This window comes from Oryctolagus cuniculus, chromosome 14 (assembly GCF_051225735.1).
Source record: "Oryctolagus cuniculus isolate XC-2025 breed Fujian yellow rabbit chromosome 14, ASM5122573v1, whole genome shotgun sequence".
In the NCBI taxonomy this organism is placed as follows: domain Eukaryota; kingdom Metazoa; phylum Chordata; class Mammalia; order Lagomorpha; family Leporidae; genus Oryctolagus; species Oryctolagus cuniculus.
The window spans coordinates 36,051,860-36,173,755 of record NC_142880.1 but is presented as its reverse complement, the minus strand read 5'-3'; the positions used below and the strand labels follow the sequence as shown (position 1 = coordinate 36,173,755).

At 40.1% G+C, this 121,896-nt stretch overlaps 1 non-coding gene and 1 pseudogene across 1 annotated transcript; one reads left to right on the top strand and one right to left on the bottom strand.

Annotated features, from left to right (window-relative positions):
* The first annotated feature begins 786 nt into the window (after positions 1–786).
* Positions 787–91,812, top strand: LOC138845149 (SMAD family member 5-like; annotated as a pseudogene).
* Positions 14,393–14,523, bottom strand: LOC127487506 (small nucleolar RNA ACA64). Its single transcript, XR_007914365.1, has one exon. It is a non-coding gene; the product is annotated as a small nucleolar RNA ACA64 (small nucleolar RNA).
* Positions 91,813–121,896: the final 30,084 nt, after the last annotated feature.

The window sequence follows — 121,896 nt, the reverse complement described above, 5'->3', positions numbered from 1 at the left end:
CAGCCTGTTGTCATGTGGTTTCCGAAGCCTTTCAATCATGACCTGTTGTCCAGTCAGGCTCCATTGTCATGTGGTTTTCGAAGCCATCCAATCACAGCCTGTTGTCATGTGGTTTCCGAAGCCTTTCAATCATGACCTGTTGTCAGTCAGGCTCCATTGTCATGTGCTTTCCAAAGCCATCCAATCACAGCCTGTTGCCAGGCAGTTTCTGTTGCCAGAGGCCATCTTGGCATGGCCTTCTCATTCCTCCACACCCAAGGACTCAGGGTGTCCTCCACTGCTTTCCCCACCACTGGGTTTCTGCTACCCACATGCAAGACCTGAATTGAGTTTACAGCTCCCAGCTTCAGCCTTGGCTCAGCTGGAGGCAGAGAAATGGGCAGAAAAGGCAATCAATCATTTGGTGAAAAGGCTAAAAAAGAAAAAAAGGTGCCATGGATGAACTGGAAAAAGGCTTGAGCAGTGCAGGACAAGTAAATGTGTCATTATCCCCAGATTTTTAGATGGATACCTGCAGTTTTCTCACAGACAAGGCTCGTGTTATGTTTGATGCTGGCCTGATTTGCAGAGTCATCATGAGTTAAAGCCATCAGATATTTGTGAATTTCCTTTTGGATTCAAACAAAAAGAAGTTTGTATCAACTCATATCACTATAAGAGAGAGTCTAGATTTACTTCCAGTATTAGTGCCTCATCTTAATGAATTCAGTTCACAGCATGGCCCCCTGCTAGCAGCACACATCCCGTTTGCCTGACAAGTTCTGGACCAAGAAGCTTCCAGTGGTTATGGCTGTTTCTGTTTATGTAACACTTGATAATCAGTTGGGTCAAGATAATTTCCAACCTATTGATATAAGTACTAATATGATTCCTCCGATTTTACCCAGTACATCCAGCAGAGATGTTCAGCCTGTTGCCCGTGAGGAGCCCAAATGTTGGTGTTCAGTTGTCTTGCTATGAATTAAACAATCCTACTAGGGAGACTTTTTATGCATTTTCTGCTAGTACGTTAGTAGACGGCATACAAGTCCTTGTAGTAATTTCTGATGATTCTTTTTATTTCTGTGGTGTCTGTTGTTACATTTCCTTTTTCTTTTTTTTTTTTTTAAACTTTTATTTAATGCATATAAATTTCCAAAGTACGACTTATGGATTACAATGGCTTTCCCCCCATACCGTCCCTCCCACCCACAACCCTCCCCTTTCCCACTCCCTCTCCCCTTCCATTCACATCAAGATTCATTTTCGATTATCTTAATATACAGAAGATCAGCTTAGTATACATTAAGTATGGATTTCAACAGTTTGCTCCCACACAGAAACATAAAGTGAAAAATAATAGATGATTTTTTTAAATGATGATGAAATCAGAGCAGACCTATTGTCATGTTTAATCCCAGTGAGAGTCAAGTTGGGAATTGATAATTTCTTTCTTTTTTTTTTTTTTTTTACAGAGGATCAGTTTAGTATGCATTAAGTAAGGATTTCAACAGTTTGCACCCCCATAGAAACACAAAGTGAAATATATTGTTTGAGTACTCGTTATAGCATTAAATCTCAATGTACAGCACATTAAAGATAGAGATCCTACATGAGGAGTAAGTGCACAGTGACTCCTGTTGTTGACTTTACCAATTGACACTCCTGTCTATGGCATCAGTAATCTCCCTATGCTCCAGTCATGAGTTTCCAAGGCTATGGAAGCCCTCTGAGTTCTCCGACTCTTATCTTGTTTAGACAAGGTCATAGTCAAAGTGGAGGTTCTCTCCTCCCTTCAGAGAAAGGTACCTCCTTCTTTGATGGCCTGTTCTTTCCACTGGGATCTCACTCGCAGAGATCTTTTGCCAGAGTGTCTTGGCTTTCCATGCCTGAAATACTCTCACGAGCTTTTCAGCCAGCTCTGAATGCCTTTAGGGCTGATTCTGAGGCCAGAGTGCTATTTAGGACATCTGCCATTCTATGAGTCTGCTGAGTATCTCACTTCCCATGTTGGATCACTCTCCCCTTTATTTACTCCATCAGTTAGCGTTAGCAGGTACTAGACTTGTCTATGTGCTCCCTTTGACTCCCAGTCCCTTCACCATGACCAACTGTGAACTGAAACTGATCACCTGGAACAGTGAGATGGCATTGGTACATGCCACCTCGATGGGATTGAATTGGAATCCCCTGGTATGCTTCCAACTCCACCACTTGGGGCAAGTCAGCCTGAGCATGTCCCAAATTATACATCTCTTCCCTCTCCCATTCCCACCACCATGTTCAACAGGGATCACATTTCAGTTAATTTTCAACACTTAAGAATAACTGTGCATCAATTACAGATCTAAACCAAATGTAATTGATACATTTCCTTTTTCATCTCTGATTTTATTGATTTGGGTCTTTTCTCTTCTTTTTTTAGTTAGTTGGGCCAATGGGGTGTCAATTTTGTTTATTTTTTTTCAAAAAAACCAGCTCTTTGCTTGGCTGATTTTTTGTAATTTTTTTTTGGATTCAATCCTGTTAATTTCTTCTCTGATTTTAATTATTTATCTTCTCCTACTAGATTTGGGTCTGGTTAGTTGCAGTTTTTCTAGGTCCTTGAGATGCACTGAAAGCTCATTTATTTTGTACCTTTCCAATTTCTTGATGTAAGCACCTATTGCTATAAACTTGCCTCTCAATACCGCTTTTGCCGTATCCCATAAGTTTTGATATGTTGTGTTGTTATCCTCATTTACTTCCAGAAAGTTTCTGATTTCTCTTTTGATTTCTTGAATGACCCAGTGTTCATTCAGGAACATGTTGTTCAGTCTCCATGTGTTTGCATACTTTCTAGGGTTTCCTGAGTTGCTAATTTCCAGCTTCATTCCACTGTGGTCTGAGACGCTGCATGGTATGATTGTAATTCTTTTAAATTTGCTGAGACTTGCTTTATGGCCTCGTATGTGATCAATCCTAGAGAAGGTTCCGTGCACTGCTGAGAAGAATGTGAAGTCTTTAGATGTAGGATTGAAAGTTCTGTAGATATCTGTTAGATCCATTTGGGCAATAGTGTCAATTAAATCTGCTGTTTCCTTGTTGATCTTCTGTCTGGATGATCTGTCTATTTCTGAGAGTGGAGTATTGAAGTCCCCCAGTACTATTGTATTGGGGTCTAAGTCTCCCTTTAAGTCCCTTAACATATCTTTTAAATAGACCGGTGCCCTGTAATTAGGTGCATATACATTTATAATAGTTACATTTTCCTGTTGAATTGAACCCTTAATCATTACATAGTGTCCCTCTTTGTCTCTCTTAACAGTTTTTGTATTAAATTTTATTTTGTCTGATATTAATATGGCTACACCTGCTTTTTTTGGGTTTCTGTTTGCATGGAATATCTTTTTCCAACCTTTCACTTTCAGTCTGTATGCATCTTTGTTATAGAGATGTGTTTCTTGCAGGCAACAAATAGTTGGGTTTTGTTCCTTAAGCCAATGAGCCAATCGCTGTCTTTTAACTGAAGAGTTAAGTCCATTAACGTTTAATGTGACTATTAATAAGTAGTGACTTTGCCCTGCCATTTTCCCGGAGATATTTTCTAGTATATGCTTTGAGCTTCCCATGCTCTTTTACTGGTAGGTGTTCTTCCTTTCCCTTCTTTCATATTGATGGCTGTGTTTCTGTGTTTCTGAGTGTAGCACATATTGAAGTATCTTTTGCAGGGCCGGATGAGTGGCAGCAAAGTCTTTCAATTTCTGTTTGCTACGAAAGGTCTTTATTTCACCTTCATTCACAAATTAGAGCTTTGCAGGATATAATATTCTGGGCTGGCAATTTTTCTCTCTTAGCACCTGTGCTATGTCTCGCCATTCCCTCCTAGCCTGTAGTGTTTCTGATGAGAAGTCTGCTGTGAATCTGATTGGAGATCCTCTGAGAGTAATCTGACATTTCTCTCTTGCACATTTTAGGATCTTTTCTTTATGTTTCACTGTGGTGAGTTTAATTACAACGTGTTGTGGTGAGGATCTGTTTTGGTCATGTTTACTGGGGGTTCTATGAGCTTCCTGTACTAGGATGTCTCTGTCCTTCTCCAAACCCGGAAAGTTCTCTGCTAGTATCTCACTAAAAAGGCCTTCTAATCCTTTCTCTCTCTCCATGCCTTCAGGAACTCCTAGAACCCGAATGTTGGTTTTTTTAATAGTATCCTGTAGATTCCCAACAATATTTTTTAGATTTCTAATTTCTTCTTCTTTTCTTTGGTTTGACTGTATGTTTTCCTGTGCTCTGTCTTCTAAGTCCGATATTCTCTCTTCTGCTTCACCCATTCTGTTTTTAAGGCTCTCTAATGTGTTTGTCATTTGATCTATTGAGCTCTTCATTTCATTTTGATTGCTCTTCACCATCACACTTGCCTGTTCTACTACTTTCTGCGTTTCATTTCGATTCTTCCTTAAAATTTCATTTTCACAAGAGAGATTTTCCATCCTGTCCAATAAGGATTTCTGTAGTTCAAGGATTTGCTTTTGAAAACTTCTAAATGTTCTTATGATAACTTTTTTGAAATCTGTATCTTGCATTTCTTCTATCTCATCATCTTCATAATCTTGGCTTGGGGTGTTTTGTTTATTTGGAGGCGTCATAGTGTCATCGTTGATCTTGTTCCCTCGATTTTTGTGTTTGTTGCTTGGCATAGTTAATTCTTCTTCCCTCACTGTGAGTTTTTTTTTTATACTATGTCTGTGTTAAGTGGACTGCCTGCTATTGGAGGAGCCTTGGAGGCTTGAGATGGGTGTGGCCTGAGAGCTCTGCTTGGTTCTTCTGGGTTACGGGTGTGCAAAGGTGACACCCTCAGGTTATGCGTGCTAAATCTCTCTTTATTTATTTATTTATTTTATTTTTTATTCAGGAGGTAAGTAATACCTCATGGCTGAGCAGAATTGATGGTATTTAGCTCCGATCTCTGGCTTCTACCCAAAGAGTCTGTGCCAGCTCAGTTTCTCCTGCGGACTCCCACTGGGTTGCCTAGGCTACTGAATTGTAGCCTTAGCTCTCCCCTTTTATTATGTATATCCCAAGTGGGGCCTGCTCTTTGTCTCTTGCTCGCCTTTGCAAGTTTGGTGGAGAGAGAAATTTGTCTGTACCAGTACCCCCCCACCCTTTTTTTTTTCCTTCTCTCCTGTAGTCAGTCTGGTGAACTTTCCCGCTTCAAAGCCCGCTTCCCTCTAAATTCTGTCCGCCATTTCCCTGCCAATGTCTCCGGTTACTGAGCTCACCTCCCCTTCTAGCGCCGATGTGTGGACTCGGAGCCCTGGGCGTCCCTGCTCTCCCCGCTGGTGTCTGTGTGACATTCACTTCCCTTCCCACACTGGCGCGCAGACCCTGTGGCTCCCGTGGCTCGGCTTCCACGTGATGGGCGACCCTGCTCTGCCAGTAGGTCCTACAAGTCATAGCCACTAGATCCGGAAGAATTTTCTCTGTAATTTTTTCCTGATCCTTTTTCTGAGGCTACTGTAACTCCACTTTTATTAAACTAAATTTTCCCAGACTATCGGTGTGCACCCTCACTATTCCACCATCTTGGCTCCGCCCCCCTTCACAGACTTTCAATAGCACAGGTAGATTCTGCTTAGAGTTGTCAAATTTTAATCAGTTTGACAGTTGAAAACACCAGATGAAATATTGGAAAAGGTGTTTATCTGAACTATGTTTGAGGGGAAGTGTACGCAGTGTCTCAGTGACAATGGCGCATCTGTAGAATAGGAACTGCAAGTTTCATCCCACCACTTTCTGTGATTCTTAGCAGCTACAGCCTCCAAATTTTTAACAAACGTTCTGGTTCAGTCTTTCAGTCATGAGTTTGAGGCAGTATATGAGCTTTTCAAAATGGGTACCATTAGAATGAGTTTTGTCAAGGGCTGGGGAGCAGAATATCACTGGCAGGATGTTACCAGCACCCCATGTTGGATTGACATTCATCTTCATGGGCCTCTTCATTGGCTGGACAAACTCATTGCTCAGATGAACTCTCCTCAGAATCCTCTATCTTCTATTTTATGGTGGAGAAGTATTTTTTCAGGGCTGGCGTTGTGGCACAGTGGATTAAACCACTGCCTAAAACACTGTTATCACAAATGAGTGCTGGTTCTAGTCCTGCCTGCTCCACTTCCAATGCAGCTCTCTTCTGATGTACCTGGGAAAGCAACAGAAGATGGTCCAAGTGCTTGGGACCCTGCAACCCATGTAGGAAACCCAGATGGTGTTCCAGAGTCCTGGCTTTTGCCTAGCCTAGACCTGGCCATTGCAGCTATTTGGGGAACAAAACAGCAGATGGAAGATCTGTCTCTATCTCTGTAACTCTGCCTTTTGGATAGATAAATTTATTTTTTAACAAAAATCTATCTTTTCAATTCTGTTTGCTGTTTTTGGCCAATGTTGCAAGAACTCTGATTTTTTTTTTTAATTTATTTTTTTTTTAACTTTTATTTAATGAATATACGTTTCCAAAGTACGAATAATGGATTACTATGGCTTCCCCCCCATACCGTCCCTCCCACCCACAACCCTCCCCTTTCCCACTCCCTCTCCCCTTCCATTCACATCAAGATTCATTTTCGATTATCTTAATATACAGAAGATCAGCTTAGTATACATTAAGTAAGGATTTCAACAGTTTGCTCCCACACAGAAACATAAAGTGAAAAATAATAGATGATTTTTTTTAATGATGATGAAATCAGATCAGACCTATTGTCATGTTTAATCCCAGTGAGAGTCAAGTTGGGAGTTGATAGTTTCTTTTTTTTTTTTTTCTACAGAGGATCAGTTTAGTATGCATTAAGTAAAGATTTCAACAGTTTGCACCCCCATAGAAACACAAAGTGCAATATATTATTTGAGTACTCGTTATAGCATTAAATCTCAATGCACAGCACATTAAGGACAGAGATCCTACATGAGGAGTAAGTGCACAGTGACTCCTGTTGTTGACTTTACCAATTGACACTCCTGTCTATGGCATCAGTAATCTCCCTATGCTCCAGTCATGAGTTTCCAAGGCTATGGAAGCCCCTTGAGTTCTCCGACTCTTATCTTGTTTAGACAAGGTCATAGTCAAAGTGGAGGTTCTCTCCTCCCTTCAGAGAAAGGTACCTCCTTCTTTGAAGACCTGTTCTTTCCACTGAGATCTCACTCACAGAGATCTTTTGCCAGAGTGTCTTGGCTTTCCATGCCTGAAATACTCTCATGGGCTTTTCAGCCAGATCCGAGTGCCTTTAGGGCTGATTCTGAGGCCAGAGTGCTATTTAGGGCATCTGCCATTCTATGAGTCTGCTGAGTATCTCACTTCCCATGTTGGATCACTCTCCCCTTTATTTATTCTATCGGTTAGTGTTAGCAGGTACTAGACTTGTTTATGTGCTCCCTTTGACTCTTAGTCCTTTCATTATGATCAATTGCGAACTGAAATTGATCACTTGGACTAGTGAGATGGCATTGGTACATGCCACCTTGATGGGATTAAATTGGAGTCCCCTGGTATGTTTCTAACTCTACCATTTGGGGCAAGTCAGCTTAAGCATGTCCCAAATTATATATCTCTTCCCTCTCTTATTCCTACTCTTATGTTTAACAGGGATCACATTTCAGTTAAATTTCAACACTTAGGAATAACTGTGTATTAATTACAGAATTAAATCAGTCATATTAAGTAGAACAGACAAAAAAACTACTAAGAGGGATAATGTATTAAGTTGTTCATTAACAGTCAGGGCTATGCTGATCAAGTCACCGTTTCCCATAGTGTCCCTTTCACTTCAACAAGTTTCCTTTTTGGTGTTGAGTCAGTTGTCACCGATCAGGGAGAACATATGGTATTTGTCCCTTTGGGACTGGCTTATTTCACTCAGCATGATGTGTTCCAGATTCCTCCATTTTGTTGCAAATGACTGGATTTCGTTGTTTCTTACTGCAGTATAGTATTCTAAAGAGTACATATCCCATAATTTCTTTATCCAGTCTACCGTTGATGGGCATTTAGGTTGGTTCCAGGTCTTAGCTATTGTGAATTGTGCTGCAATAAACATTAGGCTGCAGACCGCTTTTCTGTTTGCCAATTTAAATTCCTTTGGGTAAATTCCAAGGAGTGGGATGGCTGGGTCGAATGGTAGGGTTATCTTCAGGTTTCTGAGGAATCTCCAGACTGATTTCCATAGTGGCTTGACCAGTTTGCATTCCCAGCAACAGTGGGTTAGTGTCCCTTTTTCCCCACATCCTCGCCAGCATCTGTTGTTGGTAGATTTCTGAATGTGAGCCATTCTAACCGGGGTGAGGTGAAACCTCATTGTGGTTTTGATTTGCATTTCTCTGATTGCTAATGACCTTGAACATTTTTTCATGTGCCTGTTGGCCATTTGGATTTCCTCTTTTGAAAAATGTCTATTGAGGTCCTTGGCCCATCTCTTAATTGGGTTGTTGGTTTTGTTTTTGTGGAGTTTCTTGATCTCTTTGTAGATTCTGGTTATTAACCCTTTATCTGTTGCATAGTTTGCAAATATTTTTTCCCATTCTGATGGTTGTCTCTTCACTCTCCTGACTGTTTCTTTTGCAGTACAGAAACTTCTCAATTTGATGCAATCCCAATAGTTAATTTTGGCTTTGACTGCCTGTGCCTCCCGGGTCTTTTCCAGAAACTCTTTGCCTGTGCCAATATCTTGAAGGGTTTCTCCAATGTTCTCTAGTAACTTGATGGTGTCAGGTCGTAGATTTAGGTCTTTAATCCATGTTGAGTGGATTTTTGTGTAAGGTGTAAGGTAGGGGTCTTGCTTCATGATTCTGCACGTGGAAATCCAATTTTCCCAGCACCATTTATTGAATAGACTGTCCTTGCTCAAGGAATTAGTTTTAGATCCTTGATCAAATATAAGTCGGCTGTAGATGTTTGGGTTGATTTCTGGTATTTCAATTCTGTTCCATTGGTCTATCCTTCTGTTTCTGTACCAGTACCATGCTGTTTTGATTACAACTGCCCTGTAGTATGTCCTGAAATCTGGTATTGTGATGCCTCCGGCTTTGTTTTTGTTGTACAAGATTGCTTTAGCTATTCGAGGTCTCTTGTGCCTCCATATAAATTTCAGCACCAATTTTTCCAGATCTGAGAAGAAGGTCTTCGGTATCTTGATTGGTATTGCATTGAATCTATAAATTGCTTTTGGGAGAATGGACATTTTGATGATATTGATTCTTCCAATCCATGAGCATGGAAGATTTTTCCATTTCTTGGTATCCTCTTCTATTTCTTTCTTTAAGGTTTTGTAATTTTCATCGTAGAGATCTTTAACGTCCTTGGTTAAGTTTATTCCAAGGTATTTGATTGTTTTTGTAGCTATTGTGAATGGGATTGATCTTAGAATTTCTTCCTCAGCCATGGCATTGTCTGTGTATACAAAGGCTGTTGATTTTTGTGCATTGATTTTATACCCTGCTACTTTGCCAAACTCTTCTATGAGTTCCAATAGTCTCTTGGTAGAGTTCTTTGGGTCCCCTAAATACAGAATCATGTCATCTGCAAAGAGGGATAGTTTGAGTTCTTCCTTCCCAATTTGTATCCCTTTAATTTCTTTTTCTTGCCTAATAGCTCTGGCTAGAACCTCCAGAACTATATTGAATAGCAGTGGTGAGAGTGGACATCCCTGTCTGGTCCCAGATCTCAGTGGAAATGCTTCCAACTTTTCCCCATTCAATAGGATGTTGGCTGTGGGTTTTTCATAGATTGCTTTGATTGTATTGAGGAATGTTCCTTCCAAACCCAGTTTGCTTAGAGTTTTCATCATGAACGGGTGTTGTATTTTATCAAATGCTTTCTCGGCATCTATTGAGAGAATCATATGGTTTTTCTTCTGCAGTCTGTTAATGTGGTGTATCACATTGATTGTCTTGCGCACATTAAACCATCCCTGCATACCAGGGATAAATCCCACTTGGTCTGGGTGGATGATCTTTCTGATGTGTTGTTGCATTCTATTGGCGAGAATTTTATTGAGGATTTTTGCATCTATGTTCATCAGGGATATTGGTCTGTAATTCTCTTTCAGTGCTGCATCTTTTCCCGGCTTAGGAATTAAGGTGATGCTGGCTTCATAGAAAGAATTTGGGAGGATTCCCTCTTCTTCAATTGTTCTGAATAGTTTGAGAAGAATTGGAGTTAGTTCTTCTTTAAATGTCTGGTAGAATTCAGCAGTGAATCCATCTGGTCCTGGGCTTTTCTTTGTTGGGAGGGCCTTTATTACTGTTTCAATTTCTGTCTCAGTTATGGGTCTGTTTAGGTTTTCGATGTCTTCCTGGTTCAATTTAGGTAGGTTGCATGTGTCCAGGAATCTATCCATTTCTGATAGGTTTCCCTGTTTGCTGGCATACAAGTCCTTGTAGTAATTTCTGATGATTCTTTTTATTTCTGTGGTGTCTGTTGTTACATTTCCTTTTTCATCTCTGATTTTATTGATTTGGGTCTTTTCTCTTCTTTTTTTAGTTAGTTGGGCCAATGGGGTGTCAATTTTGTTTATTTTTTCAAAAAACCAGCTCCTCGTTTGGCTGATTTTTTGGAATGTTTTTCTTGATTCAATCCTGTTGATTTCTTCTCTGATTTTAATTATTTCTCTTCTCCTACTAGATTTGGGTCTGGTTTGCTGTAGGTTTTCTAGATCCTTGAGGTGAATAGAAAGCTCATCTATTTGGTGCCTTTCCAATTTCTTGATGTAGGCACCTATTGATATAAACTTTCCTCTTAACACTGCTTTTGCTGCGTCCCATAAGTTTTGGTATGTTGTGTTGTTATCCTCATTTACTTCCAGAAAGTTTTTGATTTCTCTTTTGATTTCTTCTATGACCCATTGTTCATTCAGGAGCATGTTGTTCAATCTCCATGTGTTTGCGTATGCTCTAGGGATTCCTGAGTTGTTCATTTCCAACTTCATTCCTTTATGGTCTGAGAAGCTGCATGGTATGATTCTAATTCTTTTGAATTTGCTGAGACTTGCTTTATGGCCTAGTATGTGGTCAATCCTAGAGAAGGTTCCATGTACTGCTGAGAAGAATGTATAATCTTTAGCTGTAGGATTGAAAGTTCTGTATATATCTGTTAGATCCATTTGTGCTATAGTGTCGTTTAAATCTACTGTATCCTTGTTGATCTTCTGTCCTATTGATCTGTCTATTTCTGAGAGTGGAGTATTGAAGTCCCCCAGTACTATTGGATTGGGGTCTAAGTCTCCCTTTAAGTCTGTTAACAAATCTTTTAGATAAACCGGTGCCCTGTAGTTAGGTGCATATACATTGATAATTGTTATATCTTCCTGTTGAATTGATCCCTTAATCATTATGTAGTGTCCCTCTTTGTCTCTCTTAATGGTTTTTGTGGTAAAGTTTATGGTGTCTGATATTAAGATGGCTACGCCTGCTCTTTTTTCATTTCTGTTGGCATGGTATATCTTTTTCCAGCCTTTCACTTTCAGTCTGTATGGATCTTTGTTGGAAAGATGTGTTTCTTGTAAGCAGCAAATAGATGGGTTTTGTTTTTTAACCCAATCAGCCAAACGGTGTCTTTTAACTGGACAGTTCAGGCCATTCACGTTCAATGTGACTAATGATAAGTGGTAACTTTGCCCTGCCATTTGCCAAAGATAAGTTCTAATATATGCTTTGAATTCCCTGTGATCTTTTGCTGTGAGCTTTCCTTCCTTGGTTTCCTTCCTTTACCTTCTTTCATATTGATGACCGTGTTTCTTTGTTTCTGTGTGTAACACATCTTTAAGCATCTTTTGCAGGGCTGGACGAGTGGCAACAAATTCTTTCAATTTCTGTTTGTTATGAAAAGTCTTTATTTCACCTTCATTCACAAATGATAGCTTTGCAGGATATAATATTCTGGGCTGGCAGTTGTTCTCCCTTAGTACCTGGGCTATATCTTGCCATTCCCTCCTAGCTTGTAGAGTTTCTGATGAGAAGTCAGCTGTGAGTCTGATTGGAGATCCTCTGAGAGTAATCTGACGTTTCTCTCTTGCACATTTTAGGATCTTTTCTTTATGTTTCACTGTGGAGAGTTTAATTACAACGTGCCGTGGTGAGGGTCTCTTTTGGTCGTGTTTATTAGGGGTTCTGTGAGCTTCCTGTACTAGGATTTCTCTGTCCTTCTCCAAACCTGGGAAATTTTCTGCTAATATCTCACTAAAAAGGCCTTCTAATCCTTTCTCCCTCTCCATGCCTTCAGGAACTCCTAGAACCCGAATGTTGGGTTTTTTAATAGTATCCTGAAGATTCCCGACAATATGTTTTAGATTCCTAATTTCCTCTTCTTTTCTTTGGTCTGACTGTATCCTTTCCTGTTCTCTGTCTTCTAAGTCCGATATTCTCTCTTCTGCTTCTCCCATTCTGTTTGTAAGGCTCTCTATTGTGTTTTTCATTTGATCTATTGAATTCTTCACTTCAGTCACTATCCCAGTTTCCTGTTGTACTAGTTGTTTCGTTTCATTTTGATTCCTCCTTAATATTTCATTTTCACGAGAGAGATTTTCTATCTTGTCCATTAAGGATTTCTCGCGTTCCAGCGCTGGTGTGTTGAGTCTGCCGCTGATGTCCCGAACTGTGGGCTCCCACGCTCTCCACGCAGGTCTGCTCCCCTTCCAGCGCCGATGTGTGGACTCGGAGCCCTGGACTTCCCAAGTCTCCCCGCTGTTGCACTCCCCTTCGAGCACTTGCGTGCAGACCCTGCAGCTTGCGCAGCTCCGTCCCTCGGCTCGGCTTCCGCGGCCCAGATGCAAGTTTTATGATGAAAATAGAAAAGTGATGTGACAGGGAGTGACGAAGGTGATTAGTCAGCAAACCCACCTATAAGGAGGTCACTTTTAAGCTGAAATCCCAAGGAAGCAGGAAAAAAATTGAGCCTGGCAAAGCTCTGGGGGGCAAGATGGTTCCAGGCAGAGTGCCAGCAAGAATAAAGGTACCCCAGGCAGAACTCTGATTTTTAATCTTTCATTTTGCACTTTGATGGGTAACAGCTTTTAGTGTTATCTTTGGTAAAATACATTCAAGTGACTTGGACCTAGATAGTTATCCTTACTTTCTTGGTTACCCCTTTTGTATTAACAAACACTGCAACTGTTATACTACAGTTGTAGGAAGTTAGACTTTTTTTAGGTACTTTTTTATATTTTTAATCTAGGTTATACAACTGTTACTCTTCAGTTCTAGCTTAAGTTTCCTACAGTTTCCTGCATGTTATTTATGTTGGAAAACCATGTACTTAATGCAGTTGCTCTTCTGTCAGTCTGCTCACATGAGAACCCATGCACCATAGTCTTAAGAGGTCCTTACAGTAGGCCTAAGTCTGAGGATATTGGTGTAGCACTCACATGAATCAGCAGTGAGTGTTGGGATAGCTGATTTTAAAACTTCACATATCAGAGAACACAGACGCTAATCTCTCACCATCAGTGCTCTGTAGTTTTCCAGTTTTTGATTTCAACATCAGTGTTACACTCCCAGAATACAATCTTCCAATAGAAAATACATGAGAACTCTAAAATGTTTATTAAATAAAAAACCTTTTGATCATTTTATTCTAGGATGTAGTTGAATGGCTACCTAATTATGGCATGAGAATGAAGAAATTATTTTGGAAGAAAATGACCTAATTTACCAAGACACAAGAAGCTTTATTTTCTGGTGCCTTTTGAAAGCAGATGGAGCCTTGTCATACTTTAAAATCTCAATTTGGTTTGACTTTCTACTTTGCTGTTTCTGATTTTATGGAAAAAAGTGCATTTTTTTTGACAGGCAGAGTGGACAGTGAGAGAGAGAGAGAGACAGGGAGAAAGGTCTTCCTTTTGCCGTTGGTTCACCCTCCAATGGCCGCTGCGGCCGGCACGCTGCGTTCTGCACATCGTGCTGATCTGAAGCCAGGAGCCAGGTGCTTCTCCTGGTCTCCCATGCGGGTGCAGGGCCCAAGGACTTGGGACATCCTCCACTGCACTCCCGGGCCATAGCAGAGAGCTGGACTGGAAGAGGAGCACCCAGGGTGCCGGCACCTCAGGCGGAGGATTAGCCTATTGAGGAGCTGCGGCGCTGGCCTAAAAAGTAAATTTTTGAGAAAAGGATAATGCAATTCCTATTGTTTTCTGTGTCATTATTTATTGCATTTAAAGTGTAACCAATGGATGGTTTTAGTTATTTCAGATGAAACGCCATTTGTGTTCCAGCTCACTGTCCTGGGTAGAAGGTCTAATTTGTGACGGCCACTTGAGACTTACACATAAGTATCATATGGCCTGTATTCCGAGTATCCCACAGCTGTGTCAGCCACCTGAGAGAGTTTTGCTTATAGAACTTAGGTAATTTTGTCCTTCCTTCTTTCCTTCCTCCCTTTCTTTTTTCTGCCTTCTATCGGGGCCTGGGTTTTATCTCCACCCCCAACCACAAGCAGCGTGAGGTGAGCTGCGGTTGCTGGTAGCTTTGGGCGCCGAATCTCACCCACAGCCATGGCCAAAGCTGGGCAGATTTTCGATCAACACCATAGAACTTAGGTATTTTCATCATTCTTTTACCTGCCAGGTACATGGCACTATATTTGGAACAAATCCATAGAAGAAAAAATCATTCAAGTTGAATGACAGATGATTTCATCAATTCCAGTGGGCTCTAAAGTTAGTAGAAACTATTGCGTAATTTTTGTTTGTGGTGATCAGTTTTAGTTAGCAGGATTTTATGTGATTGGCCTAGTCTTTGTTTTCTCTAAGGGGTGCTTTATGAAGCTATTAACTGCTGAAGAGTTTCATTTAAACCTTTGGTATTTACTAAACTTTGTCAACCCCACACTTGTGGACTTGAAGTGAAAATTTTATTTTTTCCAACTGCTTTCTAATCCCTAAGGATGCCCATGTGTCTATACATAGAAAATAAAAACTTGCTAGGAAGAAAAACTAAATGAAACTCTGACCAACAAGAAGAAAGCACCTCATAAAACCAATTTAGAAAATGACAGTTTTTTTCTTTTAAAATTTAGTTATTTAAAAGGCAGAATGACTCTGCCTTTCAAGCTGATGAAAATAAATAAATAAGCATTTAAAAACTTAATGTTTAAACAATGTTACAGGAACAGTAAAAAGAATGTGGAGGAATGGGGAATGGGGAGGCTTTATGGAGAAAGCAGGATTTGAGCTAAGCCTTAAAGGCTGAGCAGTATTTCAGTAGGTAGAAAAGCAGGAATGAAGGGCAGATTTCAGGTTTGGAGAACTACAAGCACAAAGTATCAGCAAAAAGATTGTGTCTAATTTAGATGCAGTTTTCTCCCAGATTTCCTGCCTACCTTTCCTACGTCCAGATTGAGCGTTCCACCCTGTACCTCCCTCCTACATCCAGCTCTTGCCTGCTATCCCTTTATCCCCAGTGCTGCTGCAGCTCCTGTATATTCACAGGACAAGGGATATTTCATCAAGACTGCAAATTTGTTAGCCTGAATCTATATGACAATCTCCAAACTTTTCTGCTCTTGATATTTTTATATTATAAAATTAATGTTGCTCTTAAATCAAATTCAAGCAAAACCAGAGAATGTGAAACAGTAATTGAAAGTCCCCCTTTCAATCCAGCATTCAGAGATAACCACATTTGATAGTTAGGGAAGTATCCATCCAGTTTTCTCATCTCTGTTTCTCTGTGTCTACAGTATTATGTATAGTAAGTGCACACATACATATATAATACACTTATATATAATAAATGCCATACATATATATACTTACACTTGGAGTCTTCAAAAAGTTCATAGAATATGCACATTATGAAAAAATTCATGAATTTCAAAATTTTTACACCAAAATAAACTTATCTTTTAATTTTATTTTGCCACAAATTTTCTGAAACATCCTCATATACATATGGTTTTCCATTTTTAATTTTTTCCAGAAACTTTTATTTAAGGCAAACAAACTTCATGTATTTCATAAATATAACATTAGGAACATAGTGATTCTTCCCACCATACCAGTCCTCTCACCCTCTCACCCTTCATCCTCTCCCTCCTATTCCCATTCTTAGTTTTTACTAAAATCTATTTTCAATTAACTTTATACATATAAGATTATACTAAGTAAACAGTTCAACAAATAATATGAAAAGAAAACTGTTCCTCAAGTTTTTTGATTTCTCTTTCGATTTTTTCAATGACCCACTGTTCATTCAGGAGCATGTTGTTCAGTCTCCATGTGTTTGAATATGTTCTGGAGATTCTTGAGTTGTTGATTTCCAGCTTCATTTCATGTGGTCAGAGAAGATGCATGGTATGATTTCAATATTTTTGAATCTGCAAAGACTTGCTTTATGGCCTAACCTGTGGCCTATCCTAGAAAAAGTTCCATGCACTGGTGACAAGAATGTGTATTCTGCAACTGTGCATTGAAAAGTTCTGTGGATATCCATTAGGTCCATTTGATCTATAGTATTGATTAACTGTTGTTTGTTGATTTTCTGTCTGGTTGATCTGTCCATTGCTGAAAGCTGGGTATTGAATTCCCCTATTACATTGTATTGGAGTCTACATCTCCCTTTAGATCCTTTAACATTACTTTTAAATAGCCAGATACCCTGTAATTAGGTGCTTATACATTTATAATAGTTACATCTTCCTGTTGAATTGATCCCTTAATCATTACATAGTGCCCCTCTATGTCTCTGTTAACAGTTTTTGTGTTAAAGTCTCTTTTATCTGCTATTAGAATGGCTATTAGCATGGAATATTTTTTTCCCATTCTTCCCTTTCAGTCTGCATGTATCTTTGTTGGTGAGATGTGTTTCTTGTAAGCAGCAAATAGATGTGTTTTGTTTTTAATCCATTCTGCCAATCTGTATCTTTTAACTGGAGAGTTGAGGCCATTTATATTCATGATGAGTGTTGATAAGTAACAACTTGCCCTGCCATTTTCCCATAAATATTCCAATCATTTACACTGGATTTCCATTTTACTTTTACTGGGAGATTTTCTGCATTCACCTTCTTTCATAGTGATGACCATGTTTCTGTGTTTCTGTGTGTAGCACATCATTAAGCATCTTTTGTAAGGCTGGACAAGTGGTGACAAATTCTTTCAATTTCTGTTTGTTATAGAAGGTCTTTATTTCACCTTCATTCATAAATGAGAGCTTTGCAGGGTACAGTATTCTGGGTTGACAGTTTCTCTTAAGACTTGGAATATATTGGGGCTGGTGCCATGGCTCACTTGGTTAATCCTTTGCCTGCAGCGCCAGTATCCCATATGGGCACAGGGTTCTCATTCTAACTGCTCCTCTTCCAGTCCAGCTCTCTGCTGTGGCCAGGGAAGGCAGTGGAGGATGGCCCAAGTCCTTGGGCCCCTACACCCATGTGGGAGATTGGGAGAAAGTACCTGGCTCCTGGCTTCGGATTGGTGTAGCTCCAGCCGTGGCGGCCATTTGTGGGGGTGAACCAATGGAAGGAACACCTTTCTCTCTGTCTCTCTCTTACTGTCTATAATTCTATCTGTCAAATAAAAAAATTAAAAAAAAAAGACTTGTAATATATCTCACCATTCTCTCCTAGCTTGTAGGGTTTCTGATGAGAAGTCAGCTATGAGTCTAATTGGATAACATCTGAAAGTAATCTGGCATTTCTCCTGTGCAAATTTTAGAATCTTTATGTTTTACTGTGGAGGGTTTGACTACTATGTGTCATAGTGAAGATCTTTTCTGAGCATGTATATTAGGAGTTCTATGTGCTTCCTGTTTTTGGATGTCTCTTTCCCAAAATAGGGAAGTTTTCTCTTATTATTTTATTAAAGAGGCCTTCTAATCCTTTCTCTCTTTCTATGCCTTCAGGAACTCCTAGAACATGTGTTTTGGGTCATTGGGTAGTATCCCATAGATTCCCAACAGTGTTTTTTAATTTTCTGATTTCTTCTTGTGTTTGGTCTAACTGTATAATTTCCTGCATTTGTCTTCTAAGTCAGATATTCTTTCTTCTGCTTCACAGATTCTATTGTTAAGGCTTTTCACTGCATGTTTTATTTGTTTATTGAATTCTTCATTTCCAAGATTTCATTTTGCTTCTCTTTAAGATCTCAATTTCATGGGAGACATTTCATGTCATGTATAGATTTTATCAGTTTGTGCCTTTCCTTTTGATTTCTAAGTAAGCCTATGATCAATATTTTGAATTCCATTTCTGGCATTTCTTCATTCTCTTTATCTTCACAGTCCAGTATTGAAGTGTTGTGTTCTTTTTGGGGCATCATATTGTGTTCCTTATTCTTGTGTCTTGAATTGGTACATTTATTATTCAGCATTTGTGTAGATACTTGTTGGTTTCTTTTTTTTTTCTGTGGTGGCTTTTTATCTTTGGACTATGTGGGTTATTGGAGTGTCTATTTTTTCAGTGAATACCTAGTGGCATGTGGTGTGTGTGACTAGGGAGCTCTATTCAGTGCTCCAGGGTGAAGGCAGTATCTAACATGACACCCAGGTTGGCCATGGGAAATCCCTTTTTTTTTTTAAATCAGGGGAGAGTTTGTTCTGCTCTGTTAGCATAGACTCAGCTCACCTCCTCTCCTCAATGGACACCATGCCTGGGCACTAGCTCCAGTGGGTATAATATTTGCCCGTGCTGCCACAAGAACCATAAAAAGGGTCTGTGCAGCCCTTGGTGTAAGCACAGATTTCCCAGCAATGTCCCTCACTAGGGAACTGGGGAGCCCTGAGCCTGTGGAGCCTCACACAGTGCCCAAAGTCCTAGCCACACCCTGAGCCCTTCCACGCAGCTTCCGTGTTTTCACAGTCCCACAGCCTTTGTGTTTTCATAGTCCTGGCACTCAAGTCTCCTACAGCCCAAGCACCCAGCCCCCTATCAGTTCTCATCACCAGACCCAGGATTCTCTGCTCTGCTGGTTGCTGGGCATGAACATGAGCTGTCTCTGCTATTACATTTCCAAAATGATGCCTGCTGTCTATTGGCTTGTTGCAGGATGTTGTTGCAGGGTGATCAGGGAGAGAGAAACATGCCCCCCCTTTTTTTCTCCTCTAGTTTGGCAGGTACACTATCCCCCACAGAGCTCCAAGCCTGATTCCCTACAGGCTCTTCTTGCAGCAGCTTTATTGCCAGTGGCTTGGGCTACTGCAGCCTGGTCTCACCTCACCCTCCAAAGCTTGTGAGGAGACTCAGCTGCTGGGGTCCTGGTTTGTGTGTGTCTACTCCCACTATGTAGGTTCATTGTGTCCCTCTAATTCGCAAGGAGTTTCCTCTGCCAGTTTTCTCCCTAACTCTTTTCTGGTACTGCACTCTCTCCACCCTTTTTTTAACTTTTATTTAATAAATATAAATTTCAAAAGTGTAACTTTCGGATTATAGCAGCTTTTCCCCCCATAACCTCCCTCCCACCTGCAACTATCCCATCACCCACTCCCTCTCACATCCCATTCTTCATCAAGATTCATTTTCAATTATCTTTGTATACAGAAGATCAATTTAATATATACTAAGTAAAGATTTCAACAGTTTGCACCCACACAGATAACACAAAGTATAAAGTACTGTTTGAGTACTAGTTTTACCATTAATTCTCACAGTACAACACATTAAGGACAGAGATCCTACATGGGGAGTAAGTGCACAGTGACTCCTGTTGTTGATTTAACAATTGACACTCTTATTTATGATGTCAGTAATCACCCGAGGCTCTTGTCATGAGCTGCCAAGGCTATGGAGGCCTCCTGAGTTCACAAACTCCGACCTTATTTAGATAGAGCCATAATCAATGTAGAAGTTCTCTCCTCCCTTCAGAGAAAGGCACCTCCTTCTTTGATGGCCTCTTCTTTCCACTGGGATCTCACTCACAGAGATCTTTCATTTAGGAAATTTTTTTGGCACAGGGTCTTGGCTTTCCATGCCTGAGAAGCTCTCATGGGCTTTTTAGCCAGATCTGAATTCTGTCTCTCCACCTTTTTAAAAACTATTTTCTCCTAGATTAGAGCAGTAAGCTCCTTCCCTACTCTGCCATCTTAATCCTAATTTAATTAATTATTGAACAAGGTTCCCCCCTTTCAATCATGTTTTCTTTCTTTTTTTTTTTTTTTTTGACAGGCAGAGTGGACAGTGAGAAAGAGAGACAGAGAGAAAGGTCTTCCTTTGCCGTTGGTTTACCCTCCAATGGCCGCTGTGGCCGGCGCACTGCGCTGATCCAATGGCAAGAGCCAGGTACTTATCCTGGTCTCCCATGGGGTGCAGGGCCCAAGTCCTTGGGCCATCCTCCACTGCACTTCCTGGTCACGCAGAGAGCTGGCCTGGAAGAGGGGCAACCGGGACAGAATCCGGTGCCCCGACTGGGACTAGAACCCGGTGTGCTGGTGCCGCAAGGTGGAGGATTAGCCTAGTGAGCCGCGGCGCCGGCCTCAATCATGTTTTCTTATTAAACATATCTTTGTGATTCTTGTGTGCATTATACGTTTTTATTTTTTTCTGTGGAAGATTCCCACTTTCTTTCCTATGATTGCTTTTCCTCCAAATGCTAGTATTTCACATATATACCAGAATTATTCTTCCACTATCATAAAACTTACTAGATACTATTGCAAGCAAATGAAAGTTTTACCAAGGACCATATCTGTTCTGTTACCTGAGTTGATTTGTTATTCTGTGAAATAACACCTGACCATAACATTAGCCAAGTTTCCAATGTCATTCTCAGTGATTGATATCACTTCCAGGCCTCTCTGTTGTCTATTCCCTTCTGCTCTATTGAAGACATTGTAATACCTGTTGAGAACATTTCATGGCTACAAAAGCAATAGTAGTCAGTATTCAGTGTAAGTGCTGGTAAATACAGAGCAGCCCTGTCCAAACTTATAGAGATCAGGATGGGGTATAAGCCACAGAACTTCATAGGATAGCAGTGAGAGCTCAATGAAATGCTGAGAAACTTTCAAAGCTTCCTAGAGGAAAGTTCCATGGCCTTGATATATCTGGGACTCTCTTCTATATGAAGTTCCAGTAGTCTTCTCCCCAGATGAGAATGTTGATTAAGCACTTAAACTTTCATGATTAGTTGTCTACGTTACCACCTTCTTGGGATTTACAAAGGGGAATGTTTGCACTCCAAGACCTCTTCAGAAAATATATATTGAATTTTCTGGCATTTACAAAATAAATCTACCCCAGAGGAATATAACCTATGGTTTACACACACACACACACACACACACACACACACACACATATATATATATAAAACACCTATGGTTTATTATATGTATATATAATCTATTTTTTTTGAATTTTTAAAAAAATTATTTTGATTTTATATGAAAGAACGACAAACATATCTTCTAACCACTGGTTTTACTCTGCAAATGCCTGCAACAGTAAGGGCTGGTCTAGGCCAAATCCAAGGGTAAGGGACTCCATCTAAGTCTCCCACATGAATGGCAGGAACCCAAATAGTTGGGCCGCCATCTGTTTTCTTCTTAGTATTCACAGTTGCAGGAAACTTGTTCAGAAGCAGATCTGGGACTCCAACCATGCACTCATTTTTTTTTCTTTTAAAGATTTATTCATTTATTTATTTATTTTAAAGGCAGAGTTAGAGAGAGAGAGAGAGAGAGAGAGAGACAGTGATCCATCTACTGTTTCATTCCCCAAATGGCCACAACAGCCAGAGATGGGCCAGACCACAACCAGGACCCAGGAACTTCTTCCAAGTTTCCCACATGGGTGCAGGAGCCTAAGCACTTGGGCCATCTTCCTCTGATTTCTTAGGCACATTAGCCTGGAGCTGGATCAGAAGTATTGCAGCCAAGACCTGGAGCCCATATAGGATGCTGGTGTCCCAGGCAGCAGCTTTACCTGCTATGTCACAATGCTGGCCCCTAACCATGCACTCTTGATGTAAGATGTGGGAGTTTCAAGTGGTATCTTAACTGCTGTTTCAAATGCCCACCTAACCTATAGTTGTGTAAAATAATTTTTTTTTGGTCAAGAAATCCCTACTTTAAGACAATATTATTAGAAGTTACTCTGGTTGAAGTGACAGCAGGACATTGAGAACTCAGTTTCTTTAAGCAACTGGTAAACTTTTTTCTTTCCACGAGTGTATTATGCTGTGTATCCCTGTTTCCCTGGCCAGGGTAATCAATGTCCAGCTTGCAGTTCAATCATAGAGACCAGTATTGTAGTACGTGAGTTAAACCACCACCTGTGAGGCCAGCATCCCATATAAGTGCTAATTTGAGTCCCAGCTGCTCCACTTATGATCTAGCTCCCTGCTAACTCACATAGGAAAACAGCAGATAATGGGCTAAGTGCTTGAGCCTCTGCACCCACGAGGGAGACCTGGATGGAGTTACAGACTCCTGGTCTCAGCCTGTCCCAGCCCTGACTGCTATGGCTATTTGGGGAATGAACCAACACATGGAAGATCTCTCTCTCTCTCTCTCTCTCTCTCTCTCTCTCTCTCTCTTTCTCTCTCTCTCTGTCTCTCTCTCTGCCTTTCAGATACATAAGCAAATCTTCCAAAAAAGTAAGAATTCAGTCATAGTATCTCTGTTTGGCATTACACTGTATACTTACTTTCTTCTTGCTAGTAATTTTCTATCTATATTTTCCTAATTTATTTATGTCCCAAATGTCAGTCTCCAGCCCTGATTACTCTTCAGAGATTCAGAACCTCTTACCAGTGGTCTCCTCAACATCTCCACTTGGATATCCACAAGAATCTGAAACTCAAAACATCCAAAACGTCACTTAATTCACCACCTCAATTAAAAAAAATTCCCTTCTTCCTCTGTTTTACCTGCCCTGAAAGAATATCAGTGCCATCTATCCAATAGTCCAAGTTGGACATTTTAATTGTCTTTACTTCTCTTTGTCTCACTCTCTGTGTTGTTCAGATATAATAGGTTATGTCAGAGTAACAGACAACCCCTCAGAAATAAACAACTCCTGGCAGAAATTTATTTTCACTCTGACTATTGAGGTAGGGCTGGGGGCTCTGCTACAGTTTGTCAAACAGATTCTAAGATCCAGGGCCACAGAGTGGCCAGGTTCTGCAACATTTTTTGGTCACCAGAGAGAGCAAAAATAGCTCTAAAGAGTGTCATTTTGGCAATTTGATGCTCAGTCCACAAGTGATATGTATCACTCTACTAGACCTAATTACTTAGCCCCATCACCCAGAAAAGGCCAGAATTACAACCCTACCATGTATCTACAAAAAAATTTAATAATCAGCATTAGTGACTACAACACTGTCTTAGGATGGACTTCCTAGAAGCAGACCCTGTGATGAAGATATATGTGAAAGTGAGACTAACCCACTCTTGAGACCAGCATTAATTCCTTCACAAGGACAGTTAAAACTGAATTACCTCCCAAGAGATTCCACCTCTTATTGTCCTAACACCTTTTGATAAAATTATACTGGGAATCAGGCTTCCAGCACATGAAACTGTGGGGGACACTCAATTCAAGTCCAAACAACAGGAGGATATTTTAAACAATTCTCTGAGGGAATTTTGCAGACATTCATGCCTTAGAACAATCCGGATCAGTGGCAAGGAAGCTGGAGTATCTGTACTTCTATTTCTGGGGTCATTTGATCAGGAAGATGTGAATTTCAGGTATTTCTGTCACTTTCTCTTCAGTTTTCCTTCTCCTTTTTCTTGCTTCAAGTTATTTCCACGGTTATTGTTCTTCTGACTCCTAAATGCCCATTGCTTGCAGATAAGACTGGCTTTATGTGTTATACAAGCTTTGGTGTAGACAGATTACCCAACAAGTAACCTTATGTGGGAAGTCCTGGAGTTGTGCCCAAAGAGGACTCATAAGTAGTGGATAGCATTCCAACCCTACTCTATGCCAAGAAGTGAGATCAGAATCTGGGAGATGAAGCCAAAGTTAGCTGATAGGTTTCCTGAGCTGGGGATTCTTGGATGAGGCTAACTAAGGGAAAGAAGCCAGTAGAAAGGTAGAGATTGACTGTTGGAAATGTGAGAAGCTATAGCAGACAGAACAGGGCCTTGGAGAAGGCAGAAGAGGGATTGCTGTTTATCTCTTGGTGAGGGGGCTGGCTCTGATGGTATGGATGTTGGGGATAGGGAGATATATGCTTGGCATATAGTAGGGTTCAAAACAATACTGAAAGATTTAACAAAATATCTGTCCCCTATTCTTCAGTGGTGACTATTTTGAGCTAATTTAGCTTTTTAAAAACCCTGGCATCTATATTCATATTTATAAGTAAATTAATGCTATTTCTTGATTTATCAATCAGATATTAATTTCCTTTCAGGTAGATGATGACTTAGTCTAGTATATTACTGCTCAAACTTCTGCTCTTCTTCTCTCACTATAAAAATATCGGATAAATCTATGTAAGTAGGTTTTAGTGATGATCCTATTAATTATATATCATATTCTTACAAATTTGTATTTCCCTGGAATTAATAATTTTAAAAACTCTGTTTTCTATGTACTTATCTTCAATATTTTCCCAAGTGGTCCATCTGCTCTTTAAATACTCTCACAATGCTAGACATTTAGATAGGCTTTTTCAGTCAGGAGATCCTGCAACATTTTCTTGGGTTTCTTTTTGGAAAATTTTATCTTTCATTTTCTTTATTTATTCCATGATTCCTAATTTACTGGTTTAATCCTCTGTTTTCATGTAATCAGCCTCTTTCTGTTTTTTTCATCTCTCTGTTATATTTGCTATTGTCGCTCCCCGTCTTCGTGGAGGAACGACACTAAACCCTACCTAGGCTTCATATCCGAGTCATGGCACCATTATGTCGCTCCCCTTCTTCATGGAGGAAGGACACAGGACCCTGCGCTGTTCTTTCGTCTGCTCGGCCCTCCCCGGGTTTGCTGCTGGTCCTTCCCGGGTTGGCTACTGTCCCTTCCACCTCCGTGGAAGGGCAGTTCCCCCGGCCACATTCCCCACTTCCGCAGGGGAGCGGCACACCGCTGGCCGGCTCTCTTGGGGGCTGCACAGGTGTTCCCTCAGATGTTCCCCTTAGATGTTCCTGGTGCATGCCGTCTCTCTCCTCCTTTATAGTCCTCTTCCACCAATCCCAACTCTGCTACCCACACGCCGAGTACGCTGCTCTCCTCCAATCAGGAGCAGGTCCCGCAGTTTATTGGTTGAACTGGAGGCAGCTGTGTAGAAGCTGTTTCCCTTCTCAGCGCCATATTGTGGGAAAGCAGATGCATAGAATAAGTCTTAATTCCAGTAACTTAGTCTAGTCCGAGTTGCTCCCAGTTGCTCCCCACAGCTACAAGATAATCTTGACTTGACTTCCCAACTCTTCCATAAAAATATGTAATTTCTACTTTTGTATTTTAAAATTTTCAATTGTTCTTTTTTGGTCTTTGTTGATTTTTCTTAATACCTTATCTTTGTTTTATGGATACACCTTTTTCTGTTATTTTCTGAAGGATATTTATTGTTTGGTTTTGTTTTAATCTGTTCTAGTTTGCTTTCTTTTTTTTAAACTTTTATTAACAATTATAAATTTCCAAAGCACAGCTTTTGGATTACAGTGGCTCCCCCCCCCCCATAACTTCCCTCCCACCCGCAACCCTTCCATCTCCCACTCCCTCTCTCATTCCATTCATATCGAGATTCATTTTCAATTATCTTTATATACAGAAGATCGATTTAGTATATATTAAGTAAAGATTTCAACAGTTTGCACCCACACAGAAACACAAAGTGTAAAGTACTGTTTGAGTATCTAGCTTTCATCAGGTTTATTTTTGTGTTTGCTTTGTCTATATTTTCATGTTGGAAGCTTCTTATCAAATGTTTTTGTTTGCAGCATGCACCAGATACCATGTAAATGTCTCTTTGGATAATGACCTGAAAAACAGATAACAAATGAAAGGATACCAAATAATTGAGCCAAAGAAGCTTATTAGGAATAATATATATATATGCGGTGCAAGGGTAGGAAAAGAATGATAGTTTTCTATTTCTATCATAAAGGCCACAGCTGACACTCCTGTATCAAAAGATAGGTTAACAGGAGAGAGACTTGATTTATTTAATTGGAGATTCACAGGACATGGGAGCCTTCAGAACTGAAAACTTAAAGACTCAAGGAAAACTGTTTTTATACTTAGGGGCAATGAAGAATGGACAGCCGTGTAGATGTGATTGAACTAAATGGGTATAACCTAGTGGTAATAGATGGTAATGGACTCAGAGGGAAGGCCTGCAAGATCTTTCTTTTCAGATTCTTCTTGGTCTCTCTGGGTAGCATTCCTGGGTGTTGGGGCAGGGCCCCTTCTGAAATAAGAGTCTTATGATCTACTGTTGGACATGCAGATTAGGGAATTTCTTCACAGCCATCTCTTGCACATTAAATCAGGGGAAGGTTAGAGTACTATTTCTAGGTTTTATGGCTGTCTTTGTGGGATACGGATTCAAGTGTCTATAAGCCACCATGATAAAGAGAAATTCTAGTTTCTATGGCTTGACTTCAGGTGGAAAGGTGAGCAGGACACAGAGGGGAAGAGGAAGGTCAGAGGCTCTGCTTCTGAGGCTCTTCCAGTGTCCTTTAGGTAAAAAAAAAAAAAAAAAGCCGGCACTGTGGCTTACTAGGCTAATCCTCCGCCTGCGGCACCAGCACTCCAGGTTCCAGTCCTGGTCAGGATGCCGGATTCTGTCCCAGTCGCCCCTCTTCCAGGCCAGCTCTCTGCTGTGGCCCGGGAGTGCGGTGGAGGATGGCCCAAGTCCTTAGGCCCTGCACCCCATGGGAGACCAGGATAAGAACCTGGCTCCTGGCTTCGGATCAGTGCAGTGAGCCAGCCGCAGCGCGCTGGCTGCGGCAGCCATTGGAGGGTGAACCAACGGCAAAGGAAGACCTTTCTCTCTGTCTCTCTTTCTCACTGTCCACTCTGCCTGTCAAAAACAAAACAAAACAAAACAAAACAAAAAAACTACTCAGCACACTAAAATGTCATACTTTGAGATATCTTTTTTCTGAGTCCCAATAGTGGGAAAAGTCCTATGGAATGTCATTAAAACAACTTTTGAGTCATGAAGAAAGACAATTATAGTTCTTGATAAAGTCAAATAAATGAAACACTGAAACAAGAAACAAAAAGCAAGCTATGACCTATGTACCTATGTGGAGAGTGAGGTGGGGTAGTTGATGCAATTAGACAGAATTTTAGGTAATGTGTGACCTGAATCTAGGTAATGTGTTAGCCTCAGATCATTCCTATTTTTTTTTAAAGATTTATTGTAGTTATTTGAAAGACAGAATTAGATATAAATACAGGGAGACAGAAAGAGAGAACTTCCATCCCTTGGTTCACTCCCAAAATGGCCACAACAACCAGGGCTGGGCCAAGCCAAATCTGGGATCCAGGAAGTTCACCCAAGTCTCTCATGTGGGTTCAGGGGCCCAAATACTTGGGCCATTTTCCACTGTTTTCCCAAGTGTGTTACAGGTAACTGAATCAGAAGTGAGGCAGCCATATGGGATGCCAGTGTTATAGGTGGTGGTTTAACATGTTGAGACACAATGCCAGTCTACAGAGCTCTATTTGAAAGATTCGCAGTTCAACAGTTGTAAGTTGTAGAAAAATCAAACCCTAAATTTCAGCTAAACAAAAATCTTTCTGGTTGGGTCAGGCCCTGTGTTAACAGCTCGTTGAGTGACTGTCTGAGATTCCTACATCCCATACCAGAGTGTTAATTTGAATCCCAGCTACTTTATGCAACTGATCCAGCTCCCTGCTAATGCACCTGGGAGGCAGTGGATGATGGTCCATGTACATGAGTTCCTGCCACCCGTGTAAAAGATATGGATGGAATTCCTGGCTTCTGGCTCCTGGCCCAGCTGTGGCTGTTGTGCTCATTTGTGGGAGTGAACCAGCAGATGAATGTTTTTCACTGTCTTTTCTTTTCTCTGTGTCATGCTGTCATTCAAATAAATAACTTAAAAAAAACTCTCTATTTGATATACAACCTCAATTGGCTGAGATAAGAACCTGTTTGCTTGGATGATATCATTATTTTATTAATACTTTTTAACTATAGGAAATTAGAGTTTATTGAAAAATAAAGTAGATTGGGGCCGGCACTGTGGTGTAGCAGGTGAGGCCGCTGCCTGCAGTGCCAGCATCCCATATGGGTGCTGGTTTGAGACCCAGCTGCTCCACTTCCGATCCAGCTCCCTGCTATGGCCTGGGAAAGCAGTGAAAGATGGCCCAAGTGCTTGGGCCTCTGCACCCATGTGGGAGACCTGGAGGAAGCTCTAGGCTCCTGGCTTCGGATCTGCACAGCTTTGGCCATTGTAGCCTCTCTTTCTCTCGGTCTTTCTCTGTAACTCTGACTTTCAAATAAATAAATAAATCTTAAAAAAGAAAAACAATGTAAACTACATTCATGATATTAGTATTCTGTATTAAAATTAAAAATACTAATTTTCTAATGTTATATAACCAATTAGCACAAACATAGTGGCTTTAGATAATGTACATTCATTATCTGATAACTTCTGAGGATCAGGAGTCTATGCTGGAGCTTTGAAGCTTGGCCTGGAAAGGTGATGGCCATCTGCATTTTCATCTAGAGGCCTGGCTGAGAAAACACCCATTTCCAAGCTCATTCAGATAATTGGCAAAAGTATTTCCTTATTTGGCATGACTGAGGACCCTGGCTTTTGGCTGGCTGTCAGCTGGATGACCTCCTTGGGTTCTAGAGGCATCTTCTGTTTCTAGAGCAGTACACAGTTGCTTGCCTCATGGGTCTGTCCATCACTTCATCAAGCTCAGAGGAGGATTTCTTACTTGAGTCTGCTAAAACAGAATTTTACATGACATAACATAACACAGGCATGACATCGCATCACCTTTTCCATAAAACACAAACTAATCGAAGGAGTGACTTTGCCTTACCTTTACCTTATTCTATTGGTTAGAAGCAGGATACAGGACCTGCTCACACTCAAGGGGAGGAGATTAAATGAAAGCATAGACACCAAGAGACAGGACTCATTGGGACTCACTTTAGGATCTGTCATCCCCAAGGTGTGGGGAGCAACTGAGACTAGACTAAATTACTGGAACTAGGACTAATTCTATGCATCTGCTCTCCCACAATATGGCGCTGAGACCGCAAACAACTTCTACGCAGCTGCCTCATCAGTTTGACTGATAAGCTGCAGGAGCTGATCCTGCTCCTGATTGGAGGAGAGCAGCATGCTCGGCGTGTGGGCAGCAGAGCATGGATTGGTGGAAGAGGACTGTAAAGGAGGAGAAAGACAGCATGCACCAGGAACATCTGAGGGAAACATCTGAGGAACCCCTGAGAGCCGGCCGGCGGTGGGCTGCTCCTCTGCAGAAGCGGGGAAGGTGGCGGGGGGTGCTGCCCCTCCGCGGAGGCGGGGGGCTGGCAGCTAACCCGGGACGGCGTCATTCCTCCGCGAGTGAGGGACCGGCAGCTAACCCGGGAAGAGCTGGGCAAAGAGAACAGCGCAGGGTCTAGTGTCGTTCCTCCGCGAATGGGGGAGCGACACCAAGGTTACAGTGTGTATGTATGTTGTGTAAAGTATTTGTGATGTTTAAGAAGCTTTGGCAAATTAGAGCATTCTATTGAATTAATTTTGCAACTCCAATTTAACCTAAGTAAATTATTGATTTAGATTTGGAATTTGGAGTTAAGAGTTATAACAGAGGATCCAAGATGGCTGATCAGGGAAAAGACATGCTGATTTTGACTATGGGAAGATAACAGAAATAAAGGGGAGGGACAGTTGGAGAGAAGATTGTAGTACAAATTCTACAGAAAAAAGAGAGACACTGTGGAGAAGTGGTGGTGGTACAATTATTTAGCAGCAAATGGGACACTGCAGCTCCAGCAGCTGGTGGCTGGAGGGGGTGCTATCTTCTTGGAACCAGGCATCTGATGACTAGCAGGGAAGAAGCACCATTTCTATAAGGCAAGCAGAGGCTGCTGCAGCCTGTTTGCAACTAAAGGATTTTATTGGAGTGATAAATCCATGGTTCCCACTGACTTTGACTCTGGCCTAGAAGGTTGGGGGGGGGGGTCAGGGTGCCTGTTTAGGCCTGTGAAACACTCCCCTCCCCTTACTCTATCAAGGAACCTGGACTCAGTTTTCCAAAGCAGAGCACCAACCAACTTTTATCAGGCAGACAGCTGCTCTTGGAATGCCATGGCTTATCTCTTTGGGCAGGGGAGGCTCACAGAGCTGAGTAGAGCCTCTGCTCCCTGTGACTGTGGGAATTATGTGACTGTGCCATATGATGCGTGGCATAGCTGGGTCTTTGGTCAATCATTGTGTCTGGCTTCAGAAGCTCAACATTCCCTGAGTGCCTGGGATGAGTCATCATAGAAGGTTTAATGCACAGATCCTTTGTGCTGTTCATGTGCCTGCATGAGTAGGTTGTATAGCTACCATGGATGCACCCTGGTCAGTTTCTTCACATTGGCAGAGAGGGGCTGAAGCTATGATCAGGACAGCCCATGCAATAATACCCTTTCCCCTGCCAAGATAGAGGAGATCCACCTCATCGAACTTGGGTGTCATTCTGAACTCTTGTCCCACATTTGAGTACTGGCCAGAGCTCCCTGGCCCCTCCCACCCCTCTGGATATTTGCTGAAGGTGCAGATACTCCACTAAGCCACAGAGGCATATTTCAAAGATAAAAGACATCTAACTTTAGAGGAGAAAGCCAACAAGTGTTTCCACAATGCCAAAAAATAAATGTAGAAATACAAGAAACATGAACAAGGAAAACAATATGACTCCCCAAAAGGAGCACAACAGAACTTCAATATTAGAATGTGATGATGAGGAGATCGATGAAATTCCTGAAAAGGAATTTAAGAGAATGATCATAAGATTACTCAAAACCAGAGATGCAAATAATGAGTTAAAGAAATTCATACATGACATGGATGAGAAGTTCTTCCAGGAGATAGAGATATTGCAGAGACATCAAACTGAAATATTGGAAATAAAAAAATTGATATATCAAATTAAAAATACAATGGAAAACCTTGGTGAGGCAGAAGAAAGAATATCCAAGCTATAAGACAAATCTTTGGAAATATCTCAGACAAAAAAGGAAGAAAAAATTAGAAAAAAATGAGAGATTTATGGGATACTACTAAATAACCAAATATACATGTCTTATGGTTCTTTGAAGGTGTGGAAAGAGAGAATGGGTTATGAGGCCTATTCCATGAAATAATAGCAGAAAACTTCCCTAATTTGGAGAATGATAGGGGCAACCAAATACAAGAAGCACATAAAACTCCTAATAGACATGATCATTGTAGTAAACTTTCAAAAGTAAAACATAAAGAAAAGATTCTAAAGTGTTCACAAGAGAAATGCCAGATTACAGTTCAAGGATCTCCAATTAGATTGACAGATGATTTCTCATTCAAAACCCTATAGGCTAGGAGAGAACTGAGAGACATAGTCCAAGTCCTAAAAGAAAAAACTGTCATCTGAGTAGTGTACCATGCAAGGCTTTCATTTATTTGTTTATTTTTTTAAACTTTTATTTAATGAATATAAATTTCCAAAGTACAGCTTATGGATTACAATGGCTTCCCCCCCCCCATAACTTCCCTCCCACCCACAATCCTCCCCCCTTCTGCTTCCTCTCCCCTTCCATTCATATCAAGATTCATTTTCAATTATCTTTATATATAGAAGATCAGTTTAGCATATTTTAAGTAAAGATTTCAACAGTTTGTACCAACACAGAAACACAAAGTGTAAAATACTGTTTGAGTACTAGTTATAGCATTAAATCACACTGTACAGCACATTTAGGACAGGGATTCTACATGAGGAGTAAGTGCAAAGTGACTCCTGTTGTTGACTTAACAAATTGACACTCTTGTTTATGGTCAGTAATCACCCTAGGCTCTTGTCATGAGTTGCCAAGGCTATGGAGGCCTTTTGAGTTCACCGACTCTGATCCTATTTAGACAAGGTCATAGTCAAAGTGGAAGTTCTCTCCTCCCTTCAGAGAATGGTACCCCCTTCTCTGATGACCTGTTCTTTCCACTGGGATCTCACTCGCAGAGATCTTTCATATAGGTTTAGGGTTGTGGTTTTTTTTTTTTTTTTTGCCAGAGTGTCTTGGCTTTCCATGCCTAAAATACTCTCATGGGCTCTACAGAAGGCTTTCATTTATAAAGGAAGGTGAAATAAAGACCTTCCAAAACAAACAGATTGAAAAAAATGTGTCACCACTCATTCAGCCCAATAAATAATACTTAAGGATATGCTGCACACAGACACAGTGAAAGATTGTCAGCATCATGAAAGAATGTGAAGGCAGAAAATCTAGTAAAAGTACAAAGGAAATCCAAAACAAACAATAGTAATATTTATGAAAAAATAGCAGGACAAAGTCATTAGTTATCATTAATAACCTTCAAGGTAAATGGCCTAAATTCTCCAGTTAAAGGATACAGGCTGGCTAAATACATTAAAAAACAAGACTCATATATATGCTGCCTGCAAGAAACACCTCACCAGCAAGGATATACACAGAATAAAAGTGAAAGGGTCGAAAAAGATATTCTGCACTAACAGAGCAGGAGTAGCCATCATGATACCTGAGAAAATAGACTTTAAGAAGGGCATTCTGGGCCAGCGCTGCAGCTCACTAGGCTAATCCTCAGCCTTGCGGCGCCGGCACACCGGGTTCTAGTCTCAGTCGGGGTGCCGGATTCTGTCTCAGTTGCCCCTCTTCCAGGCCAGCTCTCTGCTATGGCCCGGGAAGGCAGTGGAGGATGGCCCAAATCCTTGGGCCCTGCACCTGCATGGGAGACCAGGAGAAGCACCTGGCTCCTGGCTTCGGATCAGCACGATGCACTGGCTGTAGCGGCCATTGGAGGGTGAACCAACGGCAAAAAGGAAGAACTTTCTCTCTGTCTCTCTCTCTCTCACTGTCCACTCTGCCTGTCAAAAAAAAGGGCATTCTGTAATGATTAAGGGATCAATTCAACAGGAACGTGTGACTATATTAAATGCATATGCACATATGGGGCACAGGAGAGGTGAATTACATCTTGGAAGAGATTACTGACCTCATGGGAGTGGGGCAGTTCTCAAGGGATTGGATACTGAATGCAAGATTGGCTTGTAGTCAAGTGGCTTGCATGTCCATTGCATGTATTTGGCCTCTTCTGCACTTTTCACCTCCTAGATGCCATCTACCATGTTATAATGCAATCTGAGGTACTTATAAATGTGGCTGCCTAAGCTAGAATTTTTTAGCATCTAAAACTGTGAGTCAAAATAAACATCTATGAAGTACCCAGGATCAAGTATTTTATTGTAACAGCTCAAAACATACTGAGACTAGACTCTATGAAAGTTAGCTTCTCTCATCCTGCTTCCAAGATTGAGCTCCTCAAGGTCAAGTACTAGGTTCTGTATCTTTCACCTATCAAGCCTTGGGTACAATATTTTGCATGTAGTAGATGCTCAAAAAAAATCAGAGCAAATTTCAGCTCACAGATTACATGTAAATTTTCCTTTCATTTGTACTTCAAACACATTTTAAAATTTAAGCTCTTATATTCTATAATTATTTAGGTTTGTTGACCTGGCCTCTGCAAATGTGTCTCTAGCATAAAAAACATGATTCCTTACATTCTGCTTTCCAGGTCTCACTGATGGAGCTGGTCCACTTCAAAGTCAGATGGGTGCATTTTTTTTTGGTTGAAACCAGACTTCTGTCTATTACCAATGGTTCATCAGTTGAGCCCCAGCAAGGTTCCTTTCAAAATGAAGAAACCCTACTACAGGTCCATAATCCAAAGCAGTAAGCAGGCTTGCCAATGACTGAGGTGTAAGTGTGATAGCTTCAGAGGCAACTAACTGTCTGGGGGCAATTTTCATGTCTCAGTGTTCAGACTGGGAGAGTCCACAAAAAGGTGTGATGAGCTGGGCACACTAATCCCACACTAGGGACTGTGTTCACATTCACAGCACCCAAGTGTCCTTAGGAACTGGTAAAATGCAATCACTAAAAGGTTAACAAGTCACTGTCAGTAAGAGTGGAGGAGCCAAAGAAGGGAAGAAGCAGTTCTTCTCAGAGAGTGAGGGATACCTCAGAGATGTCCAGTGGAAGATTGCTGACATGCACCTTTGTCTCTCTGTTCATGGATACTGTGGATTTCTGTGCTTCCAACGATCCATTCTTTCAAAAGAGTGTGGCAGACAATGGGAAGCCTCTGCTGTTCCAGGACATGCTGCAATTGATCTCCAACAGGATCACTTCCTCTCCTGCCCAGGCTGTCCACCTGCTGTGCAATGCAGAGCCTTGGCCTAGATTTTCTCGCATCTCAGTTCTACTCTTTACCTTGCATATTCAGCGTTCGTGAAAATCTCAGTGGACAATAAGATAAACAAAGCACAAAGAGACAGAAATAGAGTTTGCGTGATACGTGGGTAAAGGTTGTACCTTATTCATTTGTTGAGACTTCACCAAATGTTATATAGTGAATGTTTTATATCCTCAAAATTCATATTTGGAAGTCTTTTACTTCAATAACAGAGTAAGAAAGCACTTTAGGGGCTGGTTCTGTGATGTAGTAGGTTAAGACTGCCTGTGGTGCTGGCATCTCATGTGGGTGCCAGTTTGTGTCTCAGCTGCTTCTCTTCCGATCCAGCTTTCTGCTTATAGCCTGGGAAAATAGTTGAAGATAGCCCAAGTCCTTGAGCCCCTACACCCACATAAGAGACCTGGAAGAAGCTCCTGGCTCTGGCTTCAGATCAGCCCAGCTCTGGCCTTTGGAACCATTTGGAGAATAAACCAGTAGATGGAAGGTTTTTCTCACTGTCTCTCCCTCTGTCTGTAACTCTGCCTCTCAAATAAATAAAATCTTCAAAAAATTGATAAAAGAAAGCAATTTAGGTTAAATGATCCAATAGGATTATTGTCTCCATGCTCACATAACAAAGGAAAGGCCATATGAGGATATGGTAAGGTAATAGCTGTCTGTAAACCAGGAAGAGACCTGTCACTAGAAACCAAATCACTGGAAACTAAACTTAATCTATGACCTTCAACCTCCAGAATTATGAAAAAATAAATTTCTGTTATTTAAGCCACCAAGCCTATGTGGAGCCAGGCTGAACCCAGGAGCCCAGAACTCAACCCACATCTCCCGCATGGGTGGCAGGAACCTAAGTACTCGAATCATCCTCTGGTACCTCCCAGGGTACACATTAAGCAGAAAGCTGGGGTGGAGAGCAGAGGAGCTAAAACTCAAACCAGACCCTTTGCTATGGAATGCAGGGGTCCCAAGTGCCATCTTAACTGCAGCATCAAATGCTTGCCACACCATGCTGTGTACCTCGGGGCAGCAAGTACATTCCATGTGGGCTGCCACTAATGTCTTCTGTTAATGCAAAGCCATTTATTAGGGATGAGTTTCTTAAACATCTGCTTATAGTTGCTAGGATGGATGTTACAGGTATAAGCTCTGTATGTTTAGGGACAATGTCTGGTTTTGCTCATCATTAGATTCTCAGTAGCCAGCACAATGGCACATAGCAGCTAATATAATTTGTTAAGATAAAAGAAAGTAAAAACCATCATTACATGGCTAAATAGGAAGAGAGTAGTAAACATTTGCTGAACAATCAAATGAATGAATGAAGGACATCCCAGATTTAAAATGATTTAAGTGGCTGGCGTCGCGGCTCAATAGGCTAATCCTCCACCTGCGGCGCCGACACACGGGGTTCTAGTCTCAGTCAGGGCGCTGGATTCTGTCCCGGTTGCTCCTCTTCCAGTCCAGCTCTCTGCTGTGGCCTGGGAAGGCAGTGGAGGATGGCCCAAGTGCTTGGGCCCTGCAACCGCATGGGAGACCAGGAGAAGCACCTGGCTCCTGGCTTTGGATCAGCGCGATGTGCCGGCTGCAGCGGCCATTGGGGGGTGAATCAACGGAAAATGAAGACCTTTCTCTGTCTCTCTTTCTCACTGTCCACTCTGCCTGTCAATAAATAAATAAATAAATGAATAAATAAAAATAAAATGATTAAAGTTGAGAGTGAATATATCTAACAAGAAGAACTTAAAGATCTTGGTGGTGAAGTGTAGGAGAGCAGGACTGGAATGCAGAGGAAGAAATCATTGTTCAGCATCTGGCTTGCTGAATTATGCTTAATAATTTTTGTTAATGTCAGAAGCCCTCCTATTTTTTTTAAAAAAAATGTTTATTTGAGAGGTCGACTGGCACACAGAGAGGGAGACATACAGGGAGAGATATCTTCCTTCCACTGATTACTTCCCACATGTCCACAAATCCAAAGAAGCCCATTTCTCATGAGGCCAGGATAAGTGTTCAAAATACCTAAAACAGCAATTAATGAACTTGTCTATGCCTCAGAGTTGTATGCTGGGAACCTCTTGTAGTAATTGTGTACTTTATCCCGCAGCACCTACAGAGTATTTTTTTTTAAGATTTTTTTTAAATTTAATAGGTAGAGTTACAGACAGAGAAAGGTCTTCCTTCTGTTGGTTCACTCCCCAAATGGCTGCAATGGCCAGATCTGCACACATCTGAAGCCAGGAGCCAGGAGCCTCTTCTGGATCTCCCACATGGATGCAGGGGCCCAAAGACTTGGGCCATCTTCTACTGCTTTCCCAGGCCACAGCAGAGAGCTGGATTGGAAGAGGAGCAGCCGGGACTAGAACTGGTTCCCATATAGGATGCCTGTGCCACAGGTGGAGGATTAACCTACTGTGCCACGGTCACGGTGCTGGCCCCTGGAGTTTTTTTTTTTTAAACTAATTTACTTATTTGAAAGAGTTAGAGAGAGAGAGAGATTGATTTTCCATCTGTTGGTTCACTCTGCAGATGGCTGCAACTGCCATGGTTTGGCCAGGCCAAAGCCAGGAGCCAGGAGCTTCTTCCAGGTCTCTCACCTTGGTGCAGGGGTCCAGAAACTTGGGCCATCTTCTGCTGCTTTTCTCTAGGTTATTAGCAGGGAGCTGGATTGGAAGTGGAACAACAGAGATATGAACTGGCACCCAGATGTTGGCCTAACCTACTATGTCACAGTGCTGGCCCCTGTTGTTTTGTTGTTTCAAAAATATTTCTTTTATATCTCTCCCCATCTGAAATGAAATAATTATTTGAAAAATAAGTATAAGTGTTAAAAAGTAGAAATATAGATGGTCTATATTCATGCAAATTATTAAACTAAAAGATGTGTGTGTGTGTGTGTGTGTGTGTGTATCTAGCACAATTTTTAAAAAGGACTATCTCCAGTGTATGGATGAAGGAAATAGGTGTTCTTTTTAAAATTTTTTAAATATTTATTTGTTTATTTGAAAGGCAGAGTTACAGGGAGGCAGAGGCAGGGAGAGATTGAGAGAGAGAGAGTGAGCTTCCATTCTCTAGTTCACTCTTCAAATGGCCCAACTGCCTGAGCTGGGCCGATCAGAGACCAGGAATCTGGAGTTTCTTTTGGGTCTTCCATGTGGGTGCAGGGGCCCAAGGATTTAGGTCACCTTTTACTGCTTTCCCAGACCATAACAGAGAGCTGGATTGGAAATGGAGCAGCTGGTATTTGAACCGGCACCCATATGGGATGCTGGCACTACAGACAGTGGCCTTACCCTCTACACCACAACACTGGCTCTGGCATTCTTCTTCTTCTTCTTTTTTGAGTCCTACCTGTCCCCCTTCAGATACAGCTCCCTGCAAATGTCCCTGAGAAAGCAGTGGAGGATGGCCCCAGAATAATCTCCTGGCTCCTGGCTCCTGGTTTTGGCCTGACCCAGTACTGGCCATTGTGGCCATTGTGGCCATTTGGGGAGTGAACCAGCAGATGGAAGAGATCTCTCCCTCTCTTTCTCCCTCTCTGTCTCTATAATAAATAAATAAATAAATCTAAAAAAGAAGAATACTTATAAAATATGAAGACCTTATGCACACAAGAAGTTTTCTAAAAGTTTGTGGAAATGCATATTTACATGTTACAAAAAATTATGCATAGATTTCAAAATATATTTGCATCAAAAATAAATTTATTGGGGCCAGCGCTGTAGCATAGCGGGTAAAGCTGCAGCTACAGTGTCAGATTCCCATATAGGCGCTGGTATTAGTCCCAGTTGCTCCACTTCTGATCCAGCTCTCTGCCATGGCTTGGGAAAGCAGTAGAAGATGGCCCAAGTGCTTGGGCCCCTGCACCTGTGTGAAAGACCTGGAGGAAGCTCCTGGCTCCTAGCTTTGGATTGGTGCAGCTCCAACTGTTGAGGCCATCTAGGGAGTGAACCAGCAGATAAAAGACCTTTTTCTCTCTCTCTGCCTCTGCCTCTCTGTAACTCTGCCTTTCAAGCAAATAAATAAATCTTAAAAAAATAAATTTATCTTTTAATTCCATTTTTCATGAACGTTTTGAAGTCGCCTTGCATACAAACACACACACATATGGCAGAGAGAAGGAAGGAAGGATGGAGGGATGGAGAGAATGAGGGCGGTAAGGGAGGGAGAGGCAGAAAGGAGAACAATTTTACTTAAAACCATACTATCCATGCACATTATTCTAAAACTAGCAAGCATTTAAAGTTCAGATTCACAAAAATAAGTATGAACTTTTAGTTTAGAAAAATGATCACTATTTTAAGCTGAAAATGTATTTATTTCTATCAGTTCAGTTTCAGATACCTCCTATTAGGGAAAATGTCTTTTTCTACAACAGATGATATGAAAAGTATGGTGAGATCAGCTATTTCTTCTTTGACAAGAATATACATATTATATACAGTAGCTATATCTAACATATATTTCTAGTGAGACCTGGGGAAAAACAACTGGAGAGCAGGATACTCATTCCCATCTCTGCCCATGACTACTTTGATAAAATCTCTTGCACCTCATCCAGGCTCACTTTTGGGGGAACTTGAAGCATATAAATGAGTTCCTTAAAAGAGAAGGCTGTATAAACCTAGAGAAGTATGACCACAACTTGTAACAAAATATGTATTGTGCAGTGGAAAGCTAGAAGTTGGAGAATTTAAAAGTATTTAATTAAAGCTTATACAAAGGAGTGGGGGACAGAGATAGCCAGAAAGAGAAAGATTGTATGAGTACCTCCATTTGCTGGTTCATTCCCCAAGTGCCTTCAACAGCAGGTACTGCACCATATGAAAGCCAGGAGCTGGAAACTCAATCAGAAACCCAACCACTTAAGCTATTACTACTGCCTCCCAGGGTCTGCTCAGCAAGAAGTTGTAATTGAGATCAGAACCAGGGCTCAATCCCAGGCACTCCAATATGAAATATGGGCATCACAATTGGCTTTGTCTTCAGGTTAAATGCATCCCCCAGTAATTACTTTAAATGTAAACAGATCAAACACACCAATGAAAAGACATTCAAGGATATTTCAAAAAGCTTGTGGAAAATGGAATAGTTTATTTTGGTACAAAATTTTGAAATTTGTGCGTAGTTTTTTAAAAGTTTATTTATTTATTTAAAAGGCAGAGTTACAGAGAGAAGGAGAGAGAGAATCTTCCATCCACTGTCTCATTCCCCAAATGGCCATAATAGGCAGAACTGGGCTGGTCAGAAGCCAGAAACAAGAGCTTCTCCAGGTCTCCCACATGGGTACAGTGGCCCAAATACTTGGGCCATCCTTCATTGCTTTTCCAGGTACATTAACAGAGAGATCGGAAGTGGAGTGGCTGGGATTCAAACTGGCACCCATATGGGAGGCTGGCATTGCAGGTGGTGGCTTTACCTGCTACACCACAATACTGGCTCCCATAGTTTTTTATACTATGGGAGTATTTTCCAGGAAATTTCTGAAGATATCACAAATGTGAATAAGTGTGATCCAAGTATGATCCCTGCTTTGCTCAAGTTCCTATTGCATGGAATATCTTTTCCTACATTTTCACTTTTAGACCATACATGTCATTACTAAACTGAGTACCTTTAAACAGCATAGAGTTAGATCTTGTACAAGATATCTTGGAGAATACATACATAAGTTATTATAAAAATCTACAAAGAAAGCTTTATCCACAATATGAATGCATGTTAAGATTAGATGAGGATCTGGTGCCACGGCTCAATAGGCTAATCCTCCGCCTTGCGGCACCGGCACACCAGGTTCTAGTCCTGGTCAGGGCACCGGATTCTGTCCCGGTTGCCCCTCTTCCAGCCCAGCTCTCTGCTATGGCCCGGGAGTGCAGTGGAGGATGGCCCAAGTGCTTGGGCCCTGCACCCCATGAGAGACCAGGATAAACACCTGGCTCCTGCCTTCAGATCAGTGCACTGCGCCGGCTGCAGCACGCCGGCCACAGCGGCCATTGGAGGGTGAACCAATGGCAAAGGAAGACCTTTCTGTCTGTTTCTCTCTCACTGTCCACTCTGCCTGTAAACAAAAAGATTAGATGAGGATATTCAAACACAAGATAGCCAAAACATATATGCTATAATTCTTTCAAGGTGAGCCAAAAAAAGTAAAAATGTAAAAGTTTATTATAGGTTTATTATAGGTATGTATATATAGGAATGAATAATTATATGAGAATAAAATCTTATGGCTGGTACCATCTGGGAGTCTTGATATGTATCCCCTGTGGTAAGGGGTAGGGGAGCTACTGTATACTGAAGTTCATTTTGAGGTATTCATTTTTCTTTTAAGAGTTGTTTTAAAGACTTATTTATTTAGTTATTTAGTTATTTGGAAGTCAGAGTTACATAGAAAGGGATGGAGGGAGGGAGAGAGGGAGGGAGGAGGAAGAGAGAGATTGTCCATCCACTGGTTCACTCTCCAGATGGCTGCAACAAGGGGTGGGCTAGGCTGAAGCCAAGAGCTTCTTTGGGGTCTCCCACATGGGTGTCAGGGGCCCAAACACTTGAACACTTGGGTCATCTTCTGCTGCTTTTCCCAAGCCATTTGGAGGGAGCTAGATCAGAAGTGGAGCACTCAGGTCTCCATCTGGCGCCAATATGGGATCCTAGTACTGCAGACTGTGGCTTTACCAACTATGGCACAATGCTGGCCCTACTTTTAACAGTTTTTTTTTTTTTTTTGACAGTCAGAGCTAGACAGTGAGAGAGAGAGAAAGAGAGAGAGAGACAGAGAGACAGAGAGAAAGGTCTTCCTTTCCGTTGGTTCACCTCCCAAATGGCCACTACGGCTGGTGCGCTGTGCAGATCCGAAGGCAGGAGCCAGGTGTTTATCCTGGTCTCTCATGGGGTGCAGGGCCCAAGCACTTGGGCCATCCTCCAGTGCCTTCCCGGGCCACAGCAGAGAGCTGGATTGGAAGAGGAGCAACCAGGACAGAATCTGGCACCCCAACCAGGACTAGAACCTGGGGTGCTGGCACTGCAGGTGGAGGATTAGCCTATTGAGCCGCAGTACCAGCTTTAACATTTTTTTTTTTAAATCCAAGATTTAGAAAGAGAAAGAGAGAGAGTGAGCTCATTTTGCTGGTTCATTCCCCAGTTCATGAAATAGTTGGGACTGAGAAAGGCTAAACCCAGGAGCCAGGAGGAGCTCAATCTAGGTCCTCCACATGAGTGGCAGGAACCCTACTACTTGGACCATCACCTGCTCCCTCTCAGGGCCTGCACTGGCAGACAACTGGATTTGGGATATGGAGGCAGTTATCAAACCAGGTACTCCAATATGGAATGTGGGATTCTAAACTACTAGTCCAAACACCTATCCCCTGAAGTGTTCATTTTAATGGCATTGTTTTGTTATTATTTGGCACAACCCTGCCCTATCTGCCCTTCTCAAGAGACACAAAGTAGATAATCAAGTGACCAAGGTAGTATATAGTACTGAATTTCGACTCTTGCAAAACTGCTATGCCACAAATACCAGCCCTCATGTATTTTCTTTGTTAGTGCACTTCTTGCTATTGTAGGTTTTCATGATAGTTAGTTCTAATGTAGGACTCCCTTCAGAGTCTCTTGTAGGGCTGGTAGGGTGGTGATGGATTCTCAGTCTTGCTTGTCTAGAAAATATTTATCTTTCACTTTTAAAGGATAGGTTTGTTGGATATAATATTCTTTGCCAGGAATATTTTTCTTTTAAGACCTTCAATACATTAACCTATTCTCTTTTGGATTGTAGAGTTTATGCTAAGAAGCCTTCTCTTAGTCTAATGGGTTTTCCTTTATATAGTACTTGGTGCCTTTCTCTCCTTGTCTTTAAGGTGCTCTCCTTGTCCTTAACTTCGACAATTTGACTATAATATGCATTAGAGAAGGTCTTTTTAGGTTGAGCCTGGTTGAGGCCCTTTTAGCTTCCTGTATTTGAACTTCTCTGTCTCTTTCAAGACTTGGGGAAGTGTTCAACTATTATTTCATTAAACAGGTTCCCAATGCTTTTTTCTTTCTCTTCACCAGGAAATATCACTATAATCCAAAAAGTTGTTCACTTACTGGTATTTCATAGACTTTCTTAATTATTTTCCATTCTTTTCTCTTTATTTATGTCTGACTGGAATATTTATAAACACTTGTCCTCAAGATCAGGCATTCTTTTTTATGCTTGGCATATTCTGTTGATGCTCTGAGTTGTACTTTTCATTTCATTGAGATTTTTAGTTCCAAAATTTCTGATTTTTTAAATCTCTTTGAGTTTCTCATTCATAAATTGAATTGTCTCCCCCATTTCTTTGAATTGTTTATCTATATTCTCTTGCATCTCATTGAGTCCTCAAGATCACTATTTTGAATTATTTTTAGGCATTTCATAGATTTCCTTCAAATAAGGACCCATTTCTAAAGAACTATTATGTTCCTTTAAAGCTGACGTGCTTCCTTAATTTTTTTTTATTGACAGGTAGAGTTATAGTGAGAGAGAGACAGAGAGAAAAAGGTCTTCCTTCCATTGGTTCACTCCCCAAATGGCCACCACGGCCAGTGCTGCACCAATCCGAAGCCAGGAGCCAGGTGCTTCCTCCTGGTCTCCCATATGGGTGCAGGGCCCAAGCACTTGGGCCATCCTCCACTGGCCCCCTGGGCCACAGCAGAGAGCTGGACTGGAAGAAGAGCAACTGGGACTAGAACTGGCACCCATATGGGATGCTGGCACCGCAGGTGGAGGATTAACCAAGTGAGCCACGGCGCTGGCCCTTTTCCTTGATTTTTCATGTTTCCTGTATTCCTATATTGATGTCCAATACTTCCTTCTTCTTTATTTTTTAAAAAAAGATTTATTTATTTGAAAGACAGAATTACAGGTTGGGGGAGACATCCATCCATCCATTCACTTCCCAAATGGCCACAACAACTGGGACTGGGCCAGTCCAAAACCAGGAGCATAGACCATCTGGGTCTCCCACTGGAGTCCGAGCACTTGGGCTATCTTCTGCTGCTTGCCAAGGAGCATTAGCGGAGAGTTGGATCAGAAGTGGAGCAACCAGGACTGGAACCTGTACCTATATGGTCACTGGAACCTGTGCCTATATGGGTCACAGTGGCTTAACCTGCTGTGTCAATGCTGGCTCCCCTTCTTCTTCTTTATTGAATATCTTTCATTGGAAGGCTTTTTTGTTCAGATGGAATACAAGGCCTCAGTCGTTCAGTTTCTTTGGCTTTGGTTCTAGGTGAAGACATAATTATGACCTGAGTAATTTTTTTCAGCTGTAATCAATGTAAGCAGTCTCATTAGTGCCACAGTTTTCTAGTCTGCAGCCGTTCATGGAGGTACTAATATGGCTTTGAAGTGGATATGGCCTTCCAAAGTAGGTGTCTTCAGGCCCCAGGGCACTGGGTGTCAATCACCCTGTGGTTTTTGATGGCAGTTGCTGTTCCTGGTGCTGTTGGACATATAGAGGGCAGTCCTTTTGTCCCCCACAGCAAGTCTGATGTTTGGGCTTGTGGCACCAATATTGGACCACAGGATGTGGATGGAGTTTTCCTCAGGTCCTGTTGAGTGGATGTAACTGATTCTGTTGATATGGTATGAATAGGCAGTAAACTAGTTAGATCTAAGTGACCTGAAATTGTTTTAGTTCTACATATAATGTTACCTCTTTACCTGTCAGTCAAAAATTTCCACCTTCCCAAGATGACCCTGCGTTTCATCTGGGATTAGGAAAGGGAGATGCTATGATGAATATGCACATATTAAACTCCATATGGAGGTGCCATAAAATTCCCAGATGGCTTCATGTCTGTTAATGCATCACCACCTGAGGATGGGGGAGAGCTCTTGTTGTTTTTCCCTTGACCATGGTTGGTGATACTGTTCTGGTATTTTCTCTATGTTTCTTTGGGCAACCCTGTGGACCACTTGTGATGGGTATTTCTCCATGTAGGATGGCCCTCACTCATGTTTGAATGTATGTTTATTCTCTTTTAAGTAAATCCTGCTGTAATTTATTTATATGGATATAATTTAATATGGATACCTCTGGTTTGAATTCTTATCTCTGTGTGAGGCAAGAACCTGCATTGAAAATGCCATATCACTTGGCCATATCACTTGGACTTATAGTACCCAGTGTCCCAGTTACCATGCTGGGGGATGTGAAGTGGACCTTGCTCAGATACCATGGGGAAAATAAAGATGGTACTGGGTAATGTGTATTAGAAGGTATGGGCTTGAGGGGCTGGTGCCATGGCTCACTTGGTTAATCCTCCACCTGTGGTGCCAGCATCCCATATGGGCACCGGGTTCTGGTCCTGGTTGCTCCTCTTCCAGTCCAGCTCTCTGCTGTGGTCTGGGAAGACAGTGGAGGATGGCCCAGGTGCTTGGGCCCTGCACCTGCGTGGGAAACCAGGAGAAGCACCTGGCCCCTGGCTTCGGATCGCCACAGAACCAGCCATAGTGACCATTTGGGGAGTGAACCAACAGAAGGAAGACCTCTCTCTCTCTCTCTACCCTTCTTCTCTCTGTGTAACTCTGACTTTCAAATAAATAAATAAAATCTTAAAAAAAGAAGGTATGGGCTTGAAATAGTAGAATGCATGTAGAGTCTTCCTTATGTTTCAGAGGGTGGGTTCAGGTGAATCTGAATAACACAGTACCAACAGTATCAGTTCCAGAGCTACAGGACAGCAATTGTATGTTTCCCAAGTCCCATGGGGAAAGCATAGGTTATGCTGGGGATTGTGTGCTAACAGCCATAGGCTTTTATCAGTGGGGTGGAGGTAGAGCTTCCCTTAGGTCTCACAGGGAAAGAACATGTGTTCCAAGGACTTATAGAGCCAACAGTCACCCTCCTAGAGCTACAGGATGTGGTGGAAACTCCACCCAGTTCCTATGTTTCATGCAGAGGCTGTTCTGGTAACTATGCACTCTAAAGCGTGGGTCTGGAGTAGTTGAATGCAGATATGGTTCCCCTAAATTTCCACAGGATGAACTTAGGTGATCCTGTGCAATACAGCTTCAACAGTCCTAGGTCCAGAGCTGTGGGACTCTGGGGATAACTTACCCACATTCCACATGGTTAGTATAGTTTATACTGGGCATTGTGTGCTAGCAGGTGAAGACTATATCAGTGGGATGTAGATACAGCCTTCCCAGGCCCCACAGTATGAGTTCAGGTCCCTGAGACTTAGACAACAGCCTTAGACTCAGTGCTGAAGGAGGTATTGTAGTCCTTACCAAGGTCTCACAAGGTTAGTGAAAGTTATGCTGGAGATTGGGGACTAGCAGCCAAAATTAAGCAGCAGAATGAAGGTGGGACTCACCTGTGAGTGTGAGCCACTCCAGGCATTGTAGCAGCAGTGACAGGCATAGCCCTAGAAGTGTAGGATAGAGAATGGACTGCCCTTAGTTCCCACATGACATCCAGGAGTGATACTGGAGACTGTGATCTGCACACACAGAATCCTAAGCTAACAAATGTATAAGGGGGCTTCCTGAGGTCTAGCTTTCTGCACTTGTGTATCAGTTGCTGTTGGCATTGAACCTCAAGAGGCAGAGGGGACCTTCCCTAGCTTGTGTACACTGAATAAGCATGGCTTCAGGCCTGTGCCCAATAGTCTCAAAGCTGCAGGATGCAGAGGTGCCTTCTCATTGATCTGTGAATTTCCCTGACTCTGGCTTTAAGCTCTTGGTGGTGGAGCTGCCAGCTTTTCCTTAAAATAAAATGGAGAGGGGCTGGCGCTGTGGTGTAGTGGACTAAGCCTCTGCCTGTGGTGCTAGCATCCCATATGGGTGCCGGTTCTAGTCCAGGCTGCTCCACTTCCAATCCAGCTCCCTGCTATGGCCTGGGAAAGTAGTAGAAGATGGCCCAAGTTCTTTGGACCCTGCAACCATGTGGGACACCCAGAGGAAGCTCCTGGCTCCTGGCTTCGAATCAGCTTAGCTTGGGCCATTGCAGCCATCTGGGGAGTGAACCAGTAGATGAAAGACCTTTATCTCTATCTCTCCTTCTCTCTGTCTGTAACTCTACTTCTTTGTCTCAAAAAAATTAGAATGGAAGTTAACAGAGACTGTGTTGCTTGGGCTTTGGTGGGAGACAATATGGGTTCCATTTTTGGAGAAAAGTAGTTTCTTAGACCCCTGTTGTATCTTTAGACTGGATCTAAAGCCAGTAGAGGGGCAGTGCTGTGGCATATTAAGTTAAGCCTCTGGTTGTGATGCTGGCATCCCATGTGGGTGCCAATTTAAATCCAATTGTTCCATTTGCCTTCCAATTTAGCTCCCTGTTAATGGCCTGGAAAACAGTGGAGGATGGCCCAAGTGCTTGGGCTCTTGCACCCACGTGGGTGACCTGGATGAAGCTCCTGGACTTCTGGCTTTGGATTGACCCAGCTGTGGCCATTACAGCCATCTGGGGAATGAACAAGATCTGTCTCTCCCTCTCTCTCTGTAACTCTGCCTTTTGAATAAAAAAATCTTTCTTTTTAACTTTTTTTAATGAATATAAATTTCCAAAGTACGATTTATGGATTACAATGGCTTCCCCCCCCTCCCATAACTTTCCCATAACTTCCCTCCCACCTGCAACCCTCCCCTTTCCCGCTCCCTCTCCCCTTCCATTCACATCAAGATTCATTTTCAATTCTCTTTATATACAGAAGATCAGATTAGCATATATTAAGTAAAGATTTCAACAGTTTGCACCCACATAGAAACACAAAGTGAAAAATACTGTTTGATTACTAGTTATAGCATTAAATCACAATGTACAGCACATTTAGGACAGAGATCCTACATGAGTAGTAAGTGTACAGTGACTCCTGTTGTTGACTTAACAAATTGACACTCTTGTTTATGGTCAGTAATCACCCTAGGCTCTTGTCATGAGTTGCCAAGGCTATGGAAGCCTTTTGAGTTCGCCGACTCTGATCATATTTAGACAAGGTCATAGTCAAAGTGGAAGTTCTCTCCTCCCTTCAGAGAATGATACCCCCTTCTCTGATGACCTGTTCATTCCACTGGGATCTCACTTGCGGAGATCTTGCATTCAGGCTTTTTTTTTTTTTTTTTTTTTTTTTTTTTGCAAAAGTGTCTTGGCTTTCCATGCCTGAAATACTCTTATGGGCTTTTCAGCCAGATCCGCATGCCTTAAGGGATGATTCTGAGGCCAGAGTGCTGTTTAGGACATCCGCCATTCTATGAGTCTGCTGTGTATCACGCTTCCCATGTTGGATCATTCTCTCCCTTTTTTATTCTATCAGTTAGTATTTGCAGACACTAGTCTTGTTTATTTGATCCCTTTGGCTCTTAGTCCTATCATTATGATCAATTGTGAACAGAAATTGATCACTGGGGCTAGTGAGATGGCATTGGTACATGCCACCTTGATGGGATTGAATTGGAATCCCCTGGTATGCTTCTAACTCTATCATTTGGGGCAAGTCAGCTTGAGCATGTCCCAAATTGCACATCTCTCCCCTCTCTTATTCCCATTCTTATATTTAACAGGGATCACATTTCAGTTAAGTTCCAACACTTAAGAATAACTGTGTATTGATTACAGTATTCAACCAAAAGTTTTAAGTAGAACAAACAAAAAAAATTCTAAGAGGGATAACATATTAAGTTGTTCATCAACAGTCAGGGCAAGGGCTGATCAAGTCACCGTTTCTCATAGTGTTCATTTCACTTTCACAGGTTTTCTTTTTGGTGCTCGGTTAGTTGTCACCGATCAGGGAGAACATATGATATTTGTCCCTTGGGATTGGCTTATTTCACTCAGCATAATGTTTTTCAAATTTCTAACAGGGATCACTTTTCAGTTAAAATTTAAACACCTAAGAATAATTGTGTGTTAATTACAGAGTTCAACCAGTAGTACTAGAACAACAACAACAAAAAAACTAAAGTGGATAAAGTATTACATTGTGCATCAACAGTCAGGACAAGAGCTAATCAAGTCACTGTTTCTCATAGCGTCCATTTCCCTTCAACAAGTTTCCCCTTTGGTGCTCACTTAGTTGTCGCCGATCAGGGAGAACATATGATATTTATCCTTTTGGGACTGGCTTAATTCACTCAGCATGATGTTTTCCTCCATCTTGTTGCAAATGACTGGGTTTCATTGTTTTTGACTGCTGTATAGTATTCTATAGAGTACATGTCCCATAATTTCTTTATCTAGTCTACTGTTGATGGGCATTTGGGTTGGTTCCAGGTCTTAGCTATTGTGAATTGAGCTGCAATAAACATTAAGGTGCAGACAGCTTGTTTGTTTGCCAATTTAATTTCCTTTGGGTAAATAGCAAGGAGTGGGATGGCTGGGTTGAATGGTAGGGTTATCTTCAGGTTTCTGAGGAATCTCCAGACTGACTTCCATAGTGGCTTAACCAGTTTGCATTCCCACCAACTGTGGGTTAGTGTCCCTTTTTCCCCACATCCTCGCCAGCATCTATTGTTGGTAGATTTCTATATGTGAGCCATTCTAACCGGGGTAAGGTGAAACCTCAATATGGTTTTGATTTGCATTTCCCTGATTGCTAGTGATCTTGAACATTTTTTCATGTGCCTGTTGGCCATTTGGATTTCCTCTTTTGAAAAATGTCTGTTGAGCTCCTTGGCCCATCCCTTAAGTGCGTTGTTTGATTTGTTGTTGTGGAGTTTCTTGATTTCTTTTTATATTCTGGTTATCAACCCTTTATCTGTTGCATAGTTTGTGAATATTTTTTCCCATTCTGTCAGTTGCCTCTTCACTTTCCTGACTGTTTCTTTTGCAGTACAGAACCTTCTCAATTTGATGTAATCCCAAATGTTAATTTTGGCTTTGACTGCCTGTGCTTCTGGGGTCTTTTCCAAGAAGTTTTTGCCAGTACCTATATCTTGTAGAGTTTCTCCAATGCTCTCTAATAATTTGATGGTGTCAAGTCATATATTTAAGTCTTTAATCCATTTTGAGTGAATTTTTGTGTAAGGTGAAAGGTAGGGGTCTTGCTTCATGATTCTGCATGTGGAAATCCAATTTTCCCAGCACCATTTATTGAATAGACTGTCCTTACTCCAGGGATTGGTTTTGGATCCTTGATCAAATATGCGTTGGCTGTAGAAATTTGTATTGATTTCTGGTGTTTCTATTCTGTTCCATTGGTCTATCCATCTGTTTCTGTACCAGTACCATGCTGTTTTGATAACAACTGCCATGTAATATGTCCTGAAATCTGGTATTGTGATGCCTCCAGCTTTGTTTTTGTTGTACAAGATTGTTTTAGCTATTCAAGGTCTCCTGTGTCTCCATATGAATTTCAGCATCATTTTTTCCAGATCTGAGAAGAATGTCTTCGGTATTTTGATTGGTATCGCATTGAATCTGTAAATTACTTTTGGGAGAATGGACATTTTGATGATGTTGATTCTTCCAATCCATGAGCATGGAAGATTTTTCCATTTCTTGGTATCCTCTTCTATTTCTTTCTTTAAGGTTTTGTAATTTTCATTGTAGAGATCCTTAACGTCCTTGGTTAAGTTTATTCCAAGGTATTTGATTGTTTTTGTAGCTATTGTGAATGTGATTGATCTTAGAAGTTCTTCCTCAGCTGTGGCATTGCCTGTGTATACAAAGGCTGTTGATTTTTTTTTCAGATTTGTGGCATTTTTAACTGTTATTTAATGAATATAAATTTCCAAAGTACGACTTATGGATTACAATGGCTTCCCCCCCATAACGTACCTCCCATTTGCAACCCTCCCCTTTCTCACTCCCTCTCCCCTTCCAATCACATCAAGATTCATTTTCGATTCTCTTTATATACGGAAGATCAGTTTAGCATACATTAAGTAAAGATTTCAACAGTTTGCTCCCAGACAGAAACATAAAGTGAAAATTAATAGATGATTTTTTAAATGATGATGAAATCAGATCAGACCTATTGTTATGTTTAATCCCAGTGAGAGTCAAGTTGGGAATTGATAATTTCTTTTTTTTTTTTTTTTACAGATGATCAGTTTAGTATATATTAAGTAAAGATTTCAACAGTTTGCACCCACATAGAAACACAAAGTGAAATATAATGTTTGAGTACTCGTTATAGCATTAAATCTCAATGTACACCACATTAAGGACAGAGATCCTACATGAGGAGTAAGTGCACAGTGACTCCTGTTGTTGACTTTACAAATTGACACTCCTGTTTATGGCCTCAGTAATCTCCCTATGCTCCAGTCATGAGTTTCCAAGGCTATGGAAGCCCCTTGAATTCTCTGACTCTTATCTTGTTTAGACAAGGTCATAGTCAAAGTGGAAGTTCTCTCCTCCCTTCAGAGAAAGGTACCTCCTTCTTTGAAGACCTGTTCTTTCCACTGGGATCTCACTCACAGTGATTTTTGTGCATTGATTTTATATCCTGCTACTTTGCCGAACTCTTTCATGAGTTCCAATAGTCTCTTAGTAGAGTTCTTTGGATCCCCTAAAGAAAGAATCATATAATCTGCAAAGAGGGATAGTTTGACTTCTTCCTTCCCAAGTTGTATCCCTTTAATTTCTTTTTCTTGCCTAATAGCTCTGGCTAAAACTTCCAGAACTATATTGAATAGCAGTGGTGAGAGTGGGCATCCCTGTCTGGTACCAGATCTCAGTGGAAATGCTTCCAACTTTTCCCCATTCAATAGGATGTTGGCTGTGGGTTTTTCATAGATTGCTTTGATTGTATTGAGGAATGTTCCTTCCATACCCAGTTTGCTTAGAGTTTTCATCATGAAAGGGTGTTGTATTTTATCAACTGCTTTCTCGACGTCTATTGAGATAATCATATGGTTTTTCTTCTGCAGTCTGTTAATGTGGTGTATCACGTTGATTTTTTTGCGCACATTGAGCCATCCCTGCATACCAGGGATAAATCCCACTTGGTCTGGTGGATGATCTTTCTGATGTGTTGTTGCATTCTATTGGTGAGAATTTTATTGAGGATTTTTGCATCTATGTTCATCAGGGATATTGGTCTGTAATTCTCTTTCAATGCTGCATCTTTTTCTGGCTTAGGAATCAAGGTGATGCTGGCTTCATAGGAAGAATTTGGGAGGATTCCCTCTTCTTCGATTGTTCTGAATAGTTTGAGAAGAATTGGAGTCAGTTCTTCTTTAAATGTCTGGTAGAATTCAGCAGTGAATCCATCTGGTCCTGGGCTTTTCTTTGTTGGGAGGGCCTTTATTACTGTTTCAATTTCTGTCTCAGTTATGGGTCTGTTTAGGTTTTCTATGTCTTCCTGGTTCAATTTAGGTAGGTTGCATGTGTCCAGGAATCTATCCATTTCTGATAGGTTTCCCTGTTTGCTGGCATGCAAGTCCTTGTAGTAATTTCTGATGATTCTTTTTATTTCTGTGGTGTCTGTTGTTACGTTTCCTTTTTCATCTCTGATTTTATTGATTTGGGTCTTTTCTCTTCTTTTTTTAGTTAGTTGGGCCAATGGAGTGTCAATTTTGTTTATTTTTTCAAAAAACCAGCTCCTCATTTGGCTGATTTTTTGGAATGTTTTTTTGGATTCGATCCTGTTGATTTCTTCTCTGATTTTAATTATTTCTCTTCTCCTACTAGATTTGGGTCTGGTTTAATGCAGTTTTTCTAGATCCTTGAGATACATTGAAAGCTCATTTATTTGGTGTCTTTCCAATTTCTTGATGTAGGCACCTATTGATATAAACTTTCCTGTTAACACTGCTTTTGTTGCATCCCATAAGTTTTGGTATGTTGTGTTGTTATCCTCATTTACTTCCAGAAAGTTTTTGATTTCTCTTTTGATTTCTTGAATGACCCATTGTTCATTCAGGAGCATGTTGTTCAATCTCCATGTGTTTGCATATGCTCTAGGGATTCCTGAGTTGCTAATTTCCAACTTCATTCCTTTATGGTCTGAGAAGCTGCATGGTATGATTCTAATTCTTTTGAATTTCCTGAGACTTGCTTTATGGCCTAGTATGTGGTCTATCCTAGAGAAGGTTCCATGTACTGCTGTGAAGAATGTAAAGTCTTTATGTGCAGGATGAAAAGTTCTGTAGATATCTGTTAGATCCATTTGGGCTATAGTGTCATTTAAATCTACTGTATCCTTGTTGATCTTCTGTCCTGTTGATCTATTTCTGAGAGTGGAGTATTGAAGTCCCCCAGTACTATTGGATTGGGGTCTAAGTCTCCCTTAAGTCCCTTAACAAATCTTTTAAATAAACTGGTGCCCTGTAATTAGGTGCATATACATTGATAATCGTTATATCTTCCTGTTGAATTGATCCCTTAATCATTATATAGTGTCCCTCTTTGTCTCTCTTAACAGTTTTAGTATTAAAGTTTAACTTGTCTGATATTAATATGGCTACACCTGCTTTTTTTTGTTTTCTGTTGGCATGGAATATCTTTTTCCAACCTTTCACTTTCAGTCTGTACGTATCTTTGTTGGAAAGATGTGTTTCTTGTAAGCAGCAAATAGATGGGTTTTGTTCCTTAAGCCAATCAGCCAATTGGTGTCTTTTAACTGCACAGTTCAGGCCATTAATGTTCAATGTGACTATTAATAAGTGGAAAGTTTGCACTGCCATTTCCAAAGATAAGTTCTAATATATGCTTTGAATTCCCTGTGATCTTTTGCTGTGAGGTTTCCTTCCTTTACCTTCTTTCATATTGATGACTGTGTTTCTGTGTTTCTGTGTGCAAGACATCTTTAAGCATCTTTTGTAGGGCTGGATGAGTGGTGACAAATTCTTTCAATTTCTGTTTGCTATGAAAGGTCTTTATTTCACCTTCATTCACAAATGATAGCTTTGCAGGATATAATATTCTGGGCTGGCAGTTTTTCTCTTTAGTATCTGGGTATGTCTCGCCATTCCCTTCTAGCTTGTAGGGTTTCTGATGAGAAGTCTGCTGTGAGTCTGAGTGGACATCCTCTGAGAGTAATCTGACGTTTCTCTCTTGCATATTTTAGTATCTTTTCTTCATGTTTCACTGTGGTGAGTTTAATTACAATGTTTCATGGTGAGGATCTCTTTTGGTCATGTTTATTAGGGGTTCTGTGAGCTTCCTGTGATAGGATGTCTCTGCCTTTCCCCAAACCTGGGAATTTTTCTGCTAGTATCTCACTAAAAAGACCTTCTAGTCCTTTCTCCCTCTCCATGCCTTCAGGAACTCCTAGAACCCGAATGTTGGTTTTTTTTTAATAGTATCCTGAAGATTCCCCACAATATTTTTTAGATTTCTAATTTCCTCTTCCTTTCTTTGGTCTGGCTGTATATTTTCCTGTGCTCTGTCCTCTAAGTCCAATATTCTCTCTTCTGCTTCACCCATTTGTTTTTAAGGCTCTCTAATGTGTTTATCATTTGATCTATTGAATTCTTCATTTCATTATGATTTCTCATCTCTATCACAGTTTCACGTTCTACTAGTTGTTTCATTTCATTTTGATTCCTCCTTAATATTTCGTTTTCATGAGAAAGATTTTCTATCTTTCCATTAAGGATTTCTGTAGTTCAAGAATTTGTTTTTGAGAACTTCTTAATGTTCTTATCAATTTTTTGAGATCAGCTTCTTGCATTTCTTCCATCTCATCATCTTCATAATCTTGAATTGGGGTGTCTTTTTCATTTGGGGGCGTCATAGTGTCTTCCTTGTTCTTATTACCTCGGTTTTTGCATTTGTTGTTCGGCATATTGGAGATATTCTTTTGTTTCTTCACTGTGATGTTTTTTCTTGTTATACTATGACTCTAGATTAAGTGGACTGTCTGTTTTTGATGGAGACTTAGTGGCTTGTGATGGGTGTGGCCTGAGAGCTCTGTTTGGTTCCTCTGTGTTAAGGGTGTGCCAAAGGTGACACTCCCAGGTTAGGCGTGGTAAATCTCTCTCTTTCTTTCTTTTTTTGATTCAAAAGGGAAGTAATTCTGCACAGCTGAACCAAGTTGGAGGTAGTTAGCAGGCAAATGATATACCCACAGGAGCCAGAGATCAGAAGCTCTTTCCCAAGGACCACACAGGGAATCTGTCCTGCCCTCAATGTGGGCTCAAATTCTCCTGCCGTCTCCCACTGGGTTGCCAAAGTTACTGAATTGTAGTGTCTCTGGAGAGTACTCATGTGAATTCTGTGAGTTCTCTCCCCCACCGTCTCTTTTTTCACAGTCTCAGTTCAGTAGCACCACACATTCACTAAGTCCTAATCTCCTGTTAATTCACCCTTCCCCCCCCTCCCCGAGGCAGGTTTTTCTGCTAGGCTTAGGGCCGGTTTAGACCTGTGGTCGCCCTGCTTATGACGTATGTCCAAGATGGCACCTGCTCTTTGTCTTGCTCGCCTTTGAGAGGTGAGTGGAGAGAGAGAAACTCGTGTCCGAATCGGTCACTTTTTTTTTCTCTCTTCTAGTTAGCCTGGTGAACTTCTCCCCACAGGGTCGTTCCCTTTAGTCTCCTCTTTCCACATGCCTGCTGGTGTCTCAGGCTATTGAGGTTCAGCTCACCTCACGTTCAAGCGCTGGTATGTTGAGTCTGCCGCTGGTGTCCCGAACTGTGGGCTCCCATGCTCTCCACGCAGGTCCATTGTGAATCACTAGTTCCGAAAGAGTTTCCTCTGCTGTTTCTTTCCTTACTCTTCCTTGAACCTGCAGTATCTCCACTTTTATTAAACTGTCTCTTTCTGGACTATCAGTGTGCTCCCTTCCTATTCCACCATTTTGCTGCTCTCTCCCTCTGTGTTTTCCTAAGAATAAAATCTTAGATGTGATGTGTCACCTTTGGGGTTCCTCAGTTTCTTCATGGTTTTGCTTTATGCTTGCTCCCTTATCCTTTTGGCTATTCACCAGTTAGTTCATGGGTTCCTATTTTTTAAAAATGTATTTATTTTTTCTTACATCATCAGCAACAAATTTAACTTGTTATACCTTAATATGAAAAATAACATGCTACATCTGAGACTTTATTATCAGAAAATGTCAAAGAACACCCATACTTTTAATCTGCCATCAGAAATTAGGGAAAACAATCCACATCTGAAATTTTGATGTCAGAAAGTGGCAGGAAACACTGCATATCTGAGATGTTATTCTCTAGGGTACAAAAAGCACTCCACATCTGAGATTTTACTGTCAGAATGTTAGAAAACACATCCACATTTGATCTTCAGTTTAAAAAATTACAGAAAAATGCTCCATATTTCATATTTTGATGTGAGAATGCTTAGTTATATAATTTTAAGGTCATGAGCTGAAAGCTGCATCTGTTTAGCTGTGTATTGTTATTTTTGGGGACCTCTCTCCAAGAGTACCCCCCTTTTCCATGGAAGGTACCGTGTAAGCAATTCCATTTTTCCAAGCTCATAAAAACAAGGAAGAAAGGAAGCACTCTTCTCCTTCTTGTAGACTCAGGACAAGCAGAGCAGGGTGGAATAATTCCCTTTCTTTGGTCAACACTGAGAAATAAGGCCATAGTGAGCATGTGTATTTTTTTCACTTTGTAAACAAATTTTATCACACTGCATGCCATGTTTGGGCCTGTATTTAGAATTCTTCTCTTAGGAAAAGTCAAGAACTCAGAAAATTAATTTAGATCTTAACCCAGCCCATAACATTTGGTGAGCCAGCTGGAAGAAAAGTTCACTTTCAAACATGGCGGTGTGATTTCCTAAGCCAATGCACATAGTTCTTATCTCAGGAACCACTCAGTTTTGTTTTTCCCAAATCCAGCAGTTTTTGCTTCAGATTAATTCTTATTTACTGGAACTGCAGATTACTGGAGGCTCCTGCTTTGGAATCAGACAATTTCCACAGGTTTTAGTTTAAAAAAATCAGGAATGCTAGAGCAAATTTTCATTGGCTAGTTTTGGGTGATACAAACTGGAAAAAGCCAGTTCTGTTGCTACTAAGGGGGCATTCCTGATCCGTCAACTGTTTTTTTTTTTTTAACTTCCCTTTGGTACTATTTATGTATTTATTTTTAATTTTAGTCTGCTATTTTCTTGCCTTGTGCCTAGTGGTGTAATTCATGTAATTGAAAACATGTTTTTACTTTTTTAATTTCATGGCTCCCATGGCTCCCAAATGGATCCCCTTTAGAATCCTGCATTTATTTATCCTTTTGCTTTGTGCCAACTTCCTTATCCTTTTGGCTATATGCCAGTCCATTCATGGGTTCCTGTTTTAGAAATAAATTTATGTTTCTTTCATAAACTACAACACATTTGACATGTAATACTTTAATATGAACAAGGCACCACATATGAGATTTTATTGACAGAAAAACACAGAGAACACCTACACTTCTTCCCACCATACCTGTCACCCCACCCACACTCCTTCCCCAGATTCTTCTCCCTTTCCCATTCCCAGTTCATTCTCCATTAAGATTCATTTTCAATTAACTTTATATATGGCAGACCTATTCTATACTAAGTAAAGATTACAACAATTTGCACACTCCCAAACAAAGTATAAAATAACTGAGAGCAAGTTTTACAGTTAAATCTAATAGTAAAACTCATTTTGGATAGAGGTCCTGAATGAGAAGCAAGTGCACAGTGACTCCTGCTGTTAATTTAATAACTAGCACCCTTATGTATGAAGTCAGTGATCACCTGAGGCTCTTGACATGAGCTGCCAAGGCAACGGAACCTTTTGAGTCCTTCATTTCAGTTAGTATTTTAGGCAAAGTCATAGGAAAGTGGAAGTTCTCTCCTTCCTTCATAGAAAAGTACATCCTTCTTTGATGGCCTCTTTTTCCCATTGGGGTCTCATGGAGATCCTTCATATTGGATTTTTTTGCCACAGTAGCTTGGCTTTCCATGCCTGAAATGCTCTCATGGGCTTTTCAGCCAGACTAGAATGACTTAAGGGCTGATTCTGAGGTCAGAGTGCCTTTTTTATTAAGATGTATTTATTTATTTGAAAGAGTTACACAGAGAGAGGAGAGAGAGGAGAGAGAGGGAGAGAGGGAAAGAGGGAGAGAGGGAGAGAGGGAGAGAGGGAGAGAGGGAGAGAGGGAGAGAGGGAGAGAAAAAGAAAGAGAAAAAGAAAGAGAAACAGAGAGAAGTCTTCTTTCTGCTGGTTCACTCCCCAGTTGGCAGTAATGGCTGGAGCTGTGCTGATTTGAATCCAGGAGCCATGAGCTTCTTCCAGGTCTCCTATGTGGTTGCAGGGGTCCAAAGACTTGGGCCTTCTTGTATTTCTCTCTCAGGCCACAGCAGAGAGCTGGATTGGAAATGGAGCAGCTGGGACTCGAACCAGCACCCATATGGGATGCCAGCACTATAGGCAGTGGCTTTACCTGCTACTACACAGTGCTGGCCTCAGAGTGCTTTATAAAGCTATTGTTTAAAATGAGTCTGTTGTGTTGACTGCCTCCCATGTTGGACCATTCTCTCCTTTAAATTCTATCTATTATTATTATCAGACACTTGATATTATTTATACGATCACTTTAACACTTAATCCTATCTATGTGATCACTTTAACACTTAATTGGTTCACTTTAAGACCTAAGGTGTCATTTTTAACACCCAGTTTAATGAGATTTGAAATCTCTTGGAAAGTTTTAAACTGTACACTTAGTAGTAAGCCCATAGTAATGTATGCAGAAATATGCAATTTTACAGTTACAAATTGCCTCTTCCCTCTCTTATTCCCACTCTTATTTTTAACTGAGATCTATTTTTCAATTGACTTCATACACATATGATTAATTCTCTGTTAGGTAAAGAGTTCAATCAATGGTATTAAGACAGAAAAAAATAAATCTATTCATTAACAGTCAGGACATGGGCTGTTCAAGTCATTGCTATTCAAAATGTCAATTTCACTTTTTTAGGTTTCATTTTAGATGCTCTGTTAGTTATCACAGATCAGGGAGAACATATGGTATTTGTCCTTTTGGGATTGTCTTATATCACTAAGTGCTATGCTTTCTAGGTTCATGCATTTTGTTGCAAATGACTAGATGAAATTTTTTAATTACTGTGTAGTATTCCATGGAGTGCATATCCCATACTTTCTTTATCCCAGTCTTCAGTTGATGGGCATTTAGATTTATTCCATGTTTTTTTGATTTATTTTTATTTATTTGAAAGACAGAGTTACAGAGAGAGGTAGAGAGAGAGAGAGGTCTTCCACCCGCTGGTTCACTCCCCAGATAGCCGCAATGGCTGGAGCTGTGCCAATCTGAAGCTAAGAGCCAGGAGCTTCTTCCAGGTCTCCCATATGGGTGCAGGGGCCCAAGGACTTGGACCATCTTCCACTGTTATCCCAGGACATAGCAGAGAGCTGGATTGGAAGAGGAGCAGTTGGGACTAGAACTGGCACCCATATGGGATGCCGGCACTTCAGGCCGGGGTGTTAACCTACTGCACCACAGTGCTGGCCCCATGATTCCATGTTTTAGATATTGTGAATTGAATTGCAATAAACAAGGAGGTGCAGATAGTTCTTTTATCTGCTTATTTCATTTCCCTTGGGAAATATCCCAGGAGTGGGATGACTGGGTCATATGGTAGAACTATATTCAGATTTCTAAAATATCTCCAAACTGTCTTCCATAATGGTTTTACCAGTTAATATTTTCACCAACAATGGATTAGGGTGCATTTTGCCCACATCCTCACCAGCATTTGTTATTTGTTGATTTCCGTATGAAAGCCATTCTAACTGAGGTGAAGTGCAACCTCATTGTGGTTTTGATTTGCATTTACCTGATGTCTAGTAATCCTGAGCATTTTTCATGTGTCTGTTGGCCATTTGGATTTTCTCTTTTGAAAAATGTTTGTTGACATCCTTTGCCCATTCCTTTTTTATTTGACAGGTAGAGTGATAGACAGTGAGAGAGAGAGACAGAGAGAAAGGTCTTCCTCTGTTGGTTCACTCCCCAAATGGCCGCTATAGCTGGAGCTGCACTGAGCCGGACCAAAGCCATGGCCCATTTCTTAACTGAGTTGTTTGTTTTGTTGTTGTGGAGTTTCTTGATCTCTGTATGTTTTGGTTATTAACCCTTTATCTGAGTGCTGGTGCTGTGGTGTAGTGGGTAAAGCTACCGTCTGCTGTTCTGGAATCCCATATGGATGCCAGTTTGAGTCCTGGATGCTCCACTTCTAATCTAACTCTAATCTATGGCCTGGGAAAGCAGGAGAAGATGGCCCTTAGATCACTGCACCCATGTGGGAGACCTGGAATAAATTCCTGGCTCCTGGCTTTGGATTGGTGCAGCACTAGCTGGTGAAGCCATCTGTGGTGGGAACAGCAAATGGAAGACCTCTATCTCTCTGCCTATCCTCTCTGAGTGTAACTCTGACTTTAAAATAAATATATAAATCTTTTAAAAAATCCTTTATCCTTTGCTTTGTTTGCAAATGATTTCCCCGATTCTGTCAGTTGCCTTTTCACTTTCCTGAGTGTTACATTTTTTTTTAAAGATTTGTGTATTTACTTGAAAGTCAGAGTTACACTGAGAAAGAAAGATAGGGATAGTTTTACTTCCTCTTTCCTGATTTGAATCCCTTTGATTTCTTTTTCTTGCCTAATGGCTCTGGATAGAACTTCCAGAACTATATAGAATAGCAATGGAGAGAGTGGACATCCTTTTCTGGTTCCAGATCTCAGTGGGAATGCTTCCAACTTTTCCCCATTCATTAGAATGCTGGTCGTGGTTTTGTCATAAATTGCCTTGGTTATGTTGAGGGATGTTCCTTCTATACACAATTGGCTCAGGATTTTCATCATGAAAGGGTGTTGTATTTTATCAAATGCTTTCTCTGCATCTATTGAGGTAATCATATGGTTTTTGTTTTTCAGTTTGTTGATGTGATGTATCAGATTGATTGATTTGAAAATGTTGAATGATCTCTGCATAACAGGGATAAATCCCACTTGGTCAGGGTGATTGATCTTTCTGATATGTTGTTGGATTCAATTGGCCAGAATTCTGTTGAGGATTTTTGTGTCTAAATTTATCAGGGAAATTAGTTGGTAGTTCTCTTTGTGCATTATTTCCAGGTTTAGTAACTAAGCTGTGCTGGCTTCATAGAAACAATTTGGTAGGGTTCCCTGTCTTTCAATTGTTTTGAATAACTTGGGAAGAATTGGAGTTAGTTTTTTTTTAAATGTCTGGTGGAATTCAATGGCGAAGCCATTTGAACTGGACATTTCATTGTTGGGAGGGTCTTTATGATTGATTCCATTTCTGTCTTGGTAATGGGTTCATTTAGGTTTTCTATGTCTTCATGGCTCAACTTAAGTGGGTTGTATGTGTCTAGGAATTTATCCATTTCTTCTAGGTTTTGCAATGTTGGCATACAGCTCTTTGTAGTAATTTCTGATGATTCTTTTTATTGCTGTTTTCTGTTGTTACATTTCCTTTTTTTTTCTTTTAAAGATTTTATTTATTTGACAGGTATAGTTACAGACAGTGAGAGAGAGAGAGACAGAGAGAAAGATCTTCCTTCCATTAGTTCACTCCACAAATGGCTGTAATGGGTGGAGCTGCACCAATCTGAACCCAGAAGCTAGGTGCTTCCTCCTGGTCTCCCATAAGAGAGCAGGGGCCCAAGCACTTGGGCCAACTTCTATTGCTATCCTAGGTCACAGCAAAGAGCTGGACTTGAAGAGCAACTGGGACTAGATCTGGTGCCCATATGTGATGCCAACACTGCAGACAGAGGATTGACCTAGTGCACCATGGGGCCAGTCTTGTCATTTTCTTTTTTATCTATTATTTGATTCATTTGGGTCTTCATTCTCCTTTTTTGGTTAGTTGGTCCAATGGTGTGTCAATTTTGTTTATTTTTTCAAAAAGCAGCTCTTTGTTTTACATATTTTTTGCATTATTTGGTTTTAATTTGGTTGATTTCTTTTCTAATTTTAATTATTTCTGTTCTCCTACTAGATTTGGGTTTGGTTTGTTGCTGTTTTTCTAGATCCTTGAAGTGTATTTATAATTAATTTATTTGGTGCCTTTCCAATTTCTTGATGTAGACACTGATTGCTATAAACTTTTCTCTTAATACTGCTTTTGCTGTATCACAGGTTTTGATATTTTGCATTGTAGTCTTCATTTGTTTTCAGAAAATTTTTTATTTCTGTTTTGATTTCTTCTATGACCCACTGTTCATTCAGGAGTGTGTTGTTCAGTCTCCATGTGTTTGAATGTGTTCTAGAGTTTCCTGAGTTCTAGATTTCCAGTTTCATTGCATTGTGGTCTGAGAAGATCCATGGTATGATTTTGATATTTTTAATTTGCTGAGACTTGCTTTATGGTCTAATAAGTGGTCAATTCTAGAGAAAATTCCATGCACTGGTAAGAAAAAAATGTGTATTTAGTGGCTGTAGGATGGAATACTCTGTAGATATCTGTTAGGTCTATTTGGCCAATTAACTCTGTTGTTTCCTTGCTATTTTTCTGTCTGGTTGATCTGTTCATTGCTTTTATTGGGTATTGAAATCCCTCATTACTATTTGTGTCTATATCTCCCTTTATGTCACTTAATAATTCTTTTAGATAGTCAGAAGACCTGTAATTAGGTGCATATACTTATAATAGTCACATCTTCCTTTGAATTGACCTTTTAATCATTATATAGTGTCCTACTTTGTCTCTTTTATGGTTTTTGTGTTAAAGTCTATTTTGTCTGATATTAGGATGGCTACATGAGCTATTTTTTGATTTCTATTATTATGGATTATCTTTCCATCCTTTCACTTTCAGTCTATGTGCATCTTTGTTGGTGGGATGTGTTTTTTGTAGGCAGCAGATAGATTTTCTTTTTTAATCCATTCAGCCATGCTGTGTCTTTTAACTGGGAAGTTGAGACCATTTACATTCAGGGTGACTGTTGTTAAGTTCCTAATTTTCACTGCCATGTTTCTGTAAATAGTCTTAATTATGTATTCGAGGTTTTCTTTGTGCTTTCACTGTGTCTTTTTTGCATTCATCTTCTTTTGTAGTTATGTTCCTGGCTCTGTGTTTCTGTGTGCAGCACATCCTTGAGCACCTTTTGTAGGGATGGGTGAGTAGTTACAAATTCTTTCAGTTTTTGTTTGTTGTGGAAGATCTTTATTTCTCCTTCATTCATAAATGAGAGTTTTACAGGGTACAGTATTCCAGGTTGGCGGTTTTCTTCTCTTAGGACTTGGAATATATCTTGTAATTTTCTCCTTGCCTGTATGGTTTCTGATGAGAAGTCCAAAGTGAGTCTAATTGGTTTTCCTCTGAATGTTATTTGGTGTTTCTTGTGTGCACATTTTAAAATCTTTTCTTTGTTTTACTGTGGGTAATTTTACACATTTTGTCATGGTGAAGATCTTTTCTGGTCATGTCTATTAGGCATTCTGTATACTTTATGTACTTGAATGCCTTTTTCTTTCTGAGATTGGGGAAGTTTTCTGTTAGTATTTCATTAAGGATTCCTTTTAATCCTTTCTCTCTTTCCATGCTTTTTGGAACTCCTATGATCCATATGTTGGGTTGCTTGATAGTATCTTTAGATCTCCAACCATGTTTTTATTTATTTTTTTAAAAGATTTTATTTATTTATTCAAAAAGAGAGTTCCACAGAGAGAAGTGAGGCAGAGAGCGAGAGGTCTTCCATCCAATGGTTCATTCTCCAATTGGCCACAACAGCTGGAGCTGCGCCGATCCAAAGCCAGGAGCCAGGAGCTTCCTCCGGGTCTCCCACATGGGTGCAGGGACCCAAGGACTCGGGCCATCTTCTACTGTTTTCCCAGGACATAGCAGAGAGCTGGATTGGCAGAGGAGCAGCTGGGACTTGAACCAGCGCCCGTATAGGATGCTGGTGCCTCAGGCCATGGCATTAACCCACTGCACCACAGCACTGGCCCTCATTTTTTAGTTTTCTAATTACTTCTTTTTTTGGTCTCACTATACTATTCACAGAAATTTGTCTTCTAGTTCTGATATTTTTTCTTCTGTCTCATCTATTCTGTTGTTACTGCTTTCCATTGCATTTTTATTTGATCTATTGGATTCTTCATTTCTAGTATTTTGTTCTGACTTCTCTTTAATATCTCAATTTCTTTTTTTCTTTTTTTTTGACAGGCAGAGTGGACAGTGAGAGAGAGAGAGAGAAAGGTCTTCCTTTGCTGTTGGTTCACCCTCCAATGGCCACCACGGCCGGTGTGCTGCAGCCGGTGCACCGCGCTGATCTGATGGCAGGAGCCAGGTACTTCTCCTGGTCTCCCATGGGGTGCAGGGCCCAAGGACTTGGGCCATCCTCCACTGCACTCCCTGGCCACAGCAGAGAGCTGGATTGGAAGAGGAGCAACCAGGACAGAATCCGGCGCCCTGACCGGGACTAGAACCTGGTGTGCTGGTGCCTCAAGGCGGAGGATTAACCTAGTGAGCCATGGTGCCGTCCTAATATCTCAATTTCTTGGAAGAAATGTTATGTAGATTTTATTTAGATAGTGAATATTTTCTCTGATTGTTTCTAAGTACTGTAATGATTAATTATCTGAATTCCATTTCTGACATATCCTCAATCTCTTCATCTGCACCTTCCAGTATTGAGGACATCCTCTCCTTCTAGTAGTGTCTTCCTCATTCTTATTTAGGAATTTTCCTTTGTTTTTCATCATTTGTTTATATGTATATATAAATATTTTTTGTCTTGGGAAATTATCTTGTGAGGCTTCTTTCTGTTATGAGTTTTTTTGTGTGTTTCAAGTGGAAACACAAAGCACCATCTACTGGAGCCCTGATCACTTGTTAATTGTGAAAGCCAATATGAGCTCCTGTGTACTTAGCCCCAACTACTAGGATGCGGCTCACTTTTCAGTGGTTGATGGAATGGGCTTGAGCTTTCAATATTCACGACTTCCTGTTGTGCTTCTTGTTTTGAAGAAATTTTCCGAAATGTTGTGGACCTTGTTTCTGGGTGTGGTGTGTTATAGGGTCATCCCTGCAATTGATGTGTGTGAGCTTGGGAGGCTAAGGCTTATGTTCAGATATTGTAAGCAGTCAATATGGCTTTGCTCAGCTGGCTGTTGGTCTGGGTAGGGTGTTGGGGGAAGGAGATGGGCCTCAGAGTACCCAACCTCTCTGTTTGCTTTCTGTACCTTTTTTTCTATTTTTTTTTCCTGCCTGGAACTTCAAAAGCAGTTTTCCAATCTCGCTTCCACTGTTATTCCTGTCTCCATGGGCTTGTTATCTCCCATCTAACTTGGTTCTCTGGGCACCAGCGACCCCAATCTGCACCTCTGCTGCACTGCCTCTGCTTCCCTTAATTATTTGCTCTTTCAGCATGGATGTTCCCAGTCTGTGTTGGTCTCCTGGGCTTCCAATCATGGATTTCCCAGGGTCTGTATCCACTATGTATCTTATCTCATTTTTAACTACCTATTTTTGGGAGGTTCTTTTGTTTGCATATGCCGTAGAGATTCCTGATTTGCTGATTTCCAGTTTCATTCCATTGTGGTCTGAGAAGGTGCATGGTATAATTTCATTTTTTTTAATTTGCTGAGGCTTTCTTTATGGCCAAGTATGTGGTCAATCCTAGAAAATGTTCCATTTACTGCTGAGAAATGTATGTGTCCACTGTAGGATGGAAAGTTCTGTAGATATCTGTTAGGTCCATTTGGTCTATAGTGTCGATTAAATCTATTGCTTCTTTGTTGGTTTTATGTCTGGTTGATCTGACCATTGCTGAAAGTGGAGTATTGAAGTCCCCCAATACTATTTTATTGGAGTCTAAGTCTTCCTTTGAGTCCTTTAACATATCTTTTAAATAGCACAGTGCCCTGTAATTAGGTGCATATACATTTGTAATAGTTACATTTTCCTGTTGAGTGATCCTTTGATCATTATATAGTGCCTCTCTTTGTCTCTCTTTACAGTTTTTGTGTTAAAGTTTATTTTGTCTGGTAAAGGTATTCGGATCTGGCTGAAAAGCCCATGAGAGTATTTCAGGCATGGAAAGCCAAGACACTCTGGCAAAAGATCTCTGCGAGTGAGATCCCAGTGGAAAGAACAGGTCTTCAAAGAAGGAGGTACCTTTCTCTGAAGGGAGGAGAGAACCTCCACTTTGACTATGACCTTGTCTAAACAAGATAAGAGTCGGAGAACTCAGAGGGCTTCCATAGCCTTGGAAACTCATGACCGGAGCATAGGGAGACTACCGATGCCATAGACAGGAGTGTCAATTGGTAAAGTCAACAACAGGAGTCACTGTGCACTTACTCCTCATGTAGGATCTCTATCCTTAATGTGCTGTGTATTGAGATTTAATGCTATAATGAGTACTCAAACAATATATTTCATTTTGTGTTTTTATGGGGGTGCAAACTGTTGAAATCTTTACCTAATGTATACTAAACTGATCCTCTGTAAAAAAAAAAAAAAGGAAAAAAAGAAATTGTCAACTCCCAACTTGACTCTCACTGGGATTAAACATGACAATAGGTCTGATCTGATTTCATCATCATTTAAAAAAAATCATCTATTATTTTTCACTTTTTGTTTTTGTGTGAGCAAACTGTTGAAATCCTTACTTAATGTTTACTAAGGTGATCTTCTGTATATTAAGATAATCGAAAATGAATCTTGATGTGAATGGAAGGGGAGGGGGAGTGGGAAAGGGGAGGGTAGTGGGTGGGAGGGACGGTATGTGGGGGAAGCCATTGTAATCCATAAATCGTACTTTGGAAATTTATATTCATTAAATAAAAGTTAAAAAAAAAGTTTATTTTGTCTGATATTAAGACAGCTACACCAGCTCGTTTTTGGTTTCTGTTGGCATGGAATACCTTTTCCATCCTTTCATTTTCAGTCTGCATGCATATTTGTTGTTAACATATGTTTCTTGTAGGCAGCAAATAGATGGATTTTGTGTTTTAATCCATAAAGCTAGTCTGTGTATTTTAAGTGGAGAGTTGAGGCCATTTACATTCAATGTAACCATTGATAAGTAATGACTTTGCCCTGCCATTTTTCCAAAGATATTTGTAATATATACTTTGAACTTCCTGTGATCTTTTACTGAGAGATTTTCTTCCTTTACATTCTTTAATATTGATGACTGTGTATTCATAAAAACTGTGAAGTCCATGGATATTGTCCAGAAAACACACACAAACACAGAGGCTGTAGAAAGATCTGGGATTCAGTTAGACACAACCAAACTGGATATTTCTGGTTTGATCCAGCCATATCCAGAAAAAGTGTTGTGGAATTCAGGTGAAACTGACCCAGAAAATCACAATCAAACTGGTTTTGGAGAAAAGTAAAATTCTTCTCCTTTGGAAATGCCTTCAATGTTATATTTCCAAACAAATATATCATGTTGCCCACTGTTATTTTAGTACTCTGCCTGGGAAACTCGAATGTGTAGGGTTTTTGTGTACAGTTCCCTCCATTGCATTCAGCAGCAAGAAAACAAAATGTTACATGCTAAAATTCATTCAAAACCATGAAGTCCATTGATAATCTCCAGAAAACAGAAACAAATACAGAGGCTGTAGCATGATCTGGAATTGAGTTAGCCACATATGAACCGGATATTTCTCGTTTGATGCAGGCATATCTGGCCAAAGTGTTGTGGAATTCGGGTGAAATGGACACAGAAAATCACAGTGAAACTGGTTTTGGAGAAAAGTAAAATTCTTCTCATCAGCAAGTGTCTTCAATGTCATGTTTACAAATATATCATGTTGGAGGAGGCAAGATGGCGGAATAGGAAGGGAGCACACTGACAGTCCGGGGAGAGATAGTTTAATAAAAGTGGAGATACTGCAGGTTCAAGGAAGAGTAGGGGAGGAAACAGCAGAAGAAACTCTTCCGGAACGCATGATTCACAGCGGACCTGCGTGGACAGCATGGGAGCCCACAGTTCGGGACACCAGCGGCAGACTCAACACACCAGCGCTGGAACGCGAGGTGAGCCGAACCTCAATAGCCCGAGACACCGGCAGGCAAGCAGAGAGAGGAGACTAGAGGGAACGACCCCGGGGGGGGGGTTCACCAGGCTAACTGGAAGAGAGAGAGAGAGAGAGAGAGAAAAAAGGTGACTGGTACGGACACGGGTTTCTCTCTCTCCACTCACCTCTCAAGGGCGAGCAAGACAGAGCAGGCGCCATCTTGGACATACGTCATAAGCAGAGTGACCTCAGGTCTGCACCGGCCCTGAGCCTAGCAGAAAAATCTGACTCTGGGCAGGGCAAATTAACAGGAGATTAGGACCTAGTAAATTTGTGGTGCTACTGAACTGAGACTGTGAAAAAAGAGACGGTGGGGGAGAGAACTCACGGAATTCACGTGAGCACTCTCCAGAGACGCTACAATTCCGTAACTTTGGCAACCCAGTGGGAGACTGAAGGAGAATTTGAGCCCACTCTGAGGGCCGAACAGATTCCCTGTTGGTCCTTGGGAAAGAGCTTCTGATCTCTGGCTCCTGTGGGTATATCATTTGCCTGCTAACTACCTCCAACTTCATTCAGCTGTGCAGAATAACTTCCCTTTTGAATCAAAAAAAAAAAAAAAAAGAAAGAGAGAGAGAGAGATTTACCACGCCTAACCTGGGAGTGTCACCTTTGGCACACCAAACAGAGCTCTCAGGCCACACCCATCTCAAGCCCTAAGGCTCCATCAAAAACAGATAGTCCACTTAATCTAGAGTCATAGTATAACAAGAGAGAGCACCACAGTGAAGAAACCAAATATCTCCAATATGCCAAATAACAAACGCAAAAAGCAAGGTAATAAAAAAAAAGGAAGTCACCATGAAGCCCTCAAATGAAAAAGACACCCCAATTCAAGATTATGAGGATGATGATATAGAAGAAATGCAAGAAGCAGATCTCAAAAAATTGATAAGAACATTAAGAAGTTCTCAAAAACAAATTCTTGAACTACAGAAATCCTTAATGGACAAGATAGAAAATCTCTCTCGCGAAAACGAAATATTAAGGAGGAATCAAAATGAAACGAAACAACTAGTACAACAGGAAACTGGGATAGTGACTGAAGTGAAGAATTCAATAGATCAAATGAAAAACACAATAGAGAGCGTTACAAACAGAATGGGTGAAGCAGAAGAGAGAATATCGGACTTAGAAGACAGAGAACAGGAAAGGATACAGTCAGACCAAAGAAAAGAAGAGGAAATTAGGAATCTAAAACATATTGTCGGGAATCTTCAGGATACTATTAAGAAACCCAACATTCGGGTTCTAGGAGTTCCTGAAGGCATGGAGAGGGAGAAAGGATTAGAAGGCCTTTTTAGTGAGATATTAGCAGAAAATTTCCCAGGTTTGGAGAAGGACAGAGAAATCCTAGTACAGGAAGCTCACAGAACCCCTAATAAACACGACCAAAAGAGATCCTCACCACGACACGTTGTAATTAAACTCTCCACAGTGAAACATAAAGAAAAGATCCTAAAATGTGCAAGAGAGAAACGTCAGATTACTCTCAGAGGATGTCCAATCAGACTCACAGCTGACTTCTCATCAGAAACTCTACAAGCTAGGAGGGAATGGCGAGATATAGCCCAGGTACTAAGAGAGAAAAACTGCCAGCCCAGAATATTATATCCTGCAAAGCTATCATTTGTGAATGAAGGTGAAATAAAGACTTTTCATAGCAAACAGAAATTGAAAGAATTTGTTGCCACTCGTCCAGCCCTGCAACAGATGCTTAAAGATGTGTTACACACAGAAACAAAGAAACACGGTCATCAATATGAAAGAAGGTAAAGGAAGGAAACCAAGGAAGGAAAGCTCACAGCGAAAGATCACAGGGAATTCAAAGCATATATTAGAACTTATCTTTGGCAAATGGCAGGGCAAAGTTACCACTTATCATTAGTCACATTGAACGTTAATGGCCTGAACTGTCCAGTTAAAAGACACCGATTGGCTGATTGGGTTAAGGAACAAAACCCATCTATTTGCTGCTTACAAGAAACTCATCTTTCCAACAAAGATCCATACAGACTGAAAGTGAAAGGCTCGAAAAAGATATACCATGCCAACAAAAATGAAAAAAGAGCGGGCGTAGCCATCTTAATTTCAGACAACATAAACTTTACCACAAAAACCGTTAAGAGAGACAAAGAGGGACACTACATAATGATTAAGGGATCAATTCAACAGGAAGATATAACAATTATCAATGTATATGCACCTAACTACAGGGCACCGGTTTATCTAAAAGATTTGTTAACAGACTTAAAGGGAGACTTAGACCCCAATCCAATAGTACTGGGGGACTTCAATACTCCACTCTCAGAAATAGACAGATCAATAGGACAGAAGATCAACAAGGATACAGTAGATTTAAACGACACTATAGCCCAAATGGATCTAACAGATATATACAGAACTTTCAATCCTACAGCTAAAGATTTTACATTCTTCTCAGCAGTACATAGAACCTTCTCTAGGATTGACCACATACTAGGCCATAAAGCAAGTCTCAGGAAATTCAAAAGAATTAGAATCATACCATGCAGCTTCTCAGACCATAAAGGAATGAAGTTGGAAATTAGCAACTCAGGAATCCCTAGAGCATATGCAAACACATGGATATTGAACAACATGCTCCTGAATGAACAATGGGTCATAGAAGAAATCAAAAGAGAAATCAAAAACTTTCTGGAAGTAAATGAGGATAACAACACAACATACCAAAACTTATGGGACGCAGCAAAAGCAGTGTTAAGAGGAAAGTTTATATCAATAGGTGCCTACATCAAGAAATTGGAAAGACACCAAATAGATGAGCTTTCAATTCACCTCAAGGATCTAGAAAACCTACAGCAATCCAGACCCAAATCTAGTAGGAGAAGAGAAATAATTAAAATCAGAGAAGAAATCAACAGGATTGAATCAAGAAAAACATTACAAAAAATCAGCCAAGCAAAGAGCTGGTTTTTTGAAAAAATAAACAAAATTGACACCCCATTGGCCCAACTAACTAAAAAAAGAAGAGAAAAGACCCAAATCAATAAAATCAGAGATGAAAAAGGAAACGTAACAACAGACACCACAGAAATAAAAAGAATCATCAGAAATTACTACAAGGACTTGTATGCCAGCAAACAGGGAAACCTATCAGAAATGGATAGATTCCTGGACACATGCAACCTGCCTAAATTGAACCAGGAAGACATAGAAAACCTAAACAGACCCATAACTGAGACAGAAATTGAAACAGTAATAAAGGACCTCCCAACAAAGAAAAGCCCAGGACCAGATGGATTCACTGCTGAATTCTACCAGACGTTTAAAGAAGAACTGACTCCAATTCTTCTCAAACTATTCAGAACAATCGAAGAAGAGGGAATCCTCCCAAATTCTTCCTATGAAGCCAGCATCACCTTAATTCCTAAGCCGGAAAAAGATGCAGCACTGAAAGAGAATTACAGACCAATATCCCTGATGAACATAGATGCAAAAATCCTCAATAAAATTCTCACCAATAGAATGCAACAACACATCAGAAAGATCATCCACCAGACCAAGTGGGATTTATCCCTGGTATGCAGGGATGGTTTAATGTGTGCAAGACAATCCATGTGATACACCACATTAACAGACTGCAGAAGAAAAACCATTTGATTATCTCAATAGATGCCGAGAAAGCATTTGATAAAATACAACACCCGTTCATGATGATAACTCTAAGCAAACTGGGTTTGGAAGGAACATTCCTCAATACAATCAAAGCAATCTATGAAAAACCCACAGCCAACATCCTATTGAATGGGGAAAAGTTGGAAGCATTTCCACTGAGATCTGGTACCAGACAGGGATGCCCACTCTCACCACTGCTATTCAATATAGTTCTGGAGGTTCTAGCCAGAGCTATTAGGCAAGAAAAAGAAATTAAAGGGATACAAATTGGGAAGGAAGAACTCAAACTATCCCTCTTTGCAGATGACATGATTCTGTATTTAGGGGACCCAAAGAACTCTACTAAGAGACTATTGGAACTCATAGAAGAGTTTGGCAAAGTAGCAGGGTATAAAATCAATGCACAAAAATCAACAGCCTTTGTATACACAGACAATGCCATGGCTGAGGAAGAACTTCTAAGATCAATCCCATTCACAATAGCTACAAAAACAATCAACTACCTTGGAATAAACTTAACCAAAGACGTTAAAGATCTCTACGATGAAAATTACAAAACCTTAAAGAAAGAAATAGAAGAGGATACCAAGAAATGGAAAAATCTTCCATGCTCATGGGTTGGAAGAATCAGTATCATCAAAATGTCCATTCTCCCAAAAGCAATTTACAGATTCAATGCAATACCAATCAAGATACCAAAGACCTTCTTCTCAGATCTGGAAAAAATGGTGCTGAAATTTATATGGAGGCACAAGAGACCTCGAATAGCTAAAGCAATCTTGTACAACAAAAACAAAGCCGGAGGCATCACAATACCAGATCTCAGGACATACTACAGGGCAGTTATAATCAAAACAGCATGGTACTGGTACAGAAACAGATGGATAGACCAATGGAACAGAATAGAAACACCAGAAATCAATCCAAACATCTACAGCCAACTTATATTTGATCAAGGATCTAAAACCAATTCCTGGAGCAAGGAAGTCTATTAAATAAATGGTGCTGGGAAAACTGGATTTCCACGTGCAGAAGCATGAAGCAAGACCCCTACCTTACGCCTTACACAAAAATCCACTCAACATGTATTAAAGACCTAAATCTATGACCTGACACCATCAAGTTACTAGAGAACATTGGAGAAACCCTTCAAGATATTGGCACAGGCAAAGAATTTTTGGAAAAGACCCGGGAGCCACAGGCAGTCAAAGCCAAAATCAACTATTGGGATTGCATCAAATTGAGAAGTTTCTGTACTACAAAAGAAACAGGAGAGTGAAGAGACAACCGACAGAATGGGAAAAAATATTTGCAAACTATGCAACAGATAAAGGGTTAATTACCAGAATCTACAAAGAGATCAAGAAACTCCACAAAAACAAAACCAACAACCCACTTAAGAGATGGGCCAAGGACCTCAATAGACATTTTTCAAAAGAGGAAATCCAAATGGCCAACAGGCACATGAAAAAATGTTCAAGGTCATTAGTAATCAGGGAAATGCAAATCAAAACCACAATGAGGTTTCACCTCACCCCGGTTAGAATGGCTCACATGCAGAAATCTACCAACAACACATGCTGGAGAGGATGTGGGGAAAAAGGGACACTAACCCACTGTTGGTGGGAATGCAAACTGGTCAAGCCACTATGGAAGTCAGTCTGGAGATTCCTCAGAAACCTGAAGATAACCCTACCGTTCGACCCAGCCATCCCACTCCTTGGAATTTACCCAAAGGAATTTAAATTGGCAAACAGAAAAGCGGTCTGCACCCTACTGTTTATTGCAGCTCAATTCACAATAGCTAAGACCTGGAACCAACCTAAATGCCCATCAATGGTAGAATGGATAAAGAAATTATGGGATATGTACTCTTTAGAATACTATACCGCAGTAAGAAACAACAAAATCCAGTCATTTGCAACAAAATGGAGGAATCTGGAACACATCATGCTGAGTGAAATAAGCCAGTCCCAAAGGGACAAATACCATATGTTCTCCCTGATCGGTGACAACTGACTGAACACCAAAAAGGAAACCTCCTGAAGTGAAACGGACACTATGAGAAACGGTGACTTGATCAGCATAGCCCTGTTAATGAACAACTTAATACATTATACCTCTTAGTAGTTTTTTTGTCTGTTCTACTTAATATGACTGGTTTAATTCTGTAATTAATACACAGTTATTCTTAAGTGTTAAAAATTAACTGAAATGGGATCCCTGTTAAACATAAGAGTGGGAATAAGAGAGGGAAGAGATGTATAATTTGGGACATGCTCAAGCTGACTTGCCCCAAATGGTAGAGTTAGAAACATACCAGGGGATTCCAATTCAATCCCATCAAGGTGGCATGTACCAATGCCATCTCACTAGTCCAAGTGATCAATTTCAGTTCACAATTGATCATAATGAAAGTTCTAAGAGTCAAAGGGAGCACATAAACAAGTCTAGTACCTGCTAACACTAACCGATGGAATAAATAAAGGGGAGAGTGATCCAACATGGGAAGTGAGATACTCAGCAGACTCATAGAATGGCAGATGTCCTAAATAGCACTCTGGCCTCAGAATCAGCCCTAAAGGCATTCGGATCTGGCTGAAAAGCCCATGAGAGTATTTCAGGCATGGAAAGCCAAGACACTCTGGCAAAGATCTCTGCGGGTGAGATCCCAGTGGAAAGAACAGGTCTTCATAGAAGGAGGTACCTTTCTCTGAAGGGAGGAGAGAACCTCCACTTTGACTATGAGCTTGTCTAAACAAGATAAGAATCGGAGAACTCAGAGGGCTTCCATAGCCTTGGAGACTACTGATGCCAAAGACAGGAGTGTCAATTGGTAAAGTCAACAACAGGAGTCACTGTGCACTTACTCCTCATGTAGGATCTCTGTCCTTAATGTGCTGTGTATTGAGATTTAATGCTATAATGAGTACTCAAACAATATATTTCACTTTGTGTTTTTATGGGGGTGCAAACTGTTGAAATCTTTACTTAATGTATACTAAACTGATCCTCTGTAAAAAAAAAAAAAAGAAAAGAAATTATCAACTCCCAACTTGACTCTCACTGGGATTAAACATGACAATAGGTCTGATCTGATTTCATCATCATTTAAAAAAAATCATCTATTTTTTTTCACTTTATGTTTCTGTGTGGGAGCAAACTGTTGAAATCCTTACTTAATGTATACTAAACTGATCTTCTGTATATTAAGATAATCGAAAATGAATCTTGATGTGAATGGAAGGGGAGAGGGAGTGGGAAAGGGGAGGGTAGTGGCTGGGAGGGACAGTATGTGGGGGAAGCCATTGTAATCCATAAATCGTACTTTGGAAATTTATATTCATTAAATAAAAGTTAAAAAAAAAGACCTAAATCTACGACCTGACACCATCAAGTTACTAGAGAACATTGGAGAAACCCTTCAAGATATTGGCACAGGCAAAGAATTTTTGGAAAAGACCCGGGAGCCACAGGCAGTCAAAGCCAAAATCAACTATTGGGATTGCATCAAATTGAGAAGTTTCTGTACTACAAAAGAAACAGGAGAGTGAAGAGACAACCGACAGAATGGGAAAAAATATTTGCAAACTATGCAACAGATAAAGGGTTAATTACCAGAATCTACAAAGAGATCAAGAAACTCCACAAAAACAAAACCAACAACCCACTTAAGAGATGGGCCAAGGACCTCAATAGACATTTTTCAAAAGAGGAAATCCAAATGGCCAACAGGCACATGAAAAAATGTTCAAGGTCATTAGTAATCAGGGAAATGCAAATCAAAACCACAATGAGGTTTCACCTCACCCCGGTTAGAATGGCTCACATACAGAAATCTACCAACAACACATGCTGGCGAGGATGTGGGGAAAAAGGGACACTAACCCACTGTTGGTGGGAATGCAAACTGGTCAAGCCACTATGGAAGTCAGTCTGGAGATTCCTCAGAAACCTGAAGATAACCCTACTGTTCGACCCAGCCATCCCACTCCTTGGAATTTACCCAAAGGAATTTAAATTGGCAAACAGAAAAGCGGTCTGCACCCTACTGTTTATTGCAGCTCAATTCACAATAGCTAAGACCTGGAACCAACCTAAATGCCCATCAATGGTAGAATGGATAAAGAAATTATGGGATATGTACTCTTTAGAATACTATACCGCAGTAAGAAACAACAAAATCCAGTCATTTGCAACAAAATGGAGGAATCTGGAACACATCATGCTGAGTGAAATAAGCCAGTCCCAAAGGGACAAATACCATATGTTCTCCCTGATCGGTGACAACTGACTGAACACCAAAAAGGAAACCTCCTGAAGTGAAATGGACACTATGGGAAATGGTGACTTGATCAGCATAGCCCTGTTAATGAACAACTTAATACATTATCCCTCTTAGTAGTTTTTTTTGTCTGTTCTACTTAATATGACTGGTTTAATTCTGTAATTAATACACAGTTATTCTTAAGTGTTGAAAATTAACTGAAATGTGATCCCTGTTAAACATAAGAGTGGGAATAAGAGAGGGAAGAGATGTATAATTTGGGACATGCTCAAGCTGACTTGCCCCAAATGGTAGAGTTAGAAACATACCAGGGGATTCCAATTCAATCCCATCAAGATGGCATGTACCAATGCCATCTCACTAGTCCAAGTGATCAATTTCAGTTCACAATTGATCATAATGAAAGTTCTAAGAGTCAAAGGGAGCACATAAACAAGTCTAGTGCCTGCTAACACTAACTGATAGAATAAATAAAGGGGAGAGTGATCCAACATGGGAAGCGAGATACTCAGCAGACTCATAGAATGGTGGATGTGCTAAATAGCACTCTGGCCTCAGAATCAGCCCTAAAGGCATTCGGATCTGGCTGAAAAGCCCATGAGAGTATTTCAGGCATGGAAAGCCAAGACACTCTGGCAAAAGATCTTTGTGAGTGAGATCCCAGTGGAAAGAACAGGTCTTCATAGAAGGAGGTACCTTTCTCTGAAGGGAGGAGAGAACCTCCACTTTGACTATGACCTTGTCTAAACAAGATGAGAGTCAGAGAACTCAGAGGGCTTCCATAGCCTTGGAAACTCATGACCGGAGCATAGGGAGACTACTGATGCCATAGACAGGAGTGTCAATTGGTAAAGTCAACAACAGGAGTCACTGTGCACTTACTCCTCATGTAGGATCTCTGTCCTTAATGTGCTGTGCATTGAGATTTAATGCTATAACGAGTACTCAAACAATATATTTCACTTTGTGTTTCTATGGGGGTGCAAACTGTTGAAATCTTTACTTAATGTATACTAAACTGATCTGTAAAAAAAAAAAAAAAGAAATTATCAATTCCCAACTTGACTCTCACTGGGATTAAACATGACAATAGGTCTGATCTGATTTCATCATCATTTAAAAAAATCATCTATTATTTTCCACTTTATGTTTCTGTGTGGGAGCAAACTGTTGAAATCCTTACTTAATGTACACTAAGCTGATCTTCTGTATATTAAGATAATTGAAAATGAATCTTGATGTTAATGGAAGGGGATAGGGAGTGGGAAAGGGGAGGGTTGTGGGTGGGAGGGACGGTATGTGGGGGAAGCCATTGTAATCCATAAGTCGTACTTTGGAAATTTATATTCATTAAATAAAAGTTAAAAAAACGCAAATATACCATGTTGCCCATGGTTACTGTAGTATTCTGTGCAGAAATATCAAATGTGTAGGGTTTTTGTATCCAGTTCCCTCCATTGCAGTCAGACGCAAGAAAACAAAAAGTTACATGCTAAAATTCCTTCCAAACTGAAAAGTCCATGGATAATTTCCAAAAAAAACACAAACACACACCGAGGCTGTAGCAAGATCGGGGATGAAGTTAGCCACAACCAAACTGGAGATTTCCAGTTTGATCCAGCCATATCCGGACAAAGTGTTGTGTAGGGTATTTGTATCCAGGTCCCTGCATGCATTCAGTAGGAAGAAAACAAAAGTTACCTGCTGAAATGCATTAAAAACCGTAAAGTCCATGGATAATGTCCAGAAAACGCAAGCAAACACAGAGGCTGTAGCAAGATCTTGGTTTTGAGTTAGCCACAACAGAACTGTATATTTCTGCTTTGATCCAGGAATATTGGAAAAAGTCTTGTGTAATTCCAGTGAAATGGACCCAGAAAATCACAGTCAAACTGCTTTTGGGGAAAAGTAAAATTCTTCTCTTTGGCAAGTGCCTTCAATGTTTTGTTTACAAATAGAAGTATCATGTTTCCCAAGCTTAGAATTCTGGCTACAAAACTCTAATGTGTATGATTTTAGTATCCGGTTACCTCCATTGCATTCAGCAGCCAAAAAACAAAATGTTACATGCTAAAATTCATTCAAACTGTGAAGTCCATGGATAATGTCCAGAAAATACAAAGAAACACAGAGTCTGTAGCAAGATCTTGGATTGAGTTAGCCAGAACTGAACCGGATATTTCTGGTTTGATCCAGGCATATCCAGACAAAGTGTTGTGGAATTCAGGTGAAACTGACCCAGAAATTCACAGGCAAACCTGTTTTGGAGAAAAATAAAATACTTCTGATTGGCAAGTGTCTTTAATTTCATGTACACAAACATAAATATTATGTTTCCTGTGGTTACTGTAGCATTCTGCCTAGAAATCTCAAATATGTAGGGTTTTTGTATCCAGTTCCCTTCATTGCAATCAGCAGCAAGAAAACAAAATGTTACATGCTATAATTCATTCCAAACTGTGAAGTCCATGGATAATGTCCAGAAAACACTAACAAACACAGACGCTGTAGAAAAATCTGGGACTGAGTTAGCCAGAACCAAACTGGATATTTCTGGTTTGATCCAGGCACATCCAAAGTGTTGTTGAATTCGGGTGACACTGTTGCAGAAAATTACAGGCAAACTAGTTTTCGAGAAAAGTAATATACTTCACTTTGGGAAAAGCCTTCAATGTTATGTTTACAAACACAAATATCATGTTGCCCAAGGTTACTGTAGCATTCTGCCTAGAAACCTAAAATGGGTAGGGTTTTTGTATCCAGTTCCTACCATTGCAGGCAGCAGTAAGAAAACAATATGTTACATACTAAAATTCATTGCAAAACGTGAAGTCCAAGGATAATGTCCAGAAAAACAAAGAAACACAGAGGCTGTAGCAAGATCTCACATTGAGATAGGCAAAACCGAACGGGATATTTCCTGTTTGATCCAGCCATATTCAGACAAAGTGTTGTGGAATTCAGGAGAAATGGACCCAGAAAATCAGTCAAACTGGTTTTGGAGAAAAGTAAAATTTTCTCTTTCGGAAGTGTCTTCAATGTCATGATTACAAACAAATAATTCATGTTGCCCATGGGTATTGTAGCATTCTGCCTAGAAAACTCGAATGTGTATTGTTTTTGTATCCAGTTCCTTCCATTGCATTCAGCAGTGAGAAAACAAAATGTTACATGCTAAAATTCATTCCAAACTGTGAAGTCCATGGATAATGTCAAGAACACACAAAGAAACACAGAGGCTGTAGCAAGATCTGCGATTGAGTTAGCCAGAACAGAAATGCATATTTATTGTTTGATTTAGCCATACTGGAAAAGTGTTGTGGAATTGCTGAAATGGATCCAGAAAATCACAGTCAAACTGGTTTTGGAAAAAAGTATAATTCTTTTCTTTCGCAAGTGTCTTCAATGTCTTGTTACAAACAAATAATTCATGTTACCCATGGTTACTGTAACATCTTCTCATCAACAAGTGTCATCAATGTCATGTTTACAAACAAATATATCATGTTGCCCATGGTTACGTCCGTAATTTTCTCCTTAGAAAATGAATGTGTATTGTTTTTGTATCCAGTTCCCTCCGTTGCATTCAGCAGCAAGAAAACAAAATGTTACATGCTAAAATTCATTCCAAACCGTGAAGGCCATGGATAATGTCCAGAAAACACAAACACAGAGGCTGTAGCAAGATATCGGATTGATTTAGCAACAACCGTATGGGATATTTCCTGTTTGATCCAGCTATATCCGGAGAACGTGCTGTGGAATTCGAGTGAAATGGACCCAGAAAATCATAGTCAAACTGGTTTTGGAGAAAAGTAAAATTCTTCTCTTTTGGAAGTGCCTTCAATGTTATGTTTCCAAACAAATATATGATGTTGCCCATGGTTACTATAGCATTCTGCCTAGATAACTCGACTGTGTAGGGCTTTTGTATCGATTTCCCTCCATTGCAGTCAGCAGTAAGAAAACAAAATGTTACATGCTAAAATTAATCCCAAACCGTGAAGTCCATGTATAACGTCCAGAAAACACAAACACACACAGAAGCTGTAGCAAGATCTTGGATCGAGTTAGCAACAACGGAATGGGATATTTCAGGGTGGATCCAGCCATATCTGGAAAAAGTGTTGTGGAATTCGGGTGAAATGGATCCAGAAAATCAGAGTCAAACTGGTTTGGAGAAAATTAAAATTCTTCTCATCAGCAAGTGTCGTCAATGTCATGTTTACAAACAAATACATCATGTTGCCCACAGTTACTGTAGTATTCTGCCTACAAAATTCGAATGTGTAGGGTTTTTGTACCCAGTTTCCTCCATTGGAGTCAGCAGCAAGAAAACAAAATGTTACATGCTAAAATTCATTGCAAACCATGAATTCCAAGGATAACCTCTAGAAAACACAAGCAAACACAGAGGCTGTAGCAAGATCTGGGATTGAGTTACCCAGAACCGAACTGGATATTTCCGGTTTGATCCAGCCATATCCGGACAAAATTTTGTGGAATTTGGGTGAAATAGACCCCGAAAATCACAGTCCAACTGGTTTTGGAGAAAAGTAAAATTCTTCTCATCAGCAAGTGTCGTCAATGTCATGTATACAAACAAATAATTCATGTTGCCCACGGTTATTGTAGCATTCTGCCTAGAAAACTCAAATGTGTAAGGTTTTATACCTAATTCCCTCCATTGCAGTCAGCAGCAAGAAAACAAAATATTACATGATAATATTCATTGCAATCCATGACGTCCATGGATAATGTCCAGAAAACAAAGAATCACTGAGGCTGTAGCAAGATCTGGGATTGAGTTAGCTAGAACTGAACCGGATATTTCCGGTGTGATCCAGCCATATCCAGACAAAGTGTTGTGGAATTCGGGTGAAATGAACCCATAAAATCACAGTCAAACTGGTTTTGGAGAAAAGTAAAATTCTTCTCTTTCGGAAGTGCCTTCAATGTCATGTTTACAAACAAATATATCAAGTTGCCCAAAGTTATTGTAGTATTATGCCTAGAAAACTCGAATGTGTAGGATTTTTTATCCAGTGCCCTCCATTGCAGTCAGCAACAAGAAAACCAAATGTTACATGCTAATATTCATTGCAAACCATGAAGTTCTTGGATAACTTCCAGAAAACCCAAACAAACACTGAGGCTGTAGAAAGATCTGGATTTGAGTTAGCCACAATGAACCAGATATTTCCGGTGTGATCCAGCCATATCTGGACAAAGCGCTGTGGAATTTGTGTGAAATGAACCCAGAAAGTCACAGTCAAACTGGTTTTGGAGAAAAGTAAAATTCTTCTCATTCGGAAGTGCCTTCAATGGTATGTTTCCAAACAAATATATTGTTGCCCATGGTTACTATAGCATTCTGCCTAGATAACTCAACTGTGTAGGGTTTTTGTATCCAGTTCCCTCTGTTGCAGTCAGCAGCAAGAAAACAAAATGTTACATGCTAACATTCATCCCAAACCGTGAAGTCCATGGATAACGTCCGGCAAACACAAACAAACAAACACAGAAGCTGTAGCAAGATGTGGGATTGAGTTAGCCACAAATGAACCGGACATTTTCTGTTTGATCCTGCCATATCCGGACAAAGTGTTGTGGAAATTGTGTGAAATGGACCCAGAAAATCATAGTCAAACTGGATTTGAAGAAAAGTAAAATTCTTCTCTTTCGGAAGTGCCTTCAATGTCATGTTTACAAACAAATAAATCATGTTGCCCACGGTTATTGTAGCATTCTGCCTAGAACTCGAATGTGTATTGTTTTTGTATGCAGTTCAATCCATTGCATTCAGCAGCAAGAAAACAAAATGTTACATCCTAAAATTCATTCCAAATCATGAAGTCCATGGATAACATCCAGAAAGAGAAAGAAACTCTGGGGCTCTAGTAAGATCTGGGATTCAGTTAGCCACTACTGAACTGGATATTTGCAGTTTGATCCAGCCATATCTGGCAAACTCTTGTGGAATTCGGGTGAAATGGACCCAGAAAATGACAGTCAAACTGGTTTTGGAGAAAAGTAAAATTTCCCTCATTGGGATTTGCCTTCAATGTCATGGTCACAAACAAATAATTCATGTTGCCCATGGTTACTGAAGCATTCTGCCTAGAAAACTTGAATGTATAGAGTATTTGTATCCAGTTCACTCCATTGGAGTCAGCAGCAAGAAAACAAAATGTTACATGTTAATATTCAATGCAAACCGTGAAGTCCATGGATAACATCCAGAAAACACAAACAACACAGAGGCTCTAGCAAGATCTGGGATTGAGTTAGCCAGAACCGAACCGGATATTTCCTTTTTGATCCAGCCATATCCGGACAAATTGTTGTTGAATTTGGGTGAAATGGACCAGAAAATCACAATTCAAACAGGTTTTGGAGAAATGTAAAATTCTTCTCTTTCGGAAGTGCCTTCAGTGTTATGTTTAGAAACAAATATACCATGTTAACCACTGTTATTTTAGTATTCTGCCTAGAAAAATTGATTGTGTAGGGTTTTTGTATCCAGTTCCCTCCATTGCAGTCAGCAGCAAGAAACAAAATGTTACATGATAAATTTCATTCCAAACTGTGAAGTCCATGGATAACGTCCAGAAAACATATACAAACACAGAGGCTATAGCAAGATCAGGGATTGAGTTAGCCACCACTAAACCGGATATTTGCTGTTTGATCCAGCTATATCCAGAGAAAGTGTTTTGGAATTCAGGTGAAATGACCTAGAAAATCACAGTCAAACTGTTTTTGGAAAAAAGTAAAATTCTTCTCTTTCAAAAGTGCCTTCAATGTTATGTTTACAAGCAAATATATCATGTTACCCACTATTATTTTAGTATTCTGCCTAGAAACTCAAATGTGTAGGGTTTTTGTATGCAGTTCCCTCCATTGCATTCAGCAGCAAGAACACAAGTTAAATGCTGAAATTCATTGCAAATCATGAAGTCCATGGATAATGTCCAGAAAACACAAACACAGAAGCTGTAGGGAGATGTGGGATTGAGTTAGCAACAACTGAATGGGATATTTCCTGTTTGATCCAGCCATATCAGGAGAAAGCGCTGTGGAAATGTGTGAAATGTACCCTGAAAATCACAGAAAAACTAGTTTTGGGAAAAGTAAAATTCTTCCCTTTCAGAAATGCCTTCAATGTTATGTTTAGAAACAAATATATCAATTTATCCACTGTTATGTTAGTATTCTGCCTAGAAAACTCGAATGTGTCGGGTGTTTGTATCCAGTTCCCGCCATTGCAGTCAGAAGTAAGAAAACGATATATTACATGCTCAAATACATTCAAAACCATGAAGTCCACGGATAATGTCTAATAAACACAAAGAAACACAGAGACTGTAGCAAGATCTGGGATTGAGTTAGCCATAATTGAACCGGGTGTTTCCTATTTGATCCAGCCATATCCGGACAAAGTGTTGTGGAATTCGGGTGAAATAGACTCAGAAAATCACCATCAAACTGGTTTTGGAGAAAAGTAAAATTCTTGTCTTTGGGAAGTGCCTTCAATGTCATGTTTACAAACAAATAATTCATGTTGCCCATGGTTACTGTAGCATTCTGCCTAGAAAACTCGAATGTGTATTGTTTTTGTATCTAGTTCCCTCCATTGTAGTCAGCAACAAAAAAACCAATTGTTACATGCTAATATTCATTGCAAACCATGAAGTTCATGGATAATGTCCAGAACACACAAACACACACAGAGGCTGTAGCAAGATCTGGGATTGAGTGAGCCACAAATGAACTGGATATTTCCAGTTTGATCCAGCCATATCTGGACAAAGTGCTGTGGAATTTGGGCGAAATGGACCCAGAAAATCAGGTCAAACTGGTTTTGGAGAAAAGTAAAATTCTTCTCATCAGCAAGTGTCTTCAATGTCATGTTTACATCAAATAATTCATGTTGCCCATGGTTACTGAAGCATTCTGCCTAGACATCTTGTATGCGTATTGTTTTTGTATCCAGTTCCCTCCATCGCAATCAGCAGCAAGAAAACAAGTTAAATGCTGAGATTCATTGCCAACCGTGAAGTCCATGGATAGCGTCCAGAACACAGAAACAAACATAGAAGCTGTAGCAAGATCTTGGATTGAGTTAGCAACAACTGAACGGGATATTTCCTGTTTGATCCAGCAATATTCGGACAAACTGTTGTGGAATTCGGGTGAAATGGACCCAAAAATCACAGTCAAACTGGTTTTGGAGAAAAGTAAAATTTTCTCTTTCGGAAGTGTCTTCAATGTCATGATTACAAACAAATAATTCATGTTGCCCATGGGTATTGTAGCATTCTGCCTAGAAAACTCGAATGTGTATCCAGTTCCCTCCATTCAGTCAGCATTAAGAAAACAAAATGTTACATGCTACCATTCATTGCAAACCATGAAGTCCATGGATAATGTCCAGAAAACACAAGCAAACACAGAGGCTGTAGCATGAAATGGGATTGAGTCAGCCAGAAACGAATCGGATATTTCCAGTTTGATCCAGCCATATCCGGACAAAGTGTTGTTGAATTCAGGTGAAATGGACCCTGAACATCACAGTCAAACTGGCTTTGGAGAAAAGTAAAATTCTTCTCATCAGCAAGTGTCGTCAATGTCATGTATACAAACAAATAATTCATGTTGCCCATGGTTACTGTTGCATTCTGCCTAGAAAATAGGTATGCGTAGGGTTTCTGTACCTAGTTCCCTCCATTGCAGTCAGCAGCAAGAAAACAAAGTGTTACAGGCTAACCTTCTTTGCAAACCATGAAGTCCATGGATATCGTCCAGAAAACACAAGCAAACAAAGAGGCTGTAGCAAGAAATGGGATTGAGTCAGCCAACCGAACCGGATATTTCTGGTTTGATCCAGCCATATCCAGACAAAGTGTTGTGGAATTTGGGTGAAATCGACCCTGAACATCACAGTCAAACTGGTTTTGGAGAAAAGTAAAATTCTTCTCATCTGCAAGTGTCTTCCATGTCATCTTTACAAACAAATAATTTATGTTGCCCACGGTTACTGTAGCATTCTGCCTAGAAAACTGGAATGTGTAGGGTTTTTGTATCCAGTTCCCTCCATTGCAGTCATCAGCAAGAAAATAAAATATGGCATGTGAAAATTCATTACAAACCATGAAGTCCATGGATATCGTCCAGAAAACACAAACAAACACCGAGGCTGTAGCAAGATCTGGGATTGAGTTAGCCACAACCAAACTGGATATTTCTGGTTTGATCCAGCCATATCCGGATAAAGTGTTGTGGAATTTGGGTGAAATGGACCCAAAAATCACACTCAAACTGGCTTTGGAGAAAAGTAAAATTCTTCTCATCAGCAAGTGTCTTCAATGTCATGTATACAAACAAATAATTCATGTTGCCCATGGTTACTGTAGCATTCTACCTAGAAAACTCCAGTGTGTAGGCTTTTTATATCCAGTTCCTCCATTGCAGTCAGCAGCAAGAAAATAAAATATTCCATACTAATATTCTATGCAAACCTTGAAGTCCATGGGTAACATAAGAAAACAAAAAGAAACCCCGACTGTAGTAAGATCTGGGATTGAGTTAGCCACAACCCAACCAGATATTTCCGGTTTGATCCAGCCATATCCAGACAAAGTGTTGTGGAATTTGGGTGAAATGGACCCCGAAAATCACAGTCAATCTGGTTTTGGAGAAAAGTAAAATTCTTCTCATCGGCAAGTGTCTTCAATGTCATGTATACAAACAAATAATTCATGTTGCCCATGGTTACTGTTGCATTCTGCCTAGAAAATAGGTATGCGTAGGGTTTTTGTACCTAGTTCCCTCCATTGCAGTCAGCAGCAAGAAAACAAAATGTTAAATGCTGAAATTCATTGCAAAACGTGTAGTCCATGGATAATGTCTAGAAAACACAAACAAACACAGAGGCTGCAGCAATATCTGGGATTGAGTGAGACAGAACTAAACTGGATATTTCTGGTTTGATCCAGCCATATCCGGACAAAGTGTTGTGGAATTCGGGTGAAATGGACTCTGATCATCACAGTCAAACTGGTTTTGGAGAAAAGTAAAATTCTTCTCATCAGCAAGTGTCTTCAATGTCATGTTTACATCAAATAATTCATGTTGCCCATGGTTACTGAAGCATTCTGCCTAGACATCTTGTATGCGTATTGTTTTTGTATCCAGTTCCCTCCATCGCAATCAGCAGCAAGAAAACAAGTTAAATGCAGAAATTCATTGCAAACCGTGAAGTCCATGGATAACGTCCAGAACACACAAACAAACACCGAGGCTGTAGCATGATCTTGGATTGTGTTAGCAGTAACTGATCGGAATATATCCTGATTGATTCAGGCATATCTGGACAAAGTGTTGTGGAATTTGGGTGAAATGGACCCAGAAAATCACAGTCAAACTGGTTTTGGAGAAAAATAAAATTCTTCTCTTTCGGAAGTGCCTTAAATGTTATGTTTACAAGCAAATAATTCATGTTTCCCATGGTTACTGTAGCATTTTGCCTAGAAAACTCGAATGTGGATTGTTTTTGTATCCAGTTCCCTCCATTGCAATCAGAAGCAAGAAAACAAGTTACATACTGAAATTCATTGCAAACCATGAAGTCCATGGATAAAGTCCAGAAAACACAAACAAACACAGAAGCTGTAGGTAGATGTGGGATTGAGTTAGCCACCACCGAACGGGATATTTCCTGTTTGATCCAGCCATATCAGGAGAAAGTGCTGTGGAATTTGTGTGAAATGTACCCTGAAAATCACAGACAAACTGGTTTTGGAGAAAAGTTAAATTCTTCCCTTTCAGAAATGCCTTCAATGTTATGTTTACAAACAAATATACCAATTTACCCAATGTTATTTTAGTATTCTGACTAGAAAACTCGAATGTGTTGGGTGTTTGTATCCAGTTCCCGCCATTGCAGTCAGAAGTAAGAAAACAATATATTACATGCTCAAATACATTCAAAACCATGAAGTCCATGGATAACGTCCAATAAACACAAACACACACCAAGGCTGTAGCAAGATCTGGGATTGAGTTAGTCATAACTGAACCGGGTGTTTCCTATTTGATCCAGCCATATCCAGACAAAGTGTTGTGGAATTCGGGTGAAATGGACCCCGAAAATCACCATCAAACTGGTTTTAGAGAAAAGTAAAATTCTTGTCTTTGGGAAGTGCCTTCAATGTCATGTTTACAAACAAATAATTCATGTTGCCCATGGTTACTGTAGCATTCTGCCTAGAAAACTCGAATGTGTATTGTTTTTGTATCTAGTTCCCTCCATTGTAGTCAGCAACAAGAAAACCAAATGTTACATGCTAATATTCATTGCAAACCATGAAGTTCATGGATAATGTCCAGAACACACAAACACACACAGAGGCTGTAGCAAGATCTGGGATTGAGTGAGCCACAAATGAACTGGATATTTCCAGTTTGATCCAGCCATATCTGGACAAAGTGTTGTGGAATTTGGGTGAAATGGACCCAGAAAATCAGGTCAAACTGGTTTGTAAAATTCTTCTCATTAGCCCGTGCCTTCAATGTCATGTTCACAAATATATCATGTTGCCCACTGTTATTTTAGTATTCTGCCTAGAAAAATCAAATGTGTAGGTTTTTTGTATCCAGTTCCCTCCATTCAGTCAGCAGCAAGAAACAAAATGTTACATGCTAAAATCATTCCAAACCATGAAGTCCATGGATAATGTCCAGAAAACACAAAAAAACACAGAACCTGTAGCGAGATTGAGACTGAGTTAGAACCTAACCAGATATTTCCTGTTTGATCCAGCCATATCAGGACAAAGTGCTGTGGAATTCGGGTGAAATGGATCTAGAAAATCAGTCAAACTGGTTTTGGAGAAAAGTAAAATTCTTCTCATCAGCAAGTGTCTTCAATGTCATGTATACAAACAAATAATTCATTTTGCTCATCGTTACTGTAGTATTCTGTGTATAAAACTCGAATGTGTATTGTTTTTGTATGCAGTTCAATCCCTTGCATTCAGCATCAAGAAAACAAGTTAAATGCAGAAATTCATTGCCAACTGTGAAGTCCATGGATAGCGTCCAGAACACAGAAACAAACACAGAAGCTGTAGCAAGATCTTGGATTGAGTTAGCAACAACTGAACGGGATATTCCCTGTTTGATCCCGCCATATTTGGATAAAGTGTTGTGGAATTCAGGTGAAATGGACCCAGAAAATCACAGTCAAACTGGTTTTGGAGAAAAGTAAAATTCTTCTCTTTCCGAAATGCTTTCAATGTATGTTTACAAACAAATATATCCTGTTGCCCACTGTTATTTTAGTACTCGGCCTAGAAAAATTGATTGTGTAGGGTTTTTGTATCCAGTTCCCTCCATTGCAGTCAGCAGCAAGAAAACAAAATGTTACATGCTCATATTTATTGCAAACCGTGGAGTCCATGGATATCGTCCAGAAAACACAAACAAACAATGAGGCTGTAGCAAGATCTGGGATTGAGTCAACCAGTACTGAACCGGATATTTCTGGTTTGATCCAGCCATATCCGGATAAAGTGTTGTGGAATTCAGGTGAAATGGATCCAGAAAATCACAGTCCAACTGGTTTTGGAGAAAAGTAAAATTCTTCTCATCAGCAAGTGTCTTCAATGTCATGTATACAAACAAATAATTCATGTTGCCCACTGTTACTCTAGCATTCTTCCTAGAAAATTCCAATGTGTAATTCCAATAGGCAGTTCCTCCATTGCAGTCAGCGGCAAGAAAATAAAATATTATATGCTAATATTCATTGCAAACCATGAAGTCCATGAATAACATCCAGAAAACAAAAAGAAACACCGACTGTAGCAAGATCTGGGATTGACTTAGCCAAATCTGAACCGGATATTTCCAGTTTGCTCCAGCCATATCCGACAAAGTGTTGTGGAATTCGGGTGAAATGGACCCAGAAAATCAGAGTCATACTGATTTTGGAGAAAAGTAAAATTCTTCTCATCAATAAGTGTCTTCAATGTCATGTTAACAACCAAAGAATTCATGTTGCCCATTGTTTCTGTAGCATTCTGCCTAGAAAACTGGAATGTGTAGGGTTTTTGTACCCAGTTCCTTCCATTGCAGTCAGCAGTAAGAAAAGAAAATGTTATATGCTGAAATTCTTTGCAAACGGTGAAGTCCATGGATAATGTCCAGAAAACACAAAGAAACACCTAGGCTGTAGCAAGATCTGGGATTGAGATAGCAACAACCGAACCAGATATTTCGGTTTGATCCAGCCATATCTGGACATGTGTTGTGGAATTCAGTTGAAAGGGACCCAGAAAATCACAGCCTAACTGGATTTTGAGAAAAGTAAAATTCTTCTTATTGGCAAGTGTCTTCAATGTCATGTTAACAAACAAAGAATTCATGTTGTACACGGTTACTGTAGCATTCTGCCTAGAAAACTGGAATGTGTAGGGTTTTTGTATCCAGTTCTCTCCTTTGCAGTCAGCAGCAAGAAAACAAGTTAAATGCTGAAATTCATTGCAAATGGTGAAGTTCATGGATAATGTCCAGAAAACACAAAGAAACACCTAGGCTGTAGCAAGATCTTGGATTGAGTTAGCAACAATTGAAAGGCATATTTACTATTTTATCCAGCCATATTCTGGCAAAGTGTTGTGGAATTCGGGTGAAATGGATCCAGAAAATCACAGCCTAACTGGATTTTGAGAAAAGTAAAATTCTTCTCTTTCGGAAGTACCTTCAATGTCATGTTTACAAACAAATAATTCATGTTGCCCACTGTTATTTTAGTATTCTGCTTAGAAAAATTGAATGTCTAGGGTTTTTTTTCCAAGTTCCCTCCACTGCAGTCAGCAGCAAGAAAACAAAATGTTACATGCTAAAATTTATTCCAAACATGAAGTCCACGGATAATGCCCAGAAAACACAAACAAACACAGAGGCTGTAGCAAGATCTGGGATTGAGTTAGCCAGAACCAAAGCAGATAGTTCCAGTTTGATCCAGCCATATCCGGACAAAGTGTTGTCGTTTTCAGGTGAAATGGACCCAGAAAATCACAGTCAAAATCAAACTGGATTTTGAGAAAAGTAAAATTCTTCTCTTTTGGAAGTGCCTTCAATGTCATGTTTACAAAAAATATATCATGTTGCCCATGATTACTGTTGTATTCTGCCTAGAAAACTCGAATGTGTATTGTTTTTGTATGCAGTTCCTTCCATTGCAGTCAGCAGCAAGAACACAAGTTAAATGGTGAATTTCATTGCAAACTGTGAAGTCCATGGATAATGTCCAGAAAACAGAAAGAAACATACAAGCAGTAGCAAGATCTTGGATTGAGTTAGCAACAATGGAAAGGGATATTTCCTATTTGATCCAGCCATATCCAGACAAAGTATTGTGGAATTCTGGTGAAATGGACCCAGAAAATCACAGTCAAACTGGTTTTGGAAAAAGTAAAATTCTTCTCTTTGGGAAGTGCCTTCAATGTCATGTTAACAACCAAAGAATTCATGTTGCCCACGGTTATTGTAGTATTCTGCCTAGAAAACTCAAATGTGTAGGGTTTTTGTATTCCCGTTCTCTCCATTGCAGTCAGCAGCAAGAAAACAAGTTAAATGCTAAATTTCATTGCCAACCATGAAGTCCATGGATAATGTCCAGAAAACAGAAAGAAACATACAAGCTGTATCAAGATCTTGGATTGAATTAGCAACAGTGGAACGGGATATTTCCTATTTGAAACAGCCATATCCGGACAAAGTATTGTGGAATTCTGGTGAAATGGACCCAGAAAATCACAGTCAAACTGGTTTTGGAGAAAGGTAAAATTCTTCTCATCGGCAAGTGTCTTCAATGTCATGCTAACAACCAAAGAATTCATGTTTCCCATGGTCACTGTAGCATTCTGCCTAGAAAACTGGAATGAGTAGGGTTTTTGTATTCCCGTTCTCTCCATTGCAGTCAGCAGCAAGAAAAGAAAATGTTATATGCTGAAATTCATTGCAAATGGTGAAGTCCATGGATAATGTCCAGAAAACACAAAGAAACACCTAGGCTGTAGCAAGATCTGGGATTGATATAGCAACAACCGAACCGGATATTTCCGGTTTGATCCAGCCATATCCGGACAAAGTGTTGTGGAATTCGGGTGAAATGGACCCAGAAATTCAGAGTCATACTGATTTTGGAGAAAAGTAAAATTCTTCTCTTTGGGATGTGCCTTCAATGTCATGTTAACAACCAAAGAATTCATGTTGCCCATTGTTACTGTAGCATTCTGCCTAGAAAACTGGAATGTGTATTGTTTTTGTATGCAGTTCCCTACATTGAAGTCAGCAGCCAAGAAAACAAGTTAAATGCTGAAATTCATTGCAAATGGTGAAGTTCATGGATAATGTCCAGAGAACACAAGCAAACACAGAAGCTGTAGCAAGATCTTGGATTGAGTTAGCAAAAACCGAATGGGATATTTCTGTTTGGATCCAGCCATATCCGGACAAAGTGTTGTGGAATTTGGGTGAAATGGACCCAGAAAATCACAGTCAATCTGGTTTTGGAGAAAAGTAAAATTCTTCTCTTTGGGATGTGCCTTCAATGTCATGTTAACAACCAAAGAATTCATGTTGCCCATTGTTACTGTAGCATTCTGCCTAGAAAACTGGAATGTGTAGGGTTTTTGTATGCAGTTCCCTCCATTGCAGTCATCAGCAAGAAAAGAAAATGTTATATGCTGAAATTCATTGCAAACAGTGAAGTCCATGGATAATGTCCAGAAAACACAAAGAAACACCTAGGCTGTAGCAATTCTGGGATTGAGTTAGCCAGAACTGAACTGGATATTTCTGTTTGGATCCAGCCTTGTCCATACAAAGTGTTGTGGAATTTGGGTGAAATAGACCCAGAAAATCACAAACTGGTTTTGGAGAATAGTAGTATTCTTCTCTTTTGGAAGTGCCTTCAATATCATGTTTACAAACAAATAATTCATGTTGCCCACTGTTATTTTAGTATTCTGCCTAGAAAATTCGAATGTGAATGGTTTTTGTCCCTAGTTCCCTCCATTGGAGTCAGCACTGAGAAAACAAAGTGTTACATGCTAAAATTAATTCTAAACCATGAAGTCCATGGATAATGTCCAGAAAACACAAACAAACACAGAGGCTGTAGCAAGATCTGGGATTGAGTTAGCAACAATGGAACGGGATATTTCCGGTTTGAACCAGCTATATCCGGACAAAGTGTTGTGGAATTCCAGTGAAATGCACCCAGAAAATCACAGTCAAACTGGTTTTGGAGAAAAGAAAATTCTTCTCTGTGGGAAGTGCCTTCAATGTCATGTTTACAAAGAAAAATTCATGTTGCCCATGGTTACTGTAGTAGTCTGCCTAGAAAATTTGAATGTGTGTTATTTTTGTATGCAGTTCCCTCCATTGCAGTCAGCAGCAAGAAAACAAAATGTTACATCCTGAAATTCATTCAAAACCCTGAATCCTTGGATAATGTCCAGAAAACACAAACAAACACAGAGGCTGCATAAAGATTTGATTGAGTCAGCCACAACTGAACTGGATATTTGTGGTTTGATCCAGCCATATCGGGACAACGTGTTGTGAAATTCAAGTGAAACTGAGCCAGAAAATCACAGTCAAACTGGTTTTGGAGAAAATTAAAATCCTTCTCCTCAGCAAGTGTCTGTAATTTCATTTTTACAAACAAATAATTCATGTTGCATTTGGTTGCTGTATTATTCTGCCTAGAAAATATGAAATTGTAGGGTTTTGGATACAGTTCCCTGCATTGCAATCAGCAGCAAGAAAACAAAATATTGGATGCTAACATTCTTTCAAAACTGTGAAGTCCCTGGATAATGTCCAGAAAACACAAACAAACACAGAGGCTGTATCAAGATCTGGGATTGAGTTAGCCACAACCAAACCAGATATTTCCAGTTTGATCCAGCCATATCTGGGCAAAGTGTTGGGGAATGTGGATGAAATGGACCCAGAAAATACAGTGAAAATGATTTTGGAGAAAATTAAAATTCTTCTCTTCAGCAATTTTCTTTAACTACATGTTTACAAACAAATAATTCATGTTTCCCATAGTTATTGTAGTATTCTGCCTGGAAATCTTGATTGTGTATGGTGTTTTTACCCAGTTTCCTTCTTTGCAGTCAGAAGCATTAAAACAAAATGTAACATGTTGAAATTCATTCCAAACCATGAAGTCCATAGATAATGTCCAGAAAACACAAACAAACACAGAGGCTATAGCAAGATCTGCAATTGAGTTTGCAACAACTGAACCGGATATTTCTGTTTGGATCCAGCCATATCCGGACAAAGTGTTGTGGAATTCGAGTGAAATGGACACAGAAAATCACAGTCAAACTGGTTTTGGAGAAAAGTAAAATACTTCTCTGTGGGAAGTGCCTTTAATGTCATGTTTCCAAACAAACGTATCATTTTGCCCAGTGTTACTGTAGTATTTTGACTAGAAAACTCGAATGTGTAGGGTTTTTGTTTGCAGTTCCCTCCATTGCAGTCAGCAGCTGGAAAACAAAATGTTGCATGCTAACATTCATTCAAAACCTTGAAGTCCAATGAAAATGTCCAGAAAACACTAACAAACACAGAGGCTGTAGCAAGATCTGGGATTGAGTTAGCCACAACCGAATGGGATATTTCTGGTTTGATCCAGCCATATCCAGACAAAGTGTTGTGGAATTCAGGTGAAATGTACCCAGAAAATCACAGTCCAACTGGTTTTGGAGAAAAGTAAAATTCTTCTCATCTGCAAGTGTCTTTAATTTTCTGTTTACAAACAAATATACCATGTTGTCTACTGTTACTGTAGAATTCTGCCTAGAAACATGAAATTGTAGGGTTTTGGATCCAGTTCCCTCAACTGCATTCAGCAGCAAGAAAACAAAATGTTGGATGCTAACATTCTTTCAAAATCATGAAGTCCATGGATAATGTCCAGAAAACACAAACAAACACAGAGGCTGTAGCAAGATCTGGGATTGAGTTAGCCACAACCAAACCAGTACAAAGTGTTGTGAAATTCGTGTGAAATGGACCAAGAAAATCACAGGTAAACTTGTTTTGGGGAAAAGTGAAATTCTTCTCATCGGCAATTGTCTTTAATTTCATGTTTACAAACAAATATATCATGTTGCCCATGGTTACTGCAGTATTAGGCTTAGGAAACTGGAATGTTTTGGGTTTTTGTAACCACTTCCCTCCATTGCAGTCAGCAGTAAGAAAACAAAATGTAACATGCTAAAATTCATTCCAAACCTTGAAGTCGATGGATAATGTCCAGAAAACACAAACAAATGAACTAGCTGTAGAAAGGATTGGGAGTGAGTTAGCCACAACCGAACTGGATCTTTATGGTTTGATCCAGCCTTATGCAGACAAAGTGTTGTGGAATTCGGGTGAAAGTGACCAAGAAAAAGCACAGTCAAACTTTTGTTGGAGAAATGCAAAATTCTTCTCCTCGGCAAGTGTCTTTGATTTCATGTTTACAAACAAATAATTCATGTTGCCCATGGTTACTATAGCATTCAGCCTAGAAACCTCGAATGTGTAGGGCTTTTATATCTAGTTCCCTCCATTGCATTCAGCAGCAAGAAAACAAAATGTTACATCTTAAGATTCATTCAAAACCATGAAGTCCATCTATAATGTCCAGAACACACAAACAAACACAGAAGCTTAGCAAGATCTGGGATTGAGTTAGCCACAACTGAATGGGATATTTCCGGTTTGATCTAGCCATATCCAGACAAAGTGTTGTGGAATTTGGGTGAAATAGAACCAGAAAATCACAGTCAAACTGGTTTTGGAGACAAGTAAAATTCTTCTCCTCGGAAAGTGTCTTTAATTTCATGTTTACAAACAAATAATTTATGTTGCCCACAGTTACTGTAGTTTTCTGCCTGAAAACTTCAATTTGTAGGTTTTTTTTATATCCAGTTCCCTCAATTACAATCAGCAGCAAGAAAACAAAACGTTACATGCTAAAATTTATTCCAAACCGTGAAGGCCATGGATAATGTCCAGAGCACACAAACAAACACAGAGGCTGTAGCAAGATCTGGAATTGAGTTAGCAACAACCGAACTGGATATTTCCAATTTGATCTTGACATTTCAGAACAAAGTGTTGTGAAATTCGAATGAAATGGACACAGAAAATCACAGTGAAACTGGTTTTGGAGAAAAGTAAAATACTTCTCTGTGGGAAGTGCCTTTAATGTCATGTTTCCAAACAAATATATCATTTTGCCCACAGTTACTGCAGTATTTTGACTAGAAAACTTGAACGTGTAGTTTTTCTATGCAGTTCCCTCCATTGCAGTCAGCAGCTGGAAAACAAAATGTTACATGCAAAAATTCATTCAAAACCTTGAAGTCCGTGGATAATGTCCAGAAAACACAAACAAACACAGAGGCTGTAGCAAGATCTGGAATTGAGTTAGCAACAATCAAACTGGATATTTCTGTTTGGATCCAGCCATATCTGGACAAAGTGTTGTGGAATTCAGGTGACATGGACACAGAAAATCATAGTGAAACTTGTTTTTGAGAAAAGTAAAATAGTTCTCTTTGGGAAGTGCCTTCAATGTCATTTTTCCAAACAAATACATCATTTTGCCCACAGTTACTGTAGTATTTTGACTAGAAAACTCGAATGTGTAGGGTTTAGTTTGCAGTTCCCTCCATTGCAGTCAGCAGCTGGAAAATAAAATGTTACATGCTAAAATTGATTCAAAACCTTGAAGTCCATGTATGATGTTCAGAAAACACAAACAAACACCGAGGCTGTAGCAAGATCTGAGATTTTGTTAGCCACAACCGAACTGGATATTTCCAGTTGGATACAGCCATATCCGGACAAATTATTGTGAAATTTGGGTGAAATGGACCCAAAAAATCACAGTCAAACTGGTTTTGGAGAAAAGTAAAATTCTTCTCATCTGCAAGTGTCTTTAATTTTATGTTTGCAAACAAATATACCATGTTGTCTACTGTTACTGTAGAATTCTGCCTAGAAACATGAAATTGTAGGGTTTGGATCCAGTTCCCTCAACTGCATTCAGCAGCAAGAAAACAAAATGTTGGATGCTAACATTCATTACAAACTGTGAAGTCCATGGATAATGTCCAGAGCACACAAACAAACACAGAGGCTGTAGCAAGATCTGGGATTGAGTTTGCAACAACCAAACCAGATATTTCCAGTTTGATCCAGCCATATCCAGAAAATTGTTGTGAAATTTGTGTGAAATGGACCCAGAAGATCACAGTCAAATTGGTTTTGGAGAAAAGTAAAATTCTTCTCATCGGCAAGTGTCTTTAATTTCATGTTTACAAGGTCTTCAAAGAAGGAGGTACCTTTCTCTGAAGGGAGGAGAGAACTTCCACTTTGACTATGACCTTGTATAAATATGATAAGAGTTGGTGAACTCAAAAGGCTTCCATAGCCTTGGAAACTCATACTGGAGCATAGGGAGATTACTGATGCCATAAACAGGAGTGTAAATTTGTAAAGTCAACAACAGGAGTCACTGTGCACTTACTCCTCATGTAGGATCTCTGTCCTTAATGTGCTGTACATTGATATTTAATGTTATAACTAGTACTCAAACAGTATTTTTCACTTTGTGTTTCTATGGGGGTGCAAACTGTTGAAATCTTTACTTAATGTATACTAAACTGATCTTCTGATATACAGAGAATTGAAAATGAATCTTGATAAGAATGGAAGGTGAGAGAGAGCGGGAAAGGGGAGGGTTGCGGGTGGGATGGAAGTCATTGGGGGGGAAACCAATGTAATCCATAAGCTGTACTTTGGAAATCTATATTCATTAAATAAAAGTTAAAAATTTCATGTTTACAAACAAATATATCATGTTGCCCATGGTTACTGTTTCATTTTGCCTAGAAAACTCGAATGTGTAGGGTTTTTGTATCCAGTTCCCTCCATTGCCGTCAGCAACAAGAAAAGAAAATGTTACAAGCTAAACTTCATTCAAAACCATGAAGTCCATGGATAATGTCCAGAACACACAAAGAAACACAGAGGCTGTAGCAAGATCTGGGATTGAGTTAGCCAGAACTGAACTGGATTTTTCTGGTTTGATCCAGTGATATCTGGACAAAATGTTGTGGAATTCTCCTAAAGTTGACCCTGAAAATCAGTCAAAGTGGGTTTGGAGAAAAGTAAAATTCTTCTCATCAGCAAATGTCTTCCATTTCATGCTTACAAACAAATAATTCATGTTGCCCATAGTTAGTGGAGTATTCTGCATAGAAAACTCAAATGTGTATTGTTTTTCTATCCATCGCTTTAAGTTAGTCAGCAGTAAGAAAACAAAATGTTACAAGCTAAAATGTATGCCAGCAAACAGGGAAACCTATCAGAAATGGATAGATTCCTGAACACATGCAACCGACCTAAACTGAACCAGGAGGACATAGAAAACCTAAACAGACCCATAACTGAGGCAGAAATTGAAACAGTAATACAGGCCCTCCCAACAAAGAAAAGCCCAGGACAAGATGGATTCACTGCTGAATTATACCAGACATTTAAAGAAGAACTGACTCCAATTCTTCTCAAACTATTCAGAAGAATCGAAAAAGAGGGAATCCTCCCAAATTCTTTCTATGAGGCCAGCATCACCTTAATTCCTAAGCCAGAAAAAGATGCAGAATTGAAAGAGAATTACAGAAGAGACATCAAGATGGCGGAATAGGAAGGGAGCACACTGATAGTCCGGGGAGAGACAGTTTAATAAAAGTGGAGATACTGCAGGTTCAAGGAAGAGTAGGGAAGGAAACAGCAGAAGAAACTCTTCCAGAACTAGTGATTCACAGTGGAACTACGTGGAGAGCGTGGGAGCCGACAGTTCGGGACACCAGTGGCAGACTCAACACACCAGCGCTGGAACGCGAGGTGAGCTAAACCTCAATAGCCCAAGACACCAGAAGGCATGTGGAAAGAGGAGACTAGAGGGAATGTCCCCGGGGGGAAAAGTTCACCAGGCTAACTAGAAGAAAGAGAGAGAGAAAAAAAGTGACAGATACGGACACGGGTTTCTCTCTCTCCGCTCACCTCTCAAAGGCGAGCAAGACAAAGAGTAGGCACCATCTTGGACATACATCATAAGCAGAGTGACCTCAGGTCTGCACTGGCCCTGAGCCTAGCAGAAAAACGTGACTCTGGGTGGGGTGAATTAACAGGAGATTAGGACCTAGTGAATTTGTAGTGCTACTGAACTGAGACTGTGAAAAAAGAGACGGTGGGGGAGAGAACTCACAGAATTCACGTGAGTAGTCTCCAGAGATGCTACAATTCCATAACTTTGGCAACCCAGTAGGAGACTGAAGGAGAATTTGAGCCCACTCTGAGGGCAGAACAGATTCCCTGTGTGGTCCTTGGGAAAGAGCTTCTGATCTCTGGCTCCTGTGGGTATATCATTTGCCTGCTAACTACCTCCAACTTCATTCAGCTGTGCAGAATTACTTCCCTTTTGAATCAAAAAAAGAAAGAAAGAAATTGAGAGAGATCTACCATGCCTAACCTGGGAGTGTCACCTTTGGTACACCAAACAGAGCTCTCAGGCCACACCCATCTCAAGCCCTAAGGCTCCATCAAAAACAGACAGTCCACTTAATCTAGAGTCATAGGATAACAAGAAAAAGCACCACAGAAAAGAAACCAAATATCTCCCATATGCCAAATAACTAACGCAAAAACCGAGGTAATAAAAACATGGAAGTCACTATGATGCCTCCAAATGAAAAAGACACCCCAATTCAAGATTATGAAGATGATGACATAGAAGAAATGCAAGAAGCAGATCTCAAAAAATTGATAAGAACATTAAGAAGTTCTCAAAAACAAATTCTTGAACTACATAAAGCCTTAATGGACAAGATAGAAAATCTCTCTCGCGAAAATGAAATATTAAGGAGGAATCAAAATGAAATGAAACAACTAGTAGAACAGGAAACTGTGATAGTGATGAGAAATCATAATGAAGTGAAGAATTCAATAGATCAAATGAAAAACACATTAGAGAGCCTTACAAACAGAATGGGTGAAGCAGAAGAGAGAATATTGGACTTAGAAGACAGAGAACAGGTAAGGATACACTCAGACCAAAGAAAAGAAGAGGAATTAGAAATCTAAAACATATTGTCAGGAATCTTCAGGATACTATTAAAAAACCCAACATTCGGGTTCTAGGAGTTCCTGAAGGCATGGAGAGGGAGAAAGGACTAGAAGGCCTTTTTAGTGAGATATTAGCAGAAAATTTCCCAGGTTTGGAGAAGGACAGAGAAATCCTAGTACAGGAAGCTCACAGAACCCCTAATAAACATGACCAAAAGAGATTCTCACCACGACACGTTGTAATTAAACTCTCCACAGTGAAACATAAAGAAAAGATCCTAAAATGTGCAAGAGAGAAATGTCAGATTACTCTCAGAGGATGTCCAATCAGACTCACAGCTGACTTCTCATCAGAAACTCTACAAGCTAGGAGGGAATGGTGAGATATAGCCCAGGTACTAAGAGAGAAAAACTGCCAGCCCAGAATATTATATCCTGCAAAGCTATCATTTGTGAATGAAGGTGAAATAAAGACTTTTCATAGCAAACAGAAATTGAAAGAATTTGTTGCCACTCGTCCAGCCCTGCAACAGATGCTTAAAGATGTGTTATGCACAGAAACACAGAAACACAGTCATCAATATGAAAAAGATAAAGGAAGGAAACCTCACAGCAAAAGATCACAGGGAATTCAAAGCATATATTAGAACTTATCTTTGGCAAATGGCAGGGCAAAGTTACCACTTATCATTAGTCACATTGAACGTGAATGGCCTGAACTGTCCAGTTAAAAGACATCGATTGGCTGATTGGGTTAAGGAACAAAACCCATCTATTTGCTGCTTACAAGAAACACATCTTTCCAACATAGATCCATACAGACTGAAAGTGAAAGGCTCGAAAAAGATATACCATGCCAACAAAAATGAAAAAAGAGTGGGCGTAGCCATCTTAATATCGGACAACATAAACTTTACCACAAAAACTGTTAAGAGAGACAAAGAGGGGCACTATATAATGATTAAGGGATCAATACAACAGGAAGATATAACAATTATCAATGTATATGTACCTAACTACAGGGCACTGGTTTATCTAAAAGATCTGTTAAGGGAATTAAAGGGAGACTTAGACCCCAATCCAATAGTACTGGGGGACTTCAATACTCCACTCTCAGAAATAGAGAGATCAACAGGACAGAAGATCAACAAGGATACAGTAGATTTAAATGACACTATAGCCCAAATGGATCTAACAGATATATACAGAACTTTCAATCCTACAGCTAAAGATTTTACATTCTTCTCAGCAGTACATGGAACCTTCTCTAGGATTGACCACATACTAGGCCATAAAGCAAGTCTCAGCAAATTCAAAAGAATTAGAATCATACCATGCAGCTTCTCAGACCATAAAGGAATGAAGTTGGAAATTAGCAACTAAGGAATCCCTAGAGCATACGCAAGCACATGGAGATTGAACAACATGCTCCTGAATGAACAATGGGTCATTCAAGAAATCAAAAGAGAAATCAAAAACTTTCTGGAAGTAAATGAGGATAACAACACAACATACCAAAACTTATGGGATGCAACAAAAGCAGTGTTAACAGGAAAGTTTATATCAATAGCTGCCTACATCAAGAAATTGGAAAGGCACCAAATAGGTGAGCTTTCAACACATCTCAAGGATCTAGAAAACCTACAGCAATCCAGACCCAAATCTAGTAGGAGAAGAGAAATAATTAAAATCAGAGAAGAAATCAACAGGATTGAATCAAGAAAAACATTCCAAAAAATCAGCCAAACAAGGAGCTGGTTTTTTGAAAAAATAAACAAAATTGACACCCCATTGGCCCAACTAACTAAAAAAAGAAGAGAAAAGACCCAAATCAATAAAATCAGAGATGAAAAAGGAAACGTAACAACAGACACCACAGAAATAAAAAGAATCATCAGAAATTACTACAAGGACTTGTATGCCAGCAAACAGGGAATCCTATCAGAAATGGATAGATTCCTGGGCACATGCAACCTACTACCTAAATTGAACCAGGAAGACATCGAAAACCTAAACAGACCCATAACTGAGACAGAAATTGAAACAGTAATAAAGGCCCTCCCAACAAAGAAAAGCCCAGGACCAGATGGATTCACTGCTGAATTCTACCAGACATTTAAAGAAGAACTGACTCCAATTCTTCTCAAACTATTCAGAACAATCGAAGAAGAGGGAATCCTCCCAAATTCTTTCTATGAAGCCAGCATCACCTTGATTCCTAAGCCAGAAAAAGATGCAGCACTGAAAGAGATTTAGAGACCAATATCCCTGATGAACATAGATGCAAAAATCCTCAATAAAATTCTCGCCAATAGAATGCAACAACACATCAGAAAGATCATCCACCCAGACCAAGTGGGATTTATCCCTGGTATGCAGGGATGGTTTAATGTGCGCAAGACAATCAATGTGATACACCACATTAACAGACAATGCCATGGTAGAGGAAGAACTTCTAAGATCAATCACATTCACAATAGCTACAAAAACAATCAAATACCTTGGAATAAACTTAACCAAGGACGTTAAAGATCTCTACGATGAAAATTACAAAACCTTAAAGAAAGAAATAGAAGAGGATACCAAGAAATGGAAAAATCTTCCATGCTCATGGATTGGAAGAATCAGTATCATCAAAATGTCCATTCTCCCACAAGCAATTTATACATTAATGCAATACCAATCAAGCTACCGAAGACCTTCTTCTCATATCTGGAAAAAATGGTGCTGAAATTTATATGGAGACACAGGAGACCTCGAATAGCTAAAGCAATCTTGTACAACAAAAACGAAGCTGGAGGCATCACAATACCAGATTTCAGGACATACTACAGGGCAGTTGTAATCAAAACAGCATGGTACTGGTACAGAAACAGTTGGATAGACCAATGGAACAGAATAGAAACACCAGAAATCAACCCAAACATCTACAGCCAACGCATATTTGATCAAGGATCCAAAACCAATCCCTGGAGTAAGGACAGTCTATTCAATAAATGGTGCTGGGAAAATTGGATTTCCACATGCAGAATCATGAAGCAAGACCCCTACCTTTCACCTTACACAAAATCCACTCAACATGTATTAAAGACTTAAATCTATGACCTGACACTGTCAAATTATTAGAGAGCATTGGAAAAACCCTGCAAGATATAGGTACCGGCAATGACTTCTTGGAAAACACCCCAGAAGCACAGGCAGTCAAAGCCAAAATTAATAACTGGGATTGCATCAAATTGAGAAGTTTCTGTACTGCAAAAGAAACAGTCAGGAAAGTGAAGAGACAACCGACAGAATGGGAAAATATATTTGCAAACTATGCAACTGATAAAGGGTTGATAACCAGAATATAAAAAGAAATCAAGAAACTCCACAAGATCAAAACAAACAACCCACTAAAGAGATGGGCCAAGGACATCAATAGACATTTTTCAAAAGAGGAAATCCAAATGGCCAACAGGCACATGAAAAAATGTTCAAGATCACTAGCAATCAGGGAAATGCAAATCAAAACCACAATGAGGTTCCACCTCACCCCGGTTAGAATGGCTCACATGCAGAAATCTACCAACAATAGATGCTGGAGAGGATGTGGGGAAAAAGGGACAGTAACCCACTGTTGGTGGGAATGCAAACTGGTTAAGCCACTATGGAAGTCAGTCTGGAGATTCCTCAGAAACCTGAATATAACCCTACCATTCAACCCAGCCATCCCACTCCTTGGAATTTACCCAAAAGAAATTAAATTGGCAAACGAAAAAGCAGCCTGCACATTAATGTTGATTGCAGCTCAATTCACAATAGCTAAGATGTTGAACCAACCCAAATGCCCCTCAACAGTAGACTGGATAAAGAAATTATGGGACATGTACTCTATAGAATACTATACAGCAGTCAAAAACAATGAAACCCAGTCATTTGCAACAAGATGGAGGAATTTGGAAAACATCATGCTGAGTGAATTAAGCCAGTCCCAAATATCATATGTTCTCCCTGATTGGCGACAACTAAGTGAGCACCAAAGGGGAAACTTGTTGAAGTGAAATGGACACTATGAGAAACGGTGACTTGATCAGCCCTCACCCTGACTGTTGATGAGCACCTTAATATGTTATCCCTCTTAGTATTCTTTTTGTTTATTCTACTTAATACTTTTGGTTGAATACTGTAATCAATACACAATTCTTCTTAAGTACTGAAACTTAACTGAAAAGTGATTGCTGTTAAATATAAGAGTGGGAATAAGAGAGGGAAGAGATGTGCAATTCGGGACATGCTCAAGCTGACTTACCTCAAACAGTAGAGTTAGAAGCATACCAGGGGATTCCAATTCAATCCCATCAAGGTGGCAGGTACCAATGCCATCTCACTAGTCCCTGTGATCAATTTCTGTTCACAGTTGATCGTAATGATAGGACTAAGAACCAAAGGGATCACATAAACAAGAATAGTGTCTGCATATACTAGCTGATAGAATAAAAAAGGGAGAGAATGATCCAACATGGGAAGTGAGATACACAGCATACCCATAGAATGGCAAATGTCCTAACAGCACTCTGGCCTCATAATCAGCCCTTAAGGCATGCATCCGGCTGAAATGCCCATGAGAGTATTTCAGGCATGGAAAGCCAAGACAGTCTGGGGGAAAAAAAACCTAAATGAAAGATCTCCATGAGTGAGATCACAGTGGAAAGAATGGGTCATTAAAGAAGGAGGAACCTTTCTCTGAAGGGAGGAGAGAACTTCCACTTTGACCATGGCCTTTTCTAAATATGATCAGAGTCGGTGAATTCAGAGGGCTTCCTTAGCCTTTGCAGCTCATGACAAGAGCCTAGGGTGATTACTGATGCCATAAACAAGAGTGTGAATTTGTTAAGTCAACAACAGGAGTCACTGTGCACTTACTCCTCATGTAGGATCTTTGTCCTTAGTGTGCTGTACACTGTGATTTAATACTATAACTAGTACTCAAACAGTATTTTTCACTTTATATTTCTGTGTGGGAGCAAACTGTTGAAATCTTTACTTAATGTATGCTAAACTGATCTTCTGTATATAAAGAGAATTGAAAATGAATCTTGATGTGAATGGAAGGGGAGAGGAAGTGGGAAAGGGGAGGGTTGCGAGTTGGAGGGACGTTTTGGGGGGGCAAGCCATTGTAATCCATGAGCTGTACTTTGGAAATTTATATTCATTAAATAAAAGTTAAAAAAATTTTCAAAAAAAAAAAAAGAAAACTCTAAGCAAACTGGGTATGGAAGGAACATTCCTCAATACAATCAAAGCAATCTATGAAAAACCCACGGCCAGCATCCTATTGAATGGGGAAAAGTTGGAAGCATTTCCACTGAGATCTGGCACTAGACAGGGATGCCCACTCTCACCACTGCTATTCAATATAGCTCTGGGAGTTCTAGCCAGAGCTATTAGGCAAGAAAAAGAAATTACAGGGATACAACTTGGGAAGGAAGAACTCAAACTATCCCTCTTTGTAGATGATATGATTCTTTATTTAGGGGACCCAAAGTACTCTACTAAGAGATTATTGGAACTCATAGAAGATTTTGGCAAAGTAGCAGGGTGTAAAATCAATGCACAAAAATCAACAGCCTTTGTATACACAGGCAATGCCATGGCTGAGGAAGAACTGCTAAGATCAATCCCATTCACAATAGCTACAAAAACAATCACATACCTTGGAATAAATTTAGCTAAGGACCTTAAGTATCTCTACGATGAAAATTACAAAACCTTAAAGAAAGAAATAGAAGAGGATACCAAGAAATGGAAAAATCTTCCATGCTCATGGATTGGAAGAATAAATATCATCAAAATGTCCATTCTCCCAAAAGCAACTTATACATTCAATGCAATACCAATCAATATACTGAAGACATTTTCTCAAATCTGGAAAAAATGATGCTGAAATTTATATGGAGACACAGGAGACCTCGAATAGCTAAAACAATCTTGTACAACAAAAACAAAGCTGGAGGCATCACAATACTAGATTTCAGGACATACTACAGGGCAGTTGTAATCAAAACTGCATGGTACTGGTATAGAAACAGATGGATAGACCAATGGAACAGAATAGAAACACCAGAAATCAATCCAAACATCTACAGCCAACGCATATTTGATCAAGGATCCAAAACCAATCCCTGGAGTAAGGACAGTCTATTCAATAAATGGTGCTGGGAAAATTGGATTTCCACATGCAGAATCATGAAGCAAGACCCCTACCTTTCGCCTTACACAAAAATTTACTCCACATGGATTAAAGACTTAAATCAATGACCCGAAACAATCAATATATTATAGAATATTGGAGATACCCTGCAAGATATAGGTACTGGCAATGACTTCTTGGAAAAGACCCCAGAAGCACAGGCAGTCAAAGCCAAAATTAACTATTGGGATTGCATCAAACTGAGAAGTTTCTGTACTTCAAAAGAAACAGTCAGGAAAATGAAGAGGCAACCAACAGAATGGGAAAAAATATTCGCAAAGTATGCAACAGATAAAGGGTTAATAACGAGAATCTACAAAGAAATCAAGAAACTCCACAAGAACAAATCAAACAACGCACTAAAGAGATGGGCCAAGGACCTCAATAGACATTTTTCAAAAGAGGAAATCCAAATGGCCAACAGACACATGAAAAAATGTTCAGGATCACTAGCAATCAGGGAAATGCAAATCAAAACCACAATGAGGTTCCACCTCACCCCAGTTAGAATGGCTCACATTCAGAAATCTACCAACAATAGATGCTGGCGAGGATGTGGGGAAAAAGGGACAGTAACCCACTGTTGGTGGGAATGCAAACTGGTTAAGCCACTATGGAAGTCTGGAGATTCCTCAGAAACCTGAATATAACCCTACCATTCAACCCAGCCATCCCACTCCTTGGAATTTACCCAAAGGAAGTGAAATTGGCAAACAAACAAGCTCTCTGCACATTAAGGTTGATTGCAGCTCAATTCACAATAGCTAAGACCTGGAACCAACCCAAATGCCCATCAACAGTAGACTGTATAAAGAAATTATGGGACATGTTCTCTATAGAATACTATACAGCAGTCAAAAACAACAAAATCTGGTCATTTGCAACAAGATGGAGGAATCTGGAAAACATTATGCTGAGTGAATTAAGCCAGACCCAAAGGTACAGATATCGTATGTTCTCCCTGATCGGCGACAACTGAGCACCGAAGGGGAAACCTGTTGAAGTGAAATGGACATTGTGAGAAACAGTGACTTGATCAGCTCTTGTGCTGACTGTTGATGTACAATGTAATACTTTATCCATTTTAGTATTTTCTCTTTGTTTTTGTTCTAGTACTATTTGTTGAACTCTGTGATTAACACACAATTATTCTTAGGTGTTTAAATTTTAACTGAAAAGTGATCCCTGGTAAATATAAGAGTGGGAATAAGAGAGGGAGGAGATGTACAATTTGGGACATGCTTAAGCTTACTTGCCCCAAAAGATGGAGTTAGAATCATGCCAGGGGATCCCAGTACAATTGCATCAAGGTGGCATGTACCAATGCCATCTCACTAGTCCAAGTGATCAATTTCAGTTCACAGTTGATCACACTGACAGGTCTAAGAGTCAAAGGGATCACACAAACAAGACTAGTGTCTGCTAATACTAGCTGATAGAATCAAAAAGGGAGAGAATGATCCATCATGGGAAGTGGGATACACAGCAGACTCATAGAATTGCAGATGTCCTAAATAGCACTCTGGCCTCAGAATCAGCCCTTAAGGCATTCGTAATTGGCTGAAGAGCCCATGACAGTATTTTAGGCATGGAAAGCCAAGACACCCTAGAAAAAAAAGAAGACCTAAATGGAAGATCTCTGTGAGTGAAATCCCAGTGGAAAAAATGGAGCCATCAAAGAAAGAAGTACCTTTCTCTGAAGGGAGGAGATAACTTCCACTTTGACCATGACCCTGTTGGAATAAAATCAAAGTCGGTGAACTCAAAATGCTTCCATAGCCTTGGCAACACATGACTAGAGCCTAGGGAGATTACTGATGCCCTAAACAAGAGAGTCAAATTGTTAAGTCAACAACAGAAGTCACTGTGTACTTACTTCTCATGTGGGATCTGTCCTTAGTGTGTTGTCCAATGTGAAGTAATGCTATAACTAGTACTGAAACAGTATTTTACACTTTCTGTTTTTATGTGGGTGCAAACTGATGAAATCTTTACTTAATACATACTAAATCAATCTTCTGTATATAAAGATAATTGAAAATGAATCTTGATGTGAATGGAATGGAAGAGAGAGTGGGAGATGAGAGGGTGTTAGTGGGAAGGAAATTATGGGGGGCATTGTAATCCATTAACTGTACTTTAGAAATTTATATTTACTAAATATAAAATAAATTAAAAAAAGAAAAAAATTATATCTAAACGGTGAAATCAATGTACAATGTCCAGAAAACACAAACACCGAGGCTGTAGCAATTCTGGGATTGAGTTAGACACAACCGAACCCGATATTTCTGGTTTCATCCAGCCATATCCAGAAAAAGTGTTGTGGAATTCGGGTGAAATGGAACCAGAAAATCACATTCAAACTGGTTTTGGAGAAAAGTAGAATTTTTCTCATCTCAAGTGTCTTTAATTTTATGTTTACAAACAAATATGTAATGTTGCCCATGGTTACAGTAACATTCTGCCTAGAAAACTCGAATGTGTAGGGTTTTTGTACCTAGTTCCTCCATTGCAGTCGGCAGCAAGAAAACAAAATGTTAAAAGCTAGAATTCATTCCAAACCATTAAATCCATGGATAACACAAACAAACACAGAGGCTGTAGCTAGAGATGGGATTGAGTTAGCTACAATTGAACCGCATATTTTTGGTGATACAGCCATATCCCGACAAAGTGTTGTGGAAATTGGGTGAAATTGACTCAGAAAATCACAGTCAAACTGGTGTTGCAGAAAAGTAAAATTCTTCTCATCTCAAGTGTCCGTAATTTCATGTTTACAGACATAAATTCTTGTTGCCCATGGTTACTGTAGCATTCTGCCTAGAAAACATGAATGTGTAGGGGTTTTGTACCTAGTTCCCTCCATTGCAATAAGCAGCAAGAAAACAAAATGTTCGATGTTAAAATTCATTCCAAACCATGAAGTCCATGGATAATGTCCAGAAAACACAAACACAGAGGCTGTAGCAAGATCTGGGATTGAGTTAGCCACAACTGAAGCAGATATTTCTGGTTTCATCCAGCCATATCTGGAAAAGTTTGTGGAATTTGAGTGAAATGGAACCAGAAATCACAGTCAAACTGGTTTTGGAGAAAAATAAAATTCATCTCATTGCAAGGGTCTTTAATTTCATGTTTGCAAACAAATAATTCATGTTGCCCATGGTTACTGTTTCATTTTGCCTAGAAAACTCGAATGTGTAGGGTTTTTGTATCCAATTCCCTCCAGCACATACAGCAGCAAGAAAACGAAATGTTACATTCTGAAATTCTTTCCATATCGTGAAGTCCATGGATAATGTCCAGAAAACACAAACAAACAAAGAGGTTATTGCAAGATCTGGGATTGAGTTAGCCAGAGCCAAACCATGTGGAATTCTGAGTGAATTCACAGGAAAATCCCAGTCACATGTGATATGGAGGGAATTAATATCTGTCCCTTGGAAAAAGGGTTCCATTTCATTTTCCAAAACACAAAAACTCATCTTGGTCATTTTGCCTTTAGATTTCTAAGCATGAAATGCCAATTTGCTTTGTTTTTTATTTCCTAATGGATACTCTGTCTGAACTCTTGCTTGTATTGCATTAGGATACAAAATTTGTGAAGGAAGAAGGCAAAACAATCTCAAACCCAGACAAAATTTAGGAAATTGCTGATCAAAACCCAAAAGTCGGCTGAGGCACCCAAAACAATGACAGAAAGCCAGAATTGGAGCAAGCCAAAACCTGTGCCCTGATTGAAAAAGACCATTCCTCCCATGCCCTGAACTCATTATTCCAGCCTCCAAACCAAAGCTCACATCAGAAAATTCATTACAAACCTTGATAAATAAGAAAAATGTGAAAAATCAAAGAAATCCAAGAGTCCTTAGTGCTATTGGGCTTGATTTAGTCACAAGGAAACCAGTTGTTTCTGATTCATCCACCCCTCCCAGCCAATTGGCTGTGGAATTCTGATTGAATTCACCTGAAAATCACACTCACACTCGATTTGCTGGGAATTAATATCTGTCCCCTCAGCAGAAATGTTGCATGTCATTTTCTAAAATACAAAAACTCCTCTTGGTCATTTTGCCTGTAGATTTCTAAGCATGAAACACCAATTTGTTGTGTTTTTTTTATTTCCTAATGGCTACTCTGTCTAAACTCTTGTTTGTATAGTCAGAATACAACATTGTGGAAGGAAGAAGGCAAAACCAACTCAGACCTAGGAAACATTTAGGAAACTGCCACTCAAGAAACCAACAATCGGCTGAGGCACCCAAAACAATGACAGAAAGCCAGAATTGGAGCAAGCCAACAGCTGTGCCCTGATTGAAAAAGATCATTCCTCCCTTGTCCTGAATTCCATATTCCAGCCTCAAAATTAAAGCTCACATCAGAAAATTCATTACAAACCATGATAAATAAGAAAAATGTGAAAAAAAAACAAAGAAACCAGAGTCTTTGGTGATATTGGGCTTGATGTTGGCACAAGTATAGCGGTGTTTTCCATATTCATCCATACCTCCCAGCAGACTGGCTGTGCAATTCTGATTGAATTCACCTGAAAATCACTGTCACACTTGATTTGGAGTGAATGAATATCTGTCCCCTCGGCATAAGGATTACATTTCATTTTCCAAAACAGAAAAACTCATCTTGGTCGTGTTGCCTGTAGATTTCTAAGCATGATACGACAATTTGTTGTGCTTTTTAATTTCATTATAAGTACTCTGTCTAAACATTCTGATTGGTAATTATCTCTGTAAGATGAGAGACATATCTTTTGACATCTCCAGGGGCCCTTCTGGAGATACCAAACGTTTAGCGAATTTAGAACTTTGATTTTTACAAAGTTTGTTAAAGGTGCCAAGAGAACTTACAGTATCTGGTTAAAATAGAATTTAACATCATGAAATGACAGCTATTTATTTAATTAGGATGATTTTATAACTTTTGGACCAGATCTAATGATATTTAACATAGTTTTTTAGTACTTAATGTCTTTTTTTATTAATCTGAACCCAACAGAGACAGAGTATACAATAGATTACCTTGACAGAACATGAATTTTATGTTTTTTGTTGTTGAATAATCCATAAATAAAAACCTTGTTCATAAGAGTTAGTACACAAAATCATCACATAACTCAGAACTATTTATGAGTCAAAAAGAGCTTACAGGACCTAACTGTAGAAATGGAAGAATAACCAATTAAGCAGGCACTGTTAAAAAAGAGACGTTTTTGCAAAAACAGATCTGTAAAAGAAACAAGTTTAACGCATATTAAAGACATGTAAAGCTTGTATACACAGAATTTACTCTCATTTATATAAGACCACGTTATCTGAAAAGCAAAAACATGAATACAACATAGATCTGACATCATTTACAACATTTTAATACACTTTGCATAATCTGAATTGACTCAAACAGTTGTACTTTAACAAATTTAGAGTCTCATCCTTTGAGAGTTCCAGGGATCCTACTGGAAGCCCCAAAGTTGGAAGACTTAGTTTTGAATTTAAACTGTAATAGAGTCAAATGTTTAGCCAGAAATTAATATGTTTATTAATTACCTACTGCTGTTTCCTTGAGTACTGATTACCCAGAAACCTGTTAAAATTGCAAAATAAGTTCAGCAAGTCACAAAGCAATATTTTTAAGGCTAGTGAACATCCTAGATTCAAAGAAAAATTAGTTACAGTTGCCTCCCTTTCTTTTTTTTCTAAGAATATCTTAGGCCCCATCACATCAGTCTATCAGCCACATGGGGCTGCTTCTGAAGTAAAGGTTTAGGCAGCTATCACAGTTCCCAAACCTGATTTTCCTGTTTGCCTTGATCAAGATAAAACAAAAAAGCCATCAGAAGGGTGGGATACCTAATTTGTTTCTCAATAAGCAGGGAGCCCAAAAGGATGGGATTGCCACCTCCTTGCTATTCTTATGGTAAAATAGGAACAAGAGAGGGACAAAAGATCAGTTGGAAACCATGAAGACAGCATACCCAAACTGATAAGAACAGATTTTGGGCCAGGACTGGTTCTAAGATAAAGTCCAATTCCTGAGTGGGAGGGGAAATATGGTGAGGTGAGATAGTGAAAAGCTGGGGCTGCAAATGTGGAAGGCAGAGGTTTAGGTAAGGCCAGTAGTAGCCAGAGGCACTTTCTCTCCCACACCTCCTATGCCCAGAACTCCCTATTCCAGCCTCAAAACCAAAGGTCATATCAGAAAATTCATTACAAACTGTGATACATATGAAAAATGTGAAAAAAACAAAGAAATCAATGAATCCTTAGTGATATTGGGCTTGATTTAGTCAGAAGTAAACCAGCTGATTCTGAATCATCCACACCACCCAGCCCACTGGCTGTGGAATGCTGATTCAGTTAACCTGAACATTGCCGTCACACTCGATTTGGTGGGAATTAATATCTGTCCCTTCAGCAAAAGGGTTACATTGCATTTTCCAAAACACAAAAACTCATTTTGGTCGTGTTGCCTGCAGATTTCTAAGCATGAAACACCAATTTGTTGTGTTTTTTATTTCCTAATGGATACTCTGTCTAAACTCTTGTTTGTATTGTGTCAGAATACAACATTGGGGAAGGAAGAAGGCAAAACCAACTCAGATCCAGAAAACATTTAGGAAATTGCCACTCAAGAAACCAATAATCCGCTGAGGCACCCGAAACAATGACAGAAAGCCAGAATTGGAGCAAGCCAACAGCTGTGCCCTGATTGTAAAAGAGCATTCCTGTATTGCCTGTAGATTTCTAAGCATGAAATGCCAATTTGTTGTGTTTTTTATTTCCTAATGGATATTCTGTCTAAACTCTTGTTTGTATTGCGTCAGAATACAACATTTGGGAAGGAAGAAGGCAAAACACACTCAGACCCAGAAACAATTTAGGAAATTGCCACTTAAGAAACCAAAGATCAGTTGAGGCACCCAAAACAATGACAGAAAGCCAGAATTGGAACAAGCCAACAGTGGTGTCCTGATTGAAAAAGACCGTATCTCCAGTGCCATGAATTCCATATTCCAGTCTCAAATCCAAAGCTCACATCAGAAAATTCATTACAAACCATGAGAAATAAGAAAAATGTGAAAAAAAGCAAAGATATCCAAGAGTCCTAAGTGATATTGAGCATGATTCAGTCACAAGGAAACCGGCTGCTTCCGGATTCATCCACCACTCCCAGCTGACTGGCTGTGGAATTCTGATTGAATTAACCCGAAAGTCGCACTCACACTCGATTTGGAGGGAATTAATATCTGTCCCCTCAGCATAAGGGTTCAATTTCATTTTGCAAAACACAAAAACTCTTGGTCGTGTTGCCTGTAGATTTCTAAGCATGAAACGTCAATTTGTTGTGTTTTTAATTTCATAATGGCAACTCCGTCTAAACTCTTGTTTGTATTGCGTCAGAATACAAAATTTGGGAAGGAAGAAGGCAAAACACACTCAGACCCAGAAACAATTTAGGAAATTGCCGCTTAAGAAACCAAAAATCAGCTGAGGCACCCAAAACAATGACAGAAAGCCAGAATTGGAGCAAGCAAACAGTTGTGCCCTGATTAAAAAGACCATTCCTCCCGTGCCCTGAACTCCATATTCCAGCCTCAAATCCAAAGCTCACATCAGAAAATTCATTACAAACCATGATAAATAAGAAAAAAGTGAAAAAATCCAAAGAAATGCAAGAGTCCTTAGTGATATTGGGCTTGATTTAGTCACAAGGAAACCAGCTGTTCCTGGATTCATCCACCCCTCCCAGCTTACTGGCTGTGGCATTCTCATTGAATTAACCTGAAAATCGCACTCACACTGGATTTGGAGGGAATTAATATCTGTCCCCTCAGCAAAAGGGTTGCATTTCATTTTCCAAAACACAAAACCTCCTCTTGGTCATTTTGCCTATAGATTTCTAAGCAGGAAATGCCAATTTGTTTTTTTTTTTATTTCATAATGGATACTCTTTCTAAACTCTTGTTTGTTAGCGTCAGAATACAAAATATGGGAAAGAAGAAGGCAAAACACACTCAGACCCAGAAAATATCTAGTAAATTGCTGCTCCAGAAATGAAAATTGGCTGAGGCACCCAAAACAATGACAGAAAACCAGAATTGCAGGAAGCCAATAGTTGTGCCCTGATTGAAAAAAGACCATTCCTCCCAAGCCCTGAACTCCATATTCCAGCCTCAAATCAGAACCTCACATCAAAAAGTTCATTAGAAACTATGAGAAATATGAAAAATGAGAAAAGAGAAACAGAGAAAACCTGAAAATCACACTCACACTCAATTTGTAGTGAATTAATACCTGTCCCCTTAGAAAAAGTGTTCCATTTCATTTTCCAAAACACAAAAACTAGGCCGGCGCCGTGGCTCAATAGGCTAATCCTCCACCTTGCGGCGCCGGCACACCGGGTTCTAGTCCCGGTCGGGGCGCCGGATTCTGTCCCGGTTGCCCCTCTTCCAGGCCAGCTCTCTGCTATGGCCAGGGAGTGCAGTGGAGGATGGCCCAGGTGCTTGGGCCCTGCACCCCATGGGAGACCAGGAAAAAGCACCTGGCTCCTGGCTCCTGCCAGGATCAGCGCGGTGCGCCGGCTGCAGCGGCGGCCATTGGAGGGTGAACCAGCGGCAAAAGGAAGACCTTTCTCTCTCTGTCTCTCTCTCACTGTCCACTCTGCCTGTCAAAAAAAAAAAAAAAAAAAAAAAAAAAAAAAAAAACACAAAAACTCCTCTTGGTCATGTTGCCTGTAGATTTGTAAGCAGGAAATGCCAATTTGTTGTGTTTTTTATTTCATATTTGCAACTCTGTTTAAACTCTTGTATTGCATCAGAATACAAATTTGGGATGGAAGATGGGAAAACAAACTCAGACCCAGAAACAATTTAGGAAATTGCCACTCAAGAAACCAAAAATCCGCTGAGGCACCCAAAACAATGACACAAAGCCATAACTGGAGCAAGCCAAGAGTTGCACCCTGATTGAAAATGACCATTCCTCCCATCCCCTGAACTCCATTTTCCAGCCTCAAAACCAAAGCTCACATCAGAAAATTCATTACAATCAACGATAAATAAGAAGAATGTGAAAAAATCCAAAGAAACCCAAGAGTCCTTAGTGATATTGGGCTTGATTTTGGCACTACGAAAGCAGCTGCTTCCAGTATCATCCACCCCTCCCAGCTGACTGGCTGTGGAATATGATTGAATTAAACTGAAAACTGCACTCACACTCAAAATGGAGGGAATTGATATATGTCCCCTCAGCAAAAGGGTTCAATTTCTTGTTTCAAAACACAAAAATCCTTTGGTCATGTAGCCTGTAGATTTCTAAGCATGAAATGCCAAATTGTTGTGCTTTTTTTTATTTCCTAATGGCAACTCTGTCTAAACTCTTGTTTGTATTGCGTCAGAATACAAAATATGGGAAGGAAGAAGGCAAAACACACTCAGACCCAGAAACAATTTAGAAAATTGCTGCTCAAGAAACCCAAAATCGGCTGAGGCACCCAAAACAATGACAGAATCCAGAATTGGAGCAAGCCAACACGTGTGCCCTGATTAAAAAAACCATCCCTCACATGCTATGAACTCCATATTCCAGCCTCAAATCTAAAGCTCACAACAGAAAGTTCATTACAAACCAACAAAATTAAGAAAAGTATTAAAAAATCCAAAGAAATCCAAGAGTCCTTAGTGTTATATGGCTTGATTTAGTCACAAGGAAACCGCTGTTTCAGGATTCATCCACCCCTCCCAGCTTACTGGCTGTGGAATTCTGATTGAAGTAAACTTAAAACCACACTCACACTCAATTTGGAAGGAAATAATATCTGTCCCCTCAGCAAAATGGTTCCATTTCTTTCTTCAAAACACAAAAACTCCTCTTGGTCATGTTGCCTGTAGATTTGTAAGCATGAAATGCCAATTTGTTGTGTTTTTTATTTCCTAATGGATACTCTGACTAAACTCTTGTTTGCATTGAGTCAGAATACAAAATTTGGGATGGAAGAAGGCAAAACACACTCAGACCCAGAAACAATTTAGGAAATTGCCACTCAAGAAACCAAAAATCGGGTGAAGCACCCAAAACTATGACAGGCCACCAGAATTGGAGCATGCGAACAGGTGTGCCCTGATCGAAAAAGGCTATACCTCCCATGTCCTGAACACCATATTCCAGCCTCAGAACCAAAGCTCACAACAGAAAGTTCATTACAAACCATGACAAACAAGTCAAATGTAAAAAAAAAACAAACCAAGAAATCTCAGAGTCTTTAGTGATACTGGGCTTGATTTAGTCACAAGGAAACCGTCTGTTTCCGGATCTATCCAAACCTCCCAGTCAACAGACTGTGGAATTCTGATTGAATTAACCTGAAAACCGAACTCACACTCGATTTGGAGGGGATTAATATCTGTCCCCTCAGCAAAAGTGTTCCATTTCATTTTCCAAAGCACAAAAACTCCTCTTGGTCGTGTTGCCTGTAGATTTCTAAGCATGAAACGCCAATTTGTTGTGTTTTTTATTTCCTAATGGATATTCTGTCTAAACTCTTGTTTGTATTGTGTCAGAATACAACATTTGGGAATGAATAAGGCAAAATATACTCAGACCCAGAAACAATTTAGGAAATTGCCACTCAAGAAACCGACAATCCGCTGAGGCACCCAAAACCATGACAGAAAGCCAGAGTTGGAGCAAGCCAACAGGTGTGCCCTGATTGAAAAAGAGCATACCTCCCATGCCCTGAACTCCATATTCCAGCCTTAAAACCAAAGCTCACATCAGAAAGTTCATTACAAAACGTGAGAAATAAGAAAAATGTGAAAAAAAACACAAAGAAATGCAAGAGTCCTTAGTGATATTGGGCTTGATTTAGTCACAAGGAAACCAGCTGTTTTGGATTCATCTACTCCTCCCAGTTGACTGGCTGTGGAATATGATTGAATTAACCTGAAAACCGCACTCACACTCGTTGTTTAGGGAAATAATATCTGTCCCCTCAGCAAAAGTGTTCCATTTATTTTTTCAAAACACAAAAATCCTTTGGTCATGTAGACTGTAGATTTCTAAGCATGAAACATCAATTTCTTGTGTTTTTTATTTCATAATGGCAACTGACTCTAAAGTCTTGTTTCTATTGTGTCAGAATACGACATTTGGGAAGGAAGAAGGCAAAACACACTCAGACCCAGAAACAATTTAGGAAATTGCCACTTAAGAAACCAAAGATCAAGGCCGGCGCCGCGGCTCACTAGGCTAATCCTCTGCCTTGCGGTGCCGGCACACCAGGTTCTAGTCCCGGTTGGGGCACCGGATTCTATCCCGGTTGCCCCTCTTCCAGGCCAGCTCTCTGCTGTGGCCAGGGAGTGCAGTGGAGGATGGCCCAGGTGCTTGGGCCCTGCACCCCATGGGGGACCAGGAAAAGCACCTGGCTCCTGGCTCCTGCCATCGGATCAGCGCGGTGCGCCGGCCGCAGCGCCGGCCGTGGCGGCCATTGGAGGGTGAACCAACGGCAAAGGAAGACCTTTCTCTCTGTCTCTCTCTCTCACTGTCCACTCTGCCTGTCAAAAAAATAAATATTTTTTCCCATTCTGTCGGTTGTCTTTTCACTCTCCTGACTGTTTCTTTTGCAGTACAGAAACTTCTCAATTTGATGCAATCCCAATAGTTGATTTTGGCTTTGACTGCCTGTGCCTCCCGGGTCTTTCCCAGAAATTCTTTGCCTGTGCCAATATCTTGAAGGGTTTCTCCAATGTTCTCTAGTAACTTGATGGTGTCAGGTCATAGATTTAGGTCTTTAATCCATGTTGAGTGGATTTTTGTGTAAGGTGTAAGGTAGGGGTCTTGCTTCATGATTCTGCACGTGGAAATCCAATTTTCCCAGCACCATTTATTGAATAGACTGTCCTTGCTCCAGGAATTAGTTTTAGATCCTTGATCAAATATTTGCAAACTATGCAACAGATAAAGGGTTAATAACCAGAATCTACAAAGAGATCAAGAAACTCCACAAAAACAAAACCAACAACCCACTTAAGAGATGGGCCAAGGACCTCAATAGACATTTTTCAAAAGAGGAAATCCAAATGGCCAACAGGCACATGAAAAAATGTTCAAGGTCATTAGCAATCAGGGAAATGCAAATCAAAACCACAATGAGGTTTCACCTCACCCCGGTTAGAATGGCTCACATACAGAAATCTACCAACAACACATGCTGGCGAGGATGTGGGGAAAAAGGGACACTAACCCACTGTTGGTGGGAATGCAAACTGGTCAAGCCACTATGGAAGTCAGTCTGGAGATTCCTCAGAAACCTGAAGATAACCCTACCGTTCGACCCAGCCATCCCACTCCTTGGAATTTACCCAAAGGAATTTAAATTGGCAAATAAAAAAGAGGTCTGCACCCTATTGTTTATTGCAGCTCAATTCACAATAGCTAAGACCTGGAACCAACCTAAATGCCCATCAACGATAGACTGGATAAAGAAATTATGGGATATGTACTCTTTAGACTACTATACCGCAGTAAGAAACAACGAAATCCAGTCATTTGCAACAAAATGGAGGAATCTGGAACACATCATGCTGAGTGAAATAAGCCAGTCCCAAAGGGACAAATACCATATGTTCTCCCTGATCGGTGACGACTGACTGAACACCAGGAGGGAAACATGTTGGAATGAGGTGGACACTATGGGAAATGGTGGCTTGATCAGCATAGCCCTGACTGTTGATGAACAACTTGGTACATTATCCCTCTTAGTAGTTTTTTTTATCTGTTCTACTTAATATGACTGGTTTTGATCTGTAATTGATGCACAGTTATTCTTAAGTGTTGAAAATTAACTGAAATGTGATCCCTGTTGAACATGGTGGTGGGAATGGGAGAGGGAAGAGATGTATAATTTAGGACATGCTCAGGCTGACTTGCCCCAAGTGGTGGAGTTGGAAGCATACCAGGGGATTCCAATTCAATCCCATCGAGGTGGCATGTACCAATGCCATCTCACTGTTCCAGGTGATCAATTTCAGTTCACAGTTGGTCATGGTGAAGGGACTGGGAGTCAAAGGGAGCACTTAGACAAGTCTAGTACCTGCTAACGCTAACTGATGGAGTAAATAAAGGGGAGAGTGATCCAACATGGGAAGTGAGATACTCAGCAGACTCATAGAATGGCAGATGTCCTAAATAGCACTCTGGCCTCAGAATCAGCCCTAAAGGCATTCGGAGCTGGCTGAAGAGCTCATGAGAGTATTTCAGGCATGGAAAGCCAAGACACTCTGGCAAAAGATCTCTGCGAGTGAGATCCCAGTGGAAAGAACAGGTCATCAAAGAAGGAGGTACCTTTCTCTGAAGGGAGGAGAGAACCTCCACTTTGACTATGACCTTGTCTAAACAAGATAAGAGTCGGAGAACTCAGAGGGCTTCCATAGCCTTGGAAACTCATGACTAGAGCATAGGGAGATTACTGATGCCATAGACAGGAGTGTCAATTGGTAAAGTCAACAACAGGAGTCACTGTGCACTTACTCCTCATGTAGGATCTCTATCCTTAATGTGCTGTACATCGAGATTTAATGCTATAACGAGTACTCAAACAATATATTTCACTTTGTGTTTCTATGGGGCTGCAAACTGTTGAAACCCTTACTTAATGCGTACTAAACTGATCCTCTGTAAAAAAAAAAAAATTATCAATTCCCAACTTGACTCTCACTGGGATTAAACATGACAATAGGTCTGATCTGATTTCATCATCATTTAAAAAAATCATCTATTATTTTTCACTTTATGTTTCTGTGTGGGAGCAAACTGTTGAAATCCATAGTTAATGTATACTAAGCTGATCTTCTGTATATTAAGATAATCGAGAATGAATCTTGATGTGAATGGAGGGGGAGAGGGAGTGGGAAAGGGGAGGGTTGTGGGTGGGAGGGACGGTATTGGGGGGAAGCCATTGTAATCCATAAGTCGTACTTTGGAAAATTATATGCATTAAATAAAAGTTTAAAAAAAATAAATAAATAAAAAAAATAAAAATAAAATGTACATTTATAAAAAAAAAAAGAAACCAAAGATCAGCTGAGGCACCCAAAACAATGACAGAATCCAGAATTGGAGCAAGCCAACACGTGTGCCCTGATTAAAAAAGACCATCCCTCACATGCCCTGAACTACATATTTCAGCCTCAAATCCAAAGCTCACATCAGAAAATTCATTACAAACCATGAAGTTTAAGAAAAGTATGAAAACAGCCAAAGAAATGCAAGAGTCCTTAGTGATATGTGGCTTTAGTCAAAAGGAAACCACTGTTTCTGGATTCATCCACCCCTCCCAGCTTACTGGCTGTGGAATTCTGATTGAAGTAACCTTAAAACCGACTCACACTCGATTTCGAGGGAAATAATATATGTCTCCTCAACAAAAGTGTTCCATTTCTTTTTTCAAAACACAAAAACTCCTCTTTGTCGTGTTGCCTGTAGAATTCTAAGCATGAATTGCCAATTTGTTGTGTTTTTAATTTCATAATGGCAACTCTGTCTAAACTCTTGTTTGTATTGCGTCAGAATACAAAATATGTGAAGGAAGAAGGCAAAACACACTCAGACCCAGAAACAATTTAGGAAATTGCCACTCAAGAAACCAAAAATCAGCTGAGGCACCCAAAACCATGACAGAAAGCCAGAATTGGAGCAAGCCAACAGGTTTGCCCTGATTGAAAAAGGCTATACCTCCCGTGCCCTGAACACCATATTCCAGCCTCAAAACCAAAGCTCACATCAGAAAGTTCATTACAAACCACGAGAAACAAGACAAATGTGAAAAAAAAAAAAAAAGAAATCCAAGAGTCCTTAGTGATACTGGGCTTGATTTAGTCACGAGGAAACCGGCTGTTTCCAGATACATCCACCCCTCCCAGTCGACTGGCTGAGGAATTCTGATTGAATTAACCTGAAAACCGCACTCACACTCGATGTGGAGGGAAATAATATCTGTCCCCTCAGCAAAATGGTTCCATTTCTTTCTTCAAAACACTAAAACTCCTCTTGGTCGTGTTGCCTGTAGATTTGTAAGCATGAAATGCCAATTTGTTGTGAAAATTGCACTCACACTCAATTTGGAGGGAATTAATATCTGTCCCCTCTTTGAAAGGGTTCCATTCTGGTGTAATAGGAAAAACAATATGACCTGGGAGTGAGAAACCTTCAAGCAGAGTCCTACACTTGGAACAGAAGAAAATTTTCTAGTCCTTGTCCCAAGTTCCTATGTAAAAAATGAAGAGGTTAGTTAATTGCCATACTTTCTCCCAGCTCATATACACTACTGTTTGATAGTCTGTCTCTCTTTCATGTTCCAGGAAACCTATATGAGAAAAGCAACACTAAATTAAGATAATTTCCACTTCCAAATAGGAGCTCAAGTAATGAAATTCTTTTCTTTTTTGATAAAACATGAGCCCACATTGTTTTATTGCTTCCCAAACTTATCATCTGCTGGCACCAGGAAGAACATAGCCACAATCTCTTTACTGTGAAGGGAGAACTTCTGCTGGAAGCCTGGGACATTATGACAAGAGACAGAATTTAAAACCATCTGAGTCACAGAATACATTGGCCCTCCTGAAGTTCAACTAAGGGAATAAGGACAGAATTGCCACCCAGCACTAGAGATGATTAGCACTCCAAGTGTCACATTTGGCAACCTGCACCAGGATCTTTGTGTCATGCAAGGAATTTCTATCCCTGAGCCAATTGGAATGACAGAGAGGGGGCACTAGATTTTTCTACACTATTCTGCCACAGAACTTTCTTTTTTAAAAAGGTTTGTTTATTTGAAAGGCAGAGTTACAAAGAGGCAGAGGCAGAGGAAGAGAACTTCCATCCATTGGTTCACTCCCCAAATGGACACAACAGCTCAAGCTGGGCTGATCTCCCACATGGGTACATGTTTGGAAGCACTTGGGCCATCTTCTACTGCTTTCCCAGGCCATAGAAAGAGCTGGGTCAGAAGTAGAGCACCTGGGTCTCAAATGGGCACTCATAATGTACACCAGCACTGCAGGCATTGGCATTAACCACTACACCACAGCACCATCCCTAGAACTTTCTTTAAAATAATGAATGTAAGCAAAGGAAAAGCCATTTTTGGTCCATATGGTCCTATAATACACTGAGGCTTCAAAAAGTTCATAGAAAAAAATAGATGGACTTATTTTGGTGCAAGAATTTTGAAATCCATACATAGTTGTACTTCATGCTATTTGAGCACTACTGCTAGGTAAAATGATGCTGTTTCTGGTCAAAAGCCATGAGATGCTTCCAGGTATCCCATGTGGATGCAGCGACCCAAGCACTTGGGCAATGCTCTGCAACTTTCCCAGGCACATTAGCAGGGGGACAGATCAGAAATGGAATGACTGGGACTCAAATGGGCACCCATATGAAATGTCAGCAATACAGGAGATGTCTTTACCCACTACACCAAAATGTCAGCCCCCACTCTTTATATGTTTTATATTTCATCTCTAAATTGTTCATTATAAGTTTAAGCATGGGGTGGCACTGTGGTGTAGCAGGTAAAGCTGCTGCCTGCAGTGCTGGCATCCCATATGGGCACCAGTTCGAGTCCTAGCTGCTCCACTTACAATCCAGTTCATGGCTATAGCCTGGAAAATCAGTAGAGGATAGCCCAAATTCTTGGGCCCCTGTATCTATGTGAGAGACCTGGAAGAAGCTCCTGGCTCCTGGCCTTGGATAAGCACAGCTCCAGCTGTTGCAGCCAATTGGGAAGTGAACCAGCAGATGGAAGACCCCCCGCCTCTGCCTCTGCTTCTCTCTCTGTGTAACTCTGACTTCCATATAAATGAATAAATCTTTTTAAAAAAACTAAGTTTAACCAAATTCAAAGTCCACAATTTCTAGTAAAGTAAGATTTAAATGATAAAAGTGGCTTACTACTCATAAATGCATTCTGCATGATATAAGTACCCTTGTGATTTGGTGCTTACTAATGTAAGAGGAATTTTTTTTTCCACTTTGATTAGAAGTTTTCGAACTGGCTATATTGTCTATTGAGTTGAATTGTTATACACTTTATGTCATTAATTGAAGACTTGCAAATCTGTCAATGCTCTTATTGTCCACAACATGTTCCACTACCAGGGATCCACTGAGATACATCCATA